Raw genomic sequence first — 140,712 nt, 5'->3', positions numbered from 1 at the left:
CTCCATGTGAGAATTCAACCTGTCCAGGGGTGGGGAAAATCCCCACCTTTCCTGCCCGTAAACGCACCCCTTCCTCAAGGGCCTGCAGAGCAGACCAGCTGGGGCACGGCTCCAGAACCCGTCCCCCCCTCTGCCGCCCCCCATCCACATGGATGGATGCTTTTGTCAGGCTGGCTGCCCCCACCTCAGCCTGTGCCAGGCTGGCTGGCAGAAGCTGTCAGCAAGGCCAGGAGCCGGCTCCCCTTCCAGAATATCCGTCCCCTGTCCCACCAAAAAGCAGCTCGGCAGCCGGCAGAAAAATTAATATTCCCCAGCGCTGCCAAGCGGGGAACCTCCGGCACGTGGCCAGGCCGAGCCCTGCCGTGCCTGGAAGCACCAGCATCCCCCCGCCCCTGTGCCGGCTGGGGACTCACCTTGATTCCATCGGAGTGCAGAGCGTGTCCTTCAGGCAGGGACCGCAGCCAAAACCAATTGGCTCTGCCCCACCAGCGGCCAGCTCCAGGATGGTGTTCCCAGCTCCACGTCGTGCTCCAGAAGAACACGCCAGCTGTGCCTCGGCTTGCGGGGACATCACGATGCCATTGAGCTGCAGGGGGATGTTTCCTCTGTCCCAATCCGTGTCACCTTCACTGCACTGCCACCACTTCTCCAATAGGACGGGCAGCACGGAGCCGCTCCCTCCACAGCTCGTGGGGACCAGTGGAAGCAGCATCTCCTCGGCTGCGCTCTCTCCTCCGCGCCGCAGCCGCAGGGAAACGCTCCGAGGTTTTCTTCCAGTGCGACAAGACGCGTGCCGCTGCTGCTTGCTGGGCTCCTGGATCCTACTGTGCTCAGGGATGCATCTCTGCTGTCTCCTGGGCCAGGCAGGGCTCCTGCAGCCAAGAATGCTCAAAAAGGTCCTCCAAGCATGGCCTGTGTGTGGGGTCCATGGATAAACACCACCTGATGAGGTGCTGGCACTCTGCAGAGAGAAACCAGAAGGCTCCTGTCCATGCTCTCCCACATTCCACAGTGCCCAGGCAACACCAGGAGTGCTCAGAGCTGCACCCAAAAGCTTCCTATTGATCCTCTCTTGCGGAGGAAACCAGCACAGAGGCACAGGTGCCACCTCCTCCAGCTAAGGCCAGGAGATCCACCTCCTCACCAGCTGCAAGAGCAGGATGCTTATGTGCCAGCTGCCCCTCCCAAGCCCGTTCTTCCCCTCGTGCCTTGAAGGCGCATCCCCACCTTGAGACACCCGGGGCGGGAAGACGAGCTGGCCCCGGACGATGTCCTCGTTGGTGTGGAAAGGAAGGTGCCCGCAGACCAGCTCATAGAGCAGGATGCCCAGGGACCAGATAGTGGCTGGCTGGCCATGGTAGCAGCCAAAGAGGATCCACTCTGGTGGGCTGTACTCCGGCGTTCCTATGGGACAAAGGCGCAGCTCATCAGGCCCATGCTGCTCCCTCCTGCCCTCCTTGCCTCCCTCCCAGCCAGCTCCCATTCCACAACAGCCAGCCCCTGCCCTGCCAAAAAGCAACTTGGCTGCAGCTGGCTGAAGAAGGATTCCCCCTCCTTCCTTCCCCCCTCTTCCCCCTCTGCCAGCAAAGCGGGGAACTCAGCTGCCCGGCTGGGCCCCGGCTTGGGCTCACCTGACATCCGGGTGTAGATCGTGTCCTGGAGGATCGCGCCGCAGCCGAAGTCGATGAGCTTGGCCTCGCCCGTGGCCAGGTCGACGAGGACGTTCTCGGCCTTGATGTCGCGGTGCAGGACGCCGCGGCTGCTGCAGTGCCGCACGGCCTCCAGCACCTGGCGGAACAGCCCCCGCGCCACGGGCTCCGTCAGGAACCGCCGCTGGTGCAGGAAGTACCAGAGGTCCTGACAGCGCTGCGGACGCTCCATGACCAGCGCGAAGCCCTCGGGCACCTCGAACCAGTCCAGGAGCCGCACGACGCCGCGGAAGCCAGGCCGCGACACCATCCACAGCAGCGCCAGCTCCAGGGGCACAAGGGCGCCGTTGCGCTGCGGGGGGACCGCGATGCCGTCAGCGGGGCCGATGCTGCGCCGCGCCTCGGGCAGCCCCTGCCCGGCCCCGCCGCGGCTCGCCATGGCCCGGCCCGGGGCGCTGCGCGGCCCCCGCTCACTCCACGCTCGCTGCCCTCGCAGCGTTCCGGCTGCCGCCCTGCCGGGCCTCGCCTCAGCCCCGCCCGGCCCGCCCCGCCGGCTCCTCCCGCTGGCCCCGCTCACTCACCAGCCGCGCCCACTCCGAGATGCGCTCCCGGGACACTCGCTTGATGGCCACCTGCGAGCCAAGGCGAGCGGCGGGCTGAGCTCGTCGCCCGCCGCCCGCCGCCCGCTGCCGCCCTCCGAGCCGGCCCCGTCTCTTACCGGGGCGCCGTCGGCGAGCCGGGTCCCGGAGTAAACGCTGCCGCAGCCGCCGCTGCCCAGCAGCGGGCCCTGCCGGTAGAGCTGCTCCAGGGGAGGCTTCTCCGCCCGTGCGGGCGGCACCGCGCTCCCGCTCTTCTGCCCGGGGCACCCGCCCGCCCGGCGCGCTGCTGCTTGCCGAGCCGCCCCGGGCTGCGGCGGCTCGGGGCCGGCGGCCGAGCTGGCGAGCGGCGGGGCTCGGAGCGGGGAAGCTGCCGGCCACGCTCTCGGCCACGGGGCGGGAGCCGGGCGGCAGCGGAGCGGCTGCGGGCGGAACCGCGGCAGGGGCTTCGTTCGGGGCCGGGGCCTCGGCCGGGGCTGGGCCAGAGCCCGCGCCAGGCCGAGCCAAAAGACCACGATGCTCCGCCAGCACCAGAGCAAGCGGCTCTTCCAGCGGCGCCACAGCCGGTACGGAGAGAGCACGGCTGAGGCGGAACCACGGTGGGCCGGGCAGGGGCGGGCACGGGGCGGCCCCGCCAAGGGGCGCCTTGCGGGACGCGGCATCAGCCGGGCTGGGAGAGGCGGAACACGGACGGCACGGCCTGGCACGGGACGGGACGGGAATACAGTGAGTGGGAGGGAGAAGGGGATGCGAAGGGAGGGAAAAGTCGATCGGAAAATCGATTGAGAAAAGCGCTGCTGCTGCTGCTGCTGTTGCTGCTGCTGCTGCTGCTGCTGCTGCTGCTGCGGAGCCGCCGGAGCTCGCGGCCGTTCCTCCGTTGCCCCGCGAACCCAACGGAGGAGCCGCCGCGCGCCCCAAGGAACGAAAGAGAGAAACAAACAAATCACACCCCAAAGTCATTCCTATTAGAGAAGTAACCAAAGAAAACAGTGTAGCAATAAAGAAGAGTGTTGGCTTGTGGCTTCTTTCTTCTTTGCGTGAGACGCAACATTTCATGGGTGTGATAAACGAGTTCACTGGATTTAAGGATCATACAATTATTAATTTTTTATTATTATTATTATTATGCAAGCAAGAATAAGCAAAGTTCAGCGCTGGGCGGCCGGGAGTCTCCGCTCCTCTAGGCTCGCACCGTTCCTATCCCCAAGGTTCGCCTTTTATTGCCTTCTTCTCCCAGGTCCAGGGATGACGTGGTCTGTCTTTTGCGCTTGCTCGTTCAGTTGCTAGGGGGTCTTTTTCTGCCTTCTGGTGGTCGTGGGATGAAGGCCCCAAGTCTTCCTCTTTAACCGCTGAGTGAACTTTTCCTTATAAGGCATACCTGTACAGTGGAATTTTCAGAACACTATAGGATTCCTGCAAGCCTAAGCAATTCTTGTGAGTTTAAGGATTGTTGTTACAGCCTTCCTCTGTGACCTCTGGGTAAACTTTTCCTTATAAGGTATATCTTTACCATGGAATTCCCAAAGCACTATACGATTCCTGCAAGCCAAGCAACCATATGTGGCTGCGCATTTAAGAATCAAGCAGTTTTAGCTATTTAGTTATTGCTTTGATATTGTATAATTTTTTAGCTATTGATTTAATTAATGAACAAATGTATTGCTACTTATTACAATCCCCCATTTTTTTTACCAGTTTTGATCATTAAATCTTTTTAGTTCCTTCCTAGTGTGAAAAATGCATGTATTTTATGATTGCCTTTTCGCAAATATTAAAATGAATATTCTATGTGTTGTGTTAGAAAGTAATGCTGTATTAGTTTTCTTAAGTACTGTGTTAAATATAGTTTTAGGTTATAAAAATTGTTCAAATAGAAACGATGCTATGTAGGATACTTTTTTAAAAAGAAAGGACTCGCAGCGAGATAGCAGCCACAGGACACCTAAATCTTTCAGAGAAGAAGAATTTATGGCCCTCTTATCAGAAGAAACCAACTTCTTCCCGCCTCGAAGGCACTGTTAGGATTTGGAGGAAGAAGTTGACGATGACCAGACAGAATCCTGTATTTGAATGGAATTGATGCATCATGTATGAAGTGTATGAATATGCAACAGGCTATTGTTTTTAAGGGTTAATCCTTTGTTAACAGGGGTCCTTTTTGGGCTTGTGCTGCCCAGAAAAAGGTACCCGGACGTCCGTAACTCTTTGTCTTTATTGTCTCATATTGTCCTAATTCTGTTTTTTCAAATTATTATTACTCTAATTGTATTACTATTTTTATAACCATTTTATTACTATTAAACTTTTAAAATTTTGGAAACAAGTGATTGGCGTTTTTAACACTAGCAAGTGTTAACTGAGTTTCCTCATCAGTTAAGCTATGTGCACTAATTACAGATGCCAATTTCCTTAGCTTTTTCATCATATTCCAATTCATAATGAATAGAACTGCTGACAAAATAAAACCAAGCACAATCAGAATCAAAAGAACAACAATGGGATGGCATATACTGTTTAGGACACCTGTGGTAGTAGGAGCCCACCCGAACAGGGTATCCCACCACCTGTGCTCGCCATCTTGCTTTACCCTCTCTAGAACCCGGTGTATTTTTCCTACGTCATGATGAACAGTCATTAGGGTTTTCTGTCCGCTTTCCTTGATTTTCTCGAGGATTTGGATCAGGTCTTGATGGAGCATCAGTCGTCTCACTAGAGTGAAGTTCATCCCAATCGGGGTGGGCATTAGCTTGTGAAGCAGTGTGTAGTTGGATTGGAATAGGTGGTGAGAGGTGACTTTAGCTTCATAAGTGATATCACACCCTGTAATCTTAGTGAAGTTACAAGCACAGAAGTTGGAGTGATTCTTTGTATCCACCACAAAATCATCTACAAGCACAGAATCACAAATAGTTCTAAAAAAAGCACATCCATTGCCTATGGATGTAAGAACTGTTTTAGAAGTCTCATTAGGACGAATCTCAAAATGACAGATGTTTTGCTCCGTGTCTAAACAGATATCTTGAGCTATAATTACATTGCCTTCACAGATGAACCCCAGTTGTTCTCGGATAATACAAGATTCCAAATCAACAGTTTGCCATGTGTCATCAAACTGACGGGCCCATCCCCTATGTTCTATAGGATAGAGAACAGCTCCATCATGGTTTATTCCTAATGCAATAACAGGAAAAACTAGATGTACAGAGGCATTGTGTATGGTCAAGACAAAAGCAGTAGCTGAATTTGAAATAGCACGATAGGTAAAATTCACCAGTTTCCACCAGGACTGGAATTCTCTTTCAAAATCGTTGGCATTGTCCCAGATTATTTTCCGAATTTCTGTGGGGAAAGTGCCTTCCTCGCCTTCTCTTATAATTGAGGCAGAAACTGACTGCATCCACAATTGTGCTTGGATACAGCTGAGGGCTAAGGAAACATTATTTTGTGCAGCACTGAGTGCATCAATCACCAATTTGTGATTGTTCACATTTACTCTTTCCCACTTTGGCAAAATGTTTGACAGCATCCACTGGTGTGTCCCCAAGGCTAACAGAGATGACTTCAGTGGTTGCTGTAATTTGGACAGATCTCTAGTCGTAGCAGCCAATTTGTTCATTAGCACTTCCAAATCAATGCTATTCAGAATTCCCAATCCTGTGCCTAGAACACCGGTCACATCTCTAGGTTTCCTTGTTTTAAAAGAGCTGTGTTTCCAGAGCCAAATGGTTCAGCCTTCAAAGGATGTTTGTAAAAACGAAGAACAAGCTGGCTGGATGTCTGAAACATTGGTCTGCATCAGCAGTTCGACCAGTTTGAGAGACCATGCTGGATTGAATAATATTTGTTGTTGACCACTTTTCCTGATTATATAAGGTCCAATTTTGAAAACTTTTGGGGTGAGTATGACTGGTGGTGCAGGTGGAGTGGTGATATTGTGAGGTTCAGCAGTGGTAGAGTGTGTTTTAGTATCTATTATAAATTTAAAAGAAAGGCCCTGTGTATCTTTCGACCAGAGACAAACTACCTCTGCAGTGTGAGTTAATGTGAAGTTTTGCCAGCAGTCTCGTATTATTGGGTACGCACAATCTGCTATTTGTTTATCCTCCTGACCCATGGAAACACTGATTGCAATTGTGTTAGTATAGTCAGACCCATTAACCATTCAACATCCAATATTAATTTGTTCTCCCACTACTCCTTGAAGCTGCCAGGTTTTCTGCTTCTTCCGTTCGTGTCTAGCGTACTGTCATGCAGTACTAATGTTAGTAAACTTAAACCTCTGGTATTCCCCATAGATCCGGTAGTTTGCAAAAAGGCCTGAGACCAGTCAGGGGTCATGGTCCATTTATTTAGGGGGATCATGTTCTCTTTGTAAGGCTGATGAGGGTTTCCCCAGGCAGCCGGGAGGCTCAGGGTTATAATAATTAAGGGAGCTCGCCAAGCAGGGCAGGGTCCTAGCAACAAATTTCTTTCTCCTTTTGTACTCATATCTCTTTTACCTGGGGCTTTCCTGTGCTCCGTTCCTGTTCCTGTGCTCCGTTGCTCTCCCCCACTACTCCTCACCTCTCTGCCTCGCCTGCCAGCCCGGGTGCGTCGCTCTGCAGGGATCATTATCTTCTCGGCAGCAGGGGTAGGCTTCAGGGGGTGCATTATTTGGGCTTTCTCCTTAACTCCTGCCCCCACTCCTAAGGGCAGGCTGTCAGGCCTCCAGGCAAAGGGTCTCCTGCAAAGCATTTCTTTGATTTTACGACGGACTCTCTGCCGTCCCTAGTGAGCTTTACAGGGCCTGAGTCCAACACCTACTTGGGGTCTACTCTTTGCCTTTTATTCCCTTGCTCCTGCCTTCCTAGAATTTCGTCGTTCTTCCCTACGTTCTCTACGTTTTTGTTGTTTATAAACTCGGGAATAGCGGCGAACGTGGATTCCCTTCTTACACAAGGTAGTTAATATGACTGTCTGGTTTTGGCGTGTGATCCTCTGCAATTGGTGTTGGAATTCCCATGCCAGGGCCCAATCTCTTCTCTGTTCTAGATTTTCAACTAGTGACGCTGCTTCTCTGTCAGGGATCTCCCGCTCTCCAGGGATCCTTATAAATTCTCTTAAGGCTCTTAATGGATTTGCTCTTCTCCAATCCCAATCACAAGTAAGACACCATGCACTCCCCACCAAATGGAAAATCCACCATTTGTCTTTACAACCGCCACAAAAGATTTTTACCCACACCCGACAAGAAGATTCCTGACATTTAAGACACTCGGTGTAATTGAATAATTCTCGCCTCACTTCAGCCACTACTGAAAGGGCAAGTGTCAGTTCATTCCAGGTTTTCCACGGCAGAGGGCACTTGAACTCCTGTTCCAGTTCCTGTAGGGGTTTTCTTACCAAGAGTCTCAATCGGTATAGCTCTGTGTCCCCTAATTCAGTCATTCACGTTCCCAGCTGGCGCAGGTCCCTGTGCCTTCCAAAGGGTTGGCCGTAGATCTCCAGGGCGACTGGTCACCTCCCAGGGGGTGTCTGCAGTGATGGGTCCTTTCACTCGACTGGCATGTGTCCAGCCTTTTCCAGCAGTTGGGATGGCTGTTTCTGTGGTAAACAGGACAACATAGGGACCTTCCCATTGGGGTGTTAGGGATGTCTCTTTCCAAGTCTTAATTAGGAGCCTATCTCCGGGTTTAAGCTTATGCATTATTATATCCAAAGGGAGTCTTTGTCCCAATAGTCCTTTTCGTTTTAATTCCTCCCTCCATTTCATTAACTGTTGTATGTAACCCTGAATTTGACTATCTTGGATGCAAGGATGGTTCCCCGGGAGTTCTAAGTCGTAAGGCATTCCATAAAGCATTTCAAAGGGAGAGATTCCCACATCCGTCCTAGGTTGGGTTCTCATGTTTAGCAATGCCATGGGTAAATATCTGACCCAAGAGATTTTAGTTTCTACCATGAGCTTGGTGAGTTGCTTCTTGATTTCTCCATTTGCCCTTTCCACCCTCCCTGAGCTTTGAGGGTGCCAAGGGGTGTGATATTGCCATTTAGTGCCTAAGGCCCTGGTTACCTCTCTCAGATCTTTGTTTGCAAAATGGGGACCTCTATCAGAGTCTAATATTTCTACTAGTCCATACCTAGGGATTATTTCTTCCAGCAGGGTTTTAATCACCACATTTGCAGTAGCCCACGATGTAGGATATGCTTCTACAAAGTGGGTTAGATGATCTACCAGTACCAAGAAGTACTTGTATCTCCCTACTTTCGGTAGCTCAGTGAAATCTATTTGTACATGTGAAAAAGGTCTGTGTGCTAATTCCCTTCCTCCTGGAATCCTTTCTCGAGCCTGATGTCTGTTAACTCTTTGGCATGTTATACATCCCCTAACTACTTGTTTTGCTACGTTGTAAATTCCTATACACACGTACTTAATAGTAAACTGATCTACTAAGGCTTGGGTTCCCCAATGAGTCTGGTCATGCAGCTGCTGCACTTTTCTTGGGCCATAGATTTTGGCAGTACCTCCCTATCATCTGGCAATTTTCGAATACCCCCATTCTCTTTTATTCCCATTTTGTCTAATTTCTCCTTTTCCTGGGCTGTGAAGCTCAGGACTCGAACTTTCTCATCATCTCACATTCTCCTTATCCCCTGATCCTGGAATTTTCTGAGAGCAGCTTCCTTTGCCTCTCTGTCTGCTGTGTTGTTTCCTCTGATCAAATGGGAGAGACCCTTTTGATGTCTTTTAACATGTACTATTGCTATTTTCTTTGGGCCTCTTAAAGCTTGTAGTACCTGAGTAATTAGTTCCTGATGTATTAATTCTCTTCCTCGGGAGTTTATTAACCCTCTTTCTTCCCAAATTTTCCCAAAAGTGTGTACCACTCCAAAGGCGTATTTTGAGTCCGTGTAGATGGCCCCAACCTTAGCTTCCAAGAATTTTAGGGCCCGCAATACTGCATACAGCTCACAGGCCTGGGCTGACCAACTAGGACTCAAAGGTCCAGATTCTATTATTTCCAAATTTTCACCTCCCACAATCGCATATCCAGAGATTCGCTTTCCCTCAACAACTCTAGAGGACCCATCCACAAATAACCTTTCTCCCCCTTCTAGTTCTTCCTCTTCGAGGTCCAGCCTAATTTTTGTTTGTTTTTCTATGCTATGTAGGCAGTCATGAGTTAAATTCTCCTGTGGAGCCCCAAACAAGAATTCAGCGGGGTTTTGCAGAGAGGTGGTTTCAAGTATCAACCAAGGGAATGACAGTAAAATGCTCTGGTATTTCAAAAGTCTTGAGTCTGTTATCCATTTTTCTGCCTTTTGTTGCAATGCTGCCCCTATGTTATGGGGGATAAAGACTTTCAGTTCTCCTCCATAGGTAATTTTGAGAGCTTCTTCCACTAAGAGGGCTGTTGCCACTATAATCTGCAAACATGTTGGCCATCCTCTACTTACGGGGTCTAGTATTTTAGAAATAAATGCTACTGGTTTTCGACTGCCAGCCCAGTCCTGAGCCAGTACCCCAAATGCTGCTCCTGCCTCAGTGTTAACAAACAAATAAAAGGGTCTCCTAACATCCGGGAGGCTTAGCACTGGGGCATTAGCCAATTCCTCTTTTAATTGCTTTAATGATTCATCATCCTTCTCAGTCCATTTCATCAAACCTTCAGCAGTTAGTTTTTCATACAAAAATTTTACTTTACCACTAAAGTTTTCAATCCATTGTCTGCAGTATCCTACAAGACCCAATAGCTGCCTGATTTGTCTCTTATTTCTTGGGGGAGGAAGGGAGAGGATTCCCTTAACCCTCCCTGGGTCTAGTGTTTTAGTTCCTTTACTAAGTTGGTGTCCTAGGTACTTCACTTCTTCTTCTACGAATTGCAATTTACTTTTGGACACCTTCAGCCCCTGGATGCTTAAAAAGTTCAGAAGCTTAATGCTTTCTTCTCTAACAGATTCCTCACTTTTTCCAGCAATTAAAAGGTCATCTACATATTGAACAATGGTTATTCCTTGGTTTGGGGTATAGGATTTCATTATTTGCTCTAGTGCCTGCCCAAACAAATTTGGGGATTCTGTGAATCCCTGTGGGAGCACTGTCCACCTTAGTTGTTGCTTTCGGTGGGTATCAGGATCTTCCCATTCAAATGCAAAATAATCTCTACATTCTTCTTTCAAGGGGCACGCCCAAAAGGCGTTTTTCACATCTATAACACTATACCAGTGATCATCTGGTTTCAATTGACTGAGCAATGTATGGGGGTTTGCTACTACAGGGAACCGGGCAATGGTTCTCTTATTTATTTCCCTTAGATCATGTACTAATCGGTATTTTCTGTCTGGTTTCTGTACAGGTAAGATGGGGGTGTTGAAGGGAGACATGCAAGGTTCCAAGAGCCCTTGTTGTATTGACTGTTCAGCCTCTGATTTTAGTCCCCTTCGCCCCTCATCTGACATGGGATATTGTTTTATCCTTACTGGGATTTCTGGGTTTTGAATGTTGACTGTGAAGGGCTCTATATTCAATCTTCCTGCTGTATCAGGGGTATACCAGACTTCTGGGTTGATTTTCTCTTCGTCAGTGACCCGTAAGGGGCACAACATGGCTTTCAGCTGTTTTTCTTCAATATTTATATTTTTCCCTAATTCCACCATTAAATCTCTTCCTAATAAATTGTAATCAGCTTCAGGGACCAGTAGCAGTGATCCTACCCCTATTTTCTTCTCTGATTCTATTATGACATCTTTAATTACAGGAACCTTGAAGGGTTCTCCTTTTGCCCCTATAACCTGTACTGTGGAAGGTGAAATCTTACATCCCAGGGGCAAAGATTGAACTGTTGATCTCTCAGCCCCTGTATCTACAAGGAAGGTTATGGGGGTTTGCTGGAGACCCACCTTAAGTTTTACCAAGGGCTCCGATGACATTTGGGTCCCCAATAGATAGAGCCCTTGACCCCCCTAATCCTCTTTGAACATTTTCTCATCCCTAAGCCTCTTTCAGCATTCACTCTTCATGTGTCCTTTTCCACCACAATAGTTACACACTGTTCCTTCTCTCCCTCCAGCTGGAGGTCCTCCTAAATCCCGGGGACCTCTCCTCATGCCATTTCTTTCTCGTGGTGGAGGGTTGTTTCGCTGTCCCTCCCTGACTGCCACCACCATCATCCGAACTTGTCTTTTGTGTGCCTCATCCTCCCGTCTAACATATACCTTCTGAGCCTCCCTGAGCAATTCATCAAGTCCTCTGTCCTGCCAATCCTCTAACTTTTCTAATTTCTTTCGAACATCCTCCCATGATTTGGCTACAAACTGTGTTTTAAGGAGTGCTTGCCCCATTGGCATCTCTGGGTCCACCCCTGAGTATAACTGAAAACTCTTCCTTAATCTTTCCAACCATTCAGTGGGGGTCTCATCTTTTCCTTGGCACTCTTTGAATGCCTTGCTTATATTTTGTCCCCGGGGCACAGCCTCTCGTATGCCCTGGATTATGATGGTTCTTAAGTCCTGCATATGACCACGATGGTTGGGGTCCTGATTGTTCCAGTTGGGATTTTGCAAGGGCCAATTCACATCAGCCGCGGAACCTTGAACATGTTGGGTGTCCCAAATCCTCATTCCTGCCCTTCTAATCATCCCTCTCTCCTCTGTTGTAAATAGGATGCCTAGAATGGATTGCATCTCTACCCAAGTATATATGTTTGGCCCTAGGAACTGATCCACTCTTTCTGCTACTCCTATAGGGTCTTCTAATAATTTTCCCATCTCTTTCTTAAACTCGCGGACATCTCCCGAGTTCAAGGGGACAGTGACAAACCCCATCCCAGCTTGAGGTCCTCCTAATGCTATTTCCCTGAGAGGGAACAACCCACTGCTCTCTCCTTCCTCAATTACTGTCCTCATCTGACTCCGAGTACGCCTCCTGCAATCCGGGGAGTCCGTGACCTGCTGTCTATTAGGGGCCGATGCCGGGGGTGCGTTTGGGGGGGTTCAGGGGGAGCTGGTGGTATATACGGGGGAGGATAAATAGGAACATATTCCTCCGGTCGAGACTTTTTCTCTTTGTCTTCCTCCCCTTGACTTCCCTTAAGAGGGAACAGCCTAGCTGTTTGCTCATTACTTCCTACCAACCATAATTTAGCATATGCACTCTCCTCCGGGTTCACCAGCTCTTTAGAATTCACAAAAATGTTCAGGGCTTGACAGACCCAATCCTCGAAGGATCCGAAAACGGGCCAGTATATACTTCCTGAATCCAGATTCTTACCTCCCCATACTACCATGCAATAATTTATCATTTTTGCCTTATCCTTCCCCTTTCTGGAAGGAAAGTCATCCCAACACTTGATCATTAATCCTAACGGACTGTCCTTAGGTATTGGGGGTAACTGGGGACCCTCCCCCATGGGATCAGAAGGCTTGCTCTTCTTCTGCCCCATCTTCCAAGGCACCTGCACACACACACACACACACACAAAACCCCTCGGTCGTGGCTCACTCCCTCACGGGCTACGAGAACCACACTACTCGAGGGTCCCTCTCATGTTGTCTGCAGGTGGACGTCTCATTCACCGTGCCCTGGGATCCCAACCCCAACCGAGCGGTTCACCTCGTATACTCACGTGTCCTGTGTTGTCGCTCGGATCTTCGTGCACAAAGTTTACAGGGTTACCGGTGTTTTCCTTGCTTATTCCTGAATTTAGGTTCATCAGTCCAGATGAGGGGTCGGGTGAGAAGGCCAGAGCCACCAGATGGTGGGGCTCCCCCTCAGGATTCTCGAACCAACGCCGTTTTCTGGATCTGAGTCATGGCAACAAATTGTGATAAATGAATTCACTGGATTTAAGGATCATACAAATATAATTTTTTTATTATTATTATGCAAGCAAGAATAAGCAAAGTTCAGCGCTGGGCGGCCGGGAGTCTCTGCTCCTCTAGGCTTGCACCGTTCCTATCCCCAAAGTTCAGCTTTTATTGCCTTCTTCTCCCGGGTTCAGGGATGACGTGGTCTGTCTTTTGTGCTTGCTCGTTGACTTGCTAGGGAGGGCTTTTCTGCCTTCTGGTGGTTGTGGGATGAAGGCTCCAAGTCTTCCTCTTTAACCGCTGAGTGAACTTTTTTTATAAGGCATATCTATACAGTGGAATTTTCAGAACACAATACGATTCCTGCAGGCCAAAGCAATCCTTGCGAGTTTAGGGATTGTTGTTACAGCTCTCCTCTGTGAGCTCTAGGTGAACCTTTCTTTACCATGGAATTCCCAAAGCACTATACGATTCCTGCAAGCCAAGCAACCATATGTGGCTACACATTTAAGAATCAAACGGTATTAGCTATTTAGTTATTGCTTTGATATTGTATAATTATTAGCTATTGATTTATTAATAAACGAACGTATTGCTACTTATTACAGCTCTGTCCCTCTCTCTTTCAGCCCTTCAACACCTGACAGAGGACACCAGCAGTACCATGTCAGACGTGGCACTTGCAACATTGCATGTCCTCCAGGCACTGCAGAGTGAGCCATATTCCCTCTTCCAGAGGCTGCAAGATCAGCTCCGCAGGGCATGGAGGACTCGGCCTCGTCTCTCAGGGCTCGGCTGGCTGCGCTGCTGCAGCTCTGCAGAGAGCTGAGGCCAGAGGCTCTGTCTGCTGGGACCACCTGAGGCAGCGGGAATTTTCCATTTTTTTCAGATTGTTCTTTTCTTCTTTTTGTTTTTTCTTTAGTATTTGAATATAGAGTTTGTTATAATACACAGACTCCCAGGAGCTTTCTTTTGCTACTCAGGCTCTGCAGGGCTTAGGGGAAGAGGGGGACAAGGGTGCCTGGGCTCGGCCAGCTGCCCAGGCGTGCAGTGTTGCAGGGAAAATGGCCAGAAGCCCCTTGGCCTTTGATGGTTCTGTGGAAGCTTTTGTGCTGGTGACAGAGCGGCTGGGCAGGGGCCGGAGCTGCGGGGATCCCTGTGAGAGCGGTGCCTGGAGATGGCCACAAGCCCTGTGCCAGGCAGGAAGCGCCCTCTGTGTCCTCCTGCCCGTGTGCTGCTGGCTGGATTGCTGAGGGCTCCCGGGTGCCTCTGGATGGGGCTCCTCTGGAGCTGCTGTGGGGCTGCGGTGCTGCTGCCGGGCAGCTTGGCCGGGCTGGGGCAGCCCCTGAGGGGCTGGGGCGCTGGCAAGCCCTGAGCAATGGGGCTGTCAGAGGCCACAAGCAGCCCCCTGGCAGCCGCCTTCTTCCTGCCAGAGTTGACTTGCAAGAGGGATCCTGGGCACTGTGCAACTAACAGCATCAGTGCTGTTGGAAAGCCAAACGCAGGGAAATCTCAGACCTTTGGTCTTGTCAGCAAAGCTTAGAATCAAACACAGCATTTGATCGGACACCTTGGAAAGGGCTTCCAAACTTAGGTGCTAGAAGCCAGCATGCGGATTTCTAGTTGATTAGAGCAGAGACACGGGGAGGAAAGTTGAAGTGGAGGAAAGTTGAGAATTTTAGGGCTGAAGATCTAGAAAAAATCCAAGGAGTTCCAATGGGAAACAAGAAGCTTAGGATGCAGTGCTGTAGGTTTGTGTGTCCTAACATGATTGGCTAAGGAAGCTTCCACTGTAGCCTGTGTCCAGAAGAGGAAATATTGAAGCATTGGCTCCAAAACAGAAATATCCTTGTTGGCAGTGTCTTCTTGGCCAAGAAATCCTTCAAAGCTCTTGGAACTACAAGTCTTGCGGCCTTGTGAGTCATGCAGTGGAGATGTGAGCCAAAGTCACCCTTCCTGGCTATGGAGAAGAGAAGAAAAAGCAATGGCATAATCTAAAAAACTCCGAGGTCCCCTCTCTAGCTCCTTCCAAACTCCTTCAAATCCCCCAAAGTGGCATTCAGCTCCAAATACATGACAAGGACTCTTAGTGCTGGCTCTTGGACTCCAGAGCAGCTGCTTTAGGATCTTTCCCATACGGCTGTGTAGTTGTGTGCCAGCAATGGATCATTTGAAGAAACTTTCCCAAGTGACTTGCATGGAGGTTTGTTTGAAGGGTGTTTGAGGAGAAAGGCTCCCAGCAGAGGTCTGGCCTTTGGCCTAGCTGTGTCCCCTGCTGATTGTCAAGTGTGCCATCAGCTGCAGGGCTTTCTGGGCTAAAAATATCATCAAGTCACTTGGACTTGCTCTTTGTGGCCTCTAAGAGCTGGACCCAATTTTGGGGCAAATTTGGAGAGCTCATCTACGGCTGGATGGAGCAGCTAGGATTTTCCCAATTGCTAGCAATGGTTCTCCAGGTCCCTGGTGTAAAACGGGGCTCCCCAGCAACTGCGGATCTGAAAGATGATAAACAATTGCCTTGCTCTGAAGAGAGAGGCGTCTGCTAATGAAGGCAGAAGGCTTCTCTGAAATGGAAAATGTAAATCCCCTCCCTCCCTTCAAATGATTCTAATTTAGAAATTCAACTGCTCTCAGGGAAAGATATGGGCATAGGAGTGAGCCCACAGAGCCGGGCAGGGTTTGCTGATGCTCTGAGCCCTTGCTAAAGATCCTGTGCGGGCTGTCTTAGACACCTGGGGCCAGGGATTCCTTCCAAGCTGGGCCACTTTGGCTGGGCTGGGGGCGGCCCCAGGGCAGAAGGCAGTGTGTGCAAGGGCCCTGGCTGGCACGCTGCAGCACGGTCACCGTGCCATGGAACGGAACCCGGTGACCAAGGCCCCTTTGTGACACGTGGGAAATAGAAGCTTGCCCGGCTGCTGGGAACAGGCCACGGGGCAGAACAGGACAGAGCGGTGCCGTGAGGAGCCCCCACACAGCTCACTCGTTCCTGTCTGACCCGCAGCCTTTCCCAGGTGTTATTCCTGCAGCTGAGCTCGAGGCCAGGCCATGGGACTTGGTGACCCTTGGCCTTGCCGAGGCTTCTCTTCTGCAGGTGCTCTCGAGGGCAGAGCGTGGGACTTGGTGCCCCAGAGGCATCTCCCATCCCTGCCACCAGTGCCCTCGAGGCCCAACCACAATCCTTGACAGGACTCTCCTGTCCTTGTGGCAGGAGCCCTGGAGACCAGAGTGCAGGACTTGCTGTCCTGTAGCCTTCCCCAGGCTTCTGTCTTGAAGGTGCCTTTCAGGCACAACTGCAGGACTTGCTGACTCGCAGCTTTTCCCAGGCATCTCTCCTGCAAGTAGCCACAAATCCAGTCACTAACATGGAGCAGAGACCCCTGAGAGCGACCAAGGTGGCCTGGGGGGTAGAAGAGGAGGAAGAAGGCCCTGCAGCTGCCCCAGCACAGGAAACCAAAGAGGTGGTGCCGTTTGAGCTGCCGCAGGAGGGTGAGTGCCACAGCTGGGCCACAGGGTTGGTGCCTGCAGCCAGCTTGGCACCTTTGCATCCCATCCCATCCCATCCCACCCCATCCCATCCCACCCCATCCCATCCCATCCCATCCCATCCCATCCCATCCCATCCCATCCCATCCCATCCCATCCCATCCCATCCCATCCCATCCCCTCCCATCCCATCCCATCCCCTGGGCCATGCCCATGGACAGGACGGAAGAGGGGCTTGGCAGACACCCCGCAGGGGCCGTGCTCCATCCCCTGGGGCATCCCGGGGCTCTCCCTGCCTGGGCAGCGCAGGGCTGGGCCGTGTTCTCCGGTCTCTCCCGCAGCCCCTCAGCTCTGGCTGCGCTCGCTCTTTGCCAGGTGCAGCCCTGGAGCGCACACAAGAGCAGGAGCCCGCCCGTGGCCTCTTCCGCAGAACAGCGCAGGTACCTGCAGCCATCCCCACCTGGGCTGGGCCTGCTGGCACCGCGCTTGCAGCATTCCCTGCAACATCCCTGGCTTCTTGCCCTTCTCCTACAGCTGGTTTGCAAATTCATCAAGAAAATCCGGGCGGAAGAGACCGGCACCATGGGCACTGGGCTCAGAGCATATTCGCACATCTTCAAAACCAAGACCAGTGCTGCTCTGCTGGATATGCTGGTAGAGGAGGGCTTTTCCAAGCCAAAGCAAGTAAACAGCCTGTGGCCAGGCTTTGATCCTCCCAGGAATTGCTTGCTCTCCCAAGCCATGCCTGCTGCTCACTGGAACTCTTGGAGGCCATGGCAGCGTGGTGGCAAGGGAAGCACTTGTCTGGAGAAGCTGGGCACATTCCTCCCTCTGGCCGCTGTCCAAGTGTCCCCGTGCCTTCTCCAGGTGCCTGCCCTGGTCAGGTACATCCACCAGTGGCTCCTGGCCAATCAGTTTGCTGAGCACAGGCTGAACAGGAGCCTGCTGGATCTGACGGAAGCACAGCCCGCTGACGTAGTCGTGACGCTCCTGTGTGTGGCCCCGTCCTGTGACAGGTATGGGGCCCACCTGCCCAGGGGGCTCAGGGCTCCCCAGCCCATCAGCCTGTACAGCCTGGCCCAGGTGTCCGAGCAACAGAGAGTTCCAGGGCCCTCTGGCTGCTCCCTTTGCAAGCCCTGGCATGTCAGGCCTCGAGCCTGCTGCCATGCTCCCTCGCTGCCCCTCAGGGGCCTGTCCCCACAGGCCTGGGCTGCCTGGCTGCTGCTGGCCAGTGGCAGTGGGCAGAGGCACAGCTGGCAGCCAGCTCAGGTCCCCACTGCTGCCCAGGCCCCGGTGCTGTGTCTGAGACCCCCCTGAGACAGAGCTCTAACCCCACAGAGCTGCTTTCACCATGTGGAAGAGCATCATGTGCTCGCCCAGGACTGCAGAGCCGGCGCTGCTGATCCTCCTGCATGTGCTGGGCAGCTGGCCCAAGCACAGCACGTCCACCTCTGACGGGGACAAAACGGGTGTCTTTGTCCTGGCTGTGAGTTTCTCTAACTGGACTTTGCTGGCCCCAAGGCCGCCTCTCCAGCAGCTCTCCATCCTCCTTCCCCCACTGCATCTCCCTGCCGCAGGCGCTGGCCTGAAACCTGGCCCAGGGGCAGCTCCAGGCCCAGCAGGCCCCGTGCTCCCGCTGCGTCTCTCCGGGCCTCTCCCTGCCAAGCTTGGGCCCTGCCACACGGACACCTGGGCACTGAGCGCTGTCTCGGGGGGCTTTGTCCTTTGCAGGCAACGGTGGTGATGTGGAAGATCCTCCAGGTGCCCTGTGTCCCACATATGGTGACGGTCTATTTCCCTCGCCTCTTTGTGCATCTGCTCTCCCAAGTGTTCTTCAGCACTCTGGATATGACAGAGGAGGTCCATGCCTTCTGGAAGGGATGCCAGGAGGAATACGGCCTTGCCACCAGCCCCAACAGGTGCTCCATCCCACTCCTCCTGTCCCTGCCATGTCCCTGGGCAGGAGCCAGTGCTCCCAGTGTCACCTGGGCTTTGCTGTGCATGCAGGTTTGCGGTGCGGACCCTGAAGTCCCTGCTCTGCCGCATGCAGCACAAGGATGTGGTGGTGGCAATGGAAGGCAACTGTGGCTGGGACACACTGCTATGTGCTGACACCCACCACTATGCCGTGGCTCTGCTGGCCAGGTGAGAGCCCCTTCTCCCCACAGCCTCTGACATTTGTGCTCCGGGCCCAGGGAGCTCCACACAGTCCCCGAGTGGTGGGCCAGAGGGCCTTGTCACCGAGGGATGGCCAAGCAGACTGGAAAAGGCTGGCAGAGGAGGGTGCCCAGCAGGAGCTGCCTCCCAAATAGCCCAGGGCCCCTTGCTGGATGCTGGCAAAAGAGCAGAGCTCTGTGCGTCAGTCCTGGCAGAGCTTTGTCCCCCTGGCCCACAGGCTTGGTTCCTTTTTCTCCTGCCAGGGAGATGTGCTGTGTCTCCATCCCCTTGTGCTCCCGCATCGCTCGCTACCTGCTGCGGCTGCTCAGCACACAGGAGCCGCGCTGGGAGCTGCCCGCCCTGGCCTTCCTTGTGGAGGTGAGCCTGATGGCCAGCGCTGCCTGGCTCAGCTGCCTCCCAGCTCTCTGCCCTCTCGCAGCCGCAGCTGCCTGGGACGGTGCCCGCGCCCTGTGCTGCTGCCAGGGCCCGGGCCTGTGCGGCTCCAGGCTGCTGCTGGCCGGCTCCCCTGTCACTGGCCTGTGCCTTTCAGGTCCTCGAGTTCCTGGACTTGAGTCAACGTGGTGCTAACAGAGTCCTGCCAATCTTGTCAAGGCAGCTGCAGAGCCTGGCGCTCAGGGCCCTTCTCGAGCTCATTGAGGAGCCCTTCATGGTGAGAAAGGGGCAGCGGCTGAGGCTGAGCTGGGGAATGCAGTCGCTTGGGCTTGGCAGGGCTTTGGGCACTGGGGCAGCTGCTCCCAGCTCTCCCACCTCCCAGTTCAGCTGCCCCAGTGCTTGGGGACAGGCCTTTGGCCTCTGGGCCCTGCGGCAGCAGGATGGCATTTCACAAACTTGTGTTCCGCACAGACCAAAACAATGTGGAGCCTGACTGAAAGTCTTGTGCAGTTCCTGTGGGATGCAGATGGAGAGATAGTTTTCATGACAGTCATGCTACTCAGCTTTATCATCTTGGACAACGACACGCTGATGCCCGGCCCCATCACACTGCAGCTGCTTGAGGCGCTCCTGCCACTCTTTGACCACGTAAGGCTCACTGCCCCCAGCCACGGCCACTGGCTGCTGCCCGCACACTGTGTCCTGTGCATTTGCAGGCCTGCGCCAAGCTGAGCCCCATGCAGCCGCAATGCTGAGGTCTCTTTTTCTTGCTTCCATACAGAACAATTGGCAGGTTCAGCTGATCTCCATCCTGCTCTTCCAAACGTTGGTGACTCTTCCACCGGAAAGGGAAAAAAAGGCCCTGAAGACACCCCTGTGCCAGAGCCTGCTGCCCCTCTTCTTCCACTGCCATGATGGCAATCGGCTTGTGGCACAGGTGAGGACTCGTGGGCTGCTGCTGTCCCCCTGGCAGGGGGCTCGGCTGCCTCCTGGCCTGGCGCCTGCCGGACTGCAGCCTCCTGCAGGCCTTGGCACAGGGACGCGGGTCCTGCGCCCTGGGCTGTGGGGCCATCTCCGTGTCTCTGCTGCTCTCCAGGCTTTTCGGAAAATGCTGCTTTGTGTGGCCAAGTTCCTGAAGAGGAAGGATCTTGAAAGACTGGTGAAGAGCCAGAATCTGTGGAAGTTCAGCGAGTGCCTGGTAAGGAGGGCCTGGAAGCCCCAGCCTCAGCCCAGAGAAGCCCCCTGAGGGCGGTGCAGGCAGCGCCCGGCCCAGGGGCTGAGCCCGCGCCAAGCCTTCCCTCCTGCCGCTCTCTCCAGCTGGCAGAAGACAGCAGCAGAGCGGCCGAGCACCTGCGCCGGGCCCTGCCCTACCTGCAGAGCCCACAGGAGTCCCTGCGAGCGGCGGCCATCAGGTTCACGGGTGAGCCACGTGGCACCTGAGGGGGAAGCAGGAAGAGCTCTGGCTCATCTGCAACGGTGAGTCAGGCCAGCGGGGGCTGCCGGGGGAGCTGCAAGCCCTGCCCCGGCTGCCGACGGCCCTGGTCCCTGTGCGCACCAGGGGTGGCGTGGGCAGAGCACACAGAGATTTCAGGGCCACCCGGGGCATTCGTGGCCAGCAGCTTTGGGCTGGTCCCGTTGGTGCCTGCTCCCTACTGGCCATGGCTAGAGCCGGCTGCCATGGCCCTGCCAGGGCGCTCTCCTTGGCTCCCCGCAGATGCGGCATCTGACCCTGGCTCTGTCCCTCTCTCTTTCAGCCCTTCAACACCTGACAGAGGACACCAGCAGTGCCGTGTCAGACGTGGCACTTGCAACATTGCATGTCCTCCAGGCACTGCAGAGTGAGCCATATTCCGTCTTCCAGAGGCTGCAAGATCAGCTCCGCAGGGCATGGAGGACTCGGCCTGGTCTCTCGGCGCTCGGCTGGCTGCGCTGCTGCAGCTCTGCAGAGAGCTGATGCCAGAGGCTCTGTCTGCTGGGACCACCTGAGGCAGCGGGAATTTTCCATTTCTTTCAGATTGTTCATTTCTTCTTTTTGTTTTTTCTTTTGTATATGAATATAGAGTGTGTTATAATACACAGACTCCCAGGAGCTTTCTTTTTGTCAAATACAAAGCTGTGTTTCATGTCAGGTACAAACAGGCGGTGTGTGTTTTTGTGCATGAGAGATGTGTGGCCCCCGACAACGGGAGAGCTCTGAATTCTAGTAATAACTGAGGAAAATAAAGCATGGAAAGAGGCCTTTGAACCTATCTTTTGTTTGCAATTAACCCTGGTTGATTTAGGAGCATTGGAATTAAGGTGTTAAAGATGTTGCTTTTTGCTTGCATTTAATCCATAAAGAGTCTGCAATAATAACCTTTTGAAGTATAATTTTAGAATATTACTTGTATCCTTGAAACTATAGCTTTGGAATATATATAAAGGAAATATGCTTATCTCACGCCTTATGGAAGCAGAGAACAACAGCTTGAGAAAGGAAGATGAACATCACCTCAAGCATTCATGGTTTCGACCAAAGGGAAGCTGGACATCACTGTTGTTAGATTTATATTCTCTGAAATTAAAAGGTGAACTCACATCTGGGGAGCTGGACTCCACCAGATGGGATTCATCTTTCTTCTTTCGGAAACTGAAAGAAGAAAGATGATTCCGCCACCATCTGGGATCCTCCTTTTGAGATACATCCTGAGAAACTAAGATCACAATAGTGTATAGAATTGTGATGGAATAATTTGGAATAAAAATTGCTGATGAGTAAAAAATTGGAAATAGAAACTGCTGAAAAAGCTGATGAGTACCCCTATAAATACCTGTAACCCTCAACTATCAGTGTGCAGTTGGGGGGAAAACTTCCCCCAATGTGCCCAGCACTGTATTGCTCATACTTTACCATATTAAATAATAAATTGATTGCTGCTTGAATATTGGCCTAGTCAAGCTTCTTTTTCATAACAGATTTGGTGTGTTGGCCGGGAATTTCCAAATCCATTGAGGGAGACTCCTGATCTCGGGGAGGCGCCCCAGCTTGGAGGCTTCTGCCTCCGGTGGCCCTGAGTGACGGGGCAAACTCTCAGGGAAGAGGAAATCCATAAGGCAAATTATGAGCAAGGAATTTTGAGCTCCCGGAGTAGACTGCAGTAAATTCACCTGTAAAAACTCGTGCACGAAGAGCCAGGCGAGAAAAGGAGGCTGTGAGTATCGCTCGGTTTGGTGGGATAAGAACGGGTGCAGGTGTGTAAGAGTGTGAATGGTGTGTGTATGAGACGAGACCTAGTCACGACACGAGAGTGGAGTTCTTCTAACCTCAGTTTCACTACTCCATGAGGGGAGCGGCAGGTGAAGGAATGAAGCGTGTGGAAAAGGATTCTCTGTATGTGAAAGGTTGGGGGTGGTGAGATAAGATAATAGTTACAGAGAGGAATTTGTTTTCTTTTCCTGGTAGAGAATCAGAGGCGGGAGGCATTAGAAGGGACTTGTTATTAAGGAAATTCCTGACAAGAAAGGACTAAGGTCTGAACAAGTGAGGTCAGAGCGAGTGAGGGAACACCCGTTTGGTGGAAAAATGGGTCAATGCCAGAGCAAAAACCCAGGAGCTGGTATAAACCAGCAGGAAAATAAAGGAACTGAAAGTACTGGAAAAAGAGGGAGCATTTTGCCAGATATACCCCAGGACAGCCCCCTTGGGGTAATGTTACAATTGTGGGACAAATGTGAATCCAGGAGAGGAAAAAGTAAAGAGAAAATGATACAATATTGTATGGTAGAATGGACTAAGGAAATGATACGACCTGATAATTTATACTGGCCAATGCACGGGTCATCTGAAGGGTGGATCTGTAAGGCCTTGAATGCCTATGTAAATAAAAAGGACCCTATTAACCAAGAAGAAAGCGATTATGCTACTTTATGGCATAGGTCCTGGCCTACTCCCCTGTATTCATGAAAAACCAAAAAGAAAAGGGATCAGTGGGACCCCTTAGATAACCTTCCCCCCCCTTATCTACCACAGCCAGCTGCACTGGCAGAGGTGCCTCATCCAGCACCCAACCCGGCACCCTTTGCACCCATTCCAGCACCCCCTGCACCACAAGCCCCGGTGGCTCCGCTCCCATTGCCACAAGCCCCGGTGGCTCCGCTCCCGGTACTTGATTCACCACCAGCACACAGAGCAAGAAGCCAGGAAAGGGCACGAGCAGAAAGCAGTGGGGACAGCAATAAAGAAGGGAAGGGGGGGCAGCTGTACCCATTGAGGGAAGTACCATTAGTAGGAAATCAAGGGAGACCAGTCATGGGGTATGTGTCAGCACCCCTGAACACCGGGGATGTAAGGGCTTTTAAAAAAGAAATGGGAAGGTTACTTGAAGATCCCCTGGGGGTGTCTGAAAGGTTAGATCAGTTTCTAAGACCCAGTATTTACACCTGGACGGAGATTCAGTCAATGTTAAGTATTTTATTTACAGCAGAGGAGAGGCAGCTGATAAGACAGGCTGGCATGAGAATTTGGGATAGAGATCACCAGCAGGGACCTTTAGGAGAAATGAAATGGCCCCTGGCAGCCCCTAACTGGGACCATAACAATGACCAGGACAGGCAGAATATGGTGGATCTCAGGAATATAATTATTCAGGGAATCCAAGAAGCAGTCCCCAGAGGGCAAAATATTATCAAGGCCCTGAATGAACGTTAGGGGAAAGATGAGGCACCCACAGATTGGTTAGAAAGGATAAGGAAGAGTATACAAATGTGTTTGGGATTAGATCCTGATACAGCAGTGGGGGAAGCATTAATCAAAACTCAGTTTGTGGCGAAGTCCTGGGAGGATATAAGAAGGAAACTGAAAAGTTAGATGGTTGGCAAGAGAGAGGTTTGCAAGAATTGTTAAGGGAAGCACAGAGAATTTATATTCGCAGAGATGAAGAAAAGGCCAAAGCCAAAGCCAAAGCTAAGGTCTTTGTGGCTGCGGTAAAGGAGGTACAGAACGGTGGTGCATCAACAGGGAAGGCTAAAATCATGAGAAAAGTAACAGGTGAAGGTTCTAAAAAACCTACCTGCTTTTACTGTGGTAAGGAAGGACATGTTAAAAGGTTTTGCAAGAAACGGGAGGCAGATCAAAAACTGTTTGTAGAAGGTTGACGATGTCAGGGGCTCTATTTATTAGGGACCAGACCATCGCAAGAGGCCTTGATAAAATTAAGAACAGGTCCCGAAGGTGAAGAATTCACCTTTTTAGTAGATACAGGTGCTGAAAGATCAACAGTGCAAAGATTACCAAAAGGATGCAAAATCAGCAGGAAAACAGCTCAAGTAATTGGAGCAAAAGGGGAGGCCTTTAAGGTTCCCATTGTTGAACAAGTATTAATTGAAGCAAAGGGAAAAGTGGGTATTAGTGATCTATTACTAGTTTCAGAAGCAGAATGCAATCTTTTGGGGAGAGACCTGATTCTTTCATTAAAAATTGGCATCCAACCCCAAAATGATCAACTAACGGTACAGCTGTACAAATTGACAGAGCAGGATGAGAGTGAAATATGTCCTGATGTCTGGTCCACTCCTGGGGAGATCAGTAAATTGGATATAGAGCCCTTAAAAATCACCATTGTAAACCCTGAGTTTCCTATAAGAGTGAGACAATACCCTATTCCACGAGATGGGAGGCGAGGGCTGAAGCCAGTGATTGAAGAACTCTTAAGGCAGGGCAAGTTAGAAGAATGTCTGTCACCCCACAATACTCCCATAATCCCTGTGAAGAAAAGTGACGGCAGCTCCCGTCTAGTCCAAGACCTAAGGGCTGTTAATCAACCAACAGCCACAAGGTTTCCTGTGGTAGCTAACCCCTATACATTACTAAGTCAGGTTTCCTCTGACTATACCTGGTATAGTGTAGTGGATTTGAAAGATGCCTTTTGGTCCTGTCCCTTAGAGGAGGGATGCAGAGACTATTTTGCCTTTGAGTGGCAAGATCCAGACACAGGGAGAAAGCAGCAATTAAGGTGGGCGGTACTTCCACAGGGTTTTACTGAATCCCCAAATCTTTTCGGTCAGGCTTTAGAAGGAATTTTACAAGATTTTGAAAGACCAGAAGGAGCTAAACTAGTACAATATGTAGATGATCTATTAATTGCAGGAGAGAATCAGGAGCAAGTGAGAGAAGCAACAATCAGTCTGTTGAATTTCTTGGGAAAGAAAGGCCTAAAGGTTTCGAGGGCTAAGTTACAATTTGCTGAAGAGGAAGTGAAATATCTAGGTCACTGGCTGAGTAAAGGAACAAAGAAATTGGATCCTGAGAGAATATTGGGAATACTAAGTCTACCTTCACCTAATACCAAAAGGGAGGTACGACAACTCTTAGGGTTATTGGGATATTGTAGACAATGGATAGATGGATATAGTCAAAAGGTGAAATTTTTGTATGAAAAATTAACAGTCAATTCAATGAAATGGAACCAGGAGGATGAAAAACAATTTAAGAATTTGAAAGATGCTCTAATTCAAGCCCCAGTACTCAGCCTACTTAACTTAGATAAACCTTTTCAATTATTTGTAAATACGGCTGAGCAAACTGCTTATGGAGTGTTCACCCAGGACTGGGGAGGAGACAAAAAGCCAGTGGGGTATTATTCAAAATTACTGGACCCTGTTAGTCGGGGGTGGCCAATATGTTTACAAGCTATAGCAGCAATTGTGGTAGGCCAGGGACAGGCGCTCGGAAGATTTCGGGCTGTAACGGAAAGTTACAGGAATCCTTCTACCCCCCTCCCCATAGATAAGGATCACCCTTGGAATGTAGCCAGACGTGTAGCCCCCCTAACCTATGCATGCCAGTAACTTTCCACTCCATACTAACCCTAGAAAGTATAGCCAAACCCCTGTCTGACGCAGAGAGACCCCTTAGTCCATAAATACCCTTAAGACCCCTCAATAAAGGCCTTTAACCGTCCACCACATTGGTGTCAGCGTCTGTTATTGGCCACAAGGGATCCCACGAAGGAGATCGAAGTGCTGGACCCTGAAACCAGGTCATCGCGGCCTTCACAAGAAGGCAACATAGTGGTGCCGAAACCCGGGAACGAAGCGACGAATCCGGGCGACGGGAGTACTCCTGGCCAGGGGACAGCACTCAATGCCGGAACGGCCATAGCGAAGAAGGGGGACGCCCCAGAGACCCGCGATTCGTATGGAAGCGATAGCGAAGGTCGTAAGTTTGATACATATGCAATCGGGAATCAAATGTGAGCTCAGGAATTTTAATCTCGCATTGACGAGACTCTTAGAGCTTGGGGTCATTTCTCGACCCATAGATATATTACACCCTGAGGTGTGGCAGAAATGTACTGTCGCGCTAGCAGAGGACACAAAAGCCACAGGCAGCAGCAAAAGCCTGAAAGCATGGGGGAAGGCAGAAGCCGCCCTACGCAAAGCATTAGAAGAACAGGAGACGTGGAACGTTGCGCGCTCCTGTTTGTTAATCGCGCCACAGCCGGGGGAGGGGGCGGTAACGCGAAACCCCCCTGGTGGTGACTCGATTGAGAGCGGGGAGACGGGGGGGCCGGGCGCGACCCATCCCTCCTCCAGCCCAAAGCCCCCGGAGCCCTCGGAGCCCCCGGGGGACCCCCTGACCCTTTTGGGGGACCCGCCGGGGCCCAGACCACCTCCGGAGCCCCCCGGGGTGCCCGCGGACCCCTTGCCCAACCCTTCCCCGCCGCTAGCCGACTTAGCGCAAGGAGCGGAGGGACTCGCACGGTCCTTTTGGGAGGGGCTGGCGGCAGAGGCCCGAAATATCGAGAGGGCTGGCGCGCGGGCGAGCGGCGGAGGGGATCCGCCGCCCTACCCGTTTGAATATGGCGCGGGTGGCCGGGAAGAGGGGTGGAGCCCGCCGGCCCGCGGCGGGAAGAACCCAGAACCGCGGCCAGCCGCGGACACGCATGCGCGGGAAACCAGCGCTGAGCCCATGCCCGGCCGAGAGCCGTGGGTCCCAGCAGACGCGCATGCGTGGGGGTGCGACAGAGGGCAGGCACTCGCTCGGGAGCCGCGCCTACTGATGCCACCATATATGGGAGAGATCCCTCCCTGCGGGAGGCAGGGCGAGCCCAGGGGGCGGCACCGGCAGCGGCATCAGCACCGCCCCCGAGGGGAGGAGCGGGGCCGTAGCCGGACAAAACGGCAGCAGAGACCGGAAGTATATTGGCAGTCGACTTCCGACTCTGAAGGGAGCCACAGCTCCCCGGATCGCTCTGCGGAGCCCACCGAGTCCAGCAGCGACTCGGAAGCAGAGAAAACAGAATCAATGCGGTTTCGGACGAAACCAATTAAAACTTTTAACACAACCGGGAACCAGCCCCAATACGAACTCACTGACTGGGGTAAAATCAAAATTGAATGCGCGGAATGGGCATCCGCAGCATCGGTGCATGCCTTCCCGGTGAGAATTACGGGACCCCAGGGGAACCAGCAAAGAACGTATACTCCCGTTAATTCCAAAGACATTCAAACAATAGTAAAAGCCATCTCAGAAAAAGGAATTAACTCAGGGGTGGTTTCCACTCTCGTGGATGGTCGTTTTAGCAATGATGATTTACTCCCTTTCGATATAGTGCAAATAAGCTGTATGCTTTTTGATGGGGCGGGTTTGATAATATTTAAGCAGGAATGGACGGACCAATGTGCAACCATGCTCGCTCAGACGGCGGGGGAAGGGCAGCCACTCCACGGGTCGAGTTTATCTAGGTTGTTGGGGAAGCACGACGAAGTGGCCACACCCCAGCAACAAGCTGTGCAGCTTCGGATCGAGGAAGTCAGGGCGACTTCCCGGGCGGCCAGAGAAGCTATACGCGCCGCATCCAGGGTGGTGGCCAGACCGACACCATGGTCGACCATCAAACAGGGGGAGAGTGAAAGCTTTACACAATTTGTTGACCGCCTTCAGGCTGCCGTGGACTCTTCTAATCTACCCGCTGTCGCAAAAGGCCCGGTGGTAACTGACTGCCTTCGGCAACAATGTAACACCGTAACCAAAGATATATTGCGTTCCCTACCAGCCGGGGCCAGCCTGGCTGACATGATTAAGCATGTTGTGAGGGAAGAGCAGTTGGCCCCACTTCAGGCAACCGTGCACACCCTAACCAGTGTGATGGCCTGCTTCAAATGTGGTCAGTCAGGTCATGTTGCGGCTAACTGCCCCCAGCCGGCACAGCGTCCCCAGGCAACACCCTCGCCCCAACAGCGTCCCAGAGGGGTCTGCTGGAACTGTGGGCAGAGAGGTCACCTCGTTAGGGACTGTAGATCCCGGCCCCAGGGAAACGGGAGAGGGGGGGGGCGTGCGGGCCATATTCAGCCCCCTCCCGCTATGGATGCGAGACGGCCCATCTATGCCAACCCACAGTGGGGCAGGGGATCCTCATACCCTATGCTCCCACAGGAGGCAGTCAGTATCGCACCCTCGCCAGCGATACAATGGCAGAGCTACGCAGTACCAACAACCGTACCCTCACACCCCCCATCATCACAAGCCACGCAAGCGCTACAGGACCAGCAGGGGACGCCCCAAACCGGGACCCCTGGGTGGCCCTGGCCATGAGAATAGGGAAGGAACCCCCGAGGGTGTGGGGGACATGCCGCCTCTATGGCAGTCAGGACCCCCACATTGTAGGACTTCAGTTTTGGGTAGACACGGGATCAGACTGCACGATTCTCCCTCAGCGGCATTGGCCCAGACATTGGCGGTTTAAGGAAGTCCCCCCAGTGAACGGGGTGGGGGGACAAACCCAGGTGTGGAAAAGCACACAGCTGGTGGCTATAACGCTTCACACAAACAAGGGACCAGAACAGACAGTAGCAATTTACCCCTACATTTTGCAAAACTCTCCGCCACTAATAGGAAGGGACGTCCTTGCTATGCTAGGAGTCAAGATTACAAATTTATCATAGGGGCCACTGCTGTACACCCTCAGCTGCCGATCAAATTGACTTGGAAATCATCAGATCCTGTTTGGAGGGAGCAGTGGCCTTTGTCAGAGCCTCGAGTGGCAGCTTTGCTGGAACTGGTCAACCGTGAACTGCAAAAGGGTCACATAGAACCCTCCACCAGTCCATGGAACACCCCTGTGTTTGTAATCCCCAAAAGGTCCGGAGAGGGTTATCGTCTCGTCCACGACCTGAGAGAAGTGAACAAGATGATTCGACCCATGGGTCCGGTCCAGACACTGCTACCCATGAATTCAGCCATCCCTGAAGGACAGCCATGCGCAGTACTGGACATCAAAGACTGTTTCTTCTCGATACCCCTGCATCCAGACGACAGAGAACGCTTTGCCTTTTCCGTCGCGTTTCCAAACGGTAATCGGCCTAACCTCCGTTTCCAATGGAGGGTACTTCCCCAGGGCCTAGTGGACAGTCCGGTTATCTGCCAGATCACCGTGGACAGAGCGCTGATGCCAGTCCGACATTCCTACCCTGCCGCAACCATCATCCAATACATGGACGACATCCTAGTCGCTGCACCATCGACGAGCCAGGTGGACCACCTGGTGTCTGCGATCACAGAAACCCTCCGGGCCAACGGCTTCGAGATCGCAAGCGCAAAGGTCAAGAGAGGACCCTGCGTGACCTTCCTGGGAGTGGGAATCACAAGCTCCTACGTGACTCCTCCCAAGGTAAGGATCAACCGGGATATCAGGACACTTCACGATGTGCAATGCCTGGTGGGATCGCTGCAGTGGGTCCGCAATGTCGTCCTGATCCCCCCCGAGGTCATGGACCCTTTATATGACCTCCTGAAGGGACAACACCCCTGGGAACCCAAGGAGCTGACACCACAAGCGGCGAGCTCCCTCGATTTCATTGATCAGCAAATGTCCACTGGCACGCTAGCCAGGTGGAACCCGGCCATGCCCCTGGACTTATACGTACACTTCACGCCAAAGGGCGGAGTGGGGGCACTGGCACAAGGGCCTTCTGAAAAGGCCCGGCCGATCCAATGGGTGGTCCTCGGGAGACCTGCCCGTGCATTCTCCCCAGGAGTCGAATGCGTCGCTAACCTCATCAGGAAAGGCAGGAAACTCACCCTGAGACACCTAGGAACTGAGCCGACAAGAATACACCTTCCCTTTCGCAAGCAACCGTCTGCAGAGTCACCCACAATTTCAGAGCACCTAGCCCTTGCTCTCACCGGCTTCGGAGGAGAAATCTCCTACTCAGCAAAACCGCCCTGGACGCGGCTGCTGACCATCGTCGACATAGACATACCGCCAAAGGTCAAGGACCGACCGCAGCCAGGACCAACAGTCTTCACGGATGCTTCCTCCACGACTTCTACGGCAACGGCAGTGTGGCAGGCAGGAGAGCAATGGCATTGCATCAAAGCATGTGACCCCACACTGTCAGTGCAACAACTGGAAGCAGCAGCAGTGGTCTTAGCGTGCGGACTTTTCAAAGATGAACACCTCAATATAGTAACAGACTCTATATTCGTGGCAAGGCTTTGCCTAGCCATGGCAGGACCAGGTGTGTCAACATCTACAGCAGCCCTAATGCTGGAAGAAGCGCTCTCTTCACGACAGGGCACCGTATCCATCATTCACGCCAACAGCCACGACCCAATCAAAGGTTACTTCCAGACAGGCAATGACAAGGCGGACGCCGCAGCAAAAGGCGTATGGACGTTGCAGGAAGCTCGTCAGCTGCATGAATCACTCCACATCGGGGCCAAGGCCCTGGCGAAGAGGTGCGGGATTTCAACAGCAGACGCAAGGCATGTGGTGGCCACCTGTCCCCACTGCCAGAAGTCACCCCTGTGGACCAGTGGGATCAACCCGAGAGGTCTCAAGCCCTCACAAATCTGGCAGTCGGACTTCACCTTGTGTCAACTGCTGAAGCCCCGAGCGTGGCTTGCCGTGACGGTGGACACTTTCAGCGGAATGATCGTGGCCACACAGCACCCCAAAACTAACTCTAAAGCCACAATTCAGCACTGGCTGACAGTCATGGCGTGGCTTGGCATCCCCAAGCAGATAAAAACTGACAACGGTTCCAATTTCACCTCCAAACCAGTGCAAGAATTCGCCTCAAAATGGGGCATCACATTAGTACAGGGTATCCCGTATAACAGTACCGGGCAGGCCATAGTAGAGCGGGCGAATCAGACCCTGAAAACCAGGCTGGAGGTGTTGGCAAAGGCAGAGGGTTTTGCCAATTCTATTCCCCCGGGAGAACAGGCACGCATGCTAGCAACGGCTTTGCTAGCAGTGAATCAGTTTCCCAGGGGGGATGAAACAAACAGCCCTGTCCAGAAACACTGGGCCACCAGAGCTCTAGAGGAAGGCCCACAGGTTGCAATTAGAAATGAGCTAGGTGAATGGGAACAGGGCTGGAGGTTGATGCTCACGGGACGAGGGTACGCAGCTGTCAAAAAGGACGGCGAAATTAGGTGTTGTCCGCTTAGGTCAATCAAGCCCGACCTTCACAGAGGGCGGGACAAGACTGATGAGAACTGTGAGTTTCTATTTACAGGACATGCTTATTGGCCGTCCCCGGGATGCGTACGTTCCCCTCCCAGAGGAAAGTGACAGTCCACCGAGCCACCGGACAGCACCTGAGAGACCCCCACGGGCGAGACCCAAGCAAACGCGGTGTTTCTGCGTGATTATGCTATTGGGGCTTGTCGCCGGAGGACAAGCCAGCCCAGACTACTACCCTCATCAACCCTTCAGGTGGGTCATGCAACATGTTGCTGGTGACAAGGTGCTCAGAGTCATCACCACGCTGAACGCACCATCCTTCGTGCTTCACATCACCGACCTGTTTCCAGAACAACCAAAGGTAGACCCCCATTCTTCACACGCCACGCACATGTACCTATCTTACTGGTGCCCAGCCTCAAACCCAGGAAAATGTTACTGCAATCGCCCGGGGTGGGGATACTGTGGACACTGGGGCTGCGAAACAATAGTTACAGACGCCAGGCCGTCAGGACCTGGGTGGGACCCACAAGAGCCCGACAGATTCCTACAGTTCACCTGGGCACCCGCAGGTTGCAAAACACCCGTCTTCCTCCAGGGAAGTTTCTATCGAAACCAACATAAAGTCCCCAAATTTCGGAAATGCACTCACTATAACATGACAGTTCTGCAGCCGAATCACCCTAGCTGGGCCGTGGGCAAAGCATGGACAGTAGTCCTTCAAGGGTCAGAAAAGTGGGTGAATGTGCGAATTACCAGATTCCCACCGTCAGCACCCAGAGCAGTCGGGCCCAACAAAGTGATCAAAAGCACACAGAAAGGGAAAAATATGACCTACCCCAAACCCTTACCCACAAGGGTCACCGACGTCCTGACTGGCGATGAGGAAGCCTTCCAGATAGGCCAATCAGCCAGGTCAGGCTCGAACCCAATCCTTCGCATGTTAGAAGCTACCTTTTTATCCCTGAACGAATCTAACCCTAACCTAACCGATTCCTGCTGGCTTTGCTATGATGTTAAACCCCCCTTTTACGAAGGAGTCGCTTTAGATACCCCTTTCAGCTATTCCACAGCCGATGCCCCTCGCCAGTGCAGATGGGACACACCCCACAAAGGAATTACCCTGAGTCAAGTCACAGGTCAGGGCAGATGCTTCGGCAATGCAACCCTAGCTAAGCGGAAAGGCGACATCTGCACCGAAGTAGTTGAGCCCGACAGAAAAAATAATAAGTGGGTAGTCCCATCCGCATCTGGGATGTGGGTTTGCCAGAGATCTGGAGTAAGTCCCTGCATGTCTCTTGCCAAATTCGATAACTCTAACGACTTTTGTGTTCAAGTTCTGATCATCCCTAGGATCCTGTACCACTCAGACAAAGAGGTGTATCACCTTTCCGAAAATAACAACCGGCTCCACAAGAGAGAAATATTAACAGGTATAACTATCGCAATGCTGCTCGGCCTAGGAGCGGCTGGAACGGCAACAGGTGTCTCAGCCTTAGCAACCCAACACCAAGGACTATCCCAGCTGCAGATGACCATCGATGAGGACCTGCAGAGGATCGAGAAATCCATTTCCTTTCTAGAAAAGTCAGTTTCTTCGCTCTCAGAAGTGGTCCTGCAGAACAGGCGAGGACTGGATCTCCTGTTCATGCAGCAAGGAGGCCTGTGTGCTGCCTTGAAAGAGGAATGCTGTTTCTACGCTGACCACACAGGAGTCGTTAGAGACTCCATGGCAGAACTCCGAAACAGACTGGCTCAGAGACAGAAAGACAGGGAAGCCCAACAGAACTAGTTCGAATCCTGGTTCAACCATTCACCATGGCTAACCACCCTGATTTCTACCCTAATAGGTCCATTGGCAATGCTGCTTTTAGCTATTACCTTCGGGCCATGCCTGCTAAACAAGCTAGTCTCATTCGTTCAGGCCCGCCTGGAACGGGCTAACATCCTGTTCATGGGACAGCCACAATTCCTGTGAATTCAACAGGGAACGCTGCCAGTCACGAGAGACTTGCCTGGCAGAAACTTACTCAGGTTTCCCAAGACCCTTTTCCCTAGTCAGATCTCAACTTCCTACCTCATTTTAGTGCCAATGTATAAGACTACCTCGTTCATTTGTGAAAGAGGGGGGGGAAGTGTGGTAGGCCAGGGACAGGCGCTCGGAAGATTTCGGGCTGTAACGGAAAGTTACAGGAATCCTTCTACCCCCCTCCCCATAGATAAGGATCACCCTTGGAATGTAGCCAGACGTGTAGCCCCCCTAACCTATGCATGCCAGTAACTTTCCACTCCATACTAACCCTAGAAAGTATAGCCAAACCCCTGTCTGATGCAGAGAGACCCCTTAGTCCATAAATACCCTTAAGACCCCTCAATAAAGGCCTTTAACCGTCCACCACATTGGTGTCAGCGTCTGTTATTGGCCACAAGGGATCCCACGAAGGAGATCGAAGTGCTGGACCCTGAAACCAGGTCATCGCGGCCTTCACAAGAAGGCAACAAGCAACAGCCCTTCTGGTAGAGGAAGCAAAGAAAGTTACATTTGAAGCTCCCTTAGCACTATACACCCTTCACAATGTCAGAAGCATATTGCATCAAAAAGCAGAGAAGTGGCTCACTGGTAGCCGGATTTTAAAGTATGAAGCTATCTTGATACATTCCCCTGAACTGGAACTTAAGGTTACTCCGGCTCAGACCCTGCTCAATTTCTTTATGGGGAGCCAGCTGAAGAGCTTGCTCATAACTGTGTGGAATTAACTGAATTACAAACAAAAGTGAGACCAGATTTAAGTGAGACCGAGCTATCTAGTGGGGAAAAATATTTTATTGATGGTTCATCAAGGGTGATAGAAGGGAAAAGAAATTCAGGATATGCTATTGTAGAAGGAGAAAATCTGTCTGTGATAGAATGAGGAAAAGTAAGTGCTAGCTGGTCAGCTCAGGCTTGTGAATTATTTGCTTTATACGGAGCTTTAGAACTTTTAAAAGATAAGGTGGGGACTATTTACACTGACTCAAAATATGCTTTGGAATTGTACACACATTTGGAAAAATCTGGATGGAAAGAGGTTTGATAAACACTCAAGGGAAGAAACTGATCCATCAGGAGTTAATAATCAGAGTGCTTGAAGCCCTGAAAGGGCCTAAGAGAATAGCTGTAGTACATGTAAGAGGTCATCAACGAGGGCCAAGCTACTTAGCAAGAGGAAACAACACAGCTGACCAAGCTGCTAAGGATGCAGCCTGTAAATTAATAGAAACTATCCAGCTGAACACTATAGCAGAAATTCAAGAGGAGCTGCCAAAAAGGTATAGTACTCAAGAGGAGGAAGCTATAAAAAGATTAGAAGCTAAGAAAGAGCTGGGAAAATGGTTACTATCAGATGGGAGAGAGATTTTACCTAAAGCTTACGCTAGAAGGATTCTAAGCCAGTTACACCAACGTACTCATTGGGGAACAAGAGCCTTATGTGATCATTTTTTAAAATATTATGGATGTATTGGAATTTTTGAAATAGCGAAACAAATAACACAGGGATGTTTGACATGTCAAAAGGTTAACAAAAAGGTAATGAGCCAAGCTCCAACCGGTGGTAGAAAAATAGCCTACCGACCATTTGAAAGAGTTCAGGTGGATTATACTGAATTACCAAGGGTGGGCAGATGGAAATACTTGTTAGTATTAGTAGATCAACTAACTCATTGGGTGGAGGCCTACCCGGCTGCCCGAGCCACAGCGAAGTTTGTGGTTAAAATATTGTTGGAACAAATCATTCCTCGATTTGGGGTTATCAGGGCCATTGATTATGATCAGGGCTCCCACTTTACTTCCAGCATCATAAAAGGAGTAACACAAGCCATGAGGATTTCCTGGGAATATCACACCCCTTAGCACCCCCAGAGCTCTGGGAATGTGGAAAGAATGAACCAAACAATAAAACAGCAGTTAACAAAATTAATGATTGAGACCCAAATGTCATGGGTAAAATGTTTACCTTTAGCATTGCTTACTATAAGGACACTTCCAAATGCAGATACAGTACTTTCTGCATATGAGATGCTTTATGGAATGCCTTATTCCCAGGTAGTCATAGCCGATATGACTATTCAAAAATACAACCAGAAGATGGGACAACATGTCCTAGAACTAAGGGAGAAAGGGGTAATTGCTCAATCAGCCCCTCTCAGATTTAGCATACATCAAATAAAACCAGGTGACTGGGTGCTGATTAAAAGCTGGAAGGAAGAAAGTTTGTCTCCTAGGTGGGAAGGTCCATATTTAAATCTGCTGACCACTGATACAGCTGTCCCAACTGCGGAAAAAGGTTGGACCCACGTGTCGCAGGTCAAAGGACCAGTGGAACCAGCGACAGAGATGGAACCACCGACAGAGACGGAACCACCGACAGAGACGCCTGCTGAGTCCCAGTGGAGAATTGCATCTACCCCCGGAGAACTGAAAATCAAGTTAAAAAGGGACTGATGTATGTCACGAAAATGCTCCTACCTTAAGCTGCAAAACCAATTGTACCCACGAGAGGTAGAATGTGCTACTCCAAACTGTAAGTGTTATCCATGGGCTTAAGTGTATAGAGTGTGAAGAATTTTGGTATACAAACCTACGAAGGGGACAGATCCCTAATGCTCTCTGCTGTAATTGTATGAAAGAAATAGAGAAAGAAACTGATAAAACTTTGTGGGCTGCAGTAAGGAAAGGATATATTAAAACAGGAGATAAAGATTGGTGGAGAACCTGGGTCACGGAACAAGAGCAGGAATTGATTTGCAAGTAGCAAAGGCCAAACTAGAAAAAGTAGAGTGTGACAAGGGCAATTGGAGACGAATATCAAATTAAAGCAAAAGAGTGGCAGGAAGCCGAGTATCGCTGGAAGAGGGGGAGGCACATACACCAACCCTATTGCAGTCACACATCCCCCGAACTCAGGGGCCAATTGGCCTGAATTAAAAAGAATCGGGCCACAACCACGATAAATAGAGATCTGAAGGCTCATGAGGCAAAAGGCAAAAATGAAGAAAAAAATATCAGTGACTAAATCCCAAGTTATAAACTCTGCTACCGAGAAGATCTACATCTCAGCCCTTGGATGCAACCCAAGGGGCCTTGAGAGAGGTAGAGAGTTAAATCCCCTAAGGATTATTTTCACTGTATTGATCATGGCCTCCCAGGCAATGGGCCTTAATAGCCTCACTCCTGATCTCCACATAATCCACGAGCGAGCTGCAGGAGCAGAGCCTATTGCTCCAGCTGTCTGTGACAAATGCAATCACACTGTCTGGATCGGGGGAAAAGTGGAATCAATGTTCATGGCACATTCCCATGTTAGTGAAGTGTGCTATGACCATAACCAATTAAAGATATGCACTATAGGTCGCAAATTATACTGAGTTGGAGAAAATTTAAAACATAGACTGAAAGTTTCTCCAAAGATGGGCCCGTGTTAACCAACCTTCTCAAAGATGATGAAAAGAGACCAAAAAGAGAAAGCTTCCAAAGCTTTGGCCAGATTTGAAGTCCAGACACAAATGAGTAAGAGAAATGAAAATTTATACAAGCAGAGGGGGGACTGTGAGATGCAAAGCTGTGTTTCGTGTCAGGTACGAAGAGGCGGTGTGTGTATTTGTGAATGCGAAATGTGTGGACCCCGACAATGGGAGAGCTCTGAATTCTAATAATAACTGGGGAAAATAAAGCATGGAAAGAGGCCCTTGAACCTATCTTTTGTTTGCAATTAACCCTGGTTGATTTAGGTGCATTGGAATTAAGGTGTTAAGGATGTTGCTTTTTGCTTGCATTTAATCCACAAAGAGCTCTGCAATAATAACCTTTTGAAGTATAATTTTAGAATATTGCTTGTATCCTTGAAACTATAGCTTTGGAATATATATAAAGGAAATATGCTCATCTCACGCCTTATGGAAGCAGAGAAAAACAGTTTGAGAAAGGAAGATGAACATCACCTCAAGGATTTATGGTTTCGACCAAAGGTAAGCTGGACATCACTGTTATGAGATTTATATTCTCTGCAATTAAAAGGTGGACCCACATCTGGGGAGCTGGACTCCACCAGATGGGATTCGTCTTTCTTCTTTCGGAAACTGGACCGCCACCATCTGGGATCCTCCTTTTGAGATACATCCTGAGAAACTAAGATCACAATAGTGTATAGAACTGTGATGGAATAATTTGGAATAAAAATTGCTGATGAGTAAAAAATTGGAAATAGAAACTGCTGAAAAAGCTGATGAGTACCCCTACAAATACCTGTAACCCTCAAGTATCGGTGTGCAGTTTGAAGGAAAACTTCCCCCACTGTACCCAGCGCTGTATTGCTCATACTTTACCATATTAAAGAATAAATTGATTGCTGCTTGAATATTGGCCTAGTCAAGCTTCTTATTCATAACACTAACTAATAATATTTGAAGTACTTTTGGTGCCATTTTTATCATCTTTTTCTCTGATAGGGTCAAGGAGGGGGGCACTTTGGGGGCCATGGAGACATTTCTGGGGCACATTTGGGGCAGTTTTCAGTCTGGGGAGGGAATTCAGAGAGAACTTGAGGGTCTGGAGGACACTTGGGGGAGCCGGGTGGGCACTTGGACGGGCACTCAGGGATTCTGAGGGACATTTCGGGGTCCGGGGCAGCACTTGGGGGTCCACGGGGGCCCTTGGACGTCAGGTAGGGGAATTTGGGGCCCTTCGGGGTCCGGGCGGGCCCTTGGGGGGCTCAAACGGGGCTCTCTGGGGCGGGGGGGTGATGGGAGTTGTAGGCGCGGGTCTAATACGGTTTAATAGGGCCGCAGAGCATCACGGGAGTTCGAGGCGCAGCTGCAATAGCTCTCGTTGGGGCGCGGGGCATGACGGGAGATGAAGTCCCGGCTGGAATAGCGCTGGACGTCCGCCGCGGAGCATGATGGGAGCTGTAGTCCCGGAAGTGGTTGGAACGCGGCGTTTTGGGGTCCGGGAAGGCTCTTGGGGGACACTTTTGCGTCCGAGCCGTGACTTGAGGTCCTCGGTGGGAACGTAAACGGTTGGGGAGCCCTAGAGGGGAGCTCAGGGAGATCCAACCGGGCTCTTCAGGGGACGAGGCAGGGCAGGAATTTTAGGCTCGGGACTGTGTTCTGAGGGGCTCTGGGGCGGCGGGGAATGAGAGGAGATGAATTCCCAGAAGTGGCTGTACCGGGCATCTGTGGGGTTGGGAGGACTCAGGGGGTCCGGGGACGCTTTTGAGGTGTCCCGAAAGGGCGCTGAGGGGGCACTGAGGAATCCTAGAGCGTCTGGGGGACACTTATGGGACAGATGGGGGGGATCCCGGGGTTCTGTGGAGCGCGGGGCATGACGGGCATTGTAGTCCCGGCTGCAATGGGGCTGTATCTGGCCGTGGGGCATCATGGGAGTTGTAGTCAAAAAGAAAAGATGGCGCCCATCTGGGCACCGCCCCCAGACCCAGATCGCTGGTGCTGATTGGCTGTGGTCGGTGATGGGCGGGAGCCTCGGCAAATGGGGTGCGGTGGAGGTGGGAACAGCCAAATCACCCTCCTCCAGTCCCTCCCAGTACAGCCCAGTTCATTCCCAGTACAGACCTACATAAGTCAGTAAAGCCCAATTCATCCCAAGTAGAACCCAGTTCAAACACAGTGCTCCTCCTATCCCTCCCAGTATAGACCAGTCCCTCCCAATACACCCGAGTTCATTCCCAGTCATTCCCAGTTCCTCCCAATGTCATCCGCGGTATGTCCCAGTGTGCCCAGTCTTCTCTGCAATCACCCCAGTGTCCCCAGGTTGTCCCAGGCCTCCCCAGTGTCACTCCCAGTATGTCCCAGTGTCTCCCACAGCGTTCCCAGTGTTCCCCAGTATGTCCCAGTCCTCCCCAGTGTTTCCAAGGACAGTTTAATTTCTCACGGTGGCCGTGGCAGCCAAACCCAGCAGTGGGGTCAGTGCAGTGCCCATGGCCACAGCCCCTTGCAGTGGCCCAGTGCAGCTTGGGCTGATGATCCACCCTCACAGCTGGCCCAGAGCAGCTCTGCAGTGGCTTTGGTGGCACCTGGGGCTGGCACATACCTGAGCAGTGTGTCTGTTTGCAGTGGGGAAACTCAGGAGTTTCAGATTGCTTCAAAAAACCCCAAAAAGGGAAAACCCCTCTTAGGCTGAGTGCAGCCAGCTCTCCAAGCACAGCAAGTCCCAGGGGAGTGAGGACACAGGATGGGGCTGGGCAATGTGGAGCAAGGTTGTCCACACTGGGTCAGAGCTCCAGGCAAAGCTTCTGTGAGCAGGCCAGAGCTGATGAGGAGAGACCCTGGGTCAATATCAATCACAGAATGCTGAAACTACCTCTGGTCTAAAGAGAAATAAAATAAAATGCACCCTTTAAAATAGGAATGTGTATTTCTGACAAGTTCTTTGAAATCATTCTCCATTGCTGGACCAGGAAAATTTTAATGACCCTCTCAGGGCTTTGATGTTGTTTACATCAGACTCAGTCCCTGAGAGAGTGTTCAGAAAACTTCTCAAGAACTCAAAGGTAAATTGAAACTCTAAAAGTTTCTTGAAGTTTTAATGGGTTCCACTGAGGAACATGACTGGGAAAGTGTCCCCAGGTTCCAGGTAGAGCAGAACACTGCAGGCAGTGATGACAGATGGGCACAAACAAGGCCAAGGTGTCTCTGGTGCTGAGCAAAGCTGGATGTGTTTGAGGAATGCAAAGGGCCAAGGCCTGAGCCCCAGGACCTGACCAGGCAGATCCTGTCCCTCCCTCCTTGCTCAGGGCTCTTGCCGGGATGGGCACTGGCATGTGGGGATGTGCAATGCCAAGGGCAGGAGCATGGGGCGGCCCCTGCCAGGCTGCTGAGCAGGGACAAGGAGGCCATGAGGCCCCAGGCCTGCATGGGTCACTTGTCTCCTGCTCCTGCCTCAGGCCCAGGCCCAGCAGCCATGGCCAAAGTGCTGCCCAAGTTGGCTCTGGCAGGGCTGTCTTGCAGCTGCTGCCCATGCCTGTGCCCTGTGCAGCCCAGGCTGTCCTACAGTGTCCCTGCCCTGCGCCTCTGTCCCTGCAGGCTGTGGGCATCCCCCGGCTGCCCCACCTGGCTGGGCCCTTCCTTTGCTGACAGCTCTGCCTCCTGCCTGCCTCTGCCTGCCCACACACAGCCTGGGGCTGATACCAAAAGGGTTCATTCCATTTTTACCCTGCTTGGGAACTTTCAGCACAGGAACAAGGCATGCAGGGGCTGCTTTCCCTGCAAGGATGGTTGGAAGAGAAGAAGAAGACATCTGGCTCAAGGGTGCAGGGATAGATAAAACAAGGAGTGAAGCTGGGAACTTGGGGTGGGTTTTATGGAAATGGGTAAGTTATAATTCGTATTTAGCCACTGTATATAAGCAACACAGTGGTAGATTTACATGTCCACATAAGGTTAGGAGTTATTCCCTGTTGGACCTCAGGTCTGAATAAATGATGCCTTCTCAAACACCAAAGAAGTGTTATGGAGCCTTATTCTGATATTTTGGACATTTGCTGACAGCAGAGGCTGACAGACCCAAGGAGTCAGCTGTGACACTGTGGAACCCCATGGAACAAAGGGTCCATTGTGATGCAGTGGAACCCCATGGAACCAAAAGTCTATTGTATCAGAGCAAGGCCTCATGGAACCAAGGAGAGCATTGCTGACCATGTGGAAGCTCCTGGAGCCCTGGGGTCATTGTGACAGTGTGGGGCTGCATGGAACCAATGGTCCATTGTGGAACTGCAGAACCTTCTGGAATCAAGGGGATCATGTTATGCTCTGGAACCTCATGGAACAAAGGATCCATGGTGACACTGCAGTGCTCAGACCATTGTTGACAGTGTGAAAGCTCCTGGAACCAAAAGTCCATTGTGACACAGCAAGGCCTCCTGGAACCAAGGGTCCCTTGTGGCTCTGTGGGGCTTCCCAGAGCCAAGGAGACCATTTGGACACTGTGGGGCCTCATGGAACCACCTGGCACTGTGACACAGCGGGGCCACATGGAACCAAGGGGCCATTCTGATTCTGCTTTGCCTCATGGAGCCAAGGGGCCACCATGACACTTCAGGGCCTCGTGGAACTAAGGCAGCCTTGTGACACTGCGGGGCCCTTGGAACCAAGGGTCCATTGGGAGATTGCAGGGCCTCATGGAACCATGGAGACCATTATGGCCCTTCAGAAACCATTGGGACCGAGGAACCATTGTGACACTGCAGGGCCTCATGTAATCAAGGGGACCAAAGTGACACTGTGGGGCTCCATGGGACAAAGGGGCCATTCTGACACTGTGGAAACAAGAAGACCACTGCTCTGCTATGGGACATCATGGAACCAAGGGGGCCATTGTGACACAGCAAGGCCTCATTGAACCAAGGGCACAATAGTGACACTGTGGGGCTCCATGGGACCAAGGGGGCATTCTTAAAATGTAGAACCAAGGAGACCATTGTGACACTGTGGGGCATGATGGAACCACACGTCCATTGTGAAACAGCATGGCTGCATGAAACCATGGAGGCCATTTTCACACTTTGAGGCCTGGTGAAACCAAAGGGCCCCTGTGGCACTTTGTGTCTCCGTGGAATCAAGGATTCCATTGTGACACTATGGCCCTGTTGGGCCAAAGGGCAATTTTGGCACTCTGTGGCACCACGGAACCAAGGGACCATTGTGACCCTACAGGGCCACATGGAACTAAGGATTCATGGAACAATGTGGGACTCATGGAACCAATGGTCCATTGTGAGGTTGTGACACCCCATGAAATACAGGACACCATTTTGACATGGCAGGGCTTCATTGAACAAGGCTCTATTGTGATACAGCGGTACCAAGGGGAGCACTGTGACACTGCTGGGCCTCATGGAACTAAGGGGGGACAATTGTGATGCTACAGGGCCCAATGGAAGCAAGGGGCCAGTGTGACACAGCTGGGCCTCATGCAGCCAAGGGGCCACTGGGTTCCTGAGGAACCCAAAAGAACCAAGAGGCCATTGTGACACTCTGCAGCCTCATGAAACCAAGGAGGCCATTGTGCCATTGTGCAGCTCCATGGAACCAAGGAAACCGTTTTGACACTGCAAGGCCTCATGGAAGCAAGGGACCATTGTGACACTGCAGAGCCCAATGGAAGCAAGAGGCCAGTGTGAAACAGCAGAGCCTCATGTAGCCAAGGATCTAATGTGACACCAGCATTTTGAAACTGTGAGGCCCTGTGGATCCAAGGGAACAGGGAACAGGTCTGGCTGGCTTGGCCTGACTGGCTGAACTGCCCTTGGCATTTTGAGGGTCTGTTCCCTTGTGTCCCTGAAACACTGGGCTCTGGGCTTTCCTTCCTGTGGGAATGAACTGGCCTTCTCCTCCAGGTGCTCATGTCTAAAATCATGATTCTGTCCCCAAAATTCTGTAAATCTGAGGTACAGAATCCAAGATATTTATTTGGTTGCTCCTTGATGAAATCTGCCAGAACAGACAGCTCAGGCTGGCCTTGGCCTCTGGTGGCTGCGGTTCATCAGCCCTGAAACACTGGGGCTCTGTGCTTTCCTTCATGTGGAGATCGTGGTAACAACAAAAAATTAGGGCATCAAGGAACCAAGGGGCCATTGTGACACTGTGGGGACCCCATGGAATCAAAGCAATCATTGTGCCACTGTTGGGCTGCATGGTCCCAAGGTGCCAGTGTGAAGCAGCACTATGGAAAAGAACCAACCACCTTTCCAGGTGCCCACAGCCAAAATTGATACTCCCCCTGAAAAATTCCCTATATGCAAGATTCTCTCAGACAAAAGCTGCCAGGACAGAGAGCTCTGGCTGGCCTTGGCCTCTGGTGGTCACCTCTCATCTCAAGGAAGCCCTGAGGAAAGTATTTGAACAGGTTTGACCACTGGAACATCAATGAGTCTCTCATCCTCTGAAAAATTCAGATGCTCTCCTGATCATATATTTGTCCTTTTTTTCTCATTGTGTTTTATGCATGAAATAATATTTTCAGCCAGACAATATTATTCTTCTCATTCTACCAGTGTTATCAGTCACCAAGCACCACCTCTACATATGGATCCAGGTCACCTGTATAACCAAACACAAGAAAGAATGCAGCAGGAAGGATTTGTCTCTGCTCCCATCTGTCCCATCTCCTCTGGAGCTGGAGGTGCAGCCCCAGCACTGGGCAGGGCTCAGGGGCTCACAAGCTCAGCTCCCACCCAGAGAACTTGCAGAGCCTGGGCTGCTCTTCTTGGCCCCTGCATGCTCAGCCAGGCTGAGATGGACACTGATGGTTTCTGGGCCAGGCTCTCTGAGCCCGGCCCAGCTCCCTGCAAGCTCTGCCAGCTGCCCTGAGCTCTGGGCAGCACCAAGGGCCTCTCTGAGCCCAGCCCAGCCCAGCCGGCTCTGGCCCCACAGCTCTGCTCAGGCCAGGCTGCTCTGGGCACTGCCCCACGGCCTCAGCCCCTGCCAAGGGCACAGCAGCAGCTGCAGCTGCCACAGGACTCAGCCCCACCATGGGGGAAGGTGCCTGGCCAAGGGAAAGGAGGCTCCCTGGCTGCCCTGCTCTCCTCTGCAGGAGATGCTGAGAGCTCTGCAGCCCCTGCTGCCATCCCATCTGCCCAGGGCAGCACAAGAGCCCCGGCCTTGGGGCCCTCAAGAGCTGCTCCTGCTCCAGGCCCAGGGCCCATCCCAAAGCTGGGCCAGCCACAAAGCTGTGCCCATTTCTGTTCATTCCTGCTCTGATCAGGATGGATCCTCAGCACCTTGGAGGTTGGTGATGAATTTTACTTTTCCAGAGGCCTCCTCTTTCTTGAGCTCTTCAGTTGAGAAACTCAGTGACAAAGGCTCATTCACATTTGTTCAAAACACCCAAACAAGACAAATCTATGGGAATAACTCAAGTCTTCAATTCTTCTGTGGTTAATTAGACAAATTTCAGAAGTGTATTCAAACAGAATCTACTATATTCAAAATAATGAATAGAGAATATTTTTGTCCTGTTTAGGTTTCTTTTCCTGTTTATAGATTGACATCAGCAATCCCCAGTTGATATTGATCCTCAGCCCCTCCTAATTCAGTTTGAACAGATATGAAAATCAAGACCCTTCATGGCTGACAATCAATCCCACTTTGTCCCTACCCCCTCCCCACCATTTCCCCCATCCAACCCCTGGCACTCAGAGCAGCTGAGGAATGGAGTCACATCCAGGGGTGTCCCCAGGGCTCAGGATTGGGGCCAGGTCAGTGAAATCTCTTTATTGCTGATCTGGACGAGGCCATGGAGGGCACCCTCAGTCAGTTCCCAGGTGAGCCCAAGCTGGGTGGCAGTGTGGATGTGCTGGAGGGCGGGAAGCTCTGCAGAGGGATCTGGACAGGCTGGAGCCATGGGCCCAGGACAATGGGATGAGGTTCACCAAGGCCAGGGGCCACGTCCTGCCCTGGGCTCACAACCACCCCAAATCCCTGGCTGTGCCCTGCCCCTGATCCCCACAGCCTGCCCTGTTTCCTTCATCCCTGCATTGCCAGGGACTCTCTGGGACAAGGGAGCTCTGCTCTGGGGATGGAGGGAGGTGCAGGTGCCACCACTGGAGTGGGAACCAGAACTCACCAGGTTTGTGTCCTGTGGGGGTCAGGAACTGGTGGGACTCAGAGGCACAGGAAGTTTCTCTTCATGGCCAACAGACCATGGTTGAACAGGACACAATTCAGTAATAATCACGCTCTTCCCTGAGCCATGTGCAATGTCCCAGCAGCCTCTGACATGTCCACCATCCACAAGTGATTTCCATACTAAAATTAATTTTAGAAAAATATGGTTCTGTGATAGATATAAACACACTTTAAACTCTTGTATCAGGATGCCCATTCTCGAGTGGGGATAAAACAGCCTGAACAATTCCCATTTTTTTAAGCTGTCAGTGGTGGACAGAGAAGGGGGTCAGGCTGCTTTTGGTGTTGAGGAAATGCTGAAACCAGCCTGACTCATTTCATCTCCTCCTGTCCTGGCTATCTCCCCTCTTTTTCCCTTCCACCCATTGTCTTTTGTCTCCCCCCAGGCCCCCCAGTGAAGAGCCTGGCTCTGTGTTCTCCATCCCCTCCTTGCTGGCACTGCCAGGCTTGGATGAGGAGCCCCTCAGCCTTCCCTGCTCTGGGCTGGACAAGCCCAGCTCCCTCAGCCTCTGCTCACAGCCCAAGGGCTCTAGCCCCACCTTGGAGGCCCTTCCCAGACCCTGCTCCAGCTGCCAGACATCTTTCCTGCCCTGGGGAACCCAACCCAGGCCACAGTGACCTGGATAATCCCCGTCCTTGCTGTCCTGGTCACACAGCCCAGTCCCTTGTCCCTGAGTCAGGTTTTGGGGTGGATCCTGTGGAACATCCTTGGGGGAGGCTGCAGCTCCAGGTGGACCAAGGGGATACCAGGGGACAGGGACCCTGCTGGGCATGAACAGCTTTGGACTTCTCGGGGGGAATCTGTGAGGGGGGTCAGGGGCAGAGTGACCAACCCAGTGACCTCACACAGCCCTCCTGTGATGTCACAGCCTGCTCTGTGATGTCATAGCTTATTCTCTGATATCGCTATGCTGGCCTTTGATGTCACAACCCACTCTGTGAAGTCACACAGCCCTCCTGTGATGTCACACAGCCACCCCCCCCCCGATGTCACAGCCTGCTCTGTGATGTCACAGAGACAGCCTTTGATGCCATAGCTGCTCAGTGACCTCACATAACCCACTCTGTGGTGTCATAGCCCACTCTGTGACCTCATGTTACCAGATGATAAATTGCCTACACCAGCTGAGCTGACACCTGAAGCTTGTTCTCCAAAACCCCAGGCCGCTGGAAACCACACAATGTCCATTGTGTGAGAAGGGGAACTGAAATTCACCAGCCTCAGTGTCCTGCCAGCTCAGCCAGGCCCACTGGAACACTGGGGTCCACGAGCACCAAGGACCACCAGAGACCCCCAGGACAGAAGAACGCATGGATAAAGGGGAGGGGAAATGAGTTAATGATTTTGGGGAAATGATTATCATATGCATCACAGTGAGTGCAGCTATGACAAACCTCTCTGGTTCCCTGACTTCAGGGTGAGGGTGGCGAAAATGAAAAGGAACAGGTTTGATGGAGTTGTCCAAAAAGAACTTTAATAACAGGATGAAAAACAACAAATGTGGAGAAGACGACCACAGTACGAGGGATAGGATCCAAAGACCTGAGACAAAGGGGAAACAACAATATATACACTTGGGGGTGGAACACTCTAGAACAACAACCATCTAGGGCAAACAGGTAACCAATAGGGGAGCAGAACTGGGACAACTTAGCCTAACAACACCAAAGGCTTCTGGGGGAACTCTCAAGCTCACCCCAAGTTAAACAAATGATTCTCAGGGCTTGAAGCTCATGCTCAGTGCTTTTGGGGTAAAATCCAGTTGAGTCTGAGTCACAGCTGGGCCAACTCCACACATATGTATGTTTAGTCTGGGACAATCAATGAATATGTATGCAAAATACAGAATGTAAACAGAAACTTTCCTGTACTCAGCATGCACAGCTTTGGGAGGAGCTATCCCCCTGTGCATCTGGCCAAATAAAGAATGCTTCTTCTTAATGCTACATTGGTGTTAAGGAGTTTTTATTTTACTGCATTTTTGGTAACAATCCCACTCCCAAGGAAAGCTCTGTCTGCTGCTGTTCACAAAAAGGGAAGGGCTGGTGGGAGATGTGGTGGTTGGAGGCTGCCTGGGGCACAGCCACCATTAAATAATCGAGTTTTCAATATCCTGTGAAAGAAGGAAGGGCATCAACAAAACATCTACCCTGGAATCAGAAAGGGTAGACCTTGGCCTGTTCAGGATGCAGATTTGGAGAGTACCGAATCAGGTACTGATTTTTTAAAGGGAAGCAGCCGTTAAAAACAAAGGTGTCCAGGAAGGATGGACACACCTCAAGAAAGGAATCTTAAAGGGGAAGGAGCAGACTCTGTGACAAAGTTTAACCAGAGAGGAAAATGACTGTCCTGGCTGGGCATGAGCTTTTTGAGGGAACTCAGAAAAAATAGGTCAGGCAGCTCAGGAAGTGTTTAAGGATGTTGTTGGGTCATGCAGAAAGAAAAGTAGAGAGATGAAAGCTCAATTAGAGCTTCACCTGGCCACTTCAGTAAAAAGTAATAAAGAAGAGTTTTTATAAATAAACTAATAGCAAAAGGAGGAATAAGGAGAATCTCTACTCAATAGTGGGTGCAGTGGGGAACAGAGTGACTAAAGATAAGGAAAAGGCTGAGCTGCTTAACAGCTTGTGTATCTCAATTTTCAACAATAAGACAGGTTGTCCTCAGGACAAGTGTTCTCCTGAGCTGTAGATGGGCACAGGGAGCAGAACAGCCCCCCTGTAATCCAGGAGGAAGCAGCTGGGGACCTGCTGAGCCACTCAGATGCTCACAGGTGTCTCTGGGAGCAGATGGGATCCATCCCAGGGGGATGAGGGAACTGTGGATGAGCTCCCCAAGCTGCTCTCCATCATTTACCATCAGTGCTGGCTCAGCAGGGAGGTCCCAGAGCACTGGAGGTGCCAATGTGAGCCCATCCCCAGGAAGGGCTGGAAGGAGGAGCTGGGGAACTCCAGGCCTGTCAGCCTGACCTGGGTGCCCGGCAAGGTTATGGAACAGATCACCCTGAGTGCCATCACAGGGCACCCACAGGATGGCCCAGGGATCAGAGCCAGCCAGCGTGGATTTCAATGTCTGCACTGCTGATCTGCATGAGGGGACTGAGTCCAGCATCAGCAAATCTGCAGATGCCACCAAGCTGGGTGTGAGTGTGGATCTGCTGGAGGGTAGGAGGGCTCTGCAGAGGGACCTGGACAGGCTGGATCCAGGGCCCAAATCCAGCAAGGTGAGGTTGAACAAGACCAAGTGCTGGCTCCTGCACTTTGGCCACAACAACCCCTGCAGCGCTACAGGCTGGGGACAGAGTGGCTGGAGAGCGGCCAGGCAGAAAGGGACCTGGGGCACTGATGGACAGCAGGCTGGACATGAGGCAGCAGTGTGCCCAGGTGGGCAAGAAGGCCAATGGCTCCTGGCCTGGATCAGGAATGGTGTGGCCAGCAGGAGCAGGGCAGGGATTCTTGCCCTGCACTCGGCACTGGTGAGGCCACACCTTGAGTGCTGTGTCCAGTTCTGGGCCCCAATTTAGGAAGGCCATAGAGGGGCTGGAGCATGTCCAGAGAAGGGCAACAAGGCTGGTGAGGGGTCTGGAACACAAGTCCTGTGAGGAGCGGCTGAGGGAGCTGGGGTTGTTTATCCTGGAGAAGAGGAGGCTCAGGGAGACAAGGTGGTGTCAGGGCTCAGGTTGGACTTGATGATCTCCAAGGTCTTTTCCAGCCTTGCTGATTCTGTGATTCTCTGGAACCACCCTTGGAGCAGGTGCAGGAGGAGCCCTGGGCCTCCTCTTCAGCAGCTCCAGCAGCCCAGGTCCCTCAGCTTCTCCTGGCAGCCCCAAAGCCCATCCTGGCAGTCCTGCAGAGCCTCTGCAGCCCCTCCTCACTGCCCAGAACAGGGAGCCCCAGAGGCAGACACAGCAGCCCAGATGTGCCCCCCTGGCCTGGGGTGCCTCTGGCAAGGGAGCAGCACCAGGCACTGCAGAAGCCTGCAGACAATTCCTGCAGCACTTGTAGGATGATGCTGCTGCCCAAGGGACGTTCCCATGGTGCCAAGCCAGGAACTGCAATGGGGAGTGGGGCCAGAGAGGAAAGGGCAAACAGGGATGGGCTGTTTGCAGGGGAGGGGACAGTGATGGGCAATAGGAAGAAATCTGGATCAGGTAGAGGAAAGAAAGGAAAGGTGAAGCCAAGGAAATGCTCAGGGCAGTTTGGGGGTGGCTGCCAGGCAGCCCTGGCTCTGAGCAACAGCATCTGCAGTGGGACAGGAAACTCCCAGCTGATGGGAACAAACTTTCTGGCTGAGTGCAGAGGCCAGGACAAAGCTGAGTGGTTTCCCTGGTGTCCCCCAGGCCTTGCTGGCCCCAGGGGCTGATGGCATTTGTGCTCCCTCAGGTTCATGTCCCCACAGCAACAGCATGGGGGTGCTGGCCCTGCTGTGTGCAATGCAAACAGGGGCTGCTGAGCCAGTGCTGCCGTGTCTGTGCCTGCAAGGATGGGGCACCTGTGTGAGCTGGGGGAGAGGCCAGGGCTGCAGAGGGGGGATGTTGTTGGCAGCTGCATGAGAACGCTCTGGGACGCTGCCCTGGGCTGTGCAGTGCACTGGGGATGGATCTGCCCCTGCTCTGCTGCTCCTTCCCGTCTGGCCCAGGGCCCTTGCAGAGCCCCAGCCATGCTGTTTGCCCCCAGCCTGCCCACGGCCAGCCTGGGGCTGCTCACGGGGCTTTTCTGTGCTGAGCATTGGCCTGGCCGTGTTCTTGAGAGAGCCTGGGCAAGGAGCCTGGAGCCCCCAGGGCCTGGCCTGAGGCGGCAGCGCTGCCCCAGCAGTGCCCATGGCCTGTCCCTGCTGCAGCCCCGGCACTGCCACCCCCAGGGCTGTGCCTGGCCCCGAGAGCACTCAGGCCCTGCAGCAACACCAGGGCCACCAGGGCAGCGGGGCAGGGCCACGGCAGCAGCACTGGCAACACCAAGTGCTGCTGCTGCTGCTGGGCACAGCTGCTGGGCCAGCACTGATCTGCCCCAGCTCTGCACACAGACATTGCTGCTGCAGCTCCAGAGAAGGGAACAAAAGGGGGATATCCAGGGAAAATATTGCTGGACTGTGTCAGTGAGGAGCTATGCTCTTGATAGCTTCAAATGAAATAAAGGATTTATTTCATTTGAAGCTATCAAGAGCATAGCTCCTCACTGACACAGTCTGTGGGTCATAGTGAAGGTATGGAGAAACAAAATGAGATATGGCAGATTTGATGGGTTTAGTTTAAGGACAATATTAAAAAAGGAAAACAATTAAAAAGAAGCTCCAAAATGAAACCAACAAGAAGTACCAAAGACAACTTTTATTACAAATTATTTTCTGAAACTGCCCAGCAGTTTAATGTTTCCTAAATTGTCCAGTCATCAGTCTCCACCCTGCAGCCTTGAGCTCCTGGTTCCTCAGGCTGTAGATGAGGGGGTTCAGGGCTGGAGGCACCACCGAGTACAGAACTGACACTGCCAGATCCAGGGATGGGGAGGAGATGGAGGGGGGCTTCAGGTAGGCAAAAAAGCCAGTGCTGAGGAACAGTGAGACCACGGCCAGGTGAGGGAGGCAGGTGGAAAAGGCTTTGTGCCGTCCCTGCTCAGAGGGGATCCTCAGCACGGCCCTGAAGATCTGCACATAGGAGAAAACCATGAACGCAAAACAACCAAAGGCTAAGGATGCACCAAGCACAATGAGCCCAAGTTCCCTGAGGTAGGAGTGTGAGCAGGAGAGCTTGAGGATCTGGGGGATTTCACAGAAGAACTGGCCCAGGGCATTGCCTTTGCACAGGGGCAGAGAAAATGTATTGGCTGTGTTCAGCAGAGCATTGAGAAAGGCACTGGCCCAGGCAGCTGCTGCCATGTGGGCACAAGCTCTGCTGCCCAGGAGGGTCCCGTAGTGCAGGGGTTTGCAGATGGACACGTAGCGGTCGTAGCACATCACGGTCAGGAGGAAAAACTCTGCTGAAATAAAGAAGATAAAGAAAAACAGCTGTGCAGCACATGCTGAGTAGGAGATGGTGCTGGTGTCCCAGAGGGAATTGTGCATGGCTTTGGGGACAGTGGTGCAGATGGAGCCCAGGTCGCTGAGGGCCAGGTTGAGCAGGAAGAAGAACATGGGCGTGTGCAGGTGGTGGCCGCAGGCTACGGCGCTGATGATGAGGTCGTTGCCCAGGAGGGCAGCCAGGGAGATGCCCAGCAAGAGGCAGAAGTGCAGGAGCTGCAGCTGCCGCGTGTCTGCCAATGCCAGCAGGAGGAAGTGCCTGATGGAGCTGCTGTTGAACATTTGCTGTCTCCGGACATTGGAACCTTTTGAAGAAGCAATCACAGTAATAATTGAGGGGAGATTTCTCACAGAAAAGTCAAAGCCGTTTGTCACAGACCCTTTCCTGCCACTGAACACCTCCCCCTATGTCTAGGGGACCTTCCTTCACCTTTGTTGCTGGAGCCCTGATTGCTGCAGGCCAATGTTGTATCAGGAGCTGGACCTTGTCCTACAGGACACCTGGGAGTCAGCCCTGACCCCCAGTCAGTGCAGGGGAACAGTGAGGCAGGGGCAGTCTGGGTTTCTGAACTTGGACAAAAAATCTTCCAGTAAGGCTGAAGAGTTGCCTGGGTGAAGGGATGGGGATAAGAGAAGGCAGAATGAGAGATTCTGCTGCACCTGAGGAGAAAAGAGAGTCCAGAGAGTCAGGAGGATTCTCTGAGGCTTAGTGCAGACTGAGGGGAGCTGCTCTGTCCCTCTCTCCTGTTCCAGCTGCCCTGGACTTGCACCTTTCTGAAATCCACTCCCGTGTTGCCCTGGACAGCCAGGAGACACTGCTGAGAGCAGAGGGATCCCTGCACACAAAGTGGCTCCTGCCTTTCCCAGAGTCAGGAGAGTGGGCTCATTGCCAGCCTCCCAGGCTGCCCTGCCCAGAGCTCCCCGGGCACAGGGAGCTGGGACACCCCATTGCTGTGCTCAGCCTGCACAGGAGGAGCCCAAGGGCTGGGCCTGGCCCTGCAGCTGGAACTGCCATTCCAGAGAGCCCCTCAGCAATGCCAGCAGCACCTGGGCAAGGCAAGGGGAGAGAGAGCCAGGCCTGAGGAAAAGCCTTTCCCTGCCCAGCCCTGCCCAGCCCCTGCCAGGCAGCAGCAGGGCAGGACAGTGGCCCTCAGGCCCTGGTCAGCAGGGAATGAATGGGCACATGGCCGGAGAGATGCCCTTCATCTCTGGGGCTGCTCTGCCGGCCCAGGAGGGACTGAGGGCCCCGAGCCCCCGGGCTGAGGGCTGTGCTGGCTGCGAGAGGACACAAGAGCTGTGCTGCTCAGGGCAGTGTCTGCCCTGCAGGGCAGGCCTGGCAGGTGCCACATCTGCCCTGCAGCAGGGCTGCCCTCAGCACTGCCTCCCTCCCTCCCTGCCCACGGCTCTGCTGCTGGAGCTGTCCCAGCCCCAGCTGCTCCTGTGGCCCCGGGCTCCTTCCCTGCCAGAGCCCAGCCCAGCCCCTGGGCCAGCCCTGCCCTGCAGCTGCACGGCCCTGCAGGGATTAAAGAACAGCTCCCCCAGCCTGGGCACCATGGAAAGGTAATGCTGCATGGATCTGGAGGCTGGGCAGCTGCAGACACTTGCTGAGGTGCCCAGGAATCCTCAGGGTGATGGATTAAGAGTCTCAGCCCCTGCTCTGCCCTGCACAGCTGAGTTTCCATTGCCACCAAGCTGAGCCAGGGAAAAGTGGGAGCACAGATTCAGGAAAGCAGAGACCCAAGCAGGAAACTCCTGCCCTGAATGAGCTCACGACAAGTCCCCTCAGAAGGGGAGCCCTGCTCTGCAGCACATCCTCCTCCTGCTCCTGCTCCTCCTGTGCCACAGAGAAACTGGGAGAGTCCTCCTGACACATCCGCCAGGCTCTGGGGTGTGCTGGCTTCAGGAGATCCCTCCAGGAGCACAGGGGACATTGCCCTGCACCCACACACTCACCATGCACAGGGCTGTGAAGATCTTTCCCCAGGTGAAGTCTCAGCTCAATGTCTTCCCAATCCTGATTGCCTTCAGCCTGTCTCTGCCTGGCTCCTGTGCCCTCAGTGCCTGCAGGCAGAGCCCTCAGCCCTGCTGGGCTGGGAGAGGAGCTGGCCCTGGGAAGAGCTGTTCCTTTAAAGCTCAGCAGCACAGACACAGCACAAGGACTTTAATGACCCTCTTGGGGATTTGGTGTTGTTTACATCAGACTCAGTCCCTGAGAGAGTCTTCAAAAAACTTCTCAAGAACTCAAAGTAAAATTAAAATTCTGAAGTTTCTTGAAGTTTTAATGGGTCCCACTGAGGGACACGACTGGGAAAGTGTCCCCAGGTTCCAGTTAGAGCAGAATCCTGGAGGCAGTGATGACAGCTGGGGACAAACAAGGCCAAGGTGTCTCTGGTGCTGAGCAAAGCTGGATGTGTTTGAGGAATGCCAAGGGCCAAGGCCTGAGCCCCAGGGCCTGGCCAGGCAGATGCTGTCCCTCCCTCCTTGCTCAGGGCTCTTGCCGGGATGGGCACTGGCATGTGGGGATGTGCAATGCCAAGGGCAGGAGCATGGGGCGGCCCCTGCCAGGCTGCTGAGCAGGGACAAGGAGGCCATGAGGCCCCAGGCCTGCAAGGGTCACTTGTCTCCTGCTCCTGCCTCAGGCCCAGGCCCAGCAGCCATGGCCAAAGTGCTGCCCAAGTTGGCTCTGGCAGGGCTGTCTTGCAGCTGATGCACAGCCCTGGTGCTTCTGAGGCAGATGAGATGTGACCACCAGAGGCCAAGGCCAGCCAGAGCTGACAGGTTTTTCTCTGAGAGATACGCTTGCATACAGCAAGGTTTTAGGGCGGAGTACCAATTTTGTCCCTGGGCGTCTGAAAAGAGAGACAGTTCTTTCCATAGGAAGGAAAGCATGGAGCCCCAGTGTTTCATGGGCAGATGAGAGGCAGCCCTTGGCATTCTGAGATCAGCCAGACCTGTCAGGTCACCCCTAGGAGGCCAAATCAGCCAGATGTGTTCCATGTTCCTCTCATTCCATGGGCCCCCACAATGTCCCAGTGGTTCCCTTGATTCCACGAGTCCCTGAGGTGTCACAATGGCCCCCATGGTTACACGAGGCCCTGAAGGGTCCTAATGGTCTCCATGGTTACACGAGACCCCACAGAGCCATGGTGGTCTCTTGGTTCCATGAAGCCCCATGGTGTCACCATGGTATCCCAGAGTGTCACAATGGTCTCCGTGGTTCCACCAGGTCCTCACAGTGTCACTGGGGTCTCCATAGGAAGGAAACAACTGAGCCCCAGTGTTCCAGGGGCAGACGAGGGGCAGCCACCAGAGGCCAAGGGCAGCCAGACTAGACAGTGATGGCAGATTTTGTCAGGGAGCCATCCTTGCATACAGGGAATTGTAGAGGTGGAATAACAGTTTCGGACATGGATGCCTGGAGGAGGAGGACAGTTCTTTTCCATAGGAAGGAAAGCGTGGAACACCAGTGTTTCAGGGCCAGATGAAAGGTGGCCACCAGAGGCCAAGGCCAGTCAGGCCTCTCTCTCCTGGCAGCTTTTGTCTGAAAGCAGCCCTTGGATATAGGGAATTTTGCAGGTGGAATCAAAAATTCAGCCATTTCTGCAGGGATAAGAAGGACGGTTCTTTTCCATTGGAAGGAGAGCACAGAGCTCAAGAATTTGAGTGGCAGAAGCAGAGAGAGAAGGCTCCTGAGAGTCCAAACCAGCCAGACCTGTTTGTCCTGGCCGCTTACATCATGGAGAAATCCTTGCATACATAGAATTTGGGAGGTGGAATCTCAGTTTTGACCATGGGCACCTGATAGAGATGGATGGTTTATCCATAAGAAAGAAAAGTGTGAAGTCCAAGTTTCTTAGAAGAATACAAGAGGTGGCCACCCATGGGCCAAGAGAGCCCAATCTGTCTCTCCTGGCACGTTTCATCTGGGTGAAATCCTTGGACATGGGGAATTTTGGAGGTGGAATCTCAGTTTTGGCTGTGGGCACCAGGACAGGAAGGAGAGTGCTTTTTATTAGGATGGAAAGCACAGAGTCCCAGTGTTTCAAAGGTAGATGAGAGGTGGTGTCGTAGACATCTTTTTCTGAAAATCCTTTCTTAGGTTTTTTTTTCCCTTCTGAGAAGCTGAGGCCTCAGAAACAAAAGGTAAGCAATGGTTATCTGCTGCTGTGGAATGCATCAGGTGGATTTTTGATTGGCCCATCTAGGTTGTTTATAATTAATGGCCAATCAAGGCCGAACTATCTCAGACAGAGTCTGAGAGAGCTGCCTTTTGTTATCATTCTTTTCCATTCTATTCTTAGCTAGCCTTCTGAGATGAACCTTTTCCTTCTATTTCTTTTTAGTATAGTTATAATGTAATATATATATATATCTCATAAAATAATAAATCAAGCCTTCTGAAATATGGAGTCAAATCTATGTCTCTTCCCTCATCCTGAAAACCCCTGTGAACACTGTCACAAGGTGGACCCCAGGTGGCCAAGCCATCCAGATCTGTCTGTCCTGGCAGACTTCATCTGGGAACAATCTTTGCATATATGGAAATTTGGAGGAGGAATCCTGATTTTGGCCATGGGCATCTAGAGGAGAAGGGCAGCTCTTTCCACAGGAAGGAGAGCCCAGAGCCCCAGTGCTCCAGGGGCAGATGAGCAGCAGCCCTCGACATGCCAGGGTCAGCTGGACCTGTCAGGTGGCCCCCAGGTGTCCCAGCCAGCCAGGCTTTGATGCCTTGAGAGGCTGCCTAGAACAGGGGCTGGACAGTGTTACAGGAATAAAGTAGGGATTTATTAAAAGGCCTTCAAAGGATACACCTGGGGCAGTGCAAGAGCCTGGCTGAGGGTACACCCAAGATGGACAATGGTTCACACATTTTCACATTTTTAGAGGTTTTGGTCCATTTCCATATTGGGGTTAATTATCCAATTACAGCTTCAGGTTGTGAAGTCCCATCCTCCCAGTCTGCTCTCCTCAATTCACTGTTTGCACTTTTTGGGCCTGAAGCTGCAACAGTGTCCTTGGCTCTCCTAGGTTTCTAGGTTTCCTAGTCCAGTTATGGAGAAATATTTCAAAGAGCTTCTAAAAAATATACACTCCTATTTTAAAGGACGTATTTTATTACTGCTCACTTTGGAGCAGAGACAATTGCAGCATTCTGTGATTGATATTGACCCAGGGTCTCTCCTCAGCAGCTCTGGGCTGCTCACAGAAGCTGTGCCTGGAGCTCTGACCCAGTGTGGACAACCTTGCTCCACCTTCCCCAGCCCCATCCTGTCTGTCCTCACTCCCCTGGGACCTGCTGTGCTTGGAGAGCTGGCTGCACCCAGCCTAAGAGGGGTTTTCCCTTTTTGGGGTTTTTTGAAGCAATCTGAAACTCCTGAGTTTCCCCACTGCAAACAGACACACTCCTCAAGTGTGTGCCAAGACCAAGCTGTCACCAATAACATTCCCCTCACCCAAGGCAGAACTGTGCAGGAAATGTTTTAGACCTTTGGACTCCATGGTTCCATGAGGCCTTGCTCTGTGGCAATGGACTTTTGGTTCCATGAGGTTCTGTGCTCAACAGCGGTATCCTTTGTTCCAAGTGTCACCATGGCCCCTTGGTTCCACGGGGCCCTGCTGTGTCACAATGGGCTCCATGATTCCATGATTAATGCAAAAGCTTTGCATGAACAACGAGCAACACCATGGTCTCCTTGGATCCGCATTGTCGCAATGAACAATGGGTTCCATGATATCCCAAACTGTCACAATGGATATTTGGCTCCATGTGGCTCCCTGTGCCACAAAGGACCCTTGGTTCCATCAGGCCCCACAGTGTCACAGGGGTTTCCTTGGTTCTATGTGCCCCAATATGTCACAGGGTTTTCCCTCTTCCTGCAGTAACCAGCAGCAAACCCCAGTGCCAGGGTCAAATGTCTGGCAAGAAGGAGCAAGGGGGGACATTTGGAGTGATGGATTTTGCCTTCCCAGGTCACAGTGACGTGGGATGGGGCCCTGCTGTCCTGGAGATGGCTGAACACCAGCCTCCCATGGGAAGGGGTAAAAGACAACAACCTCTCTTCATGGAACTGCAACAGCAGAGAGGTCAGGAGAAGGCTGGGTTTAAAAGACTCTCACCAGCACAGGAAACATCAACCTAGGACATTTTCTTGAAAGCTGACATTTTAGAGCATTCTTTTATACAGACATGGACCACCAAATACCAAGTTAAACAGGCTTTCTCTGTGCCCTGAGACCAGCTGGAATCTTTTCAGCAGTCTGTGCTGTTCCATCCCTTGCTTAGGGCGAGGATGTCGGATGTTTCAGCAGCCTCCACGCTTCTGGAGGGCTTCTCTTCACAGGCAGGCTCTAAAAGCCGAATAAAACAAAACAGCAGTGTAAGGCACAGCACAAAGGAAGCACCAGGCTGATCAACACCGCCCTTGCAGTGACATTTCCCATGAGATCCTCAGCACCCCGGGCTGCAAACAAACCCCGCTCGGGGCGAGCACAAGAGCCGGGCCCAGCGCTGAGCACCAGCCCGAGCCCAGCAGGGCCTTGGAGGAGGCGGGGGGGAGCCCCGGGCCGGGCTCCAAAGGGGCCTCGGGGCTGGGGGCGATGGCGCCGAGCGCCCTGCCCGTGTCCCCCTCGGCCCTGCGGCGCCACGGGGCCAGAGCCCGGTGCCGGGGCTCGGTCCCTGCTGCCTCAAGGGCGCTGCCCAGGGCTCCCCGCCTGCCGGGGCCGGGCCCGGGGGCTGAGGGGCGGCCGCCAGCCGCAGCGGCGCCTTGTCCGGGCCGGAGAAGGGCTCGGGGCCAGGGCAGCGGCGGCGGCGGGGTCGCTCCTCCGCCCGGGGCGTTTGCGCTTCAGCTGCAGCAGCACCGGCGGCTTCTCGGAGCTCGGCGAATGCCCAAGCTCGGCGGGGGCAGCCGAGCGGGGCCCAGAGGAGCTGCAGTCCCATCTGGGCCCAAAGGGCGCCCGCTCAGCCCAGGCGGCACTGAGGGAGCGGCGCCGCCATCGCTGCCGCCCTCAGGGGAACTTCCGGAGCATTCACCTGCCTCAGACACTTGTGTATACAGTGGCATGAAAGCATCGCTCCTTCTCGAGGCTGCATTACAGCACACAAGTAACAAAATCAGATTTAGTCCAGATTTGCTCCTTCCCATGCATCATCTATCAAGAATCTACTCCAAGTGCAGTGAATGATCAGAGACACATCCATGTATATTTCTAGATCATTTATTCTCACACCAATTTTCAAAGTCCTTACACTGGTTTGAAGTGCCCATGTCCTCCTTATCCTCCACCTCCTTATCCTCCTCCTCCTCCTCCTCCTTCTCATCCTCCTCCTCCTCCTCCTCCTCCTTCTCATCCTCCTCCTCTTCCTCATCATCTTCCTTGTCCTCCTCCTCCTCGTCCTCCTCCTCCTAATCCTCCTCTTCATCCACCTCGTCCTCCTCCTCCTCGTCCTTCTCCTCCCCCTCCTCCTTATCTTCCTCCTCCTCCTCGTTCTCGTCATCCTCTTCCTCTTCCTCATCATCATCTTCCTTGTCCTCCTCCTCCTCGTCCTCCTCCTCCTTCTAATCCTCCTCTTCATCCACCTCGTCGTCCTCCTCCTCGTCCTTCTCCTCCCCCTCCTCCTTATCCTCCTCCTCCTCCTCCTCCTCGTTCTCGTCATCCTCCTCCTCTTCGTCCTCCTCCTCCTCGTCCTTCTCCTCCTTGTTCTCCTAGTCCTCCTCCTCCTCCTACTCATTCTCCTTTTCCTCCTTGTCATCCTCTTCCTTGTCCTCCTCCTCATCGTCGTCCTCCTCCTCCTTGTCCTCTTCATCCTTGTCCCCCATCTCGTCCTCATCCTCCTCGTCCTCCTCCTCCTTGTCCTCTTCATCCTTGTCCCCCATCTCGTCCTCATCCTCCTCGTCCTCCTCCTCATCCTCGTCCTCCTCATCCTTGTCCTCCTCCTCCTCCTAATCCTCCTCTTCGTCCTCCTCATCCTTCTCCTCCTCATCCTCCTCCGCCTGGTCCTCGTTGTCCTCCTTCTCCTCCTCCTCCTTGTTCTCGTCCTCGTCCTCCTCCTTTTCATCCTCCTCCTTTTCATCCTCCTCCTCGTCCTCCTCCTACTCATCCTCTTCTTCCTCGTCATCATCCTCTTCCTTGTCCTCTTCCTCATTGCTGTTCTTCTCCTCCTTGTCCTCTTCATCCTCATCCCCCATCTTGTCCTCCTCATCCTCCTCCTCATCCTCATCCTCATCCTCATCCTCCTCCTTCTCCTTGTCCTCCTCCTCCTCCTCCTCCTCTTCATTCTCCTCCTCCTCGTCATCCTCATCCTATTCCTCCTTCTCCTCGTCATCCTTGTCTTCCTCCTCCTCCCTTTCCTTCTCCTCCTTCTCCCCCTTTTCCTCCTTCTTGTCCATGGCCTCCTCCTCATCCACCGCCTCCACATCCTCCTCCTTGTCCTTGTCCTCCTCCTCCACACCCCCTTCCTCTTCATCATCCTCCTCCTCCTCCTCCTCCTCCTCCTCGTCACACTCCTCCCCCTCCTCTTCTTCCTCCTTGTCCTCATCATCCTCCTCCTCCTCCTTGTCAACAGAACTAGAGATTTTCTCCTCACTCTTTTCTGTGGAAGGATGAAGCCCAGCTGCCCTTTTCCTCTCGTGCCCCCTCCTTTCCTCATCTGAGGATGTCAAACTCACCAGGAGCAGGAAAATCCCCATTCCCTTTTTGCTTGTGGCTGCAGCCTGGAACATCCTCTCAGAACAAAACCTTTCTGACAGCCCTGCTGAATGACACTGGCAGGAGGTTTGTGAGAAATGGAGAAAATTGTATTTTGATAGGAAATCAAGTTACAAAATTACTTCTTTCTGTCCCATTCATTTTCAGTCAGTTCCAGTTCTGTTTTTCAGAGTGCCACCTTCTCAGCTGATTGTGTTTGTGTCCCCCTTTCTCTCCTGCCTTTCTCTGCCTGCTCAGTTTCTCTCTCAGTGTCTCCCTTGACCCAGGGCAACTCTCACCAAAGACCCTGCCCTGATTGAATTCCCAGTCCATGAGCTACAACAACCATGGGTGAAGTTATGAAGGCTGGCAGGGAAATGTCACTATAAGAGCAAGATCTTACTTGGTTTTTGGTCCCTTCTTTAAGGGCTTGTGCCTTCCAGGTCCGGAACATCTTTTCCTGGCTGGGAACTGGAATTCCAGCCCCTGGCAGTGTGTGCCATGGATGCCAGAGGGGCATTCCCGAGGTTCCCAGGGTGCTGCTCCTGCCGTGCCTCCCAAGGAGCTGTGCAGGGCCAGGGCACAAGGTCCATCAGCTCTGTTGGTTCTGCAGTGCCACAGGGCCCCTGGTTCCATGAGTTTCCCTATGCCAACAGCGGTTCCTTGGTTCCCATGATGCCCTGCTGTGTCACCATGGATATTTGGTGCCATGAAGTTCTTCAGTGTCACAATTGGCCTCCCTCGCTCCATGAGCTCCCGCAGTGTCACAATGGCCTCCTTGGATGGGCAGTGTCACCATGGACCATTGGCTCCAGGCAGTCCCGCTGGGTCACCATGGACTCCTTGTTCCATGAGGTTCCAGGGGTGTCTGCATGGTCTCCTTGGATCCACAGTGTCACAATGGACCACTGGATTCATGTGGCCCTGCTGTGTCACCATGGCCCCTTGGTTCCATGGCACCCCAGGGTCACAATTGACTCCTTGCTTCCACATCGCCCCCTCAGTGCCAAAATGGCCCCTTTGTTCCATGGGGAACACAAAAGTTTTGAGGAAACATTGAGTAAATCCTGCTTAACACACCTGGGAACATCTGTTTGCATTCAAGAGAGAGGTTAAAGGTGAGGATGGCGCCAGCAGCTCTTCCATCTGCAACAGAGATCCAGGGAAAGGACAGAGGATTCAGCTGCAAGACTGAGAATTCTACTCCCAGAGATCATTTCTGCTCACACTGTCCCTTGTAGAAAGGTGACACCATTCCAGGCAGCCTGGACTGAGCAGGTGGGTCCTGAGTGGGTTTGTTGTTTAGGAAACTTGCTCAGGCTTTTCTATTCTTTCCTTCCCAACAGGAAAACTTCTCCTGGGCCTGTGTGCAGGTAGAGCCCCGAGGAGAGCAGGTGGGACATGGTGCAATGGGCTGGGACATGGAGCTGCAGAGCTCAGGGGACAAGGTTCTGTGCAGGGCATGGGAATGTCAGTCCCAGGTGGGCCATACAGACATGGTGAGGCTGGGGGTGAGGAGCAGCTGGTCCAAACAGGCTCAGCCCTCAAGGGGCTCATTATTCTCCATGGCCAGACCTCGTAAGGAGACATTCAGCATCAAGATCACATGGGGAATGCTTCTATCAGCTCTTCTCCGATCTGGAAAATAAAAAAATACTCACTTGATTAAAGAAAAAAGTCATGAGGTGCACTTTGAAATCTTCGTCCTTAACAGAACTGCAAACTGACTCCAATCAGCTGCACAAGCCCTGGAAACCCCAAGCTCTTTCTGTATTTTAATGATGCCCATTGTGGGAACTCAGCACATCACTCTGGATGTCCAGAGTTACTGAGAGAACCCTTGGGGGGCTTGGAAGTCCTGGAATATTGCCAGGAGCATCTGGTGGCTTGACTTTGATCCCTCTAGGGATGTGACATCTGTTTGAGGACATGAGAGTCACTTGGGAGTGAATGGTGCAAGAATGATGTATTTACAGTGTAAAATATAGATTTTAGGGTTTTAGTACAGGGGGGTTATGGAGACAAGATGGAGGGATCAGGACGTGACTTGTCCTTCTTCTTTCTTCTTCTTGTCATCCATTTTCTGTGGTGATGTTGGCACTTGGGGATTGGTTCATGGTGAAGGTGCACTTGCTAATATGGGTGAAAGGTATTGGGAAATAAGGGTAAATATGATATACCTAGTTTTTAGTACAAAAAGACACGACTGCCCCATGGGTGGTCAGAGTGCCCTTGGCTGCCTTGCAGGTCAGACCTCTGCTGGGCAGACAGAAAATTCTATAGATAAGAAATAATAAACAATCTGAAGACCGAAAACTGAAGAGTGCAGACTCGTCCTTTGAAACGCGGGCAGCCCCAGAACCACCCTACACATGTCTGGGCAGAGACAGACATCCAACTGGACATCTGGTGTCCCTGGGTGGGCCCTGGTGGGCATCGGTGGGCCCCGGTGGGCACCCATGAGCGGTGAACGGCAGACATCTCTCACAGACCCCGAAGTGCTGAGTGGGCAGCTCCCGAGCTGGACTTGTTCCCAGGAGAGCGCTGATAACTCCTTGGGAAAGCAGCCAGAAAGCAGCCAGAGGAGTCTGAAGAGGCAGCAGCCACTGAGAACATCGCACTCCACTTCTGCCAAAGAAGGTTCGTAGCAGAACAGCCCGGATCGGAATCTGAAAGGCGCCTCTGAATCCATCTCCTGTGACCTGCGGGCCGGAGACCAGGAGCCTTCGGACTGCTCTGATGACACAAATTCGGTGAGAAGGTCAAAAATTAAGAACATGGGGGGTGTACTCTCCCAGGAACAATTAGGGATTTTGTCCGCCTTAAAAGGCGTGGCAGAAACACATACTATAGGAATCCCAAAGAAAAACCTTAAAGATCTGTTGGTATGGGTGCGGTGTAATTACCCATACTCAGAGACGCGTCTGTTGTTTGAAGTGGGTTTTTGGCAGGAAATTAATAGACACCTTTATCTCTTAGCTATTAAAAATGATAAGACGGCCTTGAAGCTGCTGTCTCCTGCACGAGTTATGTTAGAAGCGACCTCAGCACAGTCTAGGAGGTTGGCCAGGCAACAACTTGTTATAAATCCCACAGGGGCGGAGGGAGGAGAGCAAGGCTCGGAACGGAGATTGGCTCTGATCCCGAGGAAGGGGAGCAGGGACAAATGTCATTGCCTTCAGTCCCACCATCTCGAAAACCCAAGGGACCTCCAAAATGTCCTGAAACCCCAGAGAGTACAGGGGCTTCGGGCTCCAACTCAGGCACAGACGACACCATTCCAATCCCAGATGAGTTAAGGTTTTCTCCCAGCGACATCGAGGAAACGGGTCGCTCCTTAGGAGCGCACCTTCCCGATTCACAGGAGCCAGAGGGAGACGGCATGCAACCAGTGGCGGAGTCGGGAAGGGGGGGTCGAAGGGGGACCAGAGGGGAGGGGGGATGCGCTTTCTCGCGGCGGGCACGGCTGCGCAGTGGCGGCGGCGCTAGCTGGTGGGAGGGGCACGGAGGCAATGGAGGACACAGGTTGTGGTGTGGCTTTTGCGAGCGCAGCGCCGAGGGCGGCGGCAATCTTGGCCGGCGCGGTGCCAAAAGTGCATGTGGAGGGCCAGGCTCAGCAGCTGCAGGGCTCCAGCCGGCTACCGTAGGGAGACGCACGGTGATGACACCAAAGCCGGAAGTCGGGACGCGGAGATAGGCCTGGATCATGGCGCAAACAGGGGTACCAGCAGGGGGAGGGCTGCACGCACCGGCAGGGGGTGTGGATAAAGCATCAGAGGAGGAGGAGAGGGGGTCAGGAACGGATCCTAGCGAGGAGACTTCGGAGACGGAGCGGGAAGGAGACAGTGACATCAGTTCAGGGGAGGCAGGAGGTGTTCCCGAGGGCGCGCGTGGGTGGAAAGTAGGGGCAGAGCGCAGTCAGAGGTGGGTCCGATCCCCCGTGATGTCTCGAGCGAGGAGGAGGGGCCATGTTCGGGCTTCAACATCCCAGGGCTCTACCCCCTCTCCGATCCCAATGCCTTCAGTTTCAATCTCTGTGGTCCAAACCTCTTCCATCCAAGGGAGACGTTCACGTATTCAGCCTCCATTGTTAGCTCAGTCAACAGCCATGCAGACTCGGTCTTAAACACCATCGCAAACGTTGCAGTCTGCTGAACAGGAGCAGATTGAGTTTGCGACATCATCACGGTCGTCCAGGCAGATGACAGCGCCACCTTATGGGGGGAGGACCGCAGTGCAGGACATGCCAGGCCTGTTAACAGAGCCACAACGCCACCTGCTGGCAAAACTGCAACAATGCAGCGATTTTTTCCAACAACATATGAAAAGAAAACTACATTGAAGAAAACAATAACAGCGACACAACAAATGGACTATCCCTCAACTTCGGGATTTCGCGAAGTTGAAGACACTTCAGGTGAGGCGCACTCACAAGGGGAAGACATGATACGAATCACAGCATCAGAAGGAATTCCGGCATGGATGTTTTCGGCAGCAGAAGCAACAAAGAGCCTTCTGCATTCTTTTGATACAGCCAGAAGAACACGACCACAAGAACCTCAAGTTTCTTTTTTGGATTTGGCAGCGAGATCGAAAACCTCAAGACAAAGAATGTGGAACAAAGAATCACCAAGGACCTCTACGACTCCACTGTGCATGCAGCTACCGATGGAGTTTCCAGAGGAGGAAGAAGAACAGCCAGTGAAAACAATGAATTGGAAAAGAATCAGGAAAGAGTTGGCAAAACAAAAGGATTTGTTTCAAGGCTCAGGAGATCTGACAATGCCAGTGACATACGATGCACAGGGTCAGAATCCGAGATGGGAAAGGATGGGTCATGAAGTAATCAAAGACCTAGCAAAGGCCATTCGGAATAATGGGCTGAATTCACAATTCTTCAAACAACTCCTGAGGGGGACATTCAATATGTATGACCTCACACCATATGATATCCGAAGCCTCGTGTCAATGATCCTCACAGACACGCAGAACCTCATCTGGGAAAGAAGATGGGGAAGGTATCTCACAGAGTTGAGAAACAGTTATCAAGGTGGGCCAAACGCAAATCTCACAGAGGCACAGTTGGCAGGGGATCCTCCAGATGACAATCCAGCAGAGCAAGCAGCACAACTTCTACGACGGGTGTTGAATGACATCAAGGAAGCAGCACGCAGAGCGATCCTGCAGATCGCCCTGGTGGGAGTTCTGGACGTTCCATTCTCATGCATCAGGTAAGGTCCCACGGAACCATATTCGTCATTCATAGATTGACTCATGCAAGCTGTGGATCGACAAGTGACTGATGATGCAGTGAAAAGACCTCTCACGGAAAGTCTAGCCTTCAGCAATGCCAACCCGGATTGTCAATGGGTCATTAGCGCAATGCCAGGACAGCCATCCTTGGCAGAGCTGGTGGAGGCATGCAGCAAGGTGGGAACGCCTCAGCATGTCACGTCGATTGTGAGGGACGAGCTGAGAGGAGAATGGGAAGAACAGTTGAAAAAACACTTGGAAAAACAGTCGGAAGACAAGGTGTTGGAAAAAATGCTGGAAAAAGTACTTCAACGACAGAGAGAAAACATGAGTAAAGTTCTTGCAACCATCCAGAAAAAGAACAATCCATCAGGAGAACAATGCTACAAGTGTGGGGCGTTTGGACACATGAAGAAGAATTGTTCACAGATGCACGCACAGGTGCAGATGCCAAAACGAGAAAAGCCACTTTGTGCACGGTGCGGAAGAGGAAGGCACTCTGTGAGAGAATGTTATTCTCAGACGGATGTGGAAGGGAATCCTTTACTGTATCCGGGAAACAGGAAAAGGAGCACGCCCACAAACCGCCAGCGCACGTTGACACAAGTGATGGCGGCGACACAACAGCAAACAGAACAGTCATCGGGGAACGTCAAGCAGACACCCTCAGCAAAATCTTCAGCCGATTCCCCAGCGACCCAGACCTCCTTCCATCAGGAGCACAGTGCACATTGGCAGCTTCAAAATTAGTATGCTTTCTGGATGAAAGTCAGGCAGAGATTCCAACAGGTATCCACGGAGATTCATATAAGAGACAAGATTTTTTAATAGTAGGACAAGACAGAAGTAGCATCCTTGGACTCATTGTTTATCCAACAGTTGTTTCTGCAGACAAGAATATAGAGCTGCTTCAAAATTAGTATGCTTTCTGGATGAAAGTGATGCAGAGATTCCAACAGGTATCCACGGAGATTCATATAAGAGACAAGATTTTTTAATAGTAGGACAAGACAAAAGTAGCATCCTTGGACTCATTGTTTATCACCCAGTTGTTTCTGCAGACAAGAATATAGAGCTGACAGTTTTGGCAAAAGCGCTTCGTCCACCATTGACCGTAGCAGAAAACACTCAGGTCACGAGAGCTTTTGCCTTGCCACCACACGCCATTAAAGAAGTCATGTCAATTTTCAACGAGGAAGAGCTTCCTTTGAAGGAGCATGTTGAAATACACACTGCATGGATAAAACACATAGGTCGAGACCGACCCACACTCACTTGTCAGTTGACTTGTGGAGACAGAACAATAGCAGTCAGAGGCATGCTCGACACAGGGGCAGATGTCACAGTAATATCCTACATCTTTGGGCCTCGCAACTGGAGCTTGATTGCGCCCTTGGGATCTCTCTCAGGCATAGGGGGAGTTTCTTTGTGTCTTCAGAGCGAGAATTCCATTGTTGTCATGGGACCAGGAAACAAGACGGCGATCATTCGTCCTTTTGTTCTGCAAAAGCCAATCACAGTTTGGGGACGAGATCTTTTGGCACAATGGGGCACGAAGATCAAGATGGATTTTTAGTCGGGGTCACTGCAGCACTCGCCACACTGAAGTTGACTTGGAGAACGGATGATCCAATCTGGGTGGATCAGTGGCCCCTGGAGCGAAAAAAGTTGGGTGCACTGAAAAACCTGGTCCAAGAACAATTGCAGAAGGGACACATCAAGCCAACAGACAGCCCTTGGAACTCTCCAGTGTTCGTCATCAAAAAGAAGCTGTCAGGAAAATGGAGGCTGTTGCACGATCTCAGGAAGATCAACGAAGTTCTCGAAGACATGGGACCGCTTCAGCTGGGCCTTCCATCTGTTTCGATGATTCCCAGAGATTGGCCGCTTGTGGTCATTGACCTCAAGGATTGTTTTTTCAGTATTCCGCTTCATCCGGATGATGCTCCAAGGCTTGCCTTTTCAGTTCCAAGTATCAACAAGGAAACACCTCTGCAGCGGTACCATTGGGTGGTTCTTCCTCAGGGTCTCAAGAACTCGCCAACAATCTCCCAATGGTACATGGCAAGAGCTTTGTCACCAGCGCGGAAGAAATTCCCGAAGGTGAAAATCATTCATTATATGGATGATTTGCTCATTGCGGCATCAACACAACAAGAGCTGCAAAAGGCTTGTGACTGTGTGATTGCAGAAGTGCAAAAGGCAGGTCTGGAAATCAGTGTTTCAAAGATTCAGGAGGTGGCACCTTGGGAATATCTAGGGCGGAAGATCTCGGAGAAAACGATAAGGCCTCAAAAGATGGAGATCAGCACAAAAGTCAACAATCTGCATGATTTACAGCAACTCCTAGGAGAGATCAACTGGATGAGATCGATTTTGGGAATCACGAACAGTGAAATTCCAGCATTGCTCGATCTCTTGAGAGGAGACACAGACATTCGATCTCCCAGGACACTCACATGGGAAGCAAAGAAAGAATTGGAGAAAGTTACGGATGCTATTCAGAAAAGGCAAGCACATCGATTTGTTGAATTGTTGCCTTTTCAGTTGGCAGTGCTGGGAAAGAAAAACACAATTCCATGGTTTGATCTTCCAATGGGATTCATCTCAAAGAGATTCTTTAATAATCATAGAGTGGATTTTCTTACCATACAGGCCTTCAAAGACGATTGTCACGGATCTGGAAATAGTGGCACAGATCATCATAAAGGGGAGAACAAGGTTGCTGACAATGGCAGGACAAGAATTCTCAAAGATCCATTTACCTTTGAAGCAAGATTATTTTGATTGGGGGATGCAAAAATCGAAAGATTTGTTAATTGCATTGTTAGCCTTTCCAGGAACCTGCACAATCAATTTCCCACAGCACAAAATGTTGCAATCACAAATATGTTACAGAGCAAAGCTGACCGGACAGCCCATGGTGGATTTGGGGCTGAGTCCAGGAGCCTCAGGCACGGAGAGAAGGATGAAGAAGCTGCTCAAGGAGTCAGAAGCAAAACTCCAAGGACAGAAAGGTCTGGCTGGCCTTGGCCTCTGATGGCTGCCTTTCATCTGGCACTGAAACACCAGTGTTCTGTGCTTTCCTTCCTATAGAAAAGAACTGTCCTTCTCCTCCATGGCTGAAATTGATATTCTGCCTCTACAATTCCCTATATGCAAGGATGGCTCCCAGAAAAAATCTGCCATCACTGTCTAGTCTGGCTGCCCTTGGCCTCTGGTGGCTGCCCCTCATCTGCCCCTGGAACACTGGGGCTCGGTTGTTTCCTTCCTGTGGAGAGCCCAGTGACACTGTGAGGACCTGGTGGAACCATGGAGACCATTGTGACACTTTGGGATACCATGGTGACACTGTGGGGCTTCATGGAACCAAGAGACCACCATGGCTCTGTGGGGCCTCGTGGAACCATGCAGACCATTAGGACCCTTCAGGGCCTCGTGTAACCATGGGGCCATTGTGACACCTCAGGGGCTCATGGAATCAAGGGAACCACTGGGACATTGTGGGGGACCATGGAATGAGAGGAACATGGAACACATCTGGCTGATTTGGCCTCCTAGGGGTGACCTGACGGGTCTGGCTGATCTCAGAATGTCAAGGGCTGCCTCTCATCTGCCCATGAACCACTGGGGCTCCATGCTTTCCTTCCTATGGAAAGAACTGTCTCTCTTTTCAGACGCCCAGGGACAAAATTGGTACTCCACCCTAAAACCTTGCTGTACGCAAGTGTATCTCTCAGAGAAAAACCTGTCAGCTCTGGCTGGCCTTGGCCTCTGGTGGTCACATCTCATCTGCCTCAGAAGCACCAGAGCTGTGCAGCAGCTGCAAGACAGCCCTGCCAGAGCCAACTAGGGCAGCACTTTGGCCATGGCTGCTGGGCCTGGGCCTGAGGCAGGAGCAGGAGACAAGTGACCCTTGCAGGCCTGGGGCCTCATGGCCTCCTTGTCCCTGCTCAGCAGCCTGGCAGGGGCCGCCCCATGCTCCTGCCCTTGGCATTGCACATCCCCACATGCCAGTGCCCATCCCGGCAAGAGCCCTGAGCAAGGAGGGAGGGACAGCATCTGCCTGGCCAGGCCCTGGGGCTCAGGCCTTGGCCCTTGGCATTCCTCAAACACATCCAGCTTTGCTCAGCACCAGAGACACCTTGGCCTTGTTTGTCCCCAGCTGTCATCACTGCCTCCAGTGTTCTGCTCTAACTGGAACCTGGGGACACTTTCCCAATCGTGTCCCTCAGTGGAACCCATTAAAACTTCAAGAAACTTTGGAGTTTCAATTTAAGTTTGAGTTCTTGAGAAGTTTTTTGAAGACTCTCTCAGGGACTGAGTCTGATGTAAACAACACCAAATCCCCGAGAGGCTCATTAAAGTCCTTGCGCTGTGTCTGTGCTGCTGAGCTTTAAAGGAACAGCTCTTCCAGGGCCAGCTCCTCTCCCAGCCCAGCAGGGCTGAGGGCTCTGCCTGCAGGCACTGAGGGGACAGGAGGCAGGCAGAGACAGGCTGAAGGCAATCAGGATTGGGAAGACATTGAGCTGAGACTTCACCTGGGGAAAGATCTTCACAGCCCTGTGCATGGTGAGTGTGTGGGTGCAGGGCAATGTCCCCTGTGCTCCTGGAGGGATCTCCTGAAGCCAGCACACCCCAGAGCCTGGGGAATGTGTCAGGAGGACTCTCCCAGTTTCTCTGTGGCACAGGAGGAGCAGGAGCAGGAGGAGGAGGGGGAGGATGTGCTGCAGAGCGGGGCTGCCCTGGGCACCGTCAGAGGGACAGGGCAGGATGGCTCCTGCTGCCAGGGACGGCTGCAGGGGCTGAAGCTGGGGCTGCAGCCAGGGCTGCCCAGGGCTGTCCTGCAGAGCAGCTCCTGCAGCCCTCAGGGCTCTTGGCCAGCCCAGGGCATGTGCCACCTGCCAGGGGCAGCTCTCAGCCTGCCTGGCAGCTCCCCATGGACGCTGCAGGGGAGAAGTTCCAGGTGCAAGGAGCCACCCCCATCAGGGCAGATTCCTCCTGCTCTGGAGATGGTGCTGCATGGCCAGGGATGCTCTCAGCTTTCTCCTAAAGGGAAGGGAAAGGGGCTGTCAGCTTTGGCTGTGTCCCTGAGCCTCCTGCACTGTCAGCCTGGGCATCAGCAGATGGGCCTCAGATCTCCCTCAGAAAGTGCCTCCTCAGCCTCCTCTCCCTACACACAGCAGCAGCAGCACCTTGGCTTGCAGCATCTCTGTTTGTCTGGCCTGCCCTTAAGGCCCTGCTGCCAGGGAGATGCCCCTGGGCAGTGCCCTGTGCTGGGAGGGGTCTGCAGGGCAGAGCTGAGCCCCCAGGGCTGGGCTGGGCTCTGGCAGCACTGGCAGGGACAGGGCTTGGATAGAGAGAAACAGCTCCCAGCAGACAAGACTCCAGGCAGCAGAGGGCCAGACCAACCCTTGGTATCCCGTCCTGTCCCGCTGCACAGGGAAAGAGAGAAGAGTTGGAGAGATTGATTTTGAAACTTGAGTCTTCAAAACGGCCATGTTTCTTTTTAAATGAAGTTTTAAATTTGTACATCCTGTACTAGAGGAAGGTGAAATAAGCAAAGGGCAACTGTGTGGGACCAGCAGGCCTGACTGCAGTGGGGCACAGGGAGTTTTCCCTCTGGGCTCCCCAGTGTTCAGCCTGAGAGCAGTGCTCAGGACAGGACTTCTGTCCATTTGAAAAAAACCAGAGTTACTTAGCAGCCCAAACCTACACCAAAAAAAAAATAAAAAAAAGAAAGGTAAATGAAATTTCCGCAAAGAAAGAGAAGCAATTTTCATTGCTTGTGTAAGAAAATAGCATAGGATTGACTCAAGGTACTTTGTCCAAATTGTCAATGTTGTCTTTGAACAGCTCACAATGTCCAGAGTGAAGCAATGTCCAACAGCAGCTCCATCAGGCACTTCCTCCTGCTGGCATTGGCAGACACGCGGCAGCTGCAGCTCCTGCACTTCTGCCTCTTGCTGGGCATCTCCCTGGCTGCCCTCCTGGGCTACGGCCTCATCATCAGCGCCGTAGCCTGCGGCCACCACCTGCACACGCCCATGTTCTTCTTCCTGCTCAACCTGGCCCTCAGCGACCTGGGCTCCATCTGCACCACTGTCCCCAAAGCCATGCACAATTCCCTCTGGGACACCAGCACCATCTCCTACTCAGCATGTGCTGCTCAGGTGTTTCTGTTTGCCTTTTTCATTTCAACAGAATTTGCATTTCTCACCATCATGTGCTACGACCGCTACGTGTCCATCTGCAAACCCCTGCACTATGGGACCCTCCTGGGCAGCAGAGCTTGTGCCCACATGGCAGCAGCTGCCTGGGCCAGTGCCTTTCTCAATGCTCTGCTGCACACAGCCAATACATTTTCCCTGCCCCTGTGCCATGGCAATGCCCTGGGCCAGTTCTTCTGTGAGGTGCCCCAGATCCTCAAACTCTCTTGCTCACACTCCAGCTTAAGGGAATTTGGGGTTCTTGTGGTCACTTTCTGTTTAGGTTTTGGTTGTTTTGTGTTCATGGTTTTCTCCTATGTGCAGATCTTGAGGGCTGTGCTGAGGATCCCCTCTGAGCAGGGACGGCACAAAGCCTTTTCCACCTGCCTCCCTCATCTGGCTGTGCTCTCCCTGTTCCTCAGCACTGACACATTTGCTCACCTGAAGCCCCCCTCCATCTCTTCCCCATCCCTGGATCTGGCAGTGTCAATTCTGTACTCGGTGGTGCCTCCAGCCCTGAACCCCTTCATTTACAGCCTGAGGAACCAGCAGCTCAAGGAATCTCTCAGGAAAGCTGTGACTGGATGCTTTTCAGCCTTTTCATTGTCCCATAAGAGCCCTCACAGTGCTTTGCATTGGGAGCCACAAAGGAGCTGGAAACACACCCCTGGTTTGGCTCCTGCTGTTTCTCAGCATTGTCTCTCCATTAAGGGGCTGTAAGTGGGTCAGATCCTGGGAAAGGACAGCAGGCCAGAGACCCACCCCAAATTAACCAAACGGATATTCCAGACTGTATGACACGAGTTCTGGTATAAAAGCTAAGGCAGGAGGAAGAATAGGGGGCATTTTCAATTTACAGTGTTTGCCTTCTTGATCAACAACTCTACCTGCTGAAGGTCTGCTTCCTGGGAAGTGGCTGAACATCACTTGCTGACAGAAGAAGAGAATAAAATTATTGGGGTTTTTCCTCATTGCTGGTGCATGTAAAAACTTCCCCTTTTGCTCTAGAAAACTGCCTTATCTCAGTCTACGATTTGTGTCCCATAATATCTTCTCTCCCCTGTCCAGCCAAGGAGGGGAGTGCTAGAGTGGCTTGGTAGGCACATGGACTCCAGCAGAGGTAACCCACCAGAAGAAGCCACAGAAGGCCTGCTTTCCTCTGTCAGCAGCTCTCAGTACATATCATGAGAGGCCAAGTCTGCCCTTAAGTATATTTTAATTTTTTTTCTGCTTCTGATTCTGTTATATTAAAAGAAATGCTCTTATCCACCCCCTTCAACTTAATTATCCCTCCTGCTTGTGTGACCCAGAGAAATTGTGTAAGAAGGGAGTCTCACATTATATTTAGGTGAAATAAATGAATATGCAACCACTTTGTAAAAAATTTTGTACTATCCTTATCACAGCAGGAATGAACAGAAATGGGCAGAGCTTTGTGGCTGGCCCAGCTTTGGGATGGGCCCTGGGCCTGGAGCAGGAGCAGCTCTTGAGGGCCCCAAGGCCGGGGCTCTTGTGCTGCCCTGGGCAGATGGGATGGCAGCAGGGGCTGCAGAGCTCTCAGCATCTCCTGCAGAGGAGAGCAGGGCAGCCAGGGAGCCTCCTTTCCCTTGGCCAGGCACCTTCCCCCATGGTGGGGCTGAGTCCTGTGGCAGCTGCAGCTGCTGCTGTGCCCTTGCCAGGGGCTGAGGCCGTGGGGCAGTGCCCAGAGCAGCCTGGCCTGAGCAGAGCTGTGGGGCCAGAGCCGGCTGGGCTGGGCTGGGCTCAGAGAGGCCCTTGGTGCTGCCCAGAGCTCAGGGCAGCTGGCAGAGCTTGCAGGGAGCTGGGCTGGGCTCCGAGAGCCTGGCCCAGAAACCATCAGTGTCCATCTCAGCCTGGCTGAGCGTTCAGGGGCAGGGCTCAGGCCAGGCCTTGTGGGGCAGGGCCAGCGCCTGTGCAAGGCATTACAAACAGGCAAGTGGCCCAGAGAGGAGGCTGCTCTGTGCCCTTGGTGGCAGGGACAGATCAGGGAGGGGGCCCAGGACATTTGTCAGCGCCAGCCTCTGTGCCCAGCCCTTGGCAGCCCTGGCTGCTGAGCCCAGCTTTGCCCTGGGCTGAGTTTGGCTGTGGCCCAGCTCCATCCTCCAGTGGGGCTCAGGGCCTGTTCCCAGCCATGGCCAGCCCTGGCTGCCTCTCTACTGGCCCAGAGGCCGGCAGAGCCCGGGGCAGGGCTGTCTGTGCAGCCCCACAGGTGCCATGGGCTCTGCAGGAGCTGGCAGAGGCTGCCCAGCAGGGAGGCCATGGGGCACAGAGCCCCAAGGCTGCTGTGGGCACCCCAGCACAGGGGCCGTTCCCAGCCGCAATGCTCCTGGCCTGGGCTGGGCCTGCACAGGGGCTGAGCCACCATGGCTGGGCCAGCACAGGGCCACAAAGGGGACACACAGACGCTGCTGGGGCTGACAGCAAGGCCAGGCACAGACAGGGAATTGCTGAGCATGCCCTGCGCTGGCCAGGGCTGACTGTGCCAAAGGCAGAGCTCAGCTGCCCTTGGGGGCTGCAGAGAAGGTCCAGAGCCCAAAGAGCCTCCATGACTGTGCTGGAGATCAAGGCTGGAGGAAGGAAAGGCAGGGCTGCTGTGGGATGGGGAGGGAGATTTAATTCCAGCAGACACTGATGTGAGGCTTAGGAAGGCTTGAAGAGAAGCTTCCCAAGCCTCAAAGGGCAGGATGTTACCACATGGAAAACCATCTCCCCGTGGTGAGCACCCACAATGCTTGTTCTTCAAAATCCACTGGCCCATGGAACTGCACAATGCCCATTGTGTAAGAAGGAGAATTGCAAAACAACCAGCTCCAGTAGTGCCAAATTTTAACAGTTCACTGGGCAGTCAGGTGTGACTCTGGCCTCACCAGCCACCAGGGACCACCAAAGTGACATCCAGGACAGAAAAACACATCTGTGAAGGGGAGGAAAAATATGTTAATGATTTCAGGGAAATGATCATGTGTATGTTTATTCTGTGACAGTCACTGAATATGTAAATATGTATGTAAAATACAGACTGGTAACAGGAACTTTCCTGTACTCAGCATGCACAGCTTTGGGAGGAGCTATTCCCCTTTTGTGCATCTGGCTGAATAAGGAATGCTGCTTTTTTCTGCTCCCTTGGTGTTAAGCAGTTTCTTTTATTTTTTCAGATTTTTGGTAGCAGTGTCACAAGGCGCCTAACTTCCATAATGCCCATCATGTCACAATGGCCCCTCAATTCCATGGGGCCCTGCAGTGTCACAATGCCCCCTTGGTTCCTGTAGTGTCATAAAGATCTCCTTGACTCTGTAGTGTCACAATTGGACTCCTGGTTCCCTGAGACACCAAAGTGTCACAATGGATCCTTGTTTCCATAAGGTCTCACTGTGTCACAATATTCTCATCAGTTCAGTCAGGCCCCACAGGGTCCCAATGCTCTTCTTGCCTCTGCAGTTTTGAAATTGCCCTTGGTTCCATGAGGCCCTGCAGTGCCACACTGGGCCTTGGTTATACAAGACCCCAGAGTGCCACAATGATCCTCCCTTGCTTTCCTGAGACCCTGAAGTGTCACAATGGCCCCTGGGTTCCTCGAGGCCCTGCCATGTCACAATGGGCCCCTTCCATTGGCCTACCCTGTGTCATAACAGTTCCTTGATTCCATGACCCCTTGTAGTGCCACAATGCTCTCCTTGGTTCCATGGGCCTCTGCTGTGTCACAATGGCCCCTTGTTCCCATGGGGCACCCCAGTATCACAAGAGTCTCCTCGGTTCCACAGAGTGACAATGGAGCCTTGGTTACATGAAGTCCTGCAGTGTCACAATGGACATTTGCAGGGCTGGAACTCCTCTGCTCTGGAGCCAGGCTGAGAGAGCTGGAGCTGTTCAGCCTGGGCATGAGAAGGCTCCAGGGAGACATTAGAGCCCATTACAGCACCTAAAGGGGCTTTGAGAGAGCTGGAGAGGGACTTTGGACAACGGCCTGGAGGGACAGGACAAGGGGGAATGGCCATGACATGAAGGAGGGCAGGTTTAGATGGAATATTGGGAAGAAATTCTTGCCAGTGAGGGTGGTGAGGCCTTGGCACAGGTTACTAAGAGAGGCTGCAGACTCCCCACCTCTGGAGGGGTTCGAGGTCAGGTTGGATGGAGCAATCTGGTCCAGTGGAAGGTGTCCCCGCCCATGGCAGGAGATTTGAACTGGATGATCTTTAGGATTCCAACCCAAGCCATTCTTTGACCCTGGATTTGCCCCCTCCCTGCCCTCATTCAGCAGCAGCAGGTTGTCGTGTTCCTTTTGCAGCCATTTACTGCAAACACAGCGACTGAATTAACTTTGCTCTGGATGTGGCCTGCAGCCTCCATCAGCTCCAGCTGAGCTCTGGCTTTCACTAACACATGAACACACGCTCAGGTCAGATTTCTGAATTCCTCCAGGAGATGCCCAGCACAGGCTGCCTCTGCCCACACAGTGCCAGCCCCTCTGCCCAGGCCAGCACAGCAGCTGGTGAGGCCTGGCCAGAGCTGGTGCCTGCAACAGCAGCTTCCTCTGGATTCCTCCCTGCAGGCCCAGAAATGCTCCCTTGCTCTTCTCCATGGACATCCCTTTCCCCAGCTGAGTGTGTCCTGGCTGGCTGAGCTGGCTTGTTCTGCTGCCCCAGCCCCTGATCCCCATAGGGCCCTGACCTGGCTCTGCTGCTTGGGACTCACCAGGTTCTGCTGCTGCCATGGCCGGGGCTGCAGGGAAGCAGCAGCTCCAGGGGGAAGGTTGCAGAAAGGCTCTGGACAGTGACCACAGAAGGGGCACCCCAGGGTCTGCAAGTTCTCTGGGTGGGAGCTGAGCTTGTGAGCCCCTGAGCCCTGCCCAGTGCTGGGGCTGCACCTCCAGCTGCAAAGGAGATGGGACAGATGGGAGCAGAGACAAATCATTCCTGCTGCATTCTTAATTGTGTTTGCTTATACAGGTGACCTGGATCCATATGTAGAGGAGGTGTTTTGTGTCAGATAACACTGGTAGAGTGAGAAGAATAATATTATGCAGCTGAAAATAATATTTCATGCATAATTCACAATGAGGAAAAAAAAGACATATGATCAGAAGAGCATCTGAGTTCTTCAGACAACTAAAGACTCATAGATGTTCCAGTGGTCAAACCTGTTCAAATTTTCTCAGGGCTTCCTTGAGATGAGAGGTGACCACCAGAGGCCAAGGCCAGCCAGAGCTCTCTGTCCTGGCAGCTTTTGTCTGGGAGAACCCTTGCATACAGGGAATTTTTCAGGGGGAGTATCAATTTTGGCCATGGGCACATGGAAAGACGGATGGTTCTTTTCCACAGGAAGGAAAGCACAGAGCCCCAGTTCTCCTGGGGCTGGTGAGAGGCAGCCCTCAGCATTCCAAGATTATCCGGACCTGTCCAGTGGCCCCTGGGAGGCCACACCAGCCAGACCTGTTCCATGTCCCCTTGGTTCCATGAGGCCCTGCAGGGTCACAATGTTCTCCTTGCTTCTGCAGTGTCACAATGGCCCCATGCTTCCATGAGGCCCTGCAGGGTCACAGTGGCCCTTTGTTTCCCTGGGGCCCCACAGTGTCACAATGGTCTCCATGATTCCATGGGGCCTTGCAATTCCACAATGCTCTCCATGGATCCACAGTGCCCTGCTGCTTCACACTGGCCCTTTGCACAATGAGGCCCAGCAGTGCCCCAATGATGTCCTTAGTGTCACAATGGCCCCTTGGTTCCATGGGGCCCTGAACTGTCAACATGGTCTCCACAGGAAGCAAACCCAGTGTTTCAGGGGCTGATGAACTGCAGTCACCAGAGGCCAAGGCCAGCCAGATTTGTCTCTCCTGGCATCTTTTATCTGGGAGAAAACCTTGCATACAGTGAGTTCTTGAGAAGAACTAATTAAGGCCATGAGTGCCTGGGCAGGAGGGACAGTTCTTTTCCATAGGAAGGAAAGCACAGAGCCTCAGTGTTTCAGAGGCACATGACCAGACCCTCATGCTGAGGTCAGTTGAACCAGTCAGGCCAAGCCAACCAGAACTGTTACTGGTTCCCTTGGATCCATGGGACCCAGCAGGTGTAATATTGGATCCTTGGTACCATGAGGCCCTGCTGTGTCACACTGGCCCCTTGTTTCCACGGGGCCCCATATTGTCACAATGGTCTCTTGCTTTCATGAGGCCTTGCAGTGTTAAAATGGCTTCCTTGGTTCCATGAAGCTGCACAATAACACTATGGCCCCTTGCTTCCATGAGGCTGCAGAGTGCCACAATGACCCCTTGGTTCTTTTGGGCTCCTCAGGATCCCAGTGGCCCCTTGGCTGCATGAGGCCCAGCTGTGTCACACTGGCCCCTTGCTTCCATTGGGCCCCCGAGTGTGATAATGGTCCCCCCTTGCTTCCATGACATCTTGCCGTGTCACAGTGCTCTCATTGGTACCGCAGTATCTCATGGGACCCTTGATTCAATGAGGCCCTGCAATGTCACAATGGACCTTTGGTTCCATGAGTCCCACACTGTTCCATGAATCCTTAGTTCCATGTGGCCCTGTAGTGTCACAATGGTCCCTTGGTTCCGTGGTGCCACACAGTGCCACAATTGCACTTTGGCCCAACAGGGCCTCATAGTGTCACAATGGACTCCTTGGTTCCATGGAGACACAAAGTGCCACAATGGCCCTTTGGTTTCACCAGGCCTCAAAGTGTGAAAATGGCCTCCATGGTTCCATGAGGCCCTGCTGTGTCACAATGGACCTTTGGTTCAATGATGCCACAGAGTGTCACAGTGGTCTCCTTGGTTCTGCAATATAAGAATCCCCCCTTGGTCCCATGGAGCCCCACAGTGTCACTATTGTGCCCTTGGTTCCATGAGGCTTTGCTGTGTCACAATTGCCCCTTGGTTCCATGATGTCCCATAGCAGAGCAATGGTCTCCTCAGTTCCACAATGTCAGAATGGCCCCTCTGTCCCATGGAGCCCCACAGTGTCACTGTGGTCCCCTTGATTCCACGAGGCCCTGCAGTGTCACAATGGTCCCTTGGTTCCAATGGGTTCTGAAGGGCCATAATGGTCTCCATGGTTCCATGAGGCCCTGCAATCTCCCAATGGACCCTTGGTTCCAAGGGCCCCGCAGTGTCACAAGGCTGCCTTAGTTCCACGAGGCCCTGAGGTGTCATGGTGGCCCCTTGGCTCCATGAGGCAAAGCAGAATCAGAATGGCCCCTTGGTTCCATGGAGCACCACAGTGTCACCATGGTCCCATCGGTTCCACACGGCCCCACAGTGTAACAATGGACCTTTGGTTCCATGAGGTTCCTCAGTGTCTCAGTGGCCCCTTGGCTCCATGTGGCCCCGCTGTGTCACAGGGCCAGGTGGTTCCATGAGGCCCCACAGTGTCCAAATGGTCTTCTTGGTTCTGGGAAGCCCCACAGAGCCACAAGGGACCCTTGGTTCCAGGAGGCCTTGCTGTGTCACAATGGACTTTTGGTTCCAGGAGCTTTCACACTGTCAACAATGCTCTGAGCACTGCAGTGTCCCCATGGATCCTTTGTTCTATGAGGTTCCAGAGCATAACATGATCCCCTTGATTCCAGAAGGTTCTGCAGTGTCCCAATGGACCATTGGTTCCATGCAGCCCCACACTGTCACAATGACCCCATGGCTCCAGGAGCTTCCACACTGTCAGCAATGGTCTCCTTAGTTCCATGAGGCCTTGCTCTGATACAATGGACTTTTGGTTCCATGGGGTTCCACTGCATCACAATGGACCCTTTATTCCATGGGGTTCCACAGTGTCACAGCTGACTCCTTGGGTTGTCAGCCTCTGCTGTCACCAAATGTCTGAAATAGCAGAATAGGACTCCATAACACTCATTTGCTATTAAAGAGGGCATCATTTATTGAGGCCTAAGGTGCAACATGGAATAACTCCTAACCTTATGAGGACATGTAATTCTACCAGTGTATTGCTTATACACAGTCACTAAATGCCAATTACAATTTACCCATTTCCATAAAACCCACGCCAAGTTCCCAGATTCACTCCTTGTTTGCTCTACCCCTGCAGCCTTGAGCCAGACGTCTTCTTCTTCTCTTCCAACCATCCTTGCTGGGAAAGCAGCCCCTGCATGCCTTGTTCCTGTGCTGAAAGTTCCCAGGCAGGGTAAAAATGGAATGAACCCTTTTGGTATCAGCCCCAGGCTTTGTGTGTGCAGGCAGAGGCAGGCAGGAGGCAGAGCTGTCAGCAAAGGAAGGGCCCAGCCAGGTGGGGCAGCCGGGGGATGCCGACAGCCTGCAGGGACAGAGGCGCAGGGCAGGGACACCGTAGGACAGCCTGGGCTGCACAGGGCACAGGCATGGGCAGCAGCTGCAAGACAGCCCTGCCAGAGCCAACTTGGGCAGCACTTTGGCCATGGCTGCTGGGCCTGGGCCTGAGGCAGGAGCAGGAGACAAGTGACCCTTGCAGGCCTGGGGCCTCATGGCCTCCTTGTCCCTGCTCAGCAGCCTGGCAGGGGCCGCCCCATGCTCCTGCCCTTGGCATTGCACATCCCCACATGCCAGTGCCCATCCCGGCAAGAGCCCTGAGCAAGGAGGGAGGGACAGCATCTGCCTGGCCAGGCCCTGGGGCTCAGGCCTTGGCCCTTGGCATTCCTCAAACACATCCAGCTTTGCTCAGCACCAGAGACACCTTGGCCTTGTTTGTGCCCATCTGTCATCACTGCCTGCAGGGTTCTGCTCTACCTGGAACCTGGGGACACTTGCTCAGTGGTGTCCTTCAGTGGGACCCATTAAAACTTTAAAAATCTTCAGAATTTTAATTTAACTTTGAGTTCTTGAGAAGTTTTTTTAAGACACTCTCAGGGACTGAGTCTGATGTAAACAACATCAAAGACCTTAGAGAGTCATTAAAGTTTTCCTAGTCCAGTTATGGAGAAAGATTTCAAATAACTTGTAAGAAATACACATTTCAAATTTTAAGGGTATATTTTATTTTATTTCTCTGTAGAGCAGAGGTGATTGCAGCATTCTGTGATTGAGATTGACCCAGGGTCTCTCCTCAGCAGCTCTGGCCTGCTCACAGAAGCTGTGCCTGGAGCTCTGACCCAGTGTGGACAACCTTACTCCACATTGCCCAGCCTCATCCTGTCTGTCCTCACTCCCCTGGGACCTGCTGTGCTTGGAGAGCTGGCTGCACCCAGCCTAAGAGGAGTTTTCCCTTTTTGTATTTTTTGAAGCAATCTGAAACTCCTGAGTTTCCCCACTGCAAACAAACACACTGCTCAGGTGTGTGCCAGCCCCAGGTGCCACCAAAGCCACTGCAGAGCTGCCCTGGGCCAGCTGTGAGGGTGGATCATCAGCCCAAGCTGCACTGGGCCACTGCAAGGGGCTGTGGCCATGGGCACTGCACTGACCCCACTGCTGGGTTTGGCTGCCATGGCCACCGTGAGAAATTAAACTGTCCTTGGAAACACTGGGGAGGACTGGGACATACTGGGGAACACTGGGAACGCTGTGGGAGACACTGGAACATACTGGGAGTGACACTGGTGAGGACTGGGACAACCTGGGGACACGAGGAATTCTAAAGGGAGAATCTGGGTGGGCTGGGATGGACTGTGGGGGTGCACTGAGACAGTCAGGGACATACTGGGAGTGATACTGGGAGATACTGGGACATACTGCGACAAACTGGAGACACTGGGGCATCCTGTGGATGATATTGGGTGGAACTGGAAGGGACTGGGAATGAACTCAGGTGGATTGGGAGGGACTGGGCTGTAATGGGAGGGACTGGAGGGGCACTGGGGTTGTACTGGGTTCAACTTGGGATGAACTGGGCTTTACTGGGGTTATACTGGTCAGTACTGGGAGGGACTGGAGGAGGGTGATTTGGCTGTTCCTGCCTCCACAGCATTCCATTTGCTGTGGCTCCCGCCCATCACCAGTTTCAGCCAATCAGGACCAGGGATCCGGGCCTGGGGGCGGTGCCTAGGTGAGGGCCATGTTTTATTTTTGCCTACAACTCCCATCACGGCCCGCGGCCGGATACAACCCCATTGGAGCCGGGACTACAGCGCCCATCATGCCCCGCGCTCCACAGAACCCCGGGGTCCGCCCCCATCTGTCCCGTAAGTTTCCCCCAGACGCTCCAGGATCCCTCAGTGCCCCCTCAGCGCCCATTCGCGACCCTACAAAAGCGTCCCCAGACCCCCTGAGTCCTCCCAACCCCACAGATGCCCTGTACAGCCACTTCTGGCAATTCATCTCCTCTCATCCCCGGCGGCGCCAGAGCCCCTCAGAACACAGTCCCGCGCCTAAAACTCCTGCCCTGCCCTGTGCCCTAAAGAACCCTGTTAGAGCTCCCCGAGCTTCCCCCAGGGGCTCCCGACCCTTTTACGTTCCCCCGAGGACCTCAAGTCGGGGGTCGGACGCAAAACTGTCCCCCAAGAGCCTTCCCGGATCCCCAAACGCCGCGTTCCCACCACTTCCGGGACTACAGCTCCCATCATGCTCCGCGGCGCACCTCCAGCGCTATTCCAGCCGGGACTTCATCTCCCGTCATGCCCCGCGCCCCTCCGAGACCCATTGCAGCTGCGCCCAGAACTCCCATGATGCTCCGCGGCCCCGTTTTTCCGTATGATACCCGCGCCTACAACTCCCATCACCCCCCGTGCCCCAGTTCGAGCCCCCCAAGGGCCCGCCCGGACCCCAAAGGGCCCCAAATTCCCCTCCCTGACCTCCAAGGGCCCCCCTGGACCCCCAAATGCTGCCCCGGACCCCGAACTGTCCCTCAGAATCCCTGAGTGCCCCTCCAAGTGCCCACCCGGCTCCCCCAAGTTTCCTCCAGACCCTCAAGTTCTCTCTGAATTCCCTCCCCAAACCCAAAACTGGCCCAAATGTGTCCCAGAAATGTCTCCACGGCCCCCAAAGTGCCCCCTCCTTGACCCTATCAGAGAAAAAGATGATAAAAATGGCACCAAAATACTTCAAATATTATTAGTTAGCGTTATGAATAAGAAGCTTCACTAGGCCAATATTCAAGCAGCAATCAATTTATTATTTAATATGGTAAAGTATGAGCAATACAGCGCTGGGTACAGTGGGGGAAGTTTTCCCTCCAACAGCACACTGATAGTTGAGGGTTACAGGTATTTGTAGGGGTACCCATCAGCTTTTTCAGCAGTTTCTATTTCCAATTTTTTACTCATCAGCAATTTTTATTCCAAATTATTCCATCACAATTCTATACACTATTGTGATCTTAGTTTCTCAGGATGTATCTCAAAAGGAGGATCCCAGATGGTGGCGGTCCAGTTTCCAAAAGAAGAAAGACGAATCCCATCTGGTGGAGTCCAGCTCCCCAGATGTGGGTCCACCTTTTAATTGCAGAGACTATAAATGTAACAACAGTGATGTCCAGCTTCCCTTTGGTCAAAACCATAAATCCTTGAGGTGATGTTCATCTTCCTTTCTCAAGCTGTTTTTCTCTGCTTCCATAAGGCGTGAGATAAGCATATTTCCTTTATATATATTCCAAGGCTATAGTTTCAAGGATACAAGTAATATTCTAAAATTATACTTCAAATGTTATTATTGCAGACTCTTTATGGATTAACTGCAAGCAAAAAGCAACATCCTTACACCTTAATTCCAATGCTCCTAAATCAACCAGGGTTAATTGCAAACAAAAGATAGGTTCAAAGGCCTTTTTCCATGCTTTATTTTCCTCAGTTATTATTAGAATTCACAGCTCTCCCATTGTTGGGATCCACACATTTTGCATTCACAAATACGCACGTCGCCTGTTTGTACCTGACATGAAACACAGCTTTGTATTTCACACCACCTCTCTGGTCAACCTATTCCCAGGCCCAAACACCTGAACAGTGAATTTTTTTTTCTAAAATCTAACCTGAATTTCCTCTCAAGGTGAGGCGACTTCCTCTGGTTCTCAGTGCAGGCCCAGCAGAAGAGAACAGCCCCCCTCAGTGCACGATCCTGCCAGGGAGTTGGAGAGAGCGGTGAGGTCCCTCCTGAGCCTCTTCTCCAGATTGAACAAACCCAGCTCCCTCAGCTACTCCTCATGGGCCATGTTTTCTAGAGCCTTTGTGAGCCTTGCTGCCCTTCTCTGGCCACACTCAGCCCCTCAATGTCCTTTTTCCCGAGGGGCCCAGAGCTGGACACAGCACTCGAGGTGTGGCCTCAGCAGTGCCCAGCACAGAGGGGCAGGCGCTGCCTGCTCCTGCTGCCCACACTGCTGCTGATCCAGGCCAGGTGCCATTGGCCTCTTGCCCCCTTGGGCACACTTTGGCTCACCCTGAGGCGGCTGGTGACCTGCAGGATGTGCCACTTGCCCTTGTGGAACCTCACGCCCCTGTCCTTGGCCCATTGATCGAGTCTGTCCAAGTCTCACTGCAGAGCCTTCCCGTCCTCCAGCAGATCCACACTCCCACCCAACTGGGCATCTGCAAATTTACTGAGGGTGCTCTCAATGCCCTCCTCCAGATCATCAATAAAGATGTTAACCAGGACTAGCCCCAAAACGGAGCCCTGGAGAACACATTTCAATGCAGCTCAGGTTGCATAGTCTGCAGTTGGAGGCTGCAATGCCCCCACAACAGAAAGAGCTGCCATCCCTTGGCATTGGCCACACACACAGGTGCAGGAAAAAAACCTTTTACTAGGTGAATATGGCTGACAGAACTGAGCTCTCAGGCACACCCTCCCTTTCCCTAATGACCCTGAACTCAAGAAAAGGGATTTCACCTTCCAGCTCTTTGCACCATTGGATCCTCACACCATCAGAGCTGCACCAGCCTCTCTCATCCTTTTGCGCCTTCTCCCCACTCTGATGAGCAGCTTTGATAAGAAAAAATGCAGTTCTGCTGCCAACAAGGTGAGCCAATTTGCAAATGCAACTTACCCTGCCAAAAACAGCTACTGCCTTTTTCTTTCAGAGGTGAGTCATCAGAAGGAATGAAAATGTGTTGCATTTTAAACCAAAGAGGAAAAGAAACAAAAGAGATGCCAGTGTGGCTTATCCTGTTGGCTGCTCAGTTATTGCAGCCCTTTGCTACTTTACCATTTGTCTTGTTTGGAGATTGTGCTCAGATCATTCAGTTATGGGTGCAGGAGAAATTTAAAAAATCATAGCTGATTGCAAAATAATACAACTTAGGAAAATTTAAATAGATTGTGGAGTATTTACATCAGGGTGATGACAGTTACCACATAGAGACCAAAATAAGCCCTTTTAACAAAACTTCATTTCTATCCTTGTTCCTCAAGCCCTACTATCCATTCCTTTGGCTGATGTAGTATAACGTCAAAATACTGTTCAATATCTTGTATTGTTTATACTTTGCAACAGTTCTGTTGTGTTTTCTAAAAGCTCTGGGTATTTTTTAGTTTGAAAAAAAGATCTATTATTTTGGTAGCAACATTGCAGTTCTGTGTTTCCTTTTGGTACTCAGCTGAAGAAATAAAGAAAAAAAAAAGAGCAGAAAAAATTGCAGAGGTGGATAGGAGATCACGAGGAGCACAGGTACAGGAGATGAGTACATTACTACTGCCACTGCTTAAGAGCATCTCTCACAAAAAGCAGACTGGCTACACTGTCCCAACTCCATCATTTCAACTCTCCATGACTTGTTTCTTGCTTTGCAAAGCTGAGCTGATCCATTTTTACCTAATATGAATAACAACTAGTAATACACACTTACAGTTCTCTTGTATTACTGCAACAGCTCTAGGTCCCCTTATAATTTTTTAGGGCAATTGTAATGCCATCCCTGAATTTAAACAGGTTCAAGATATTATTTGTAGCTTATTCTTGAAGGTAATTTGTAGCAAAAGTCAAAAAATTATTGCAGATGGTCAGTAACTGGACTGTTATGTGTATGGGATGCACACGATGATTTAAGTACTGCTTCATTCTGTGTGACTCCAGGCTTTGAGAAAGAGTAATCCCACTTGGCATTTGGGCTCCCTTTGGTCTCAGGAATTATGGATCCAGAGTAACTTGTTAGAAGCTTGTGAAAAAATGTCTCTGAAGTTTACAGCAGAGCTGAAGTGTACAGAAGGATGAGAATTCAATGAATAATTCAATGAATACTAAGTTTGAAAAGCATATCCAGTTATCCTACTGACTATGTCCAGTTACTATCCACTGTTACAGTACAGTGCACAATATCACCAGGAAAATTGTGAATGTCATCTTCAGACCAATCTATTAACACATTTTATTTTTGATCAAAGTTACTTTCTACAAATTACCAAGCTGTTTTTCCTTTTTGAGGCTCTTGCTTTTTTTGTGTTAAGTATTTACATGTATAACACAGGTGGCTCCTCTGTCTTGGTTTGGAAAGACAGGTGTTTGCTAAGGAAGGCAGGAGCCTTTCTTGAAATGGAAAAATGTAAATCCCTTCCTTCTGAATTGTCATAAATTTTAAATTAAGGGGGGCTCTCAGGTAAAAATCAGAAATAACAGCTCTTTATCAGGGAAGAAAATAAAAAGATAAAAGAAACAATGCAGTAAACCAAAACAGCACTGACAGAGTCAGAATACAACCTGACACCCTGTGGGTCAGGGTGTTGGTAGCAGTCCAATTGGAATTGTGGCTGCAGCCCTCCTGGAGTGTCAGGTGTGGTTGTGTTGGAGCAGGGATCCTGTAGAAAGGTGTAGTCTTCCTCTGAAGATCCAGTGGAAGAGGCAGCTGCTGTTCCTCTGGGAAATCCAGTGGAGAAGCTGTGCTGGTGTTCCAGAATTTCAAGATTATATTTGGGTAGGAATGCTTGGCTCCTCCCTCTGGGCAGAGCATCTCCCAATGGGATGCTGTAGTTCTTATCAGCCATGCAGTGACATTCAATAGCCCATTATCAGCAGATGTCTCCCCTGGAGGGAGGATTGGCTGTGGAAGAGATAAGGAAAACTGCCCAATTAACAGAAGACAACTGGCATACAGGTGGCAAATAGAATCCATACTGCTTGGCAATCTAGTATATCCTGAATCTGATCAAGGAACCGAAAAGGAGCTTTTAGATTTTCTAAGCTGAGGTCTGTTTTGCCTGTTTCTGAAGCTGCAGTCCAAGAGCAGTGACAGAAAGGTTGCTGCTCTGGGAGCATGCTTCTAGCTTGAATTTAGGCCTGAAGGCATTGTACCAATTTACAGCTCTTACAAGAGCTCTGTCACTGCACAGAATTTCCATAGGCATTACAACACAAAGAACTCCCTTTCCCCCCACAAGCTCTTGATGCAGCTTTCTGTCCCACCCTGGTTATGTCCTCGGTGAGGGGCCTTTCTGCAAAAGGAGAAGGAGACTCTTTAGCATAATTGTGTTTTCTGTGGAGTGTTTTATCATAGTCTATTAATATTCCCTTTTCCTCAGTTCCATAGCTGCTTACTACTTCCTAACTCATTGATTTTAATAAACCAACTAAGCATGCTGCTGTATTCTATTCTACTCTCCCTGTATTCTTTTCTACTCTCCCTATGGAGGAAAAAAAATTGCCCATAAAACCTATATGCAACAGCTGCCTCAATCCAATGAAATGCAAGAGGAAACAAATGCCCAAAGAGCAGAAATCCCCAAACATGTCACATCCAGTCACGGAGAAGCTGATGGGACAGAGCCATGTGGCTGGAGTATGTGTATTGCACTCTGTATTGTTAATTGACTGATGCTGAGTATTTCAGCAGGAAACTTCCAGGGCTCCCAGGACTGTCCTGGTGGCTGTGATCCCAAATTACTCATCAGTAGCAAGTGAACAAGAACAGCCTCTAGGAACAAGGGCATTGCTGAGGCTCTTGCTTGCTTTGGCGGCAGGGTGGCCGTGGTAAGGGTGCCACAACCTTCCTGAAGAGCCTCCTAAGAAGGACAGCTCAGGGGCACAGGCACATCCTCCTCCCAGACCAGTGTGTGATGTTCAGCTTCCTTCTTCAGGTGACACGGAGAAAAAAGGCTGGAGCTCTGCATGGTATTCCACAGAGAAGAAGCCTTTATTAAGAGCAGGGCACTCTGCATAGGGAGCCAGGGACAGAAACTCTCAGAACCAGGGAAAAACGGGATTCTATAGGGAAGGCAAGGGGCGGGACAAAACTGGTAACCAATGGGATAAGGGCTCAGGGGCAGAACACAAAGGGAAGGACCAATGAGTACTGGGGGATCAACATAAAGTTGCAAAGGCAGCTGGGGGTCATATTTGCTCGCCCTGACTACAAAGTCAGTGGGTCAGGAGTTGGCCCTCCAGGGCAGCACAGCAAGCTCTTCTCTGGCTGGATCTCTGGCCCCCACAACTCCCCCTTCTTTATTTTATAAAAAATCTTCTCCTAGAGACCTTGCAAGTAACTTCTTAGAACAGCTGAACATGTATAAGAAAATAACATTTAAAAGCACTCAAAAAATATTTCTTAGGAGATCTCGGGATCTCTAGCTGGTCAGAGTGACCCTGATATACTTTAGAAAGTCTCTTTTCCCAGCCCGGCACTCAAAGAAGGAGTCAGAGATCATCCGTTCCTGGTCTCAAGGTTGTTTATTGTATCTTATCTATAAAATTCTTTCTCCTGTCCTGACGATGTCTGCTCAGCAAGACAGAGGCATTCTGCCTGCCCCGAGGCGGTGTTATCTTTTTACACTAAAATCTCCATGTACAATATTTACAATTATTTTCCAATACCTATCACCTATGTTAGACAGTGAGCTTCTACTCTAGACCAATCTAAAAGTGCCAACATCACAGCAGAAGATGGAGGCCAAGAAGAAGAAGAAGGAGAAAGGCTGGACACGGCCCGATTGCTCCATCTTGCCCCCTGAATCCCCATTCTAGAAACCCCAAAAATCTATTTTTCACCCCATGATAAATTCACTATCATTCTACTTAAACTTTCATGACTTGCAATTCTTCATATAAGATTGGTAATCGTTTTTTCCAAGGGCTAAATCAAAGGCACAGGGGTCTTGGGCTCTGTGCCAAGGTCTCTCAGCCCCCTGGACAGGGGCTCGAGTCCTCCAGGGCAGCCAGAGGAATTTCCTGGGTTCTGACAAGTAACCCTGTTGCAGTCCCTGCATACACGAGTTTACTTGATCACTTTGATGCCAGGGAGCACCAAGAACTTGAACCTTCCTGGAGTCCAGCCCTGCCTCCCTATCACAGGGCAGAGGGAAAAGCTGAAGAACCTGGGTGGTGGTTGAGCCAAATTGGCATTTTGCCATTTCTGATTTCCTCCCAGCTTTTGCAGCAGGGCGACAACACCATCGCTGCAAAGCACTTTTTTTTGCAAGGCACATGCAGACCTCACTGGAAGGGGCTCTTGAAGGAGCTGCTGCAGTTGGCAACAGGAGCTGTTGTTGAATTTTTCACGTTGCTTAACCCCCCCTGCCAAATGCCATCAAGAGGCTGAGGAAGGACACAAAAAGATTACCCTGGAGAAAGGGAGGCCAAAAGCTTGGAAAAGGAGGAAAGAAACGCTCTGATGATGACGATGACAAAAAAAACCCAAACAAATTTATTTTGACAGCAAATGAACACTGGCCGCCCTCCAGCCCTCCCAGGCGGGCAGGCCGAGCGGTGCCGTTCCCATGGCATGAGGTGCTGGCAGCCTGCGGAGAGAAACCAGAGAGCTACGGTCAGTGGCAGCAGGCTCCTGTCCCCCTGTCCCGCCATGGCCTGTGCCCGGGCCAGGCTGCTGGCTCTGCTCAGAGCCCAAACCTCCCGACCCATTCTCTGTTTTTAGAGAAGGGCAGCGTGGCAGGCCACGTTCCACCTCCTCTGCTTAATCACGGCACAGCAACCTCGTCAGCAGCTGCAAGAGCGGATGCCCGTGTGCCTGCTGCCGTCTGCCCGGAGCCCTTCTGCCAGCCGAGCTGTGGAGCTGGGCGCCCACCTCTGGAGAGCTGCTGCCAGGAGAGGAGCCGATCCCAAACCACGTCCTCGTCCTTCTGGAAGGGGCTGTCCCTGCAGACCGTGGCCCCTGGGGCAGCGCTGGCACTGGATGCGCTCCACGGACACTGCAGGTGCTTCCCTGTCCGGTCTGGGCACCAGGTGTAATCCTCCTGGGAAAACAAAAGAACAATTGCATGAAAGTCAATTCAAAACAAGACCTGGAAACAAGAAAAAGCACAAAGCCTGTCACTGTTTCACAGGCCTGAGGAGGGTCTGACCACTCCATGTGAGAATTAAACCTGTCCAGGGGTGGGGAAAATCCCCACCTTTCCTGCCTGTAAACGCACCCCTTCCTCAAGGGCCTGCAGAGCAGACCAGCTGGGGCACGGCTTCAGAACCCGTCCCCCCCTCTGCCACCCCCCATCCACATGGATGGATGCTTTTGTCAGGCTGGCTGCCCCCGCCTCAGCCCGTGCCAGGCTGGCTGGCAGAAGCTGTCAGCAAGGCCAGGAGCCGGCTCCCCTTCCAGAATATCCGTCCCCTGTCCCGCCAAAAAGCAGCTCGGCGGCCGGCAGAAAAATTAATATTCCCCAGCGCTGCCGAGCGGGGAACCTCCGGCACGTGGCCAGGCCGAGCCCTGCCCTGCCTGGAAGCACCAGCATCCCCCCGCCCCTGCGCCGGCTGGGGACTCATCTTGATTTCATCGGAGTGCAGAGCATGTCCTTCAGGCAGGGGCCGCAGCCAAAACCAATTGGCTCTGCCCCGCCAGCGGCCAGCTCCAGGATGTGTTCCCAGCTCCACGTTGTGCTCCAGAAGAACACGCCAGCTGTGCCTCGGCTTGCGGGGACATCACGATGCCATTGAGCTGCAGGGGGATGTTTCCTCTGTCCCAATCCGTGTCACCTTCACTGCACTGCCACCACTTCTCCAATAGGACGGGCAGCACGGAGCCGCTCCCTCCACAGCTCGTGGGGACCAGCGGAAGCAGCATCTCCTCGCCTGTGCTCTCTCCTCCGCGCCGCGGCCGCAGGGAAACGCTCCGGGGTTTTCTTCCAGTGCCACGAGACGCGTGCCGCTGCTGCTTGCTGGGCTCGTGGATCCTACTGTGCTCAGGGATGCATCTCTGCTGTCTCCTGGGCCAGGCAGGGCTCCTGCAGCCAAGAATGCTCAAAAAGGTCCTCCAAGCATGGCCTGTGTGTGGGGTCCATGGATAAACACCACCTGATGAGGTGCTGGCACTCTGCGGAGAGAAACCAGAAGGCTCCTGTCCATGCTCTCCCACATTCCACAGTGCCCAGGCAACACCAGGAGTGCTCAGAGCTGCACCCAAAAGCTTCCTATTGATCCTCTCTTGCGGAGGACACCAGCACAGAGGCACTGGTGCCACCTCCTCCAGCTAAGGCCAGGAGATCCACCTCCTCACCAGCTGCAAGAGCAGGATGCTTATGTGCCAGCTCCCCTCCCAACCCCGTTCTTCCCCTTGTGCCTTGAAGGTGCATCCCCACCTTGAGACACCCGGGGCGGGAAAACGAGCTGGCCCCGGACGATGTCCTCGTTGGTGTGGAAAGGAAGGTGCCCGCAGACCAGCTCATAGAGCAGGATGCCCAGGGACCAGATAGTGGCTGGCTGGCCATGGTAGCAGCCAAAGAGGATCCACTCTGGTGGGCTGTACTCCGGCGTTCCTATGGGACACGGGCACAGCTCATCAGGCCCATGCTGCTCCCTCCTGCCCTCCTTCCCTCCCTCCTTCCCTCCCTCCCAGCCAGCTCCCGTTCCACAGCAGCCAGGCCCTGCCCTGCCAAAAAGCAACTTGGCTGCAGCTGGCTGAAGAAGGATTCCCCCTCCTTCCTTCCCCCTCTTCCCCCTCTGCCAGCAAAGCGGGGAACTCAGCTGCCCGGCTGGGCCCCGCCTTGGGCTCACCTGACATCCGGGTGTAGATCGTGTCCTGGAGGATCGTGCCGCAGCCGAAGTCGATGAGCTTGGCCTCGCCCGTGGCCAGGTCGACCAGGACGTTCTCGGCCTTGATGTCGCGGTGCAGGACGCCACGGCTGCTGCAGTGCCGCACGGCCTCCAGCACCTGGCGGAACAGCCCCCGCGCCACGGGCTCCGTCAGGAAGCGCCGCTGGTGCAGGAAGTACCAGAGGTCCTGACAGCGCTGCGGACGCTCCATGACCAGCGCGAAGCCCTCGGGCACCTCGAACCAGTCCAGGAGCTGCACGACGCCGCGGAAGCCAGGCCGCGACACCATCCACAGCAGCGCCAGCTCCAGGGGCACAAGGGCGCCGTTGCGCTGCGGGGGGACCGCGATGCCGTCAGCGGGGCCGATGCTGCACCGCGCCTCGGGCAGCCCCTGCCCGGCCCCGCCGCGGCTCGCCATGGCCCGGCCCGGGGCGCTGCGCGGCCCCCGCTCACTCCACGCTCGCTGCCCTCGCAGCGTTCCGGCTGCCGCCCTGCCGGGCCTCGCTTTAGCGCCGCCCGGCCCGCCCCGCCGGCTCCTCCCGCTGGCCCCGCTCACTCACCAGCCGCGCCCACTCCGAGATGCGCTCCCGGGACACTCGCTTGATGGCCACCTGCGAGCCAAGGCGAGCGGCGGGCTGAGCTCGTCGCCCGCCGCCCACCGCCCGCCGCCCACCGCCCGCCGCCGCCCTCCGAGCCGGCCCCGTCTCTTACCGGGGCGCCGTCGGCGAGCCGGGTCCCGGAGTAAACGCTGCCGCAGCCGCCGCTGCCCAGCAGCGGGCCCTGCCGGTAGAGCTGCTCCAGGGGAGGCTTCTCCGCCCGTGCGGGCGGCACCGCGCTGTCGCTCTTCTGCCCGGGGCACCCGCCCGCCCGGCGCGCTGCTGCTTGCCGAGCCGCCCCGGGCTGCGACGGCTCGGGGCCGGCGGCCGAGCTGGCGAGCGGCGGAGCTCGGAGCGGGGAAGCTGCCGGCCACGCTCTCGGCCACGGGGCGGGAGCCGGGCGGCAGCGGAGCGGCTGCGGGCGGAACCGCGGCAGGGGCTTCGTTCGGGGCCGGGGCCTCGGCCGGGGCTGGGCCAGAGCCCGCGCCAGGCCGAGCCAAAAGACCGCGATGCTCCGCCAGCACCAGAGCAAGCGGCTCTTCCAGCGGCGCCACAGCCGGTACGGAGAGAGCACGGCCGAGGCGGAACCACGGCGGGCCGGGCAGGGGCGGGCACGGGGCGGCCCCGCCAAGGGGCGCCTTGCGGGACGCGGCATCAGCCGGGCTGGGAGAGGCGGAACACGGACGGCACGGCCCGGCACGGCACGGCACGGGACGGGAATACAGTGAGTGGGAGGGAGAAGGGGATGCGAAGGGAGGGAAAAGTCGATCGGAAAATCGATTGAGAAAAGCGCTGCTGCTGCTGCTGCTGCTGCTGCTGCTGCTGCTGCTGCTGCGGAGCCGCCGGAGCTCGCGGCCGTTCCTCCGTTGCCCCGCGAACCCAACGGAGGAGCCGCCGCGCGCCCCAAGGAACGAAAGAGAGAAACAAACAAATCACACCCCAAAGTCATTCCTATTAGAGAAGTAACCAAAGAAAACAGTGTAGCAATAAAGAAGAGTGTTGGCTTGAGGCTTCTTTCTTCTTTGCGTGAGACGAAACATTTCATGCGTGTGATAAATGAGTTCACTGGATTTAAGGATCATACAATTATTCTTTTATTATTATTATTATTATTATTATTATTATTATTATTATTATTATGCAAGCAAGAATAAGCAAAGTTCAGCGCTGGGCGGCTGGGAGTCTCCGCTCCTCTAGGCTTGCACCGTTCCTATCCCCAAGGTTCACCTTTTATTGCCTTCTTCTCCCGGGTCCAGGGATGACGTGGTCTGTCTTTTGCGCTTGCTCGTTCAGTTGCTGGGGGGTCTTTTTCTGCCTTCTGGTGGTTGTGGGATGAAGGCTCCAAGTCTTCCTCTTTAAGCGCTGAGTGAACTTTTCCTTATAAGGCATACCTATACAGTGGAATTTTCAGAACACTATACGATTCCTGCAAGCCTAAGCAATTCTTGTGAGTTTAGGGATTGTTGTTACATCCTTCCTCTGTGACCGCTGGGTGAACTTTTCCTTATAAGGTATATCTTTACCATGGAATTCCCAAAGCACTATACGATTCCTGCAAGCCAAGCAACCATATGTGGCTGTGCATTTAAGAATCAAGCGGTTTTAGCTATTTAGTTATTGCTTTTATATTGTATAATTATTTAGCTATTGATTTAATTAATGAACAAACGTATTGCTACTTATTACAATCCCCCATTTTTTTTTTTACCAATTTTGATCATTAAATCTTTTTAGTTCCTTTCTAGTGTGAAAAATGCATGTATTTTATGATTGCCTTTTCGCAAATATTAAAATGAATATTATATGTGTTGTGTTGTGTTAGAAAGTAATGCTGTATTAGTTTTCTTAAGTACTTTGTTAAATATAGTTTTAGGTTATAAAAATTGTTAAAATAGAAACGATGCTATGTAGGATACTTTTTTAAAAAGAAAGGACTCGCAGCGAGATAACAGCCACAGGATACCTAAATCTTTCAGAGAAGAAGAATTTATGGCCCTCTTATCAGAAGAAACCAACTTCTTCCTGCCTCGAAGGCACTGTTAGGATTTGGAGGAAGAAGTTGACGATGACCAGACAGAATCCTGTACTTGAATGGAATTTATGCATCATGTATGAAGTGTATGAATATGCAACAGGCTATTGTTTTTAAGGGTTAATCCTTTGTTAACGGGGGTCCTTTTTCGGGCTTGTGCTGCCCAGAAAAAGGTACCCGGACGTCCGTAACTCTTTGTCTTTATTGTCTCATATTGTCCTAATTCAGTTTGTCCAAATTATTATTACTCTAATTGTATTACTATTTTTATAACCATTTTATTACTATTAAACTTTTAAAATTTTGGAAACAAGTGATTGGCGTTTTTAACACTAGCAAGCGTTAACTGAGTTTCCTCATCAGTTAAGCTATGTGCACTAATTACTGATGCCAATTTCCTTAGCTTTTTCATCATATTCCAATTCATAACGAATAGAACTGCTGCCAAAATAAAACCAAGCACAATCAGAATCAAAAGAACAACAATGGGATGGCATATACTGTTTAGGACACCTGTGGTAGTAGGAGCCCACCCGAACAGGGTATCCCACCACCTGTGCTCGCCATCTTGCTTTACCCTCTCTAGAACCCGGTGTATTTTTCCTACGTCATGATGAACAGTCATTAGGGTTTTCTGTCCGCTTTCCTTGATTTTCTCGAGGATTTGGATCAGGTCTTGATGGAGCATCAGTTGTCTCACTAGAGTGAAGTTCATCCCAATCGGGGTGGGCATTAGCTTGTGAAGCAGTGTGTAGTTGGATTGTAATAGGTGGTGAGAGGTGACTTTAGCTTCATAAGCGATATCACACCCTGTAATCTTAGTGAAGTTACAAGCACAGAAGTTTGAGTGATTCTTTGTATCCACCACAATATCATCTACAAGCACAGAATCACAAATAGTTCTAAAACACACACATCCATTGCCTATGTATGTAAGAACTGTTTTAGAAGTCTCGTTAGGACGAATCTCAAAATGACAAATGTTTTGCTCTGTGTCTAAACAGATATCTTGAGCTATAATTACATTGCCTTCACAGATGAACCCCAGTTGTTCTCGGATAATACAAGATTCCAAATCAACAGTTTGCCATTTGTCATCAAACTGACATAGGGCCCATCCCCTATGTTCTATAGGATAGAGAACAGCTCCGTCATGGTTTATTCCTAATGCAATATCAGGAAAAACTAGATGTACAGAGGCATTGTGTATGGTCAAGACAAAAGCAGTAGCTGTATTTGAAATAGCATTATAGGTAAAATTCACCAGTTTCCACCAGGATTGGAATTCTCTTTCAAAATCGGTGACATTGTCCCAGATTATTTTCCGAATTTCTGTGGGGAAAGTGCCTTCCTCGCCTTCTCTTATAATCGAGGCAGAAACTGACTGCATCCACAATTGTGCTTGGATACAGCTGAGGGCTAAGGAAACATTATTTTGTGCAGCACTGAGTGCATCAATCACCAATTTGTGATCGTTCACATTTACTCTTTCCCAATTTGGCAAAATGTTTGACAGCATCCACTGGTGTGTCCCCAAGGCTAACAGAGATGACTTCAGTGGTTGCTGTAATTTGGACAGATCTCTAGTCGTAGCAGCCAATTTGTTCATTAGCACTTCCAAATCAATGCTATTCAGAATTCCAAGTCCTGTGCCTAGAACACCGGTCACATCTCTAGGTTTCCTTGTTTTAAAAGAGCTGCGTTTCCAGAGCCAAATGGTCCAGCCTTCAAAGGATGTCTGCAAAAACAGAGAACAAGCTGGCTGGATGTCTGAAACATTGGTCTGCATCAGCAGTTCGACCAGTTTGAGAGATCGTGCTGGATTGAATAATATTTGTTGTTGACCAGTTTTCCTGAATGTCCAATTTTGTAAATTTTTGGGGTGAGTATAACTGGTGGTGCAGGTGGAGTGGTGATATTGTGAGGTTCAGCAGTGGTAGAGTGGTTTTAGTATCTATTATAAATTTAAAAGAAAGGCCCTGTGTATCTTTCAACCAGAGACAGGCTACCTCTGCAGTATGAGTTAATGTGAAGTTTTGCCAGCAGTCTTGTGTTATTGGGTATGCCCAATCTGCTATTTGTTTATCCTCCTGACCCATGGAAACACTGATTGCGATTGCGTTAGTATAGTCAGACCCATTAACCATTCGACATCCAATATTAATTTGTTCTCCCACTACTCCTTGAAGCTGCCAGGTTTTCTGCTTCTTCCGTTCGTGTCTAGCGTAGGGCAGCCTGTCATGCAGTACAATGTTAGTAAACTTAAACCTGTGGTATTCCCCATAGATCCGGTAGATTGCAAAAAGGCCTGAGACCAGTCAGGGGTCACGGTCCATTTATTGAGGGGGATCATGTTCTCTTTGTAAGGCTGATGAGGGTTTCCCCAGGCAACCCGGAGGCTCAGGGTTATAATAATTAAGGTAGCTCGCCAAGCAGGGCAGGGTCCTAGCAACAAATTTCTGTCTCCTTTCGTACTCATATCTCTTTTACCTGGGGCTTTCCTGTGCTCCGTTCCTGTTCCTGTGCTCCGTTGCTCTCCCCCACTACTCCTCACCTCTCTGCCTTGCCTGCCAGCCCGGGTGCATCGCTCTGCAGGGATCATTATCTTCTCGGCAGCAGGGGGAGTCTTCAGGGGGTGCATTATTTGGGCTTTCTCCTTAACTCCTGCCCCCACTCCTAAGGGCAGGCTGTCAGGCCTCCAGGCAAAGGGTCTCCTGCAAAGGATTTCTCTGATTTTACGACGGACTCTCTGCCGTCCCTAGCAAGCTTTACAGGGCCTGAGTCCCACACCTACTTAGGGTCCACCCTCTGCCTTTTATTCCCTTTCTCCTGTCTTCCTAGAGTTGCGTCGTTCTTCCCTACGTTCTCTACGTTTTTGTTGTTTATAGACTCGGGAATAGCGGCGAATCGTGCTATTCCACTCGTCAGGCCTCACTTGCCACCCCAGAGGAACGTGGATTCCCTTCTTACACAAGGTAGTTAATATGACTGTCGGGTTTTGGCGTGTGATGCTATGAAATTGGTGTTGGAATTCCCATGCCCGGGCCCAATCTCTTCTCTGTTCTAGATTTTCAACTAGTGATGCTGCTTCTCTGTCAGGGATCTCCCGCTCTCCAGGGATCCTTATAAATTCTCTTAAGGCCCTTCATGGATTTGCTCTTCTGCATTCCCCACCAAATGTGACTGGAGAATCCACCATTTGTCTTTACAGCCCCCGCAAAAGATTTTTACCCACGCCCGACAAGAAGATTCCCAACATTTAAGACACTCGGTGTAATTGAATAATTCTCGCCTCACTTCAGCCACTACTGAAAGAGCAAGTGTCAGTTCATTCCAGGTTTTCCACGGCAGAGGGCACTTGAACTCCTGTTCCAGTTCCTGTAGGGGTTTTCTTACCAAGAGTCTCAGTCGGTATAGTTCTCTGTCCCCTAATTCAGTCATTCACGTTCCCAGCTGGCACAGGTCCCTGTGCCTTCCGAAGGGTTGGCCGTAGATCTCCAGGGTGACTGGTCACCTCCCAGGGGTGTCTGCAGTGATGGGTCCTTTCACTCGACTGGCATGTGTCCAGCCTTTTCCAGCAGTTGGGATGGCTGTTTCTGTGGTAAACAGGACAACATAGGGACCTTCCCATTGGGGTGTTAGGGATGTCTCTTTCCAAGTCTTAATTAGGAGCCTATCTCCGGGTTTAAGCTTATGCATTATTATATCCAAAGGGGGTCTTTGTCCCAATAGTCCTTTTCGTTTTAATTCCTCCCTCCATTTCATTAACTGTTGTATGTAACCCTGAATTTGACTGTCTTGCATGCAAGGATTGTTCCCTGGGAGTTCTAAGTCGTAAGGCATTCCATAAAGCATTTCAAAGGGAGAGATTCCTACATCCGTCCTAGGTTGGGTTCTCATGTTTAGCAATGCCATGGGTAAACATCTGACCCAAGACATTTTAGTTTCTACCATGAGCTTGGTGAGTTGCTTCTTGATTTCTCCATTTGCCCTTTCCACCCTCCCTGAGCTTTGAGGGTGCCAAGGGGTGGGATATTGCCATTTAGTGCCTAAGGCCATGCTTACCTCTCTCAGTACTTTGTTTGCAAAATGGGGACCTCTATCAGAGTCTAATATTTCTACTAGTCCATACCTAGGGATTATTTCTTCCAGCAGGGTTTTAATCACCACATTTGCAGTAGCCCGCGATGTAGGATGTGCTTCTACAAAGTGGGTTAGATGATCTACCAGTACCAATAAGTACTTGTATCTCCCTACTTTCGGTAGCTCGGTGAAATCTATTTGTACGTGTGAAAAAGGTCGTTGTGCTAATTCCCTTCCTCCTGGAATCCTTTCTCGAGCCTGATGTCTGTTAACTCTTTGGCATGTTATACATCCCCTAACTACTTGTTTTGCTATGTCGTAAATTCCTTTACACATGTACTTAATAGTAAACTGATCTACTAGGGCTTGGGTTCCCCAATGAGTCTGGTCATGCAGCTGCTGCACTATTCTTGGGCCATAGATTTTGGCAGTACCTCCCTATCATCTGGCAATTTTTGGATACCCCCATTCTCTTTTATTCCCATTTTGTCTAATTTCTCCTTTTCCTGGGCTGTGAAGCTCAGGACTCGAACTTTCTCATCCTCTCGCGTTCTCCTTATCCCCTGATCCTGGAATTTTCTGAGAGCAGCTTCCTTTGCCTCTCTGTCTGCTGTGTTGTTTCCTCTGATCAAAGGGGAGAGACCCTTTTGATGTCCTTTAACATGTACTATTGCTATTTTCTTTGGGCCTCTTAAAGCTTGTAGTACCTGAGTAATTAGTTCCTGATGTATTAATTCTCTTCCTCGGGAGTTTATTAATCCTCTTTCTTCCCAAATTTTCCCAAAAGTATGTACCACTCCAAAGGCGTATTTTGAGTCCGTGTAGATGGTCCCAACCTCAGCTTCCAAGAATTTTAGAGCCCGCAATACTGCATACAGCTCACAGGCCTGGGCTGACCAACTAGGTCTCAAAGGTTCAGGTTCTATTATATCCAAATTTTCACCTCCCACAATCGCATATCCAGAGATTCACTTTCCCTCAACAACTCTAGAGGACCCATCCACAAATAACCTTTCTCCCCCTTCCAGTTCTTCCTCTTCGAGGTCCGGCCTAATTTTTGTTTGTTTTTCTATGCTATGTAAGCAGTCATGAGTTAAATTCTCCTGTGGATCTCCAAACAAGAATTCAGCGGGGTTTTGCAGAGAGGTGGTTTCAAGTATCAACCGAGGGGATGACAGTAAAATGCCCTCGTATTTCAAAAGTCTTGAGTCTGTTATCCATTTTTCTGCCTTTTGTTGCAATACTGCCTGGATGTTATGGGGGGTAAAGACTTTCAGTTCTCCTCCATAGGTAATTTTGAGAGCTTCTTCCACTAAGAGGGCTGTTGCCACTGTAATCTGCAAACATGTTGGCCATCCTCTACTTACAGGATCTAGTATTTTAGAAATAAATGCTACTGGTTTTCGACTGCCAGCCCAGTCCTGAGCCAGTACCCCAAATGCTACTCCTGCCTCAGTGTTAACAAACAAATAAAAGGGTCTCCTAACATCCGGGAGGCTTAGCACCGGGGCATTAGCCAATTCCTCTTTTAATTGTTCTAATGATTCATCATCCTTCTCAGTCCATTTCATCAAACCTTCAGCAGTTAGTTTTTCATGCAAAAATTTTACTTTACCACTAAAGTTTTCAATCCATTGTCTGCAGTATCCTACAAGACCCAATAGCTGCCTGATTTGTCTCTTATTTCTTGGGGGAGGAAGGGAGAGGATTCCCTTAACCCTCCCTGGGTCTGGTGTTTTAGTTCCTTTACTAAGTTGGTGTCCTAGGTACTTCATTTCTTCTTCTATGAATTGCAATTTACTTTTGGACACCTTCAGCCCCTGGATGCTTAAAAAGTTCAGAAGCTTAATGCTTTCTTCTCTAACTGATTCCTCGCTTTTTCCAGCAATTAAAAGGTCATCTACATATTGAACAATGGTTATTCCTTGGTTTGGGGTATAGGATTTCATTATTTGCTCTAGTGCCTGCCCAAACAAATTCAGGGATTCTGTGAATCCCTGTGGGAGCACTGTCCACCTTAGTTGTTGCTTTCGGTGGGTATCGGGATCTTCCCATTCAAATGCAAAATAATCTCTACATTCTTCTTTCAAGGGGCACGCCCAAAAGGCCTCTTTCAAATCTATAACACTATACCAGTGATCATCTGGTTTCAATTGACTGAGCAATGTATGGGGGTTTGCTACTACAGGGAACCGGGCAATGGTTCTCTTCTTTATTTCCCTTAGATCATGTACTAATCGGTATTTTCCATCTGGTTTCTGTACAGGTAAGATGGGGGTGTCGAAGGGAGACATGCAAGGTTCCAAGAGCCCTTGTTCTATTAACTGTTCAGCCTCTGGTTTTAGTCCCCTTCGCCCCTCATCTGACATGGGATATTGTTTTATCCTTACTGGGATTTCTGGGTTTTGAATGTTGACTGTGAAGGGCTCTATATTCAATCTTCCTGCTGTATCAGGGGTATACCAGACTTCTGGGTTGATTTTCTCTTCGTCAGTGACCCGTAAGGGGCACAACCTGCCTTTCAGCTGTTTTTCTTCAATATTTATATTTATCCCTAATTCCACCATTAAATCTCTTCCTAATAAATTGTAATCAGCTTCAGGGACCAATAGCAGTGATCCTACCCCTATTTTCTTCTCTGATTCTATAAAACATCTTTAATTACAGGAACCTTGAAGGGTTCTCCTTTTGCCCCAATAACCTGTACTGTGGAAGGTGAAATCTTACATCCCGGGGGCAAAGATTGAACTGTTGATCTCTCAGCCCCTGTATCTACAAGGAAGGTTATGGGGGTTTGCTGGGGACCCACCTTAAGTTTTACCAAGGGCTCCGATGACATTTGGGTCCCCAATAGATAGAGCCCTTGACCCCCCTAATCCTCTTTGAACATTTTCTCATCCCTAAGCCTCTTTCGGCATTCCCTCTTCACGTGTCCTTTTCCACCACAATAGTAACACACGGTTCCTTCTCTCCCTCCAGTTGGGGGTCCTCCTAAATCCCGGGGACCTCTCCTCATGCCATTTCTTTCTCGTGGTGGAGGGTTGTTCCGCTGTCCCTCCCTGACTGCCGCCACCATCATCCGAACTTGTCTTTTGTGTGCCTCATCCTCCCGTCTAACATATACCTTCTGAGCCTCCCTGAGCAATTCATCAAGTCCTCTGTCCTGCCAATCCTCTAACTTTTCTAATTTCTTTTGAACATCCTCCCATGATTTGGCTACAAACTGTGTTTTAAGGAGCGCTTGCCCCATTGGCATCTCTGGGTCCACCCCTGAGTATAACTGAAAACTCTTCCTTAATCTTTCCAACCATTCAGTGGGGGTCTCATCTTTTCCTTGGCACTCTTTGAACGCCTTGCTTATATTTTGTCCCCGGGGCACAGCCTCTTGTATGCCCTGGATTATGATGGTTCTTAAGTCCTGCATATGACCACGATGGTTGGGGTCCTGATTGTTCCAGTTGCGATTTCGCAAGGGCCATTTCACATCAGCCGCGGGACCTTGAACATGTTGGGTGTCCCAAATCCTCATTCCTGCCCTTCTAATCATCCCTCTCTCCTCTGTTGTAAATAGGATGCCTAGAATGGATTGCATCTCCACCCAAGTATATATGTTTGGCCCTAGGAACTGATCCACTCTTTCTGCTACTCCTATAGGGTCTTCTAATAATTTTCCCATCTCTTTCTTAAACTTGTGGACATCTCCCGAGTTCAAGGGGAGAGTGACAAACCCCATCCCAGCTTGAGGTCCTCCTAATGCTATTTCCCTGAGAGGGAACAACCCACTGCTCTCTCCTTCCTCAGTTACTGTCCTCATCTGACTCCGATTACGCCTCCTGCAATCCGGGGAGTCCGTGACCTGCTGTCTATTAGGGGCCGATGCCGGGGGTGCGTTTGGGGGGGTTCAGGGGGAGCTGGTGGTATATACGGGGGAGGATAAATAGGAACATATTCCTCCGGTCGAGACTTTTTGTCTTCCGCCCCTTGACTTCCCTTAAGGGGGAACAACCTAGCTGTTTGCTCATTACTTCCTACCAACCATAATTTAGCATGTGCACTCTCCTCCAGGTTCACCGGCTCTTTAGAATTCACATAAATGTTCAGGGCTTGACAGGCCCAATCCTCGACGGATCTGAAAACGGGCCAGTATATACTTCCTGAATCCAGATTCTTACCTCCCCACACTACCATGCAATAATTTATCATTTTTGCCTTATCCTTCCCCTTTCTGGAGGGAAAGTCATCCCAATACTTGAGCATTAATCCTAATGGACTGTCCTTAGGTATTGGGGGTAACTGGGGACCCTCCCCCATGGCATCAGAAGGCTTGCTCTTCTTCTGCCCCATCTTCCAAGGCACCTCCACACACACACACACACAAAACCCCTCGGTCGTGGCTCATTCCCTCGCGGGCTACGAGAACTGCACTACGAGAGGGTCCCTCTCACGTCGTCCGCAGGTGGACGTCTCATTCACCGTGCCCTGGGATCCCAACCCCAACCGAGCGCTTCACCTCGTATACTCACGCATCCTGCGTCGTCGCTCGGATCTTCGTGCACAAAGTTTACAGGGTTACCCGTGTTTTCCTTGCTTATTCCCGAATTTAGGTTTGTCAGTCCAGATGAGGGGTCGGGTGAGAAGGCCAGGGCCACCAGGTCGTGGGGCGCTCCCCCAGGATTCTCGAACCAACCCCATTTTCTGGATCCGAGTCACGGCACCAAATTGTGATAAATGAGTTCACTGGATTTAAGGATCATACAATTTTAATTTTTTTTTTTATTATGCATACAAGAATAAGCAAAGTTCAGCGTGGGGTGGCCTGGAGTCTCTGCTCCTCTAGGCTTGCGCCGTTCCTATCCCCAAAGTTCAGCTTTTATTGCCTTCTTCTCCTGGGTTCAGGGGTGACGTGGTCTGTCTTTTGCTCTTGCTTGTTCAGTTGCTAGGGGGGCTTTTCTGCCTTCTGATGGTCATGGGATAAAGGCTCCAAGTCTTCCTCTTTTAACCGCTGAGTGAACTTTTCTTTATAAGGCATATCTATACAGTGGAATTTTCAGAACACTATACGATTCCTGCAAGCCCAAGCAATTCTTGTGAGTCTAAGGATTGTTGTTACAGCTCTCCTCTGTGACCGCTGGGTGAACTTTTCCTTATAAGGTATATCTTTACCATGGAATTCCCAAAGCACTATACAATTCCTGCAAGCGAAGCAACCATGTGTGGCTGCACATTTAAGAATCAAGCGGTATTAGCTATGTAGTTATTGCTTTGATATTGTATAATTAATTAGCTATTGATTTATTAATAAACGAACGTATTGCTACTTATTACAGTTCATTCCCTGTCTCTTTCAGCCCTTCAACACTTGACAGAAGACACCAGCAGTGCCATGTCAGACGTGGCACTTGCACCATTGCATGTCCTCCAGGCACTGCAGAGTGAGCCATATTCCGTCTTCCAGAGGCTGCAAGATCAGCTCCGCAGGGCATGGGGGACTCGGCCTCGTCTCTCGGCGCTCGGCTGGCTGCGCTGCTGCAGCTCTGCAGAGAGCTGATGCCAGAGGCTCTGTCTGCTGGGACCACCTGAGGCAGGGGGAATTTTCCATTTCTTTCAGATTGTTCTTTTCTTCCTTTTGGTTTTTCTTTAGTATATGAATATAGAGTTTGTTACAATACACAGACTCCCAGGAGCTTTCTTTTGCTACCCAGGCTCTGCAGGGCTTAGGGGAAGAGGGGGACAAGGGTGCCTGGGCTGGGCCAGCTGCCCAGGCGTGCAGTGTTGCAGGGAAAATGGCCAGAAGCCCCTTGGCCTTTGGTGGTTCTGCGGAAGCTTTTGTGCTGGTGACAGAGCAGCTGGGCAGGGGCCGGAGCTGCGGGGATCCCTGTGAGAGCGGTGCCTGGAGATGGCCACAAGCCCTGTGCCAGGCAGGAAGCGCCCTCTGTGTCCTCCTGCCCGTGTGCTGCTGGCTGGATTGCTGAGGGCTCCCGGCTGCCTCTGGATGGGGCTCCTCTGGAGCTGCTGTGGGGCTGCGGCGCTGCTGCCGGGCAGCTTGGCCGGGCTGGGGCAGCCCCTGAGGGGCTGGGGCACTGGCAAGCCCTGAGCAATGGGGCTGTCAGAGGCCACAAGCAGCCCCCTGGCAGCCGCCTTCTTCCTGCCACAGTTGACTTGCAAGAGGGATCCTGGGCACTCTGCAACTAACAGCATCGGTGCTGTTGGAAAGCCAAACGCAGGGAAATCTCAGACCTTTGGTCTTGTCAGCAAAGCTTAGAATCAAACACAGCATTTGATCAGAGACCTTGGAAAGGGCTTCCAAACTTAGGTGCTAGAAGCCAGCATGCGGATTTCTAGTTGATTAGAGCAGAGACACGGGGAGGAAAGTTGAAGTGGAGGAAAGTTGAGAGTTTTAGGGCTGAAGATCTAGAAAAAATCCAAGTAGTTCCAATGGGAAACAAGAAGCTTAGGATGCAGTGCTGTAGGTTTGTGTGTCCTAACATGATTGGCTAAGGAAGCTTCCACTGTAGCCTGTGTCCAGAAGAGGAAATATTGAAGCATTGGCTCCAAAACAGAAATATCCTTGTTGGCAGTGTCTTCTTGGCCAAGAAATCCTTCAAAGCTCTTGGAACTACAAGTCTTGCGGCCTTGTGAGTCATGCAGTGGAGATGTGAGCCAAAGTCACCCTTCTTGGCTATGTAGAAGAGAAGTAAAAGCAATGGCATCCTTTAAAAAACTCAGAGGTCCGCTCTCTAGCTCCTTCCAAACTCCTTCAAATCCCCCAAAGTGGCATTCAGCTCCAAATAGATGACAAGGATTCCTCTTAGTGCTGGCTCTTGGACTCCAGAGCAGCTGCTTTAGGATCCTTCCCATACGGCTGTGGAGTTGTGTGCCAGCAATGGATCATTTGAAGAAGCTTTCCCAAGTGACTTGCACGGAGGTTTGTTTGAAGGGTGTTTGAGGAGAAAGGCTCCCAGCAGAGGTCTGGCCTTTGGCCTAGCTGTGTCCCCTGCTGATTGTCAAGTGTGCCATCAGCTGCAGGGCTTTCTGGGCTAAAAATATCATCAAGTCACTTGGACTTGCTCTTTGTGGCCTCTAAGAGCTGGACCGAATTTTGGGGCAAATTTGGAGAGCTCATCTACGGCTGGATGGAGCAGCTAGGATTTTCCCAATTGCTGGCAATGGTTCTCCAGGTCCCTGGTGTAAAACGGGGCTCCCCAGCAACTGCGGATCTGCAAGATGATAAACAATTGCCTTGCTCTGAAGAGAGAGGCATCTGCTAATGAAGGCAGAAGGCTTCTCTGAAATGGAAAATGAACATGCCCTCCCTTCAAATGATTCTAATTTAGAAATTCAAATGCTCTCAGGGAAAGATATGGGGATAGGAGTGAGCCCGCAGAGCCGGGCAGCATTTGCTGATGCTCTGAGCCCTTGCTAAAGATCCTGTGCGGGCTGTCTTAGACACCTGGGGCCAGGGATTCCTTCCAAGCTGGGTTACTTGGGCTGGGCTGGGGGCCGCCCCAGGGCAGAAGGCAGTGTGTGCAAGGGCCCTGGCTGGCACGCTGCAGCACGGTCACCGTGCCATGGAATGGAACCCGGTGACCAAGGGCCCTTTGTGACACGTGGGAAATAGAAGCTTGCCCGGCTGCTGGGAACAGGCCACGGGGCAGAACAGGACAGAGCGGTGCCGTCAGGAGCCCCCGCACAGTGCACTCGTTCCTGTCTGACCCGCAGCCTTTCCCAGGCGTTATTCCTGCAGCTGAGCTCGAGGCCAGGCCACAGGACTTGGTGACCCGTGGCCTTGCCGAGGCTTCTCTTCTGCAGGTGCTCTCGAGGGCAGAGCGTGGCACTTGGTGCCCCAGAGGCATCTCCCATCCCTGCCACCAGTGCCCTCGAGGCCCCACCACAATCGTTGACAGGAATCTCCTGTCCTTGTGGCAGGAGCCCTGGAGACCAGAGTGCAGGACTTGCTGTCCTGTAGCCTTCCCCAGGCTTCTGTCTTGAAGGTGCCTTCCAGGCACAACTGCAGGACCTGCTGACTCAGAGCTTTTCCAAGGCATCTCTCCTGCAAGTAGCCACAAATCCAGTCACTAACATGGAGCAGAGACCCCTGAGAGCGACCAAGGTGGCCTGGGGGGTAGAAGAGGAGGAAGAAGGCCCTGCAGCTGCCCCAGCATGGGAAACCAAAGAGGTGGTGCCGTTTGAGCTGCCGCAGGAGCTGGGCCACAGGCTTGGTGCCTGCAGCCAGGTTGGCACCTTTGCATCCCATCCCATCCCATCCCATCCCATTGCATCCCACTGCATCCCATCCCATCACATCCCATCGCATTGCATCCCAACCCATCCCATCTCCTGGGGATGTTCCCATGGACAGAATGGAATAAGGATGAAGAAGACATGGAGCAGAGAGACCCAAGAGTGCCCAAGCTGCCCTGGGTGGAGGAGGAGGAAGAAGGCCGTGGACCTGCTCATACACAGGAAACCAAAGAGGTGGTGACACTCGGGCCACCACAGGAGGGTGAGTGCCAGCGCTGGGCCACAGGCTTGGTGCCTGCAGCCAGGTTGGCACCTTTGCATCCCATCCCATCCCATCCCATCCCATCCCATCCCATCCCATCCCATCCCATCCCATCCCATCCCATCCCATCCCCTGGGCCATGCCCATGGACAGGACGGAAGAGGGGCCGGGCAGACACCCTGCAGGGGCCGTGCTCCATCCCCTGGGGCATCCCGGGGCTCTCCCTGCCTGGGCAGCACAGGGCTGGGCCATGTTCTCCGGCCTCTCCCACAGCCCCTCAGCTCTGGCTGCAATCGCTCTTTGCCAGGAGCAGCCCTGGAGCGCACACAAGAGCAGGAGCCCGCCCGTGGCCTCTTCCGCAGAACAGCGCAGGTACCTGCAGCCATCCCCACCTGGGCTGGGCCTGCTGGCACCGTGCTTGCAGCATTGCCTGCAACATCCCTGGCTTCTTGCCCTTCTCCTACAGCTGGTTTGCAAATTCATGAGGAGAATAAGGGAGGAAGAGACCAGCCCCATGGGCACTGGGCTCAGAGCCTATTCGCACATCTTCAAATCCAAGACCAGTGCTGCTCTGCTGGATATGCTGGTAGAGGAGGGCTTTTCCAAGCCAAAGCAAGTAAGCAGCCTGTGGCCAGGCTTTGATCCTGCCAGGAATTGCTTGCTCTCCCAAGCCATGCCTGCTGGTCACTGGAACTCTTGGAGGCCATGGCAGCATGGTGGCAAGGGAAGCACTTCTCTGGAGAAGCTGGGCACATTCCTCCCTCTGGCCGCTTTCCAAGTGTCCCCGTTCCTTCTCCAGGTGCCCGCCCTGGTCAGGTACATCCACCAGTGGCTCCTGGCCAATCAGTTTGCTGAGCACAGGCTGAACAGGAGCCTGCTGGATCTGACGGAAGCACAGCCCGCTGACGTAGTCGTGACGCTCCTGCGTGTGGCCCCGTCCTGTGACAGGTATGGGGCCCACCTGCCCAGGGGGCTCAGGGCTCCCCAGCCCATCAGCCTGTACAGCCTGGCCCAGGTGTCCGAGCAACAGAGAGTTCCAGGGCCCTCTGGCTGCTCCCTTTGCAAGACCTGGAACGTCAGGCCTCGAGCCTGCTGCCATGCTCCCTCGCTGCCCCTCAGGGGCCTGTCCCCACAGGCCTGGCTGCCTGGCTGCTGCTGGCCAGTGGCAGGTGGCAGAGGCAGAGCTGGCAGCCAGCTCAGGTCCCCACTGCTGCCCAGGCCCCGCTGCTGTGTCTGAGACCCCCCTGAGACAGAGCTCTAACCCCACAGAGCTGCTTTCACCATGTGGAAGAGCATCATGTGCTCGCCCAGGACTGAAGAGCCGGCGCTGCTGATCCTCCTGCATGTGCTGGGCAGCTGGCCCAAGCACAGCACGTGCACCTCCGACGGGGACAAAACGGGTGTCTTGGTCCTGGCTGTGAGTTTCTCTAACTGGTCTTTGCTGGCCCCAAGGCCGCCTCTCCAGCAGCTCTCCATCCTCCTTCCCCCACTGCATCTCCCTGCCGCAGGCGCTGGCCTGAAACCTGGCCCAGGGGCAGTTCCAGGCCCAGCAGGCCCTGTACTCCCCCTGCCAAGGTCTCTCCGGGCCTCTCCCTGCCAAGCTCGGGCCCTGCCACACGGACACCTGGGCACTGAGCGCTGTCTCGGGGGCTTTGTCCTTTGCAGGCAACCGTGGTGATGTGGAAGATCCTCCAGGCGCCCTGTGTCCCACATATGGTGACGGTCTATTTCCCCCGCCTCTTTGTGCATCTGCTCTCCCAAGTGTTCTTCAGCACTCTGGATATGCCAGAGGAGGTCCATGCCTTCTGGAAGGGATGCCAGGAGGAATACGGCCTTGCCACCAGCCCCAACAGGTGCTCCATCCCACTCCTCCTGTCCCTGCCATGTCCCTGGCCAGGAGCCAGTGCTCCCAGCGTCACCTGGCCTTTGCTGTGCACGCAGGTTTGCAGTGCGGACCCTGAAGTCCCTGCTCTGCCGCATGCAGCACCAGGATGTGGTGGTGGCAATGGAAGGCAACTGTGGCTGGGACACGCTGCTGTGTGCTGACACCCACCACTATGCTGTGGCTCTGCTGGCCAGGTGAGAGCCCCTTCTCCCCACAGCCTCTGACATTTGTGCTCCGGGCCCAGGGAGCTCCACACAGTCCCTGTGGTTGTGGCTCAGAGGGCCTTGTCATTGAGGGATGGCCAAGCAGACTGGAAAAGGCTGGCAGAGGAGGGTGCCCAGCAGGAGCTGCCTCCCAAATAGCCCAGGGCCCCTTGCAGGATGCTGGCAAAAGAGCAGAGCTCTGTGCGTCAGTCCTGGCAGAGCTTTGTTCCCCTGGCCCACAGGCTTGGCTCCTTTTTCTCCTGCCAGGGAGATGTGCTGTGTCTCCATCCCCTTGTGCTCCTGCATCGCTCGCTACCTGCTGCGGCTGCTCAGCACACAGGAGCCACGCTGGGAGCTGCCCGCCCTGGCCTTCCTTGTGGAGGTGAGCCTGATGGCCAGCGCTGCCTGGCTGAGCTGCCTCCCAGCTCTTTGCCCTCTGGGAGCCGCAGCTGCCTGGGACGGTGCCCGTGCCCTGTGCTGCTGCCCGGGCCCAGGCCTGTGCGGCTCCGGGCTGCTGCCGGCCGGCTCCCCTGTCACTGCCCTGTGCCTTTCAGGTCCTCCAGTTCCTGGACTTGAGTCAACGTGGTGCTAACAGAGTCCTGCCAATCTTGTCGAGGCAGCTGCAGAGCGAGTGCAGAGAGAGGCGTCGCCTGGTGCTCAGGGCCCTTCTCGAGCTCATTGAGGAGCCCTTCATGGTGAGAAAGGGGCAGCGGCTGAGGCTGAGCTGGGGAATGCAGTCGCTTGGGCTTGGCAGGGCTTTGGGCGCTGGGGCAGCTGCTCCCAGCTCTCCCACCTCCCATTTCAACTGCCCCAGTGCTTGGGGACAGGCCTTTGGCCTCTGGGCCCTGCGGCAGCAGGATGGCATTTCACAAACTTGTGTTCCGCACAGACCAAAAAACTGTGGAGCCTGACTGAAAGTCTTGTGCAGTTCCTGTGGGATGCAGATGGAGAGATAGTTTTCATGACAGTCATGCTACTCAGCATTATAATCTTGGACAACGACACGCTGATGCCCGGCCCCATCACACTGCAGCTGCTTGAGGCGCTCCTGCCACTCTTTGAGCACGTAAGGCTCACTGCCCCCAGCCACAGCCACTGCCTGCTGCCTGCACACTGTGTCCTGTGCATTTGCAGGCCTGCGCCAAGCTGAGCCCCGTGCAGCCGCAATGCTGAGCTCTTGTCTTCTTGCTTCCATCCAGAACAATTGGCAGGTTCAGCTGATCTCCATCCTGCTCTTCCGAACGTTGGTGACTCTTCCACCAGAAAGGGAAAAAAAGCCCCTGAAGACACCCCTGCGCCAGAGCCTGCTGCCCCTCTTCTTCCACTGCCATGATGACAATCGGCTTGTGGCACAGGTGAGGACTCGTGGGCTGCTGCTGTCCCCCTGGCAGGGGGCTCGGCTGCCTCCTGGCCTGGCGCCTGCCGGGCTGCAGCCTCCTGCAGGCCCTGGCACAGGGACCCGGGTCCTGCGCCCTGGGCTGTGGGGCCAACTCCGCGTCTCTGCTGCTCTCCAGGCTTCTGGGAAAACACTGCTTTGTGTGGCCAAGTTCCTGAAGAGGAAGGATCTTGAAAGACTGGTGAAGAGCCAGAATCTGTGGAAGTTCAGCAAGTGCCTGGTAAGGAGGGCCTGGAATCCCCAGGCTCAGCCCAGAGAAGCCCCCTGAGGGCGGTGCAGGCAGCGCCCGGCCCAGGGGCTGAGCCCGCGCCAAGCCTTCCCTCCTGCCGCTCTCTCCAGCTGGCAGAAGAGAGCAGCAGAGCGGCCGAGCACCTGCGCCGGGCCCTGCCCTACCTGCAGAGCCCACAGGAGTCCCTGCGAGCGGCGGCCATCAGGTTCACGGGTGAGCCACGAGCCCGGGCTCCCTCCCCGGCCCGGCCCGCCGCAGCTCGGCCCCAGCCCCGCCTGCTGCCCCGGCAGCGCCAGCTGGGCCCGGCGCCGTGGAGCCCCGCCTGGCCTGGGCATTGCTGCTGCCGCCCTCTGGCAGCCGTGCCCTGGGGCGGCAGCGTGCACCAAGGGCCGGGCTGAGCCCTGCCGGGCCAGCAGCCCCTGTGGCCACAGCGCCGGCAGCGCCGCTGGCAGGGAGCTGTGCCGCTGGCGCCCTCACAGGCTCTGTGTTCACAGGGATGGCCGGGCGGCACCTGAGGGGTAAGAAGGAAGAGCTCCGGCTCATCTGCAACGGTGAGTCAGGCCAGCGGGGGCTGCCGGGGGAGCTGCAAGCCCTGCCCCGGCTGCCAAGGGCTCTGCTCCCTGTGCGCACCAGGGCCGGCATGGGCAGAGCACACGGAGATTTCAGGGCCACCCGGGGCATTGGTGGCCTGCAGCTTCGGGCTGGTCCCCTTGGTGCCTGCTCCCTCCTGGCCATGGCTAGAGCCGGCTGCCATGGCCCTGCCAGGGCGCTCTCCTCGGCTCCCCGCAGATGCGGCATCTGACCATGGCTCTGTCCCTCTCTCTTTCAGCCCTTCAACACCTGACAGAGGACACCAGCAGTGCCATGTCAGACGTGGCACTTGCAACATTGCATGTCCTCCAGGCACTGCAGAGTGAGCCATATTCCGTCTTCCAGAGGCTGCAAGATCAGCTCCGCAGGGCATGGAGGACTCAGCCTCGTCTCTCGGTGCTCGGCTGGCTGCGCTGCTGCAGCTCTGCAGAGAGCTGATGCCAGAGGCTCTGTCTGCTGGGACCACCTGAGGCAGCGGGAATTTTCCATTTCTTTCAGATTGTTCTTTTCTTCTTTTTGGTTTTTCTTTAGTATATGAATATAGTGTTTGTTAGAATACACAGACTCCCAGGAACTTTCTTTTGCTACCCAGGCTCTGCAGGGCTTAGGGGAAGAGGGGGACAAGGGTGCCTGGGCTCGGCCAGCTGCCCAGGTGTGCAGTGTTGCAGGGAAACTGGCCAGAAGCCCCTTGGCCTTTGATGGTTCTGCGGAAGCTTTTGTGCTGGTGACAGAGCAGCTGGGCAGGGGCCAGAGCTGCGGGGCTCCCTGTGAGAGCGGTGCCTGGAGATGGCCACAAGCCCTGTGCCAGGCAGGAAGCACCCTCTGTGTCCTCCTGCCCGTGTGCTGCTGGCTGGATTGCTGAGGGCTCCCGGGTGCCTCTGGATGGGGCTCCTCTGGAGCTGCTGTGGGGCTGCGGCGCTGCTGCCGGGCAGCTTGGCCGGGCTGGGGCAGCCCCTGAAGGGACGGGGCCATGAAGGGATGAGGGGCTGGGAAGCTCTGACAGGACACGGCAGTGGGAAGGCACGAGGGGGATGTGTGAGGGAGTGGGTGGCTGTAACGTTGGCTGGGGGGGAGTGGGTACGAGACAGAGAGAGCACTCACCCCGATGTTCATGTGGCAAACAGAGAGCATTTATTCTCAAGCCCTTCCTTCTAAAGGGCCTTTGAGAAACCCAGTCTGGATAATTTCATTGCTGTGATCTCTATGCCTTGTCAGATTCTGGCCAGTGAAATGCTGCAGCCCTGGGAGAGATGTGACTGGGCGAGGCCCCTGGCAGTCAAACCAGGGCTGGTACATTCACACAGCACGAGCCAGCCTGCACTGTGACACACGGCAACAGAGTGCAAGGCACAGCTCCGGGTGCTCCCCAGGAACCTCAGCTCTGGGAGCACTGTCTGCCCCAGGCTCCAGGGGCTGCAGTGGGAGCCCGGCTGGGCTCTGCCCTGGGGCCATCCTGCAGGGACAGCTGGACACAGGGAGCATTCCCTTGCCACAAACAGCCAAGCCAGGGCTGCAGGGCAGCTGCTGCAGCCCGGACTGCACTGTTGTGTGCTGTGCTCTGGGGCTGGGGCTCCCCGCACAGGGCACTGGGCTGGTGTGCCACAGGAGGCAGAGACGCTTCAGCTTCAGCCTAACTGAGGTGGGTGTGTGGGCTGGGAAGAGTGGGGAGGCTCAAGGGGATGCACAGAGCTCATCCTGCTGCAAGGACGAGGAAAAGGGAGAGGGAGCTCAGCAGTGAGGAGAGCTGAGGGCTGGAGAGTGTCTCTGAATGACACTAAAATCCCACTGGACCTCTGAGACATTGCTGCTCCTCAGGCAGTGACAGTATGAGTCCCTAAACCTGGGGCTCTGCCTTCCTCATGGTGAGGGGCATCAAGGAGAGAAAGCAGAAACCGCCCGTCAGCTGAGGGCTCCTGTGCCCTTGTCCCAGCTGCCCGCAGTGCCCAGGCCATGCTGGCTGTGCTCAGAGCGGTGCCCAGAGCTGCCCATCCCTGCGGCCTTTGGCAGCAGAGCAGGAGGGCAGGACATGTGCCCAGCCTGCAGCCAGCCAGGGCACATCCAGCCCTCAGCAGCTGCCCAGAGCAGGATGCTCCTGTGCTCGCTGCCATCTCCCAAAAGCTCTGATCCCACCCTGCCAAGCACACAGGGACCCACCTCACGCCTTCCCCCGCTGGAAGAAAAGCTGCTCCCAAACGATGTCCTCAGCCTTCTCCAAGGGCACAGCCCATCCACGCTGCAGCTGCTCCCAAGCACTTCCCCATCCAGACTGGAGCCCACCTGGAACGCTTCCTCTAGAAAAATAAACAACAAATTATTGAAAATAGATTACAGACAAAAGGGGAAACAAGAAACAAGGTCAAAAATCTTATCTCTGCCAGGGGCTTGAGGAAGGCCCAACCCCTGCATGCCAGGGAAAAACCCACCCACGGGTGAGGGAAGCCCAGGCTTTCTCCCTTCCCCCTGCACTGCCCCCCACAATAACGGTGACCCCAAAGCAAACAAGGGCAGTGGAGCAGCCCAGCCCTTCCTTGCCTGCACAGCAAAGCAGCCCCTGCACAGCTTCTGGAGTCCCACCTCTGCTCCCACCATGGGGCTTTGTTTGTGTCGGGCTGGCTGCCCCAGCCCCAGCCCCAGCCCGGGGCACGGTGGCTGCTGGGGGCTGTTGGCAGGGCCAGGAGCCCACTCCCATTTTGTACCCACCCCAGCCCTTGCCCCAGCCCTGCCAAAAGCAGCTGGGCAGCGGCTGAAGGATCAGCTGCACCCGCCCCAGCAAAGGGGGAACCTTTGGTTCCTGGCCAGGCTGTGCAATGCCCAAATCTGGGAGCATCCCCCTGCGTCTGGACTCATCTGCAAATTCCCTGTGGAGCCTGGCTTTGGAGAAGATGCCACAATCAAAGTCCAGCATCTTCAGCTGGCCAGTGGGCAGGTCCAGGAAGAGGTTGTCATCCTTGATGTCATCCTCGCTGTCTCCAGCAGCAGCAGCCCCACCTGGTACAGCTTCTCCAGGGGCTCCTTCTCCTTCCCTGGGCTGAGACCAGGCTCTCAGGGTTCTGCCCAGGGCCCCAGCTGTCAGGGAACCAGGACAAGCAAAAGCAGCTCAGATGGCAGCCACCAGTGCTGGGCAGAGCAGCTCAGCTCCAGCACAAGGGCTGCGTGTTCCCATCTGATGAGCCCTGGGCAGTGACACAGGACAGACAAAAAGTCTGGAATCCTTTGCTTCTGATTGTCAAGGCATGTGTGGGGCTGTAACTTACTAGGGCCTGCATCAAAGTGTGCCTGTGGCTCTCTCCCTTCTTCTAGGGCAGATGAATATCCTGCATCCCAGGATGACAGAGCAGCTCTTCTAATGAGGGCCTTTCCAAGTCCAGCATGGATAAACACCGCCTGATCAGATCTTGGCACTCTGGGCACAGAAACCAGAAACCCCGGGCAGTTGGAGAAGGCTCCTGTTGGCTTTGCCCCACTATTCCCGTGCCCAGGCCTTGCTGGATGTGCTCAGAGCTGGGCCTAAGCTTTCCCATCAGTTCCCTGTTTTGGAGGAGAGCAGGAGAGCAGGACATGTGCCACCTCCTCAGCAGCTGCCAGAGCGGGATGCCCACGAGCCCACTGCTGTCTCCCAGCACTGGGATTCCCCCCATGGCCAGAGATGAGGATCCACCTGGAGAGAGCCCTTGTGGCAGCGAGAGCTGATGGTCCCAGCTGATGTTCTGGCCCCTCCTGAAAGGGTGCTCCCTGCAGACCATCTGCTGCAGCAGGATGCCCAGGGACCAGATGGTAGCTGGCTTGCCATAGTCCCAGCCAAAGTGGCTCCATTCCGGGGGGCTGTATGACCCTGTTCCTATGGAATACAGATGGAGTTCATCAGGGGGATGCTGCTGCTCCCAGAGCCTGGCCCCAGCATCCCTGGGCGTGCGGGGGCTGCCCCAGTGGCACAGGGGGTGACCACTGCCCTCTCACCAGCACCTGGGACTTGTGTACAGACTTGGGGTTGGGAAAGAAGCCACTGGTGTTGGAAGAGGGCAATGGAAACCCTGGCAAGGCCGAACCATAACAAGGAAGAACCCACTCAGTGCTGGTGAAAAACCATGCTGTTATGAATTCGAACAAAGCCAAATTTTGAGAAGAAAAGAGGCTCTCGTTTATTAAAACAAACTACAGAGGACAGGGAGTTTGAGATAAGCCCAAACTCCCACCCAACAGCCCAAAGACAACAACATGTCCCAAACACGCTGGGTTCCCCCCCATATAGTACATCCCTCAGAAGGAGAAGAACCCCAACCCAACCAAACCCTCATTTTATAACCCCTCTCGGGTCCAGGATTGGTGGGGTTTGGATCCGCACGTTGATTGGTCATTTTCCGGTGCTCTCCATTGATCCTTATCAATATTCATTCTGGACCAATAATTTTCTCAAGGCATTGAATGATTGGTCAAGTCCCCTGTCCAATAACCTCCCACCCCCCTTCGACTACCGCCCCCACCAAACCCTGGACCTCCCCTCCCCAGGACCCACAACAAACACCCAACAACTCACCCCAAAACAACAATTCCCAACCCAGCCCCAATGCAACACAAATTGAACACCATTTGTAACAATGCCCTCATCCTTCCTGCCTTCATTGCCCCAAAAACATTATGAATCCAAAGCAAACCAGGTGAGTGGAGCAGTCCAAGCCCTTTCTCACCTGCACACCAAACCGGCTGGGGCTCAGGTTCTGCCCCTCCTCTCTGCTACCCCCACCCACGGGTGTTTTTGTTGGGCTGGCTGCCCCAGCCCCAGCCTCAGTCCTGGCCAGAGTTGTGGGCAAAAGCTGCCAGCAGGGCTGGAAGCTGGCTCCCCACTCAGCCCTGCTCAAAAGCAACTCAGCTGAAGACTCAGTGCCATGAAGGGCAGCAAAAGGGAGAATCCCTGCTGCCACACCCAGCTTGGGCTGTGAGATGTTGGGCCTTGAGACACTCGGACCAGGAGCACACCCCTGCGTGGGCTCACCTGCAAAGTGAGTGTAGGCTGTCTCTTGCAGGCAGGTGCCACAGCCAAAGTCAATCAATTTGGCCTGCCCGGTGTGCAGGTCAAGCAGGATGTTCTCTGGTTTGATGTCTCTGTGCAGGACCCCGCAGCTGGTGCAGTGCCGCACGCCATCCAGCACCTGGAGGAACAGCTCCTGCGCCACCTCCTCGGGCAGGAACCCCCGTGCCCCAATGAAATGCTGCAGGTCCTGACACCACTCCGGGTGCTCCAGCACCATCAAGATGTCATTGAGGAGCTCAAGGCACTCCAGCAGCTGGACCACACCAGGGAAGCCAGTGGACACCTTGGCCAGCAGCACGATCTCCAGGGGTGCGCTGGTGCCGTCGGGCTGTGGGAGGAGCACGATGCCGTCAGTGGGGCTGATGCCGTGCCGGGGCTCGGGGAGCCCTCAGCCAGCCTGGGATGCTCTGCACCCTGCGCTGGCCCCACGCCCGCTCTCCCTCGGGGCGTCCTGGCGGCTTCCACGCTGCCGGGCCTCGGCTCATCCCTGCCCGGCACGGCCCGGCTGCTGCCGCTGGCCCCGCTCACTCACCAGCTCGCCCCAGTGCCGGACGCGCTTCCGTGGCACCCTTTTGATGGCCACCTGCAAGCCAAGGGCAGCAGCGGGCTCAGCTCGCCGCCCGCCCTGCCCAGACCCATCCTCCGGCCTCCTCCTCGTCCGCCCCCTCCTCCTGCGGCCGCCGCCGGCCCCGCCGCTCACCGGGGCGCCGTCCGAGAGCCGCGTGGCCGCGAAGACGCTGCCGAAGCCGCTGCGCCCCAGCAGCGAGCCCAGCCTGTCCTGCTCCTTCAGGCCCTGCTGCGCCTTCTCTGCGGGCGGGACGCGGCTGTCAGCGCTCGGCCCGGGGCCAGCAAGGGCCCCCGAGAGCCCCTCAAGCACCCCGGGCCGGCCATGCCCAGGCGTTTGCTCCTGTGAACGGGACAGCGGCGGCTCGGGACCGGCGGCCGCGCTGCCGAGCGGCGGAGCTCAGGCTGGGCGAGCCGCAGCGGAGGCAACTGGAGCGGCCGCGCCGCCTGTGTCCCCCGCGGGCCCCGGGAGGAGCCGGGGCCGGGGCCGGGCTCGGGCCAGGTGGAGCCAAAGGGAGGTGATGCCGCCCCAGCCCCAGGCACTGATGCCCGCCCAGCAGCGCCACCGCCAGCACGGCCAGAGCCGGCCGGAGGCGAGACTGCGGCGGGACGCCCGGGGCCGGGCACGGGGCAGCCCCGCCTGGGGCCGGGGGCGGGCCGGGGGCATGGCCCGGCTGGGTATTGGGAGAGAGAGACTGGGAGAGGAAGGGACACCGGGAAAGGGAGAGCGGGACAGGATGCTGGATTGTCGGAGAGGGAGAGGAGAAGCGAGAGGGAGTTGACAAAGTCGCTTCTTTCGCTGCTTTCGCTGCTGCCACTGCTTTCGCTGCTGCCACTGCAACTGAAGCTCTGGGGCCGTTTGTCCCCGTATCCGTTTGTCCGCTGCCCGCTCGCCCCCGCTCCGAGCCCCGCGCTCCCCAGGGGCAGCCCCTGAGCCTGTCCAAACACGGGAACTTTGCCCTGTTCAGCCAAGATCCAGAGTCTGGACTCCTGCACAGTGGCACAGGAATCCCCTCAGTTGCTGCTGTGCATTGTCCCTGCTGAGGGTCAAACACTATCGGAGCGCATTCCCTGAATGCAGAATTTGTACTTAAACCAAGCACTGCACTTATCTCTCCAGCAGTGCTTTCCAAAAAAAAAAAAAAAACAAACAAACGGGAAGGCAAACTGTGTATAGCTCATGGTATTTGACAGTGTCTTAAACATGCCAAGTCATGGATCTTAGAGGTGAGATCCATTTGGAATTAATGGGATGGAGACTTAGTGCAACATGGAAATGGAGAGGATAAAAATAAATACAGTAAAACATCTTGGTTTGTTTCTTTCTGTTTTCATTTCATTTCCTAAAAGCTCTTTTAGTTCTTCCAGAATCTTGTCCACAGTCCTGTTTGCTCTTTCCAAGAACCTTTCCTGGAGAACAAGGTGCAGCTTCTGTCACAAGATGTGCCGCCAGCTGCAGCTTCTCTTGGCTTTCCACACCGTGCGAGCAGCACGACTCTTGCAGCAAAGCAGGACAAATGTTTTAAGAACAGTACAGCTTGTTCTTTCTTTTCCTTGTGGGCTGGCCACTTGTGCCATTGGTGAGGTTTTCATTGTTACTGTTCTACCCTAAGAAAACATGACGGGCTCCCAGAAATTGTTAGGGAATGCAAGCCTGACTGAATGCAGAGAAAGAATCTCCAGAGCCTGCAGCCAGAAATGGAGAGCTGTGTGATAATCATTCCAACATCCCCATGGACATCTTGAAAGTGATGTAGAAGATGAAAATGGGCTGACAGAGGGAGTTTGTTTCAGTGTTCAGTTCAGATGCTTCTACATCTCATGCATTGATATAAATCAAGAGCACAATCAGTTCATGAAAGGCACCAGAACAAGCTGGACGTCTCAGGAGATGATGAAAGAATGTGAAAAGGAGAAATGCAGGGAATGACTTAGGGAGCTTTGCCTGTACAAAGGATCATTTTTCCTAATAATTTCCAATCTGTTCCCTCCACTTTTGTCCTTCCTAACAAGGCCATTTTCATCCCAGTTTCCCCATGAAATGGGAACCCTGAGTTGTGGAAGTGCCTGAAAGATGCCCTGTTCCTCTGCAGGGACACTGAGGCTGAGGCAGGAGCCTGAGCCCTCTCTGGGGCAGCCTCCACCGAGCTGGAATTTGTGCCGTGCTGGGAGAGGAGGAGGAGGGGGAGAGCACTGGCGCTGTGTGGCAGGAGCAGGAGGTTTGGGCCGCAGGACATTCCGTCTGCGCCGCTGCCCCGCAATGGGCGGCCGTGCCCGGGGCTCTGGGCCTGGCCCTGCGTGCGCTGAGCTCCCGACACTGCGGGAGCTCCCCAGGCTGGGCTCAGCTTCCTGCTGGGCCTGGGCAGCAGGCTGGGCTCCAGCTGGGACCAGCAGCAGCTGGAAATACCTCTGGGCATCTCCATTTGCTGCTGCTGCTCGGAAGAAGCAATGAAGTGAGCCGAGAAGTTCTGGTTTCTCTTTCTCCTGGCGGATTTTTTCATTTGATTTAATACTTGAGAGGCAATTTCTGTGATGGCCTCTGTCAGTTGATTCTATTTCAGCAGCAGCAGGAGCAGCTGGGCTATGTTTGAGCACTGCATATGTGGCCTGTGTGACTTTAGTGCTTAGGGACTTGAGAGCATTTCAAGATCTGCTAATCATGATGCCTGTGACCAAAAGCCTGAGTTCACCTATTGCCGGCCGGGGGCTATGTACAAATCACCAACAGGACAGGACTGCTGAGGAACGTGTCTCGAGCTGTTTATTTTCCAGCATCAGTCTCATTACATGGTTATGACAATGGGATGATGCCAGCAGCTCGTGTCCTCAGCAGCAGACAAAGAACTCAATGTTACAACTTACTTTAAAAGTTTTTACTAATCCCACAAAGCAAAAGCATATTGACGGTAGTTCTCTCCAACCACTATAAGCACAGGTACCTTTGGTTAAAACAATGCTTGCTTATTTTGAATACAGTATCTGCTTGTAAGCCTTAAAACACAATGCACAGAGCTCAAGCTTAGAACTTCCTAATATCTCATTAGATATACTTTTGTGTAGCTTAGGGAGTTATTCTACCAAGCGTTAATACAAAAACCATTGTTCTATTTGTCCTTACTTTCTACTTCTAATATAACTTTTCTGCTGACAAATCTTATGGCTACCCCTTAGCTCTAATCCCAGTTCTGCTGTCTCTGAGGGCTGTCTTTTGCAGCTTTCTCAAACCCCTCTGATTTTAAGGATTCCTAAATTCACTGTCACGAAAGCACTCTGGGTAGCGCTGATCAAAAAGGGCAATTGCAGTTTTACAGATAAATTTCAACTGGCAAGCAGAAGAGGAGCAAGAGCAGCCAGGTTCTCCAATTCCCAAGGCAAAGGCAACAGCAGCATCCTGCTGTCAGCTCAGGGTGAGTAAAACAGTGCTGAAAACAGTGCTGGAACCCGATCCTTTCTTTGTCTGAGGGCTGGCTCAGGGCAGCACAGGCGGGCCCTGAGGAGTCAGGGCTGTGTGTGGGTGATTGCTGTTCTAGTCCAGAATTGAGCTGGAAAAAGCCCTTGGGAGCTGAGGCAGGAGCAGGTGGGAAGGGGCCGGCGCTGCTGCTGCTCCTGGCTGGGAGCCCCGGCTGGGCCGGGCCGGCGCCCCCTGCGCTGCGGCTGCTGCTGCTGCCAGAGCCGGGCGGGACTCGGGGACAGGGAACGGACACGGGGGGACAGCAAAGGCCTGGTGGCTGCAGGGATGGTGGCGCTGGGGCCAGCGCCAGCACAGAGCTTCAGCCCACAGTTAAGCCCGAGGGATACGCTGGGGAAAGGCTCCATTTCAGCCTTTCTGCACTCGTGGCTGTGAAGGGACCGAAATAAATGGAGAACAAGCAGGGCCCGACCCCTCCTCTTTTGGGAGGAGACCCAGGCCTGGGGCTGTGAGGTGCCATTAGGGGCAATGAGGGGCCATGAGGGGCTGTAAACTGTGATGTATTGTGAGGGGTCATGAGAGGCCATGAGGAGCTCTGAGGGGCTGTGAAGGGCTGTTGGGGCTCATGAGGGGTCATTAGAGGCCATGAGGGGTTGTTGGGGACCCTAAGGGGTAAATGGTCTCTGAGAGGCTGTGAGAGGCCAGGTACCTCATGGAACAAAGGATTCGTTATGACACTCTGGAGACAAGGAGACTGTTATTTGCATATGGAACCTTATGGAACCAAAAGTCCATCTTGATATTCCAGGGCCTCATGGAGCCATGGAGACCATTAGGACACTTTAGGACCCACTGGAACCAAGGGGCCATTGTGACACTGCAAGGCCTCATTTAACCAAGGGCTCATTGTAGCGCGGCAGGGCCTCATGGAATCAAGGGGATCGTAGTGGGGCTCCATGAGACCACGGGGACATTTTGATTCTGGGGAACCAAGGAGACCATTGTGACACTACAGGGCTGCATGGAACTGAGAATTGATGTGACAGTGAGGAGCCCAATGGAATCAAGAGGCCATTCCGTACTTCAGGGCCTCATGGAACCAAGGAGCCCTTGTGACACTGCAGGGCCTCATGGAATCCTGGAAACCATTATGGCACTTTGAGACTCGTTGAATCAAGGGGCTCTGCAGGGCCTTGTGGAACCAAGGAGCTCTTTGTGACACTGCAGGGACTTGAGAAAGCAATGAGAACATTCTGGCACCCTGAGTCCCCATGGCACCAAGGGGCCATTGTGACACTATAGGTCCCCCATGGAAGCAAGGGGCCAGTGTGACACAGCCAGGCTTTGTGGAACCAAGGGTCCATTGTGATCCTGGGGAGCCCAATAGAACCAAGGGTCCATTGTGCCATTGTGCATTTCCATGGAACCAAGGGAACCACTTTGACACTGCAAGACCTCATGGAAGCAAGGCGCCATTGTGCCGCTGCAGAGCCAAGGAGACCATTGTGGTATTGCTGGGCCTTATGGAAACAAAGATCTCTTGTGATACTACGGAGCCTCATGACACCAAGAGAACATCGTGATGCTGCAGGGCTCCAGGGATCCAAGAACATGGAACAGTTCTGGTTGGCTTGGCCTGGCTGGTCCAGCTGACCTTGGCATGTTGAGGGTTGCTTCTCATCTAGCCCTGGAGTTGTGTGCTTTTCTTCCTCTGGGTAAGAACTCTCTTTTTTCCTCCAGGGGTTCATGGCTGAAACTGGGATTCTACCTCCATATTTGATTAAATCTACAGATTATCCCATATGATACCTGCCAGAACAGAAAGCTCTGGATGGCCTTGGCATGTTGGGGGCCACCTCTCATCTGTCTTCAAAACAATGGGGGGGAGGGTGGGTGTGCTTTTCTTTTCATGGAAAAGAACATCTTTCAATGCAGGTGTCCATAACCAAAATTGGGAATCCGCCTCCAAAATTCCGTATATCCAAGGATAGCTCCCAGACAAACACTGCCAAGACCAACAGGTCTGGCTGGCCTTGGCCTCCTTGGAGCTGCCTCTAATCAGCCTTTGCAACACTGGGGCTCTGCCCTTTCCTTCCTGTGGAGAAGAACTGTCATTCTGGTCCAGGAACTCATGGCTGAAATGCAATTCCACCTCCAAAACTCCACAAATATCCAAGGGTTACTTTCAGACAAAAGCTGCAAGGACAGACAGGTCTGGCTTGCCTTGGCCTCTGGTGACTGCCTCTGCTGTGCCTTCAAAACCCTGGGGCTCTGTGGTTTCCTTCCTGTAGAAAAGAACCGTCCTTCTTGTCCAGGCAGCCATGGCCTCAAGCACATGAGCACTGTACAGGGACAGAGGAGCTCTGTGCTCAGTGGGATGGAGACTGAGGAGAGCAGAGGAGAGGCCTGGGAGGGATTGAAGGGTGGTTTCAGAGATGGTGGATCCTTTTGACATAATAGAAAAAATACAGAAAAAGAAAGAATTAATGAAAATGGCAGCTGGGAAGGTGCAGACTGGACACAAGGAGACAGGAATTTCCCTCCCACGGCAGGGCTGTAGTGCAACACATCCCCAGAAGGAGTCTGGGTCAGCCCAAGGCTTTGTGTGGGCAGGCAGAGGCAGGCAGGAGGCAGAGCTGTCAGCAAAGGAAGGGCCCAGCCAGGTGGGGCAGCCAGGGGATGAGTTTTACAACATGGCTTATGTGGTCCAAGACCTGTTCCACATTGCCAAAAGATGGCTGCAGCCTTGGGGATATTTAGTTGGCCAACACCCCTGTCAATCACTGCAACATAAGGTGATCAGGAGATATTCACATCAGACCTCTGTCATTAGTTTGGTTCCAATGAAGGACAAAAGCTTATTCTCTATTATCTTCATTTTGACAGTAAGAGCAGTGATACTGGAGTCTTCTGTAGCAGGGGACATGGTATATCATATGGAACATGTGGACGATGGTAAAAGATGCTAAATAAATAAATAAAATACATTAAATTTAAAAACACATTTATAAATAAATAAATAAAAACATTCCCAGATGTTCCAGGAACACCTCAGCCTCATGGTCTGGGAAGAAAACTTATCACCATGAGTCAGCAGAGTGGCTCTCCAGATGGCTTTGCAGAATGGCTGGTATTACTGCCTAGTGTTACAGCGTTAATATTGGGGTGCAAGGAAGCAGCATTTTTGAATTTCACTAGACTTAATATGGAATGTTAGGGGAAGAACCAAAGAAGGAAAAGGGAGGGATCAAGGTGGTTCGGACAGAAATAGACATAGGAAAACAGAGGAAGAATACAATGAATGGGGTCAGTCATGCTGAAAGATGCTGACAAATGCTGATCAGTGTGCTTGCAAGGCCAAGCCTGCACTGTTCCATAGTACTCTGTTTCCTCATTAGACTCAATGTGTATTTTCTGACTGCTCTGCAGAGACAGTGGGATCTGGTGGAGTCAGATGAGAAACCTTTTTGCACTCTTGTCTGTGTGTATGAACATGTCTGTATGAGGTAGCTGAAAAATTGAGTGTCCAAAGGCCAGCTGTGGGGTGGTCCATATGGTGTTGCTAAGGTACCCTTTATCAAGGTATACCACGATAACTTATCCTTTGGGGCTCAGTAATCTAAAGATCTATAGAATGTCTGACGGATAGGCCTTAGTTACCCTTAATCACCCCTTTTTTCCTCTAAAAATACAAGTGACATCAGATTAGTATTAATTTTACACACAAATTTGTTAAAAAAGAAGCAACATAAGGCTGCAGGACAAAGTCACTTCCCAGTTGTCCACTTCAGTTATGTTTAAAGCTTCCAGAACAATAGTTGTATTGAAAAACGCATGGATTCTAACTTGGCCCCTTCCTGGAGTGCTATGGTCAGGATTTCCAATGCCTAAAATGATTCCAAATTATTTTTACCTTTGTATTAGATATTACACAATAAGAAGGACACCCTTCTATTCAGAAAGGTCAGTTTCATTATAATGAAAACCACCAAAGGATAGTATAGGGACTTATGATCCTATATTTTCAGAAAAAAGGGATGAGAATGTATGTTTTGGTGTTCTGTAGCCATCCATGTGGACAACATTCCAATCTGCCAAGGTGTGTGTCCAAAAAAATACAGGGGGACCTGTTCCCAGAGCCTGCAGGGACAGAGGCGCAGGGCAGGGACACCGTAGGACAGCCTGGGCTGCACAGGGCACAGGCATGGGCAGCAGCTGCAAGACAGCCCTGCCAGAGCCAACTTGGGCAGCACTTTGGCCATGGCTGCTGGGCCTGGGCCTGAGGCAGGAGCAGGAGACAAGTGACCCTTGCAGGCCTGGGGCCTCATGGCCTCCTTGTCCCTGCTCAGCAGCCTGGCAGAGGCCGCCCCATGCTCCTGCCCTTGGCATTGCACATCCCCACATGCCAGTGCCCATCCCGGCAAGAGCCCTGAGCAAGGAGGGAGGGACAGCATCTGCCTGGCCAGGCCCTGGGGCTCAGGCCTTGGCCCTTGGCATTCCTCAAACACATCCAGCTTTGCTCAGCACCAGAGACACCTTGGCCTTGTTTGTCCCCAGCTGTCATCACTGCCTCCAGGGCTCTGCTCTAACTGGAACCTGAGGACACTTTCCCAGTTGTGTTCCTCAGTGGGACCCGTTAAAACTTCAAGAAACTTCAGAATTTTATTTTAACTTTGAGTTCTTGAGAAGTTTTCTGAAGACTCTCTCAGGGACTGAGTCTGATGTAAACAACACCAAATCCCCAAGAGGCTCATTAAAGTCCTTGTGCTGTGTCTGTGCTGCTGAGCTTTAAAGGAACAGCTCTTCCCAGGGCCAGCTCCTCTCCCAGCCCAGTAGGGCTGAGGGCTCTGCCTGCAGGCACTGAGGGCACAGGAGCCAGGCAGAGACAGGCTGAAGGCAATCAGGATTGGGAAGAGATTGAGCTGAGACTTCACCTGGGGAAAGATCTTCACAGCCCTGTGCATGGTGAGTGTGTGGGTGCAGGGCAATGTCCCCTGTGCTCCTGGAGGGATCTCCTGAAGCCAGCACACCCCAGAGCCTGGGGGATGTGTCAGGAGGACTCTCCCAGTTTCTCTGTGGCACAGGAGGAGGAGGAGGAGGAGGAGGAGGAGGAGGAGGAGGAGGAGGAGGAGGAGGAGGAGGAAGAGGAGGAGGAGGAGGAAGAGGAGGAAGAGGAGGAAGAAGAGGAGGAAGAAGAGGAGGAAGAAGAGGAGGAAGAAGAGGAGGAAGAAGAAGAAGAAGAAGAAGAAGAAGAAGAAGAAGAAGAAGAAGAAGAAGAAGAAGAAGAAGAAGAAGAAGTGCTGCAGAGCGGGGCTCCCCTTCTGAGGGGACTTGTCATGAGCTCATTCAGGGCAGGAGTTTATTCTTGGGTCTCTGCTTTCCTGAATCTGTGCCCCCACTTTTCCCTGGCTCAGCTGGGTGGCAATGGAAACTCAGCTGTGCAGGGCAGAGCAGGGGCTGAGACTCTTAAACCATCACCCTGAGGATTCCTGGGCACCTCAGCAAGTGCCTGCAGCTGCCCAGCCTCCAGATCCATGCAGCATCACCTTTCCATGGTGCCCAGGCTGGGGGAGCTGTTCTTTAATCCCTGCAGGGCCGAGCAGCTGCAGGGCAGGGCTGGCCCAGGGCCTGGGCTGGGCTCTGGCAGCTCTGGCAGGGAAGGAGCCCGGGGCCACAGGAGCAGCTGGGGCTGGGACAGCTCCAGCAGCAGAGCCGTGGGCAGGGAGGGAGGGAGGCAGTGCTGAGGGCAGCCCTGCTGCAGGGCAGATGTGGCACCTGCCAGGCCTGCCCTGCAGGGCAGACACTGCCCTGAGCAGCACAGCTCTTGTGTCCCCTCGCAGCCAGCACAGCCCTCAGCCCGGGGGCTCGGGGCCCTCAGTCCCTCCTGGGCCGGCAGAGCAGCCCCAGAGATGAAGGGCATCTCTCCGGCCATGTGCCCATTCATGCCCTGCTGACCAGGGCCTGAGGGCCACTGTCCTGCCCTGCTGCTGCCTGGCAGGGGCTGGGCAGGGCTGGGCAAGGAAAGGCTTTTCCTCAGGCCCGGGTCTCTCTCTCTCCCCTTGCCTTGTCCAGGTGCTGCTGGCATTGCTGAGGGGCTCTCTGGAATGGCAGTTCCAGCTGCAGGGCCAGGCCCAGCCCTTGGGCTCCTCCTGTGCAGGCTGAGCACAGCAATGGGGTGTCCCAGCTCCCTGTGCCCGGGGAGCTCTGGGCAGGGCAGCCTGGGAGGCTGGCAATGAGCCCACTCTCCTGACTCTGGGAAAGGCAGGAGCCACTTTGTGTGCCAGGGATCCCTCTGCTCTCAGCAGTGTCTCCTGGCTGTCCAGGGAACACAGGAGTTGATTTCAGAAAGGTGCAAGTCCAGGGCAGCTGGAACAGGAGAGAGGGACAGAGCAGCTCCCCTCAGTCTGCACTAAGCCTCAGACAACCCTCCTGCCTCCCTGGTCTCTCTTTTCTCCTCAGGTGCAGCAGAATCTCTTATTCTGCCTTCTCTTATCCCCATCCCTTCACCCAGGCAACTCTTCAGCCTTACTGGAAGATTTTTTGTCCAAGTTCAGAAACCCAGACTGCCCCTGCCCTCACTGTTCCCCTGCACTGATTGGGGGTCAGGGCTGACTCCCAGGTGTCCTGCAGCTGAAGGTCCAGCTCCTGACACAACATTGGCCAGCAGAAATCAGGGCTCCAGCAACCAAGGTGAAGGAAGGTCCCCTAGACATAGACAAGGAGGAGGTGTTCAGTGGCAGGAAAGGGTCTGTGAGAAAGGGCTTTGACTTTTCTGTGAGAAATCTCCCCTCCATTGCCCTGTCTTTCCTCCTTCTGCAGGTTGAAATGCCCAGAGACAGCAAATGTCCAACAGCAGCTCCATCAGGCACTTCCTCCTGCTGGCATTGGCAGACACGCGGCAGCTGCAGCTCCTGCACTTCTGCCTCTTGCTGGGCATCTCCCTGGCTGCCCTCCTGGGCAACGGCCTCATCATCAGCGCCGTAGCCTGCGGCCACCACCTGCACACGCCCATGTTCTTCTTCCTGCTCAACCTGGCCCTCAGCGACCTGGGCTCCATCTGCACCACTGTCCCCAAAGCCATGCACAATTCCCTCTGGAACACCAGCACCATCTCCTACTCAGCATGTGCTGCACAGGTGTTTCTGTTTGTCTTTTTCATGTCAGCAGAGTTTTCCCTCCTGACCATCATGTGCTACGACCGCTACGTGTCCATCTGCAAACCCCTGCACTACGGGACCCTCCTGGGCAGCAGAGCTTGTGCCCACATGGCAGCAGCTGCCTGGGCCAGTGCCTTTCTCTATGCTCTGCTTCACACGGCCAATACATTTTCCCTGCCCCTGTGCCATGGCAATGCCCTGGGCCAGTTCTTCTGTGAGGAGCCCCAGATCCTCAAGCTCTCCTGCTCCAAATCCTACCTCAGGGAACTTGGGCTCATTGCATTTGGTGCATCCTTAGGTTTAGGTTGTTTTGCGTTCATGGTTTTCTCCTATGTGCAGATCTTCAGGGCTGTGCTGAGCATCCCCTCTGAGCAGGGACGGCACAAAGCCTTTTCCACCTGCCTCCCTCACCTGGCTGTGGTCTCCCTCTTTGTCAGCACTGCCATGTTTGCCTACCTGAAGCCCCCCTCCATCTCCTCCCCATCCCTGGATCTGGCAGTGTCAGTTCTGTACTCGGTGGTGCCTCCAACCCTGAACCCCCTCATCTACAGCCTGAGGAACCAGGAGCTCAAGGATGCCCTGAGAAAATTGATGAGACTGTATTTTCAGAAGCATTTCAAAAACATTTTCTGCTGCAGAGCCTTCAGAATGTAACAATGTCAGCTTTTTTTGCCCCTGATTGTCCATTTTTATTTGCTAACTTTTTTCTACTGTTGTTGTGTTTTTTTACAAAATACTGCAGTATTACTCTTAGCATTTCTACATGAATATCTACCTTTCTTTTGAAACACAAAAACTTGCAAGAGGCTTGTTTCCTTGGCATTTAAATAAAAAGAAGTGCCTGCCCTGACTTGTCTGTCCAAGGCATTACCTCAGCCCTTCTCTGTCCCTGCAGGGGCAGTGCCTGTGAGCAGAGGTGGAGGGAAGAGACTCCCAGCAGAGCAGCACAGCCAGGGACAATGGCCCTGGCTCTTCCCCCTCTGCTCTGCCCAGCTCCACCCTGTCCTTGCCAGCCCTGCTGTGGCTGTAAGGCCGGAGTGCTCTGGCAGCTTGGTCCCTGTCCTGCTGCGTGTCCCTGCTGTGGCCACAGGCAGGGCCAGGCCATGGGCACTGCTGGGACACAGCTGGGCTCCAGCACAGCAGCTCCATCAGCAAAGGGCATCTCCTGAGGGCAGGGCAGGGAGGCTTTGCTCTCCTCCAGAGCTGCTGTCAGCAATGTGCTCCAGGAATGCCCTGGCCCAGCAAAGCCCAGGGCCTGGGGCAGGGGGGAGTGTGCAGGGGGGGCTCACAGCAGTGTCGTGGCACAGCCAGAGCTCCTGGCATGGACCTGAGGCAGCAGCAGAGCAGGGCCTGGCCTGTGTCTTTGTTCTGGGACAGCCTGGGAAGGTGGCCCAGGGCAATTGTCCCACAGCAGCCCTTGCAGCCACCATTGCCAGCACTGGCCTCTCCCCACCTGCAGGAGGTTGTTTGTCCCTGCACGGAGGGACACCAAGGGACCAGGCCAGCAGGCCATGTTTGCTCTGTGCTGAGGAGATCTCAGCAGTGCATGATGTGTGTGTGGGGAGATGAACCCCAGTGAGCACAAACACCATCAGCAGCACCCGGGGGTGGCACAATTCCAGTGGCACAAACAGTGCCTTGAGGCCACTTCACTCTGAGAGTAACATCCTCTGGGAAAACACCTGGATTCTTTGCTGGGTTGTGGTTAGGACTGCAGGGAGAGAAATATCCCAGGCAGAGACGCTCCAGGAAAAAATGCTCAGGGCAGCCATGGACTGCACAGAGAGACATTGGATAGAGTGAGGGTCTGTGGGGAAAAATCAGAGCCGCCTCCCTTTTGAACCACCCCGAGGACGTGGACAGGGCTGTGCTATGTTCTGGGCACTGACCTGGAACTGAGGGATGTGGAAAAGGCCTTTGGTGTCAGGGCTGTTGAGAAGGCTGGGCAGTGTCACTGTGGGACCTCTCTCAAACCCCTTGGAAAGGCCAGAGCCATCCCAGAGGGTCCTGGGCACTTGGGAAGGGCAGACATGGAACCAGTCTGCAAACAGGGCAAGGAGGGGGACTGGGAGAGTCACAGCCTGGTCAGGCTCAGCAGGGAAGGGGATGTGGCAAATCCTCCTGCAGCCATTCCAGGCACTGGCAGGACAGGGCAGGCACTGCAGAACCCACGTGGGAGGGAAAAGAAGGGGATGTTGTGTGCCCAGACTTCAGCCAGGCCTGGGACAGGGTCTGCTGGGGTCTCCTCATAGCCAGACTGGAGAGAGCTGGGCTGAAGGAGTGGAACATGGGCTGGGTGGGAATTTGGCTGAACAATGAGGGTCAAATGTCATCCATGGTACAGAGTCCTCTTGGCAGCCATGCCCTGGTGACATCCCTCAGTGACCAGCCCTTGACCACCACTGTGGAATATTTCTATTGTCTCTAAAATGGCATGAAATGTACTTTCAATTCCTTTATGGATGCTGCGAAATTGCAGAGAGTCTGTGACTGAACTCATCTAGTTAATGGTGACTGCAATACATAATTGGGCAAGATGACAGAGTTGGGTAAATTTGTCCTCCCATCAGGTGCCAAGCAAGCCACAAGAAAGGACAAGAAAACCTATGCATCAGAAAAAAAGCAGTTCAATACAGAAAAACCCAAACCAAACCAAAAAAACCCCAAACCAAATTAAAAAAAAAAAAAAAAAAGCACGACAGACCCACAACAACACAAAAACCCCGCAAACAAACCAACCACAGAAAGAAAAGGGTACAAATGGAAGAAAAGCAAATCCTCAGGAAATCTCCCATCAGCAGAAAATGTTTTACTACCCTGTGGCAGGAGAGGATTCTGTATGTGTTGGTGCTGTTTTGAAAGAACCATGTCTTAGAAAAGAAATTAATCCCCTACCCCCCCTTGCCCCCCACTTCTCTCAGGTGATTGCTGATCATGGTGTGACATGGATTGGAACATCCCTTGGGTCAGTCCAGCCCAGCTGTCCCATCCCTGTTCCCCAGGAACACTTGCCCACCCCAGGCCCATCGTTTGGGGGGGTTGCAGACGCCTCATGCGGGGCGAGCACTGAGACAAGGACAGGAGAACAGAACAACATTTACTCTTGTCAAGGACAGTAGAACAGAACAGCACAGCCTTGGAGAAACTGATTGAGGATGTGCCTCTGGTAAACAGAAGCCACACAAAATGCAAGCAGGATGCCAGCTCAGCTCTGCAAGGCTGACAAAGCAGAAGTTATGCAGAACAATAATATTGCCCTTACTCAAAAGTGGGGGTCAAGGAACAGCCACCTAAAAAGGACACTGGATGTTGAAGACAGACCGCAAAGAACCATAAAAGGACTTGTGATAAGGGGTGCAACTATGTCAAATAAACTCAAAGGAAGTAGGGTTAGCTAAAGGATACATAATGAGTGTGTGTGATAAAAACCCTGTTCATTCAATGCTCAGTGCACTTGAATGGAGGAAGGATGGCCCAAGTGACCACCATGCTGTAATAAAGAATACCTACTTTCAAATACTCAAAACTGTTCAGGATTTTCTATCCAGCAGATTTCAGTATCAGTGGTGTCCTTGGCTCCATTATGCCCCACAGTTTCACAATGGCCCCTTGGTTCCATGAGGCCCTGCTGTAGAACAATGGACCCTTGGTTCCATTGGGTTCCGTACTGTCAAAATGGCCTCCTTGGTTCTGCACTGCCTCAATGCTCTCCTTGGCTCCACGAGGCCTTGGTGTGTCACAACAGCCCCTTGGTTCCATCAACTGCCACAGTGTCACCCTGGTCTCTTGGATCTGCAGGGTCACAATGGACAATTGGTCCCAAGCAGCCCCGCTGTGTCACCATGAATATTTGGTTCCAGGGGGCCCAAGAGTGTCACAATGGCCCCTTGGTTCCATGAGGTTCCACAGCATCACCATGGTCTCCTTGGATCTGCAGTATCTCCAAGGACCATTGGTTCCATGTGTCCCTGCTATGTCACAGTGGTTCCTTGGTTCCATGAAGCCCCACTGCGTAATAATGGAATCTTGGTCCCGTGAGGTTCTGTACTGTCACCATGGTCTCCTTGGTTCTGGACTGTAACAATGGACCCTTGGTTCCACAAGGTTCCATGATGTCACAATGGTCTCCTTGGTTCCACAAGGTTCCATGATGTCACAATGGTCTCCTTGGTTCCACAAGGCCTTGCTTTGTCACAATGGCCCCATGGCTCCATGAGCTTCCATGGTGTCACCATGGTCTCCTCAGATCCTCATTGTCACAATGGACAATCGGCTCCATGGGCCCTGCTGTGTCACGATAAACCCTCAGTGCCATGAGGTTCTGTGGTGTCACAATGGTCTGCCTGGTTCAACGAGGCCCTGGAGTGTCACAATGGCTGCTTGGTTCCGTGAGCTTCCATAGCATCAACAATGGTCTCCTTGTTTCTGCAGTGTCATAATGGACCCTGGTTCCATGAGGTCCCTAAATGTCACTGGTCTCCTGGGTTCCATGTGGCCCTGCTGTGTCACCACGGCCCCTTGGTTCCATGAGTTTCTGTACTGTCAGCAATGGTTCCTTTGTTCCAATGAGGCCCTGCTGTGTCCCAATGGACCCTGGGTTCCATGAAGTTCTTCAGTGTCACAATGGCCCCTTGGATCCATGAGGTCCCACAGTGTCACCATGGTGTCCTTGGATCCACACTGCCATGATGGACCATTGTTGCAGCTGGAATAGCTGCTAATAAAGCCCAGGGTAGGGAAGCACAAAGGGCCTTTGCATGGGATCCACAGATGTTTGATTCAGCCATGCAGTGAGATGTTCAGGGTCACAAGGCAGGACTCCTGGGGGGAGTCCAGGTTTCTATATCTCCAGAGGAAGGGGCTGATCAGTGCCATGGGGGCAGTACAAAGATGGGGGCCAATGGGGGAATGGGGAGGGAGTGGCTGAGGGACACAGAAGAAGGGGAAGGAGCCAATGAGGTCAAACAGCTTTTGAGGGAAGCTTCTTGTGTCTCCCTAACCCAGGGAATGCCTCTCAGGCTCTCCATAGCTGCAGAGTGTCACAATGGCCCCTTGGTTCTTTTGGGCTCCTTAGGATCCCAGTGGCCCCTTGGCTGCATGAGGCCCAGCTGTGTCACACTGGCCCCTTACTTCCACTGGGACCCACAGCGTCACAAGTGTCCCCCCTTAGTTCCATGAGGCCCCACAATGTCACAATGGACCTTTGGTTCCATGAGTCCCACATTTTTCCATGAATCCTTAGTTCCATGGGGCCCTGTAGGGTCACAATGGTCCCTTGGATCTGTGGTGCCACACAGGGCCACAATTGCCCTTTGGCCCAACAGGGCCTCATAGTGTCACAATGGACTCCTTGGTTCCATGGGGACACAAAGTGCCACAATGGCCCTTTGGTTTCACCAGGCCTCAAAGTGTGAAAATGGCCTCCATGGTTCCATGAGACCCTCCTGTGTCAAAATGGATTTTGGTTCCATGATGCCCCAGAGTGTCACAGTGGTCTCCTTGGTCCTGCACTTTAAGAATCCCCCCTTGGTCCCATGGACCCCCACAGTGTCACTATTGTGCCCTTGGTTCCATGAGGCTTTGCTGTGTCACAATGGCCCCCTTGGTTCCATGATGTCCCATAGCAGAGCAATGGTCTCCTTGGTTCCACAGTGTCAGAATGGCCCCTTTGTCCCATGGAGCGCCACAGTGTCACTGTGGTCCCCTTGATTCCACGAGGCCCTGCAATCTCCCAATGGACCCTTGGTTCCAAGGGCCCTGCAGTGTCACAAGGCTGCCTTAGTTCCACAAGGCCCTGCAGTGTCATGGTGGCCCCTTGGCTCCATGAGGCAAAGCAGAATCAGAATGGCTCCTTGGTTCCATGGGGCACCATGGTGTCACCATGGTCTCATTGGTTCCACAGTGTAACAATGGACCTTTGGTTCCATGAGGTTCCTCAGGGTCTCAGTGGCCCCTTGGCTCCGTGTGGCCCTGCTGTGTCACAGTGCCAGGTGGTTCCATGAGGCCCCACAGTGTCCAAATGGTCTCCTTGGTTCTGGGAAGCCCCACAGAGCCACAAGGGACCCTTGGTTCCAGGAGGCCTTGCTGTGTCACAATGGACTTTGGTTCCAAGAGCTTTCACACTGTCAACAATGGTCTGAGCACTGCAGTGTCACCATGGATCCTTTGTTCCATGAGGTTCCAGAGCATAACATGATCCCATTGATTCCAGAAGGTTCTGCAGTGTCACAATGGACCATTGGTTCCATGCAGCCCCACACTGTCACAATGACTCCATGGCTCCAGGAGCTTCCACACTGTCAGCAATGGTCTCCTTGGTTCCCTGAGGCCTTGCTCTGATACAATGGACTTTTGGTTCCATGGGGTTCCACTGCATCACAATGGACTCTTTGTTCCATGGGGTTCCAGAGTGTCACAGCTGACTCCTTGGTTCTGTCAGCCTCTGCTGTAACCAAATGTCCAAAATATCAGAATAGGACTCCATAACACTAATTTGGTGTTTGAGAAGGTATCATTTATTCAGGCCTAAGGTCCAACATGGGATAATTCCTTACCTTACAGGGACATGTAATTCTACCAGTGTGTTGCTTATATACAGTCACTAAATGCCAATTACAAATTACCCATTTCCATAAAACCCACCCCAAGTTCCCAGATTCGCTCCTTGTTTTCTCTACCCCTGCACCCTTGAGCCAGATGTCTTCTTCTTCTCTTCCAAGCGTCCTTGCTGGGAAAGCAGCCCCTGCATGCCTTGTTCCTGTGCTGAAAGTTCCCAGGCAGGGTAAAAATGGAATGAACCCTTTTGGTATCAGCCCAAGGCTTTGTGTGGGCAGGCAGAGGCAGGCAGGAGGCAGAGCTGTCAGCAAAGGAAGGGCCCAGCCAGGTGGGGCAGCCGGGGGATGCCGACAGCCTGCAGGGACAGAGGTGCAGGGCAGGGACACCGTAGGACAGCCTGGGCTGCACAGGGCACAGGCATGGGCATCAGCTGCAAGACAGCCCTGCCAGAGCCAACTTGGGCAGCACTTTGGCCATGGCTGCTGGGCCTGGGCCTGAGGCAGGAGCAGGAGACAAGTGACCCTTGCAGGCCTGGGGTCTCATGGCCTCCTTGTCCCTGCTCAGCAGCCTGGCAGAGGCCGCCCCATGCCCCTGCTCTTGGCATTGCACATCCCCACATGCCAATGCCCATCCAGGCAAGAGCCCTGAGCAAGGAGGGAGGGACAGCATCTGCCTGGCCAGGCCCTGGGGCTCAGGCCTTGGCCCTTGGCATTCCTCAAACACATCCAGCTTTGCTCAGCACCAGAGACACCTTGGCCTTGTTTGTCCCCAGCTGTCATCACTGCCTGCAGTGTTCTGTTCTAACTGGAACCTGGGGACACTTTCCCAGTCGTGTCCCTCTGTGGAACCCATTAAAACTTTAAAAAACTTCAGAATTTCAATTTAAGTTTGAGTTCTTGAGATGTTTTTTGAAGACACTCTCAGGGACTGAGTCTGATGTAAACAACATCAATGCCCTGAGAGGGTCATTAAAGTTTTCCTATTCCAGTCATGGAGAAAGATTTCAAAGAACTTGTAAGAAATACACATTTCAAATTTCAAACGGTATATTTTATTTTATTTCTCTATAGAGCAGAGGTGATTGCAGCATTCTGTGATTGATATTTACCCAGGGTCTCTCCTCTGGAGCTGTGGCCTGCTCACAGAAGCTGTGCCTGGAGCTCTGACCCAGTGTGGACAACCTTGCTCCACATTGCCCAGCCCCGTCCTGTCTGTCCTCACTCCCCTGGGACCTGCTGTGCTTGGAGAGCTGGCTGCACCCAGCCTAAGAGGGGTTTTCACTTTTTGGGGTTTTTTTGATGCAATCTGAAACTCCTGAGTTTCCCCACTGCAAACAGACACACTGCTCAGGTGTGTGCCAGCCCCAGGTGCCACCAAAGCCACTGCAGAGCTGCCCTGGGCCAGCTGTGAGGGTGGATCAGCAGCCCAAGCTGCACTGGGCCACTGCAAGGAGCTGTGGCCATGGGCACTGCACTGACCCCACTGCTGGGTTTGGCTGCCATGGCAACCGTGCGAAATTAAACTGTCCTTGGAAACACTGGGGAGGACTGGGACATACTGGGGAACACTGGGAACGCTGTGGGAGACACTGGGACATACTGGGAGTGACACTGGGGAGGACTGGGACAACCTGGGGACACGAGCAATACTAAAGGGAGAATCTGGGTGGGCTGGGATGGACTGTGGGGGTGCACTGAGACAGTCTGGGACATACTGGGAGATACTGGGACAAACAGGGGACAATGGGGCATCCTGTGGATGACATTGGGGGGAACTGGAAGGGACTGGGAATGAACTCAGGTGTATTGGGAGGGACTGGGCTGTAATGGGAGGGACTGGAGGGGCACTGGGGTTGTACTGATTTCAACTTAGGATGAAGGGGGCTTTACTGGGGTTATACTGGTCTGTACTGGGAGGGACTGAAGGAGGGTGAATGGGCCGGTCCCTCCTCCACCGCATGCCATTTGCTATGGCTCCTGCCCATCACCACCAGCAGCCAATCAGCACCAGGGATCCGGGCATGAGAGCGGTGCTTAGGTGGACGCCATCTTTTCTTTTTGCCTACAACTCCCGTCATTCCCCACGGCCGAAAACAGCCCAATTGCAGCCGGGACTACAACTCCCGTCCTGCCCCGCGCTGCACTGAACCCCGGGATCTCCCCCCATCTGTTGCATAAGTGTCCCCCAGACCGTCCAGGATCCCTCAGTGCCCCCTCAGCGCCCATTCGGGACCCCCCAAAAGCGTCCCTCGCCCCCCTCAGTGCTCCTGACCCCACAGATGCCCGGTACAGCCACTTCTGGGAATTCATCTCCACTCATCCCCCGTGGCACCAGAGCCCCTCAGAACACAGTCCCGCGCCTAAAACTCCTGCCGTGCCCCGCGCCCTAAAGAGCCCGGTTAGACCTCCCCGAGCTCCCCTCAAGGGCTCCGGAACCGTTTACGTTCCCACCGAGGACTTCAAGTCGCGGCTCAGATGCAAAAGTGTCCCCCAAGAGCCTTCCCGGACCCCCAAACATCGTGTTCAAACCACTTCCGGGACTACAGCTCCCCGCATGCTCCGCGGCGGACGTCCAGCGCTATTCCAGCCGGGACTTCATCTCCCGTCATGCCCCGCGCCCCTCCGAGAGCCATTGCAGCTGCGCCAAGAACTCCCGTGATGCTCCGCGGCCCCGTTAAACCGTATGATACCCGCGCCTACAACTCCCATCACCCCCCGCGGCCCAGAGAGCCCTGTCAGAGCCCCCCCAAGGGCCTGCCCAGACCCTGAAGGGCCCCAAATTCCCCTCCCTGACCTCCAAGGGCCCCCCTGGACCCCCAAGTGCTGCCCCGGACCCCGAACTGTCCCTCAGAATCCCTGAGTGCCCCTCCAAGTGCCCACCCGGCTTCCCCAAGTGTCCTCCAGGCCCTCAAGTTCTCTCTGAATTCCCTCCCCAGACCCAAAACTGCCCCAAATGTGCCCCAGAAATGTCTCCAGGGATCCCAAAGTGGCCCCCCTTTGACCCCATCAGAGGAAAAGATGATAAAAATTATGCCAAAAGTACTACAAATATTACTATTTACTATAAAGCAGAAGAAATACATAGCCAATAGAGATTAATTAATTGATGAAGAGAATTGTGTTCCTTAGAACCAATGCTTAATAATTTTCTTGGTTGCTAAAAATGTATCAATTTTTTAATATAAATATTAAAATTAGGCAACAAAAATATTGTCTAATACTATCATATATTAGAATAATATTATTATAATTTATTATTAATACAATTTTATTTATAAGGAAAAATGCTTAAATTTGTTTTTTCTATGTTTGGATGCCAGTCCCAGGTGGGCGTTGTCAGACATGGTGAGGCTGGGGGTGAGGAGCCGGTTGTCCAAACAGGCTCAGCCTGCAAGGGGCTCACTCTTCTCCCTGCCCAGACCTCCTGAGGAGACATTCAGCATCAAGATCACCTGGGGAATGGTTCTGTCACCTCTTCTCTGAAATGAAAAGTAAAAAAATATTTCCTTGACTAAACCAAAAGCCATGATGTGCACTTTGGAATCTCCCTCCTGAAGAGAACTCCAAACTGACTCCAATCACTGCACAAGTCCTGGAGACTGGAAAACAATGGAAAGGAGACAAAGAACTCCTGAGGGCTTTCTGTATTTTAATCAGCCCCATGGTGGATTCGGGGCTGGGTCCAGGAGCCTCAGGCATGGAGAGAAGGATGAAGAAGCTGCTCAAGGAGTCAGCAGCAAAACTCCAAGTGCCTTGGAGCATGGCTGGGCCCCAGTGAGGGCAGGGAGGGCCAAAGGCTGCCCAGGGCCTGGTGAGAGCAGATCCTTGAGGCCAGGATTGCAGGGAGCCCAAGGCTCTGAGCAGGGAACTGCAGTGCTGAGCAAGGCCTGGCTTGGCTGCAGGAAGCAGAAAGGCCAAGGCCTGAGCCCAGCCTGGGCCAGCAGGGCCTATCCCTCACGGCTGCCTCGGGGCTCTTGGTGGGCCAGGGGGATGTGAGGGGCAGCAAGGACAAAGGGCATCAACCTGCAGCCCCTGCCAGCCTCCCCAGGGAGGCCGAGGGAGAAGCAAAGTGCAGCCCCTGCCAGGAAAGTTCCTCCTGTGGAGCCTCCAGAGGCACTGCCCGAGCCCAGGGCACAAAGGCCTGGCTGCCTGTGGCCCTGCCAGCCCTGCCCAGCCCTTGGCCATCTGTCCTGCAGGCTGTGGCCCCTGGGCGTGCTGCTCCTCTGCCCTGGCCAGCTGCACTCGCCCATCTCGCTGTCCCCCAGCATTTCTCACCCAGCGTTTCTGTGCCCTCCCTGGGCTCCCTGCACCCAGCGCTGCCAGCTCCAGGCACACAGAGCCCGGCCATGGCCCAGCCTCACGCTGCCACACCTCCAGCACCAACATTCTGCCCTGCGAGGGACTTTGCTTTCTCCTCGGCTCCAGCCTGAAGCTTCCAAACTTCACCTTGGGGAGGTTTCCTGCAATTCCCACTGCCAAGGAAAGCTCTGTCTCCTGCTGGTCACAAACAGAGAAGGGCTGGAGGGAGATGTGGTGGTCAGAGGCTGTTCGGGGCACAGTGACCATGAAATTATTGAGTCTTTAAATATTCTGTGAAAGATCAACAAATCTTCTACACTGGAGTTACAGAGAGCAGACTTTGGCCTGTTCAGGATTGATTTGGGGAGTACCAAATCAGGTACTGATTTTTTAAAGGGAAACAGCCATTAAAAACAAAGGATTCCAGGATGGATGGACACCCTTCAAGAAAGAAATTTTGAAGGAGCAGGAACAGCCTGTCCCTCTGTGCCCAAAGTGAGCTAGCAGGGAAAATGCCTGGCCTGGCCGGGCAGGGAGCATTTTCCAGGAACTCAAGGTTAAAATTAGGGTGCATGACCTCTGGATAGAGGAGCAGGAAACTCAGAACGTTTTTAAGGATGTTGTTAGATCATGCAGAAAGAAAATTAGAGAGGTGAAGCTCAATTCGGGCTGAACCTGGCCACTTCTGTGAAGGATAATAAAAATTATTTAGTAGATATATTAATGGCAAAAGGAGGGCTAAGGAGAACCTCCATCCCTTATTGGAGACATATGGTTACCAAAGATGAGGAAAAAGCTGAGCTGCTTAACACCTTGTGTATCTCAATTTTCAACAATCAGACCACTTGTCCTCAGGGCAAGTGTTCTCCTGAGCTGTAGATGGGCACAGGGAGCAGAACAGCCCCCCTGGAATCCAGGAGGAAGCAGCTGGGGACCTGCTGAGCCACTCAGATGCTCACAGGTGTCTCTGGGAGCAGATGGGATCCATCCCAGAGGGATGAGGGAGCTGTGGATGAGCTCCCCAAGCTGCTCTCCATCATTTACCATCAGTGCTGGCTCAGCAGGGAGGTCCCAGAGCACTGGAGGTGCCAATGTGAGCCCATCCCCAAGAAGGGCTGGAAGGAGGAGCTGGGGAACTCCAGGCCTGTCAGCCTGACCTGGGTGCCCGGCAAGGGTATGGAACAGATCACCTTGAGTGCCATCACAGGGCACCCACAGGATGGCCCAGGGATCAGAGCCAGCCAGCGTGGATTTCAATATCTGCACTGATGATCTGCATGAGGGGACTGAGTCCAGCATCAGCAAATTTGCAGATGACACCAAGCTGGGTGTGAGTGTGGATCTGCTGGAGGGTAGGAGGGCTCTGCAGAGGGACCTGGACAGGCTGGATCCAGGGCCCAAATCCAACAAGGTGAGGTTGAACAAGACCAAGTGCTGGCTCCTGCACTTTGGCCACAACAACCCCTGCAGCGCTACAGGCTGGGGACAGAGTGGCTGGAGAGCAGCCAGGCAGAAAGGGACCTGGGGGCACTGATGGACAGCAGGCTGGACATGAGCCAGCAGTGTGCCCAGGTGGGCAAGAAGGCCAATGGCTCCTGGCCTGGATCAGGAATGGTGTGGCCAGCAGGAGCAGGGCAGGGATTCTTCCCCTGTACTGAGCACTGGTGAGGCCACACCTCGAGTGCTGTGTGCAGTTCTGGGCCCCCAATTTAGGAAGGCCATGGAGGGGCTGGAGCGTGTCCAGAGAAGGGCAACAAGGCTGGGGAGGGGTCTGGAACACAAGTCCTGTGAGGAGCAGCTGAGGGAGCTGGGGTTGTTTATCCTGGAGAAGAGGAGGCTCAGGGAGACAAGGTGGTGTCAGGGCTCAGGTTGGACTTGATGATCTCCAAGGTCTTTTCCAACCTTGCTGATTCTGTGATTCTCTGGAACCACCCTTGGAGCAGGTGCAGGAGGAGCCCTGGGCCTCCTCTTCAGCAGCTCCAGCAGCCCAGGTCCCTCAGCTTCTCCTGGCAGCCCCAAAGCCCATCCTGGCAGTCCTGCAGAGCCTCTGCAGCCCCTCCTCACTGCCCAGAACAGGGAGCCCCAGAGGCAGACACAGCAGCCCAGATGTGCCCCCCTGGCCTGGGGTGCCTCTGGCAAGGGAGCAGCACCAGGCACTGCAGAAGCCTGCACACAATTCCTGCAGCACTTGTAGGATGATCCTGCTGCCCAAGGGACGTTCCCATGGGGCCAAGCCAGGAACTGCAATGGGGAGTGGGGCCAGAGAGGAAAGGCCAAACAGGGATGGGCTGTTTGCAGGGGAGGGAACAGGGATGGACAATAGGAAGAAATCTGGATCAGGAAAGAGGAAAGAAAGCAAAGGTGAAGCCAAGGAAATGCTCAGGGCAGTTTGGGGGTGGCTGCCAGGCAGCCCTGGCTCTGAGCAACAGCGTCTGCAGTGGCAAAGGAAACTCCCAGCTGATGGGAACAAACTTTCTGGCTGAGTGCAGAGGCCAGGACAAAGCTGAGTGGTTTCCCTGGTGTCCCCCAGGCCTTGCTGGCCCCAGGGGCTGATGGCATTTGTGCTCCCTCAGGTTCATGTCCCCACAGCAACAGCATGGGGGTGCTGCCCCTGCTGTGTGCAATGCAAACAGGGGCTGCTGAGCCAGTGCTGCCGTGTCTGTGCCTGCAAGGATGGGGCACCTGTGTGAGCTGGGGGAGAGGCCAGGGCTGCAGAGGGGGGATGTTGTTGGCAGCTGCATGAGGACGCTCTGGGACGCTGCCCTGGGCTGTGCAGCACACTGGGCATGGATCAGCCCCTGCTCTGCTGCTCCTTCCCGTCTGGCCCAGGGCCCTTGCAGCGCCCCAGCCATGCTGTTTGCCCCCAGCCTGCCCAGGGCCAGCCTGGGGCTGCTCACGGAGGTTTCTGTGCTGAGCATTGGCCTGGCCGTGTTCTTGAGAGAGCCTGGGCAAGGAGCCTGGAGCCCCCAGGGCCTGGGCTGAGGCGTCA

At 53.0% G+C, this 140,712-nt stretch overlaps 5 protein-coding genes, 1 long non-coding RNA gene and 1 pseudogene across 6 annotated transcripts in view; 2 read left to right on the top strand and 5 right to left on the bottom strand.

Annotated features, from left to right (window-relative positions):
* The window catches only part of LOC143696357 (uncharacterized), a 957-nt gene extending 678 nt beyond the window's left edge, over positions 1-279 (bottom strand). Inside the window, exon 1 of the long non-coding RNA XR_013185756.1 lies at positions 1-279. This exon is cut by the window's left edge and continues 279 nt beyond it. This is a non-coding gene — a long non-coding RNA (uncharacterized LOC143696357).
* Positions 280-409: 130 nt separating this feature from the next.
* LOC129131886 (serine/threonine-protein kinase pim-1-like) lies at positions 410-4,867 on the bottom strand. The gene is given in 8 exon segments (XM_077192456.1): positions 410-835; positions 837-961; positions 1,228-1,404; positions 1,632-2,001; positions 2,231-2,281; positions 2,368-2,502; positions 2,816-2,945; positions 4,863-4,867. Coding segments are annotated over 8 exon segments (1,419 nt in total).
* Positions 4,868-50,554: 45,687 nt separating this feature from the next.
* Positions 50,555-51,487, bottom strand: LOC143696325 (olfactory receptor 14J1-like). The gene has a single exon (XM_077192455.1). It carries the CDS (start codon positions 51,485-51,487, stop codon positions 50,555-50,557), a length of 933 nt encoding a protein of 310 aa, XP_077048570.1.
* Positions 51,488-71,022: 19,535 nt separating this feature from the next.
* On the top strand, positions 71,023-72,072 carry LOC129131890 (olfactory receptor 14C36-like). Its single transcript, XM_077192454.1, has one exon. The coding sequence runs from the start codon at positions 71,023-71,025 to the stop codon at positions 72,070-72,072; it is 1,050 nt and encodes a 349-aa protein (XP_077048569.1).
* Positions 72,073-90,343: 18,271 nt separating this feature from the next.
* On the bottom strand, positions 90,344-94,433 carry LOC129131846 (serine/threonine-protein kinase pim-1-like). Its single transcript, XM_077192453.1, has 7 exons — positions 94,429-94,433; positions 92,353-92,452; positions 91,905-92,039; positions 91,754-91,804; positions 91,155-91,524; positions 90,740-90,916; positions 90,344-90,474 (listed from the first exon to the last, which is right to left on the bottom strand). The coding sequence occupies exons 1-7, from the start codon at positions 94,431-94,433 to the stop codon at positions 90,344-90,346; spliced, it is 969 nt and encodes a 322-aa protein (XP_077048568.1).
* A 19,574-nt stretch (positions 94,434-114,007) lies between these two features.
* LOC129131860 (serine/threonine-protein kinase pim-1-like) lies at positions 114,008-121,375 on the bottom strand (annotated as a pseudogene).
* A 5,180-nt stretch (positions 121,376-126,555) lies between these two features.
* LOC129131940 (olfactory receptor 14C36-like) lies at positions 126,556-127,524 on the top strand. Its single transcript, XM_054650925.2, has one exon. It carries the CDS (start codon positions 126,556-126,558, stop codon positions 127,522-127,524), a length of 969 nt encoding a protein of 322 aa, XP_054506900.2.
* The last annotated feature ends 13,188 nt before the right edge of the window (positions 127,525-140,712 follow it).

The sequence above is a fragment of the Agelaius phoeniceus genome, chromosome 33, assembly GCF_051311805.1.
Source record: "Agelaius phoeniceus isolate bAgePho1 chromosome 33, bAgePho1.hap1, whole genome shotgun sequence".
In the NCBI taxonomy this organism is placed as follows: Eukaryota; Metazoa; Chordata; class Aves; order Passeriformes; family Icteridae; genus Agelaius; species Agelaius phoeniceus.
Note: the sequence above shows the minus strand (reverse complement) of the source record. Positions and strands in the feature narration are given on the sequence as shown.

Coding starts and splice junctions, on each gene's coding strand:
- LOC143696325 (XM_077192455.1), bottom strand. CDS start 51,487: ATGTTCAACAGCAGCTCCATCAGGCACTTCCTCCTGCTGGCATTGGCA.
- LOC129131890 (XM_077192454.1), top strand. CDS start 71,023: ATGTCCAACAGCAGCTCCATCAGGCACTTCCTCCTGCTGGCATTGGCA.
- LOC129131846 (XM_077192453.1), bottom strand. Junction 91,525..91,753: donor TCTCGGAGTGGGCGCGGCTG/GTGAGTGAGCGG, acceptor GTCCCCCCGCAG/CGCAACGGCGCCCTTGTGCC. Junction 90,917..91,154: donor GATCTACACCCGGATGTCAG/GTGAGCCCAAGG, acceptor CGTGTCCCATAG/GAACGCCGGAGTACAGCCCA.
- LOC129131940 (XM_054650925.2), top strand. CDS start 126,556: ATGTCCAACAGCAGCTCCATCAGGCACTTCCTCCTGCTGGCATTGGCA.